The sequence below is a fragment of the Globicephala melas genome, chromosome X (genome assembly GCF_963455315.2).
Source record: "Globicephala melas chromosome X, mGloMel1.2, whole genome shotgun sequence".
Taxonomy (NCBI): Eukaryota; Metazoa; Chordata; class Mammalia; order Artiodactyla; family Delphinidae; genus Globicephala; species Globicephala melas.
In genome coordinates this window covers 90,962,414-91,064,581 of record NC_083335.1, presented here as the reverse complement: position 1 = coordinate 91,064,581, position 102,168 = coordinate 90,962,414, and the positions used below count along the sequence as shown (strand labels likewise).

The 102,168-nt window shown below is 43.2% G+C and overlaps 1 protein-coding gene and 1 pseudogene across 6 annotated transcripts; both read left to right on the top strand.

Moving 5' to 3' along the window:
- Nucleotides 1-18,187: 18,187 nt before the first annotated feature.
- On the top strand, nucleotides 18,188-77,740 carry LOC115841223 (GTP-binding nuclear protein Ran-like; annotated as a pseudogene).
- A 921-nt stretch (nucleotides 77,741-78,661) lies between these two features.
- Nucleotides 78,662-94,637, top strand: DDX3X (DEAD-box helicase 3 X-linked). Of its 6 annotated transcripts, none has more exons than XM_060291933.1 (17): nucleotides 78,662-78,824; nucleotides 81,767-81,824; nucleotides 83,971-84,015; nucleotides 85,786-85,918; nucleotides 86,938-87,096; nucleotides 87,165-87,279; nucleotides 87,737-87,872; nucleotides 88,982-89,067; nucleotides 89,276-89,374; nucleotides 89,484-89,644; nucleotides 90,063-90,207; nucleotides 90,285-90,429; nucleotides 90,620-90,801; nucleotides 90,894-91,011; nucleotides 91,304-91,457; nucleotides 91,718-91,857; nucleotides 92,061-94,637. In XM_060291933.1, the coding sequence occupies exons 1-17, from the start codon at nucleotides 78,780-78,782 to the stop codon at nucleotides 92,138-92,140; spliced, it is 2,001 nt and encodes a 666-aa protein (XP_060147916.1). In that variant the 5' UTR covers nucleotides 78,662-78,779; the 3' UTR covers nucleotides 92,141-94,637. The 6 variants fall into 6 exon arrangements, with proteins under 6 accessions (XP_060147916.1, XP_030690807.1, XP_060147917.1 ...); XM_030834947.3 differs by having other exon boundaries at nucleotides 83,968-84,015; nucleotides 91,721-91,857; XM_060291934.1 differs by having other exon boundaries at nucleotides 78,663-78,824; nucleotides 87,180-87,279.
- The last annotated feature ends 7,531 nt before the right edge of the window (nucleotides 94,638-102,168 follow it).

Below are 102,168 nucleotides of genomic sequence, written 5' to 3'. Positions count from 1 at the left end.
GAGGAAGAATGAGGAACTTCTCTAAGTGGGAAACACAAGAGAAGAAAAGGACCTACAAAAAGAAACCCAGAACAATTAAGAAAATGGTAATAGGAACATACATATCGATAATTACCTTAAACGTGAATGGATTAAATGCTCCAACCAAAAGACACAGGCTTGCTGAATGGATACAAAAAAAAAGACCCATATATATGCTGTCTACAAGAGACCCACTTCAGACCTAGGGACACATACAGACTGAAAGTGAGGAGATGGAAAAAGATATTCCATGAAAATGGAAATCAAAAGATAGCTGGAGTAGCAATTCTCTTATCAGACAAAATAGACTTTAAAATAAAGAATGTTACAAGAGACAAGGAAGGACACTACATAATGATCAACGGATCAATCAAAGAAAAAGATATGACAATTAGAAATATATATGCACCCAACATAGGAGCACCTCAATACATAAGGCAACTGCTAACAGCTATAAAAGAGGAAATTGACAGTAACACAATAATAGTGGGGGACTTTAACACCTCACTTACACCAATGGACAGATCATCCAAAATGAAAATAAATAAGGAAACAGAAGCTTTAAATGACACAATAGACCAGAGAGATTTAATTGATATTTATAGGACATTCCATCCAAAAACAGCAGATTACATTTTCTTCTCAAGTGCGCACGGAACGTTCTCCGTGATAGATCACATCTTGGGTCACAAATCAAGCCTCAGTAAATTTAAGAAAAGTGAAATCATATCAAGCATCTTTTTCTGACCACAACACTATGAGATTAGAAATGAATTACAGGGAAAAAAACGTAAAAAACACAAACACATGGAGGCTAAACAATACGTTACTAAATAACCAAGAGATCACTGAAGAAATCAAAGAGGAAATAAAAAAATACCTAGAGACAAATGACAATGAAAACACGATGATCCAAAACCTATGGGATGCAGCAAAAGCAGTTCTAAGAGGGAAGTTTATCGCAATACAATCCTACCTCAAGAAACAACAAACATCTCAAACAAACAATCTAACCTTACACCTAAAGGAACTAGAGAAAGAAGAACAAATAAAACCCAAAGTTAGCAGAAGGAAAGAAATCATAAATATCAGAGCAGAAACAAATGAAATAGAAACAAAGAAAACAACAGCAAAGATCAATAAAACTAAAAGCTGGTTCTTTGAGAAGATAAACAAAATAGATAAACCATTAGCCAGACTCATCAAGGAAAAGAGGGAGAGGACTCAAATCAATAAAATTAGAAATGAAAAAAGAGACGTTACAATGGACACCACAGAAATACAAAGCACCCTAAGAGACTACTACAAGCAACTCTATGCCAATAAAATGGACAACCTGGAAGAAGTGGACAAATTCTTAGAAAGGTACAACTTTCCAAGACTGAACGAGGAAGAATTAGAAAATATAAACAGACCTATGAGGACTTCCCTGGTGGCACAGTAGTTAAGAATCCGCCTGCCAATGCAGGGGACATGGGTTCGATCCCTGGTCTGGGAAGATCCCACATGATGTGGAGCAACTAAGTCCACACGCCACAACTACTGAAGCCGCGTGCCTAGAGCCCGTGCTCCACAACAGGAGAAGCCACCACAATGAGAAGCCCACACACTGCAACGAAGAGTAGCCCCCACTCGTAGCAACTAGAGAAAGCCCATGCGCAACAATGAAGACCCAACGCAGCCAAAAATAAAATAAATTAAATAAATTTAAAAAATAAAAAAATAAACAGACCTATCACAAGTAATGAAATTGAAACTGTAATAAAAATATCTTGCAACTAATAAAAGTCCAGGACCAGATGGCTTCACCAGCGAATTCTATCAAATATTTAGAGAAGAGCTAACACCTATCCTTCTCAAACTCTTCCAAAAAATTGCAGAGGGAGGAACACTCCCAAACTCATTCTACGAGGCCACCATCACCCTGATATCAAAACCAGACAAAGATATCACAAAAAAAGAAAATTACCAACCAATATCACTGACTAACATAGATGCGAAAATCCTCAACAAAATACTAGCAAACAGGGCTTCCCTGGTGGCGCAGTGGTTGAGAGTCCGCCTGCCGATGCAGGGGACACGGGTTCGTGCTCCAGTCCGGGAAGATCCCGCATGCCGCGGAGCGGCTGGGCCTGTGAGCCATGGCCGTTGAGCCTGCGCATCCGGAGCCTGTGCTCCGCAACGGGAGAGGCCACAGCAGTGAGAGGCCCACGTACCGCAAAAAAAAAAAAAAAAAAAAAAACACTAGCAAACAGAATCCAACAAGACATTAAAAGGATCACACTCCATGATTAAGTGGGATTTATCCCAGGGATGCAAGGATTCTTCAATATATGCAAATCAATCAATGGATACACCATATTAACAAATTGAAGAATAAAAACCATATGATGATCTCAATAGATGCAGAAAAAGCTTTTGACAAAATTCAACACCCATTTATGATAAAAACCCTCCAGAAAGTGGGCATAGAGGGAACCCACCTCAACATAATAAAGGTCATATATGACAAACCCACAGCAAACATCATTCTCAATGCTGAAAAACTGAAAGCATTTCCACTAAGATCAGGAACAAGACAAAGGATGTCCACTTTCGACACTCTTATTCAACATAGTTTTGGAAGTCCTAGCCACGGCAATCAGAGCAGAAAAAGAAAGAAAAGGAATACAAATTGGAAAAGAAGTAAAACTGTCACTGTTTGCAGATGACATGATACTATACATAGGAAATCCTAAAGATGCCACCAGAAAACTACTAGAGCTAATCAATGAATTTGGTAAAGTAGCAGGATACAAAATTAATGCACAGAAATCTCTTGCATTCCTATACACTAACAATGAAAAATCAGAAAGTGAAATTAAGGAAACAATCCCATTCACCATCACAAGAAAAAGTATAAAATACCTAGGAATAAACCTACCTAAGGAGGCAAAAGACTTGTACTCAGAAAACTATAAAACACTGATGAAAGAAATCAAAGATGACATAAGCAGATGGAGAAACATACCATGTTTTTGGATTGGAAGAATCAATATTGTGAAAATGACCATACTGTCCAAAGCAATATACAGATTCAATACAATCCCTATCAAATTACCAATGGCATTCCTCACAGAATTAGAAAAAATTTTTTTATAATTTGTATGGAAACACAGAAAACCCCAAATAGACAAAGCAATCTTGAGAAAGAAAAACGGAGCAGGAGGGATCAGGTTCCCTGACTTTATAGTATACTACAAAGCTACAACAATCAAGACAATATGGTACCGGCACAAAAACAGAAATATAGATCAAAGGTACAGGATAGAAAGCTCAGAGATAAACCCACGCACATATGGTCACCTAATTTATGACAAAGGAGGCAAGAACATACAATGAAACATACATACACCACCTAGTGGTGCTAGGAAAACTGAACAGCTATATTAACAGAATGAAACTAAAACATTCTCCAACACCATACACAAAAATAAACTCAAAATGGATTAAACACCTAAATGTAAGGCCAGAAACTATCAAACTCTTAGAGGAAAACATAGGCAGAACACTCTATGACATAAATCACAGCAAGATCCTTTTTGACCCATCTCCTAGAGAAATGGAAAGAAAAACAAAAATTAACAAATGGGACCTAATGAAACCTCAAAGCTTCTGCACAGCAAAGGAAACCATAAAAAGACAAAAAGACAGCCCTCAGAATGGGAGAAAATATTTGCAAATGAAGCAACCAACACAGGATTAATCTCCAAAATTTACAAGCAGCTCATGCAGCTCAATAACAAAAAAACAAACAACCCAATCCAAAAATGGGCAGAAGACCTAAATAGACATTTCTCCAAAGAAGATATACAGACTGCCAACAAACACATGAAAGAATGCTCAACATCATTAATCATTAGAGAAATGCAAATCAAAACTACAATGAGATATCATCTCAAACCAGTCAGAATGGCCATCATCAAAAAATCTAGAAACAATAAATGCTGGAGAGGGTGTGGAGAAAAGGGAACACTCTTGCACTGCTGGTGGGAATGTGAATTGGTTCAGCCACTATGGAGAACAGTATGGAGGTTCCTTAAAAAACTACAAATAGAACTACCATATGACCCAGCAATCCCACTACTGGGCGTATACCCTGAGAAAACCAAAATTCAAAAAGAGTCATGTACCAAAATGTTCATTGCAGCTCTATTTACAATAGCTCAGAGATGGAAACAACCTAAGTGCCCATCATTGGATGAATGGATAAAGAAGATGTGGCACATATATACAATGGAATATTACTCAGCCATAAAATGAAACGAAATTGAGCTATTTGTAATGAGGTGGATAGACCTAGAGTCTGTCATACAGAGTGAAGTAAGTCAGAAAGAGAAAGACAAATACTGTATGCTAACACATATATATGGAATTTAAGGAAAAAAAATGTCATGAAGAACCTAGGGGTAAGGCAGGAATAAAGACACAGACCTACTAGAGAACGGACTTGAGGTTATGGGGAGGGGGAAGGGTGAGCTATGACAGGGCGAGAGAGAGTCATGGACATATACACACTAACAAACGTAGTAAGGTAGATAGCTAGTGGGAAGCAGCTGCATGGCACAGGGATATTGGCTCGGTGCTTTGTGACAGCCTGGAGGGGTAGGATAGGGAGGGTGGGAGGGAGGGAGACGCAAGAGGGAAGAGATATGGGAACATATGTATATGTATAACTGATTCACTTTGTTATAAAGCAGAAACTAACACACCATTGTAAAGCAATTATACTCCAATAAAGATGTTAAAAAAAAAAAAAAAGACCTAAATGTAAGACCGGATACTATAAAACTCTTAGAGGAAAACATAGGAAAAACACTCTTTGACATAAACCACAGCAAGATCTTTTTTGACCCACATCCTAGAATAATGAAAATAAAAACAAAAATAAACAAATGGGACCTAATTAAACTTAAAAGCTTTTGCACAGCAAAGGAATCCATAAACAAGACGAAAATGCAACCCTCAGAATGGGAGAAAATATTTGCAAACGAAGCAACGGACAAAGGATTAATCTCCAAAATATGCAAACAGCTCATGGAGCTCAATATCAAAAAAACAAACAACCCAATTAAAAACTGGGAGGAAGACCTAAATAGACATCTCACCAAAGAAGACATACAGATGGCCAAGAGGCACATGAAAAGATGCTCAACATCACTATTAGAGAAATGCAAATCAAAACTACAATGAGGTATCACCTCACACCAGTCAGAATGGCCATCATCAAAAAATCTACAAACAATAAATGCTGGAGAGGGTGTGGAGAAAAGGGGACCCTCCTACACTGTTGGTGGGAATATAAATTGGTACAGCCACTCCGGAGAACAGTATGGAGGTTCCTTAAAAAGCTAAAAATAGAGCTCCCATATGACCCAGCAATCCCACTACTGGGAGTATACCCAAAGAAAACCATAATTCAAAAGGACACATGTACCCCAGTGTTCATTGCAGCACTATTTACAATAGCCAGAACATGGAAACAACCTAAATGTTCAACAACAGATGAATGGATAAAGAAGATGTGGTACATATATACAATGGAATATTACTCAGCCATTAAAAAGGAACAAAATTGGGTCATTTGTTGAGTCTGTCATACAGACTGAAGTAAGTCAGAAAGAGAAAAACAAATATCGTATATTAACGCATATATGTGGAACCTAGAATAATGGTACAGATGAACCTATTTGCAGGGCAGGAATAGAGACGTAGATGTAGAGAACGGACATGTGGACACAGTGGGGGAAGGGGAGTGTGGGACGAATAGGGAGATTAGGTTTGACATAAATATACTACCATGTGTAAAATAGATAGCTAGTGGGAACCTGCTGTATAGCACAGGGAGCTCAGCTCAGTGCTCTGTGTGACCTAGATGGGTGGGAGGGCTTTCCAAGAGGGAGGGGGTATAGGTATACATATAGCTGATTCACTTCATTGTACAGCAGAAACTAACACAACATTGTAAAGCAATTATACTCCAATTAAAAAAAAGATAAAAAACAGTTCATCATTTTAGTTAGATTAAAAAAAAAAAAAAGTCTACAGGGACTTCCCTGGTGGTGCAGTGGATAAGACTCTGCGCTCCCAATGCAGGGGGCCCGGGTTCGATCCCTGGTCAGGGAACTAGATCCCACATGCATGCTGCAACTAAGAGTTCGCATGCCACAACTAAGGAGCCTGCCTGCTGCAACTAAGGAGCCCACGTGCCATAACTAAGACCCAGGGCAACCAAATAAATACATAAATATTAAAAAAAAGGTCTACAAAAAATAAATGCTGGAGGGGGCATGGAGAAAAGGGAATCCTCCTACACTGTTGGTGGGAATGTAAATTGGTGCAGGCACTATGGAAAACAGTAGGGAGGTTCCTTAAAAAACTAAAAATAGATTTACCATATGATCCAGCAATCCCACTCCTGGGCAAATACCTGGAGAAAACTCTAATTCAAAAAATACACGCACCCATGTTCATACCAGCACTATTTACAATAGCCAAGACATGGAAATAACCTGAATGTCCATCAACAGATGAATGGGTAAAGAAGATGTGGTACATATATACAATGGACTATTCAGCCATAAGAAAGAACGAAATAATGCCATTTGCAGAAACATGGGTGGACCTAGAGATTATCATACTAAGTGAAGTAAGACAAATATATCACTTATATGTGGAATCTAAAAAATAATACAAGTGAACTTATTTACAAAACAGAAACAGACCCACAGTCAGAGAAAACAAACTTATGGTTACCAAAGGGGGAAGGGGGAGGAGGGAGGGATAAATTAGGAGTTTGGGATTAATATATACACACTACTATATATATTGATAAAATAGATAAACAACAAGGTCCTACTGTATAGCACAGGGAACTATATTCAATATCTTATAATAAACTATATGGAAAAGAATCTGAAAAAGAAATACATATATATGTATATATAACTGAATCACTTTGCTGTACACCAGAAACTAACACAACATCATAAATCAACTGTACTTCAATTTTTTTAAAAAAAAAAAGGATCTAAAGAAGAAAAAACAAAACAAACTTGGGAAACCAATGTTGGTCCCCTTTAAAATAAAATAAATAAATAAATAAATAAATAAAAGAAGTGCTTCCCTGGTGGCGCAGTGGTTGAGAGTCCGCCTGCCGATGCAGGGGACACGGGTTCGTGCCCCGGTCCGGGAAGATCCCACATGCCGCGGAGCGGCTGGGCCCGTGAGCCATGGCCGCTGAGCCTGCGCGTCCAGAGCCTGTGCTCCGCAACGGGAGAGGCCACAACAGTGAGAGGCCCGCGTACCGCAAAAAAAAAAAAAAAAAAAAAGAAGTGAGGGACTTCCCTGGTGGCGCAGTGGTTGAGAATCCGCCTGCCAATGCAGGGGACACGGGTTCGAGCCCTGGTCCGGGAAGATCCCACATGCCGCAGAGCAACTAAGCCCGTGAGCCACAACTACTGAAGCCCGCGCGCCTAGAGCCTGTGCTCTGCAACCTACAACAAAGAATAGCCCCCGCTCACCACAAGTAGAGAAAGCCCGCACGCAGCAAAGAAGACCCAATGCAGCCTAAATAAATAAATAAATTTATCAAAAAAAAATCTTTTCATCTCAGTAAATACTGAATCCCAAATGCGGTGAGTTGGGTGGGGCTGCTTGTGTTCACGGGAACAGCCGACTTAGACTCTAGCAAAGGGCAGGTGGATCAGAGAGGAGAGCAGAGGGTTTCCTTTCCGTAACTAGAGGACTCAATGGATCAAAGGATCCCAGGCCATTAAAATCCTACCTTGACGTAGTTTGTTCGTTGATCCACAGGCTTATGGAGGATTCCCTGCATGTGGATTTTTGTGGACTTGGGGAGAGATTTCCCCTGCCAAGGCCCACTGGCTACCTTTTCCAGAACTGGCGATCACAATTTGCCCATCTCCCTTGGTAAAGAAGAACCACCTGGGTCTGCTTGTCTAAGTGGGGTTGCCCCCCTGCTCCACATACACACACACTGCCTCTCCCCTTCCTGCTTCATATCAGGGCCTGGGCAGACTGGCCCTGATGAGGGGGAAGAGGGCCCCTCCCGATCTCCCCTCCGCATTTTCCTGGGCCGTGGCTTCCATGTCCCACCTTGTCCCACCCTCCAATCATGTGTACAAGTTGTCATCAAGAGAATAAGTAAAAATGAAAGTAGGTAGGCTCATGTTTTCGAACTGTCACCTTTGTTCCCTCATGTCCCCCATCTTCTAGTGTCTTCCGTTTTCCCTGGCTCGTCTTGCTCTCTGCCTTACGGATGTATTAGCAGAAAACAGAGAAAAAGGAGCAGATTCTGGTGTCTGAGTTGTAAAGGCCTAGCCCCTGAGAGGAAACAAAATAACTCCAGTGGACCCTCTCTGTTTGAGGTGGTGACTGATGAGTCCAAGCCCCCCGCCAGACCACACAAAGGTTCCCTGGGCTGCGGTGGGTTGGGAGGTGGGGTAGATGCCGGAAGACCTGCTCACAGCCCAACATTCGCAGAGAGCTGCCCTCAGAGGGGCCCACAGATGACAGCAAGATGCAGACGTCAAGGTACACGTGCTTCTGTTCACAATCACCAAAATGTGAAAACAGCCCAAGTGCTCATAGACAGCTGAATGGATACACAAAATGCGGACTATCAACACAATGGAATATTATTTGGCCATAAAAATGAATTAAGTACTAAATACCTGCTACAACATGGATGAACTTTAGAAACATTGTGCTGAGCGAAAGCCAGACACAAAGACCACACGTTGTATGATTGCATCTAAGTGAAATGTCCAGAATAGGCAAATTCACAGGGACAGAGAGTAGATTATTGGTTGCCAGGGGCTGGGGGGAATAGGAAGTGACTGGTAATGGGTGTGGGTTTCTTTTTGAGATGATGAAAATGTTCTGGAACTAGAGAATGTTGACGGTTGCACAATGCTGTGAATGTTTTAAATGCTACTGAATTGTATGCTTTCAAATTTTTTGGAGGACTTTCCTGGTGGAGCAGTGGTAAAGAATCCACCTACCAAGGCAGGGGACATGGGTTCGAGCCCATGCTGATCTGATAGGGTCCACAGAGCCCCCATTTGGAGGTCAGGTCATGCAGCAGGAGAGGAGCCCATCCTGCCCTGTGGCCCCCTTAGAGGGTGATTGGCATTGGTCAGGGACCAGTGGGCTCTGCGGACCCCATCAGATCCTGCCACCCAGCCCAGGGTAGTGTCACCAACACAGGCCCTTCCAGGACTGGAGCTGGAAGAGCAGCAGCCTGGGAGGCCCTGAGCCTTATTCTCTAGCTGGTGGTCCCGCCCGTCACAAGCACCCTAAGATCACTTAGTGAACACCCCCTCCCCGTCCCAGACACCTCAAATCAAGGAGTGTCCCATGCACTTCAGGAGCCTGAGGTATGGCAAAGTCCCCAGGGGAGGCCTGGTAGCAGGGAGGGCCCCTCCCAGGCCACGGCAGGGGTCACGGCCCTTTGCCCATCAGTAGGGAACCAGCTAGCTCTCTGAGGCTCCTGTCCCATCGCGAGCGGCCATTCAAAACCAAGCAGGTTCTGCACAAGGCCCTGCCTGGTTTACCATTTTTCTGTGGGTGTCGACGTTTCCCATGGAGCACGATTCGTGATTGTCGCACAAAGTATCTACAGTCCTGGGAAACTGGCCAGCAGCAGCTAGACTGCCGCTGCCGTCGCCTTGGCAACCCAGCCCCCAGTCCCGCGGCCGCCCCGGCTCCGGGACGGGGGTGTGATGCCCTCTAGAGGCCGCGTGCTGACACGGCGGGGGACCCGGACTGGGCGGGCGCTAGGGGGCCCTTCGTGCGTGGGAGGCTGGGAAGTGAGGGACCAAGGCGAACAGAGAGGGGCACGATCTGTTCAAGGTCACGGGGAAACGCAGATCCAAGCCTTCCAAAGGGAGTCGGCCCTTTGGTATTCCGCTGCCGCTTGTCAATTCAAAGAAACAAACAAAAACCCCTCACAGGCTCATACCTATACAGAGCTGATGAAACTTAAGCGGCAGGGCCCCTCATTTGCAGAAGACTCTTGCCAGGGGCCTCAGAAATGGATTCACCTGGTCATACGTGTTGGTACAATCTGCAGAAATGAACTGTAAATTAGTTTAAGATCTGCATTGAATTGTAATCGGTTAAGATGGCTCTCTCCCCACCCTGATTCTGTCACACTTCCCCTCGGGTCCTGAAGCATTAGAAGCTGCCTAAGAGGAAGTTGAGTTGGGGACACGTTTCACTGTGACCTTCATGGGATCTGTTTACATAGTTATTACTGACCATCCTGGGGCAGGAATGACTTCCAGGAATAATCCCACTGCCCACCTGGCATCATGACACTGAGCTCTAGAGCAGCTGGGATGTGGGAGGAGGCGGAGGAGAAACAAGGTTTGAAATGTACAGAGCCGGAAGCTGATCTGTGGGAAATTCTTCCAATCATCAAATGCCTAAACTTATGAGCAGCTCAAAACGGAAGTTTCTCTTGTTAAGTGTATCATCAATAATGCAGTGGAAAAAAAATGCAGTGAATATAATTGCAAACTCCCTATGAAATGAAATTATTTTTCAAGTATGCCCACCTGTAACCAACAGAAATGATTCTGGCATGGAGAAGTAAATTGTAACAAAATTTTTTTCAGATTATACCAAAAGAGAGAGATAAAATCCGAAAAGAGGCAATATATGGGTTTGGGGATTCATAATATACTTAATGAGAAGAAGTAAAGTATATGAACACACTGGGAAAAAAATTAAATGTCTTGCTGACTTGACCAAAATACTGATATTGACAAAAATAACACAAATCTCATAATAGATCTCTACAAGACACTGAGGTCAGGTTGCCTGAGTATTGTCAATTCAGAGTATTTAAGATGGGTCTCTGAACATGAAACCTTGATATGCCCAGAAAATTTACAGCTTTTATATGAAAGAAACTTGACAGAGGTTTCCCCCAATTTGACAGCAGTCCTAAAAATGTACACAGCATTACTAATAACAAACTGCAAAGCTGAAATTTTTCTGCAGTATCAATAATGAAAACCAAATTTCCATCAACCATGCTAAAAGAAAATCACAATGAATTATCTTTCTATCCTCTTGCTAGAAAATGATACTACAAGATTGTTGTCATATGAAAAGGCAAGCAAAGCATCTGCAGACAAAAATTGTCGGGAAAAAAGTGTTATAGAGGTTTGTCAGGCTGTTAACAAAACGTTATGTCAGTTTTCTGAATTATGTGAGATTTGAGGTATTTCTCAGCTTTTAAAATGTTATGTACTGTGTTTTCTTTCTGATTCTAAAGAACATTCCTTTCCTAATTCTGTCTTCCTAATTTTCTGGGTTTTTTAAGTCCCCCCAGATTATATAATCTTCAAAAACCCACAAAACCTGAAGCCACATCATACGAACACCCACGCACACCCACTCATCACATACATGAGAATCAAGAACTATAGTCTCATTAAGTAAAAAGGAGCACAAGACCCCTTTTCTAGAGACATGTGTGTGCTTTGGAGCAGCTCTTTTTATCAGTAAAAAGGTGCTGGTGAACATAAGTGCAACAGCTGACTTCCATTCCAGAAAATTCAGAGAATCACAAAATTACCACAGAGTTATTAAAAGCTTGATCCAATGAGAATGACTTTACTCAGTTAAGCTACTTTTGCTGTTGGTTCCCCCAGAGCCTTCCATTCCTTTAGTGTCACCCCCAAGGAAACTGCAGAGGACAGCTTGGGGCCATCCTGCCACCATTCCCTGAGACAGAAGGGATGGGTTTTCTTCCTCGTTAGTCTCTTGGGTATTTTAAGATTGTCATCATCTGTTATGCAAAAACCCCACCAAACTTTCATTTTTTACCTTAATGTTTCATGAGGTAAACTTCTTTCATCTTGTTCTACTGACATTTGTAGAAAGAGGATTTTTTGAAAGTCTGTTGCTCAGAGTTAAGCAGCTACAACCTGCAGAGAGGTGCCTTATCCATTTGAATGTACAATAATATCCTCTTTGGTCGAGAGCTTCTAGTCCCACGATGGTTTTTTCCTGTCAGGCTGTACTAGAAGAAACATAGAGGCATAAGGGTACGCCAGATGGTGAAAAATAGGTTTACGGCACCAAAATAGTGTTGTTTTTATTAAAAACTAGGCTAGCACTGAATGCCAGAAGGTGTGAAACCCAGCTCTGAGTAACAACCTCCACATTTACGGTTAATCTTAGCCTGTATGAACCTCCCACCAGGTGAAGCAGGGTGGGCCTGCAAGCCTTGGGTGGGGGAGGGGGGACGGGGGAGGGGCGGAGGAGGGCGGGTGGGGGGAGCGAGAGGGCCAGGGGGAGTGTTGCAGGGCTGCCTGCAAAGGATGCTGGAGGCACATGGGGGAGCCGGTGGGCCTGCTTCTTGGAGGGCCAGCCTGGCTCCCCATCCCTTCCTATTCCCATGCCCCACCATCACCGCACTGAAAGTCCTCAGCCAGGTGCTGACTCACCCACATCTCCTTCATATTGGATTCTGATGTCCAAGAACGGGTAAGGCTGGAAACTTGAACCTGGTAAGGCTGGAAACGTGACCTCCAAGCATTCCTAGTCTCCTTCAGCGTTATTGAAGGTAATGGCCACGTCCAAGTTTTCCCCAAACCATTAGTATTACTGAACCAAACTTGGGTCCGGCTCGCCTCACCGGCGCAGTAAAGCCAATCTACTGACACTGGGTCGTGGTGAAGGGAAGTGCAGCGTGTACTGCAGGGCCCCAAGCAAGGAGTCCAGGCACCTAATGCTCAAAAGGCCCGAACTCCTGATGGCTTTCAGGGGAAGGTTTTTAAAGACAGGGTGAGAGAGAGGGTTGCTGGGTACGTGATCAGCTGGTGGACATTCTTCTGATTGGTTGGGGGTGAGGTAATCAGGAGTCAACATCAACCTTCTGGTTCCAGCATGTCTGGGGTCTGCGTGCTTGTGGGCAGCAGACAGTTAACTTCTTCCACCTGGTGGGGGCTTCAGTGTCTGCAAAACAGCTCCGAAGATTTGGCTCCGAAGATTATCTATAGCCCTCGAGGAGGAACTAAAGGTCCTGACTTTGTTTAATGGCCAAACTATTATTTTGTCTTGTTTGACTGTTTTCCTTTGTTTCTGCATTTTCTCACTTCCCTGATTAAATATATTCTTTGGAACTCAGGGAAGGCCTAGGAGGCTAAAGTTTTCCTATAGACAAGAGGCAGGACTTGGGGGGTGGTCTGTCCTGGGAAGGCCCGATAGGGTCCTGCTTGGTTACGTTACCAAACGGTGTCCCTCAAACTCTCCAACTTAAGGGAAACCAGCATCTGAGACGGTTAGGCTCCTCATCAAAAAAAAATCCTTATTTATCTCCATTGCCATACTCTGAGTCAGTTAGCTGTTGCTACAAAACAACCAACCACAAAGCTTAGTGCCTTAAGGCAGCACCTCTTGAGTTAGCTCTGGATCCTGCAGACTGGTGATCTGGGCTGAGCCCCACTGCTGCACTTGGCTCACACACGCGTCTGTGATATCTGCTGCCAGGTTGGCTGGGGATAGGCTGGTCTGAGATGGCCTCTGCTGGTCAGCTTGTCTTTCTTCTGTGTGGTCTTGCATATCCCAGCAGGCTAGCCTGGGTTTGTTCACAGGGAGGTGCCTGAGTTGCAGGAGAGCATGCTGAAACAGCAAAAATGCTCACGGCCTCTTGAGATAGGTCTGGACCAGGAATAATGTTTTGTATTCAATTGGTCAGAGCAAGTCCCAAGACCAGCCCGGGTTCAAGGGCTTCAGCTCTTGATGGGAGCAGCTACTCTGCGTTCAAAATGGATGCAGGTACAGAGAGGATAATAACTGTGGCCACTTTTTCTTTTTTTTTTTAATTTTTTTTATTAAGGTAACATTCGTTTATGTAAGTTTCATGTGTACAACATTATATTTCTATTTCGGCTTGCGGGATCTTAGTTCCCCGACCAGGGATTGAACCTGGGCCCTCGGCAGTGAAAGCGTGGAGTCCTAACCACTGGACTGCCAGGGAGTTCCCATATTTCTACTTCTTTATACACTACAACATGCTCACCACCAAAAATTTAGTTTTCATCCATCAACATACAGTTGATCCCCTTTACCCATTTTGCCCTCCCCTTCCTTCCTTCCCCTCTGGTAATATTGCGGGACTGAGGGAACGAAAAGTGCCCATGAAACTGAGAAGGCATCTTGAGACCAAAAATAAGGCAAGAGCTCCATGTAATCAATGGATCAGTTTATTATAGGGTAACTTACTCACAGGATGGGATCTGGATCTGGTGGACAGCAAGTCCACCAGACTTTCAGCAGCATTGGTAGCTGCACTCCGTACCACTGAGGCACCATTGGGACAATTTTATAGTTAATCTAGGGTATGGGTGTAGTTGCTTGGAAATGGGCCATGCGTTCCTAAATTAAGATTTATGAATGGGTAACTAGTCACATGGGTGCTGGGAATACGTCACAAAAGGTTTTCATCATTGTTTGGGGCCTAACGGAGCATAGAGCCTAACAGGTCCTAATGATTATTAAACAATATCTATTAACTACAAAAACCCTTGATGACAGAGAAGTGCTTCACTGCATAGTACAGTCCTGGGTAGGGTCAGTGAAAGGATGGGAGAACTGTAAGGGCCCAAGATGGCATCAGTTATGCTACGAGCCATACAGGTAGCCACTACTCTGTCCTCTGTATCTACGTGTTTGTTTTTGTTTCCTTTGGTTTGTTCATTTGTTTTTGTTTTGTTTTTTATATTCCAGATATGAGTGAAATCATACAGTATCTGTCTTTCTTCGTCTGACTTATTTCATTTAGCATAATACCCTCAAGGTCCATCCATGTTGTCACATGGATGTGATATATATATATCACATCTTCTTTATCCATTCATGATCATATGCCTTATCTTGTCATTGATATAGTGAATTGCACTGATCAATTTTTGATTATTGAACCAGCCTGACATTCTTAGGATAAAACTCATTCAGATATGATGTGTTTTTCTTATTATGTATTATTGGATTTGATTTGCGCAAATTTTGTTAAGAACTTTTGCATTAATGTTCCTGAAATACATTGGTATATAGTTTTCTTTTCTTATAATATTTTTGTTTGATTTTGGTATAGGGTAATGCCGACCACCTCATGAATGATTTGGAAAATAGTCTCTCCTCTTGAATTTCCTGGAAGAGTTTGTGGAGAATTGACTCATTTTGTCCTTAAACATTTATTGGAATACTCCCATGAAGCCAGCTGGGCCTGGAGTTTTCTGTGTAGAAATGTTTTCAACAAATTCAATTTCTTTAATAGATATAAGGCTAAATAGGTTATCTCTTTCTTCTTAATTGAGCTTTGATAGTTTATGTCTTTCAAGGACTTTTTCCATTTCACCTAAGTTGTCAAATTTGTTGGCATAAATTTCATAATTTTTTCCAACAGATATTAAAAATACTGTAAAGCCTCTAGAATGAAAACAGTGTAGTACTCGTACGTGAATAGAAGAGAAACCAGTGGAATAGATCAGAGAAAGTCTAGAAAGAGACTTTATCCACGCATAAAATTGACCATTTTAACCAGGTGTACAGTTCAGTGGCATTAAATACATTCACATTGTGGGACTTCCCCGGGGGTCTAGTGGTTAAGACTCGGCGCTTCCACTGCAGGGGGCATGGGTTTGATCCCTGGTCAGGGAACTAAGACCTCACATGCCGCTCGGCACAGCCAAGAGAAAAAGAATACATTCACATTGTTGTACAACCCTCACCACCATCCATTTCTGGCACTGTTTTTTAATAGACTTTTTCAAAAATCCTACCTTTCATTCATTTAGTATTTCTTTTTTTTTTTTTTTTTTTGCGGTACGCGGGCCTCTCACTGTTGTGGCCTCTCCCGTTGCAGAGCACAGGCTCCGGATGTGCAGGCTCAGCGACCATGGCTCACGGGCCCAGCAGCTCCGCGGCATGTGGGATCTTCCTGGACCGGGGCACGAACCCGCGTCCCCTGCATCGGCAGGCGGACTCTCAACCACTGCGCCACCAGGGAAGCCCTCATTTAGTATTTCTACAGTTAGTACAAGACCATTTCTTTTCAGTGACTCAAAAATCCTCTGTGCTCCTCCTTTTCCTGCCTCCCTCTCCCCAGCCCCTGGCAACCCCTGATCTTTTTAGTGTCTCTGTAGTTTTGCCTTTTCCAGATGTCATATAGTTGGAATCATACAGTTTGCAGCCTTTTCTGATGGGCTTCTGTCACTTAGTAATATGCACTTAAGGTTCCGCCATGTCTTTTCATGGCTGGATAGCTCACTTCTTTTTAGCATTGAATCATATTCCATTGTCTGGATGGACCACAGTTTATCCACTCACCTACTGAAGGACATCTTCGTCGCTTCCAAGCTTTGGCAGTTATGAATAAAGTGGCTATAAACATCTATATGCATGTTTTTGTGTGGAAATAAGTTTTCAACTCCTTTGGGTGAATACCAAGAAGCACAAGTAGTGGATCGTATGGTAAGTGTATGTTTAGTTTTCTAAGAAAACACCAAATGATTTTCCAAAGTGGCTGAACCATTCTGCATTCCCACAGGCGATGAATGAGCGTTCCTGTTGTGCCGCCTTGCCAGCATGAGGTGCTGTCAACCCCAGAACTTTTTCATCATCCCAAACTGAAACTCTGGACCCACTGAACAATAATTGCCCTTTTCCCCCTTCCCCAGCCCCTGGTAGCCTCTATTCTCCTTTCTGTCTCTATGAATTTGACTATTCTCGATATCTCACATAAGTGGAATCGTGGCCATTTTTGCAAACAATCTGTCACCGCCTACTCTTAGGAACAGGTAGGTTTCTGGGACTCCAAAGTCTTCATCATCCACTGGTGTCCCACATTCTGGGCATAGCTATCCTTCCCAGAATCACATGTAATCTCCAAGACGCCTGGTCTCCTAGGGTGTGGTGGTGGAAGGTCTTCCTCTGCCTGAAGTTCAGGGTTCAGCTTGAACTTGGGAGTGGTGATCAGTGCCACAGGCAACTTAGCACAGACCTGCCCAGGCACCTCTCTCTGTCCCTTTGGTGTCAGTTCCCTCACACTCCAGGGAGCAGACATGACGCCTTGAACATGCCCCAGATGACCAGGTCGTGGGGGATCAAGAGCTCAACCAGCTGCCCAGACCCACTGCCCTCTCCACACCCACCTGCCATCTCCCAGGGCTCTCCTGGCAGACAGCAACATGGCTGGCCTCTGCCACACAGCACCCTGGACACAAAGCTGTGGAGAACTGGGGAGGGAACTACTGAGGTGTCACATCCCTTTCATTGACCTTCAAACTCCCTATGATAACAGCGTGACCTCCCAGCCTAGGACAGAGGAGAGGTGGAAGGGAAAAGATGTGGAGAAAGGAAGAGAGAGAAAAAGCAGAATGAGGGTGTGCAGTGAAGAATGAACCTTGCCCAAAGAAAGGCCTGGCCTTTGCCTTGGTTCCTGGAAGGTGATCTCTAAACCCTTAGAATGTCTTGCCTGATAAGAGTATCTTTGTTTACCTGGGGGCCTTAGGCCACGCCAGATAGGAGAACAACTTGATTTACAGTAGGGGCTTTGGGTCACACGGTATCAGCTCAGCCTTCAGAGCGTGGACCACCAACCATGTCTACACGACTAAGCTCCAGTAAAAAGTCTGTACGCCAAGGCTCAAGTGAGTTTCCTTGGTTGGCAATACTCCACGCATATTGTCACAGCATAGTTGCTGGGAGGAGTTAGCACTATTCATGACGCCACTGGGAGAGGACAAATGGAAGCTCCGTGTTTGGACCTCTCCGGACCCTGCCCCCCTGTGTCTCTTCCCTTGACTGATTTCAATCCGTATCCTTTCACAGTGATAAACTGTAACCATGAGTATAAAAGCATTCAGTGAGTTCTGTGAGTCTTTCTAGCAAATAATCAGACCTGAGGGTGATCTTGGGGACCCCTGAACTCTGCAGTTGGTGTCAGAAGTGAGAGTAGTCTTGAAGACTGTTGCCTAATTTTACAAAGGCGGTACACAGATGGGGCATGCTAACATGTTAATAGTAAATGCAAGAATAATGGTCATAGCACCCTCAGCATGGAGATGCTTCTGGAAGAAACATGATGGCTGCCCAAGGAGAATCACAAGCTCCGTTCAAACTTGTATTGGTTGGTGATGGAAAAACTACATTCATGAAACGTCACTGACTGGTGACTGGAGAAGAACGTAGCCATGTTTGAGGTTGAGGTCCATTCCTTTGTGTTCCACACCAGCAGAGGACCTATTAAGGTCAATGTATGGGATATATTGAGCTGGTCGGGAGAAATTTGGTGGATGGAGAGATGGCTATTACATCCAAACCCAACGTAGAATTTTAATGTTTGACGTAACATCGAGAGCTTACAGGAATGTGCCTAACTGGCATAGAGATCTGGTACAAGTATGTGAAAACAACCTCATTATGTTGTGTGGCAACAAGGTGGATATTAAGGACAAGAAAGTTAAGGCAAAATCCATCATCTTCCATAAAAGAAGAATCTTCAGTACTATGACAGTTCTGCTAAGAGTAACTACAACTCTGAAGAGCCTTTCCTTTGGCTTGTTCAAAAACTAATTGGATCACAGGGAACTATATTCAATATCCTGTAATAAACCATAATGGAAAAGAACTGAATTACTTTACAGCAGAAACTAACACAACATTGTAAATCAACCATACCTCAATTAAAAAAACAACAACAACATCTAATTGGAGCCCCTAACTTGGAGTTCATTGCCATGCCTGTTCTTGCCCCACCAGAGGTTGTCATGGACCGAGCCTTGGCAGTGTAATATGAGGCTGGCAGAGCAGGGTCCCCGCAGCGTGCCCTGAAACCCCATCTCCACATGTATCACACACCTTTATCCTTTTGTGGCTGATGTGTAATTTTATGGCGTCCATGCCAACTGCAGGTCTACTGCTCTCATAATACACATGCCTCCTTCAGATAAGACCTTCATCTTCATTTTCAACTGTCTATAGGGAGAGATGTCTGGAGTCAAACATTCATTTGCATTACCATGAGAAATATCAAATTTTCATCTGCCCCCTAAAGGAAGAGCTGCCAGATTCTTTAAATATAATTTCAATTGTTGTACAACTTTAAATGGATGATAAAAAAATGTCAATTGCTTACCTGTACTAACAAAGTTTCTCCTTGATGGTGACTATCAAGCATTTTGTTTATCATTAAAAAGTCTAGATCAGGAATTGTGTGTGGCCATTGCAAGCATAAAAGCTCGTGTAAAAAGTTATGTTGATAAAAGCTAACTGTGTACTACATTGGTTAAAGACCACCAATCCCTCACATGCTAGCATTCACTTTGCAATGCGTCACTGCACTTTGTTCCTCCCATCTGAGGGTGGGTCTATTTCTCTACCCTCCCATCCCAGACTCTGGACTGGCCTTGTGACCTGCTTTGGCCAATAGAAGTGGGTGGAAGTGACTTGAGACTCCCACAGTTAGCTCAGGAAGCTTGAGGCTTCTGCCTTGATTCTCCCAGAAGGTTCTGGTTGCCATATAAAGAAGTCCACTTAGCCTACTAGAACACGAGAAGCCATGGAGGAGAGGAGACCTGAGGAGTCCTAGTCCACAGCTAGATATGTGAGTCAGGCCATCTGGAACCTTCCAGCCCAGCTGATCCTCCCTCTTGAGTGAGTCCAGGCAAAACTGGCAAGAGGAAGTACCCAGCCAACCAAATCATGACAAATCAAAATATTGTTGTTTTCAGCCACTATTCCTCGGGGTGGCTTGTTACACAGCAAAGGCTAATTAAAACGCAAGCTTAACTTATCATTAAAAATTGAAAAGATATAATAGGAGGGGGAAGAAGTGGGTGGGTGTAGAGAGGAAACAAAATTGGCCCTACCTTGATAATTATTGAAGCTGGGGATTAGCTACTCATCTATTTTTGTATATGTTTGAAATTTTCCATAGTAAAAGTAAAAAATAAAAGGGAGGGTTGGAAAGATTTCATTAGAAAAATATATACATACTTGATATTCAACACACTTAATTTTTTTACATAATACACAGAAATGATTACATAATACACAGAAATACTTTTTTTTTTTCCAGCAGGCCACATTTTCACTCTCCAAATACTCTGCAGTTCTCCCCTGAATGTCTTAGAGATATTATATAAAATTTCTGGGTGTGTCATGAGGTGAACAAGGCCTAAGAGCCCGGCCTGACCCCACCTCCAAAACCGGCTCCCAAGGCAGCTGGCGCCCTCAGCCGGCCCGGCTCCAGCGGGGCAGGAGCCCCCAGCCCCCCAGCCCCGGGTGGGAGGGGGCGATAAGAAGTGCGGCCTCCCGGCCAGGCTGCTCAGCCCTCCTTCCCTCCTTCCTGCCGCGTCAGGTCAAGACTGCCCCGGACAGCCTGCCGCACCTGCCCGACGGCTGGGGCGCCGGCTAGGGGTGAGGGGGGTTGGGGATGGAGGGGAGGATGGAGCTGAGAGGGGCTGGAAAAGGCGGGCCAGCCTGAATTACAACCCTCCAAGCCCTCCGGGGGGGCGGGCCAGAAGCCCCCTTCACCAATCGGCCCCACCCCCACCCCCGCAGTCCATCTTTGCAAGGGGACAAACGCGCTGTCCTGGAGCTAAGGGTCGCCCTGGGGCTCGCAGGCTTCGAGAATTGGGGGACCTCTGCCCCTCTGAGTCACACTCTCCGGGAGCCCCCGCATCCCCCGGCTCCGATCCACCCCGAAGTGAAGGGGTGCATCACGGAAGGCCGGGTGGCGGCAGCCAGCACAGTCCGCAGCGGGGCTCCGGGCAGTCGCGGAGGTGGGGCGGCTTGGGCCCCGCGGGGGGCACCACCGGAGGCCGCCTAGAACCGGGTTTCAACTGCCTTGTTGATCCCATCCCCCCTTCCTTAAAGAATGACTGCGCTGGCCTCCAAGCCACCCTCTCAGGAAGCGCTTGCCTTGCAAGGACGCCCAGAACCCGCGGGGAGGCGAGGGAGGGTGGGGGGGAAGGGAGGAAGGTGGTGAGGGGGGAGGGAGGGAGGAAGGTGGTGATGGGGGAGGGAGGGAGGAAGGTGGGGGAGGGGTGGGGGAGAGAGGGAGGGAGGAAGGGGAGGGAAGAAGGTGTGGGGAAGGGTGGGGGAGAGAGGGAGGGAGGAAGGGGAGGAGGAGGGGTGGGGGAGAGAGGGAGGGAGGAAGAGGAACGAATTGCATTGGCCCATCGCCTCCGCAACGGAAGACGCTGACACCCTCGGTCCGGCCCACTCCCTGGGGGCCCAGCGTTCCCGATCCCCACGCCAGGCTGCAAACTAATGAGCACACAGACCCGCGGACTAGAACATAAACAAGGATATTTTATTACTTACTTTTTTTTTTTGCACACTAATTAATAACCGAACTGCAACGAAAAAAAAAAAGCAAGCGGAATCCAAATATCCTCTCAGTTGCCATTTAGTTATATAAGAAGGAGGAATTAAGGCTAGTTGGCGTTAAAGAGTTCCTCCAATGCCACGCTCCAAATCCAAGCCCCTGCACCGGCCTTAAATCAAAAGGGAAAGCAGGCACCAGCCGCCAAGCACAGAAAGTGGGGCAGATTTCTGCCAGCAGCTAACATGATAGCCTGCTTCAGGGGGACGACTGTCACAGGTCACAGAACTGGGCCCAGCTAAAAGTCACCAGCCCTGCACAGCTCCTGGTACACCCATTCGCTATTTTGCGGGGATGGGCTCCAGACAGCTTCCTTTGTAAGGTGCTCCCACCCCTGCCCCATGGCCAGAGTTGCTGGAGCAGGGAGCAGACATCGGCCCCAAGGTACTGGGCCACCAAGCGTCCCCTTCCCCAGGAATTTGGGATTGGGATGGAGAAAAAGAAAACAGTGTTTATGAAGAGCCAGAAAGCCATTCTGTGTAAGTAGGGGGGCTGTGGGATGCTGTAGGCCTGAGAAGCAAGCTCTGTGGGGGGACAAAAGGTTGAGGAGGAGAGAGGGAGAGAGAATAAAGAGATGCTGGAATAGAGAGGAGCACGCCACAGCAGTTCTCCCTCTACGTGGATTCCCTGCTGCCTTCCAGGCCTTTCTGAGGCCCACTGCAGCACCCTCTCATCTTCCAGAGCAAAAATCTCTGTCTTCCGATTCATCAGACACCTATGACCTATAGCCTTCTTCGGAGGTTCAGTAAGCTTGAAACTTCTGGTACTGGTACTCAACGGAGTTCTAAATAATATGCCCTCAAATCAAATGCTCTTTCTCACTTTACTTTTTAAACAAATAGATTTTCTTTTCTAGAACAGTTTTGGGTTCACAGCAAACTTGAGAAGAAGGTGCAGAGATTTCTCATATGGCCCCTGCCCCGACATATGCAGAGCCTCCTCCGTAATCAACATGCCCCATAGAGTGGTACGTTTGTTGCAACTGATGAACCTACACTGACATCATCATCACCCAAAGTCCATAGTTTACATTATGGCTCACTCTTGGTGTTGTATGGGTTTGGACAGATGTATAATGACACGTATCCTATTCATCCCTCCCCCACCTCCAGAAACCACTGATCCTTTTACTGTGTCCGTAGTTTTGTGCTTTCCAGAATATCATATAGTTGGAATCATGCAGTATGTAAGCCTTTTCAGACTGGTTTCTTTCACTTAGTAATGTATTTTACTTTTATGGTAAAAGTTTCTTGCTTACATTTTCCTAACCCTTCTCTCCTTTAGCGTACACAGTCCATAATACCTTCCAGTTGAGGAAAAAAGCTTATTCCAGGCCTACAGATCAATTGGAATCAAATGTTTTTTCCTTTGGGAAAAGGGAAACTCATACTTCCTGCATACTGGAAACCAGAAATTCCAGCATTTCCAGTTTCAGCCGCAGTCCAAGCTTTCTAAAGCGTTCTCTGACCATCTTCCAGAGCAGGGATGTTACAATCCAGGGACGCATGCTCAGAATCGTGGCTGCATCACCCAGGGATGGGCATGACCTGAGGCCCTGGCATCCACGGAACCATCCTGAAGGCTGCCTCTCCTCACCCAGGCAGCGTGGTCCCACCTGCAATACGCAGAGCCCGGTTATGCTCTACTTGGAGGCAAAACCACGGGGGCCTGTTTCAGGATTTGCAAATACTCATCCCCCCTTACTTCTCTGGAGGTCATGATCGTGGTGCTACTGGCAGGTGTTTGCCTCACTTCATCCCCACACTGTCTCTGCATCAGCCAGAATCGTACCAACCAAAATAGCAACTGACACTTACCGACTGCTAATTATATGCCAGGCACCTTGCTAAGCCCTTTTTATGTCTGTATTTAATCCTCACAACCTTATGAGGTAGGTAACAGTGGTATCCCCCATTTTATAACTGAGGAAGCTGAGGCACAGAAAGATTAAGTTACATGCTCAAGGTCACACAGCCTCAAAGTAGCCTAACCAGGATTTAAGTCCAGACAGTCTAGTTTCAGAGTTCAGTTGTTAACCACTACGCTGTGATGGGGAAGATATTGGTTACACACTGCTGCTTAACAAATTAGTCTGAAACTTTGCAGCTTAAAACAATGGACAGTTATTATCACACATAGTTTCTGAGGGTTGGGAATCTGGGTGCTCAGGGGAGGCTATAGTCAAGCTGTCGGCCAGGACTGTGGTCTCCCAAGACTTGACTGAGCCTAGAGGATCTGCTTCTCAGTTCATTCACATGGCTGTTGGCAGGAGGCCTCAGTGCCTTGCCACGTGGGGCCTCTCTACAGGGCTGCTCCAGACAAGCTTTCCCACAGCATAGGGAGGGAGAGAGAGATTGAGAGATGAGCCACCCTGCCTTTTATGACCTAGTCTCCTGGTCACCCGTCATCGCTCCTGCCTTATTCTACTCACTAAGTCCAACCCACACTCAACAGGAGAGGATTACACAAAGGCGTGAACACCAGGAAGCAGAGATCACCAGAGGCCATCTTGGAGGCTGGCTACCACAGGTGTGAAGGGGAGCTAAACAGAAAAAGACCATGCCCTCAGAAAAACCTAAAACCTGCTCTGCTTCAGAGCCCATGGCCCACAGAGCAGGAATCTGGCTGTGTTCCACCTACCAGAAGCAAGAGACAAGCTGGCTGAGAGGTCCCCATGTGGTAGTGTATTGGTTAGCTACAGATGTATAACAAAACTTAGCTTAAAACAACAATGAGCACTTATTATCTCATGGTGTCTGTGGGTCAGGAGTCTGGGAGTAGTTCTGACTCAGGTTCTCTCATGAGGTGCAGTCCAGCCTGGGCTGCAGTCTCCGGGGACTTGACTTCCAAGATGGCTGACTCACGGGGCTGGCTGTTGACAGGCGGTCCCTGTTCCTCACCTGTTCCTCACACCTCTCCACAGGGCTGCGAGAGTGTCCTCACAAACGGCATCTGGCTCTCCCCAGGGCTGAATCAAGAGACAGCAAGGCAAAAGCTACAGTGTCTCTTATGGCCCTCAGAAGTCACACACTGTTACTTCTGTGGTATCCTATTGGCTAGACAGGCCAGCCCTATTCTTTGCGGGAGGGATGTACACAAGAGAGTGAACACTCAGAGGTGAGGATCATTGGGGCCATCTTTGAGGCTCCTGCCACAGGTGGTCTCTGGGGTGGATAGCAAGGGCTCTGCGCTCATACTCTGGCCTCTGTGAACTATCCCTCTGGGCTATTCTCTTTCCTGAGCTCTGATTCTGTGCTTGCTTTACCAGTTAGGATTAGGTGTGGCTGGTAAACCAGAAAATAAATAAGTGGCTTAAACAAGATATAAGATGAATGGATAAAGAAGATGTGGTACATATATATAATGGAATACTACTCAGCCATAAAAAGAAATGAAATTGGGTCGTTTATAGAGATGTGGATGGACCTAGAGTCTGTCATACAGAGTGAAGTAAGTCAGAAAGAGAAAAACAAATATATATTAATGCATATATGTGGAATCTAGAAAAATGGTACAGATGAACCTATTTGCAGGGCAGGAATAGAGACGAAGATGTAGAGAATGGATGTGTGGACACGGAGGGAAGGGGAGGGTGGGATGAATTGGGAGATTAGGTTTGACATAAATACACTACCATGTGTAAAATAGATAGCTAGTGGGAACCTGCGGTATAGCACAGGGATCTCAGCTCTGTGCTCTGTGATGACCTAGATGGGTGGGATGGGGGTGGGGAGGGAGGTCCAAGAGGGAGGGGGTATAAGTATACATATAGCTGATTCACTTCATTGTACAGCAGAAACTAACACAACATTGTAAAGCAATTATACTCCAATAAAAAAAAACCCACAGGCATCTGGGACCCAGGTTCTTTCTATCTTTCTACTCCTTCATCCTTAGGGCATGGCTTACATCCTTCAGGTCACAAAATGTTTGCTGGAAGTCTATCATCACACCCACATTCCAGGCAGGAAGTAGGGGAAGGGCAAGGGACAAAAGACCTCTCCTAGAAATCTCACCACCAACTTCCACTTACATCTCAATGGTCATCCTTAGATGCAGTCATTTCCTATCCGGCACATCGCTACCCCCCAATAATATAGGAGTATTGTTGGTAACAGGGAAGGGAAGAAAGGGGACTGGGTACACATGTTTACCACTTTTGCTAAGTGAGCTTTCCACAAAATAATTTGGTTTCCCAGATTCCTTTATTCAGAACAGGGGGGCTCTTAATGGGGAATATGGGTATTTTTGATCCATGTAAACTTATGTTCAGAGTAAAGGAACATGTCCTTCTTTAAGTCGGTACAGTGGCACCCAGCTGACATATCAGTTTGGGGCCTTTGGATATTCCAAGACAGTGCTTGAATTGATTTTCGGGGGCTAGGAATCTTTTTCAGGTTGGCAGTCCTGGAGCCTGGAGTCCGGGCCCTCAGGAGTGCCAGCCAGCTGGTTCTCTTGGATCTGGGCACCTTCCCAGGGCACTGCCACGGAGCAGGGCATCCCCAGTGCTTGCAGGGTTGCCAACCTCTATCCCTACCTCTATCCTCGGGATTCTCTACCCCTTCCCGCCCACTCTGAGAGATGCCTCTCCGCTCCTGTTTCTCCCTTGTCACCCAGCAGGACCTCTTCGATCAACCCAGGCTTTCCCTAAAGACTGGAAAGAGGACTTGCCTTGAGCAGCTCAGTTTTTTTTGTTTGTTTGGTTTTGCTTTGTTTTGTTCTGATTGAAGTATAGTTGATTTACAATGTTGTGTTAGTTTCTGGGGTACAGCAAAGTGCTTCACTTATATTTATATATATATATATATATTCTTTTTCATATTCTTTTCCATTATGGTTTATTACTGGATATTGAATATAGTTCCCTGTACTATGCAGTAGGACCTTGTTGTTTATCTATTTTATATATAGTAGTTTGTATCTGCTAATCCCAAGCTCCTAATTTATCCCTCTCCCACTCCACTATCCCCTTTGGTAACCATAAGTTTGGTTTCTATGTGTGTGAGTTTGTTTCTGTTCTGTAAATAAGTTCATATGTGTCATATTTTAGATTCCACATATAAGTGATATCATATAGTATTTGTCTTTCTCCTTCTGACTTATTTCACTTAGTATAATCTCTAGGTCCATCCATGTTGCTGCAAATGGCATTATTTTATTCTTTTTTTATTGGAGTATAATTGCTTTACAATGTTCTGTTAGTTTCTGCTGTACAATGAAGTGAATCAGCTATATGTATATCAATATCCCCTCCCTCTTGGACCTCCCTCCCACCGCCCCCATCCCACCCATCTAGGTCATCACAGAGCACCGAGGGAGCCTGATACCTCCAGCTCCGTTTTTCTTTCTCAAGACTGCTTTGGCTATTCAGGGTCTCCTGTGTCTCCATACCAATTTTAGGATGTTTTGTTCTAGTTCCGTGAAAAATGCCATTGCTAATTTGACAGGGATTGCATTGAATCCATAGATTGCCTTGGGTAGTATAGCCATTTTGAAAATATTGATTCTTCCACACCACAAACACGGTATATCTTTCCATCTGTTTGGGTCTTCTTTGATTTCCTTCATCAGCATCTTATAGTTTTCAGAGTACAGGTATTTTGCCTCCTTAGGTAGGTTTATTCCTAGGTATTTTATTCTTTTTGTTGCAATGGTAAATGGGAATGTTTCCTTAATTTCTCTTTCAGATTTTTCATCATTAGTGTATAGGAATGCAAGAGATTTCTGTGCATTAATTTTGTATCCCGCTACTTTACCAAACTCATTGATTAGCTCTAGTAGTTTTCTGGTGGCATCTTTAGGATTCTCTACGTATGGTATCATGTCATCTGCAAACAGTGACAGTTTTACTTCTTTTCCAATTTGTATTCCTTTTATTTCTTTTTCTTCTCTGATTGCCATGGCTAGGACTTCCCAAACTATGTTGAATAATAGTGGTGGGGGTGGACATCCTTGTCTTGTTCCTGATCTTAGAGAAAATGCTTTCAGTTTTTCACCATTGAGAACGATGTTGGCTGTGGGTTTGTCGTATATGACCTTTATTATGTTGAGGTAAGTTCCCTCTATGCCCACTTTCTGGACGGTTTTTATCATAAATGGGTGTTGAATTTTGTCAAAAGCTTTCTTTGCATCTACTGAGATGATCATATGGTTTTTATTTTTCAATTTGTTAATATGGTGTGTCACATTGATTGATTTGCATATATTGAAGAATCCTTGCATCCCTGGGATAAATCCCACTTGATCATGGTGTGTGATCCTTTTAATGTCTTCTTGGATTCTGTTTGCTAGTATTTTGTTGAGGATTTTTGCATCTATGTTCATCAGTTATACTGGTCTGTAATTTTCTTTTTTTGTGACATCTTTGCCTGGTTTTGGTATCAGGGTGATGGTGGCCTCGTAGAACGAGATTGGGAGTGTTCCTTTCTCTGCAATTTTTTGGAAGAGTTTGAGAAGGATGGGTGTTAGCTCTTCTCTAAATGTTTGATAGAATTCACCTGTGAAACCATCTGTTCCTGGACTTTTGTTTGTTGGAAGATTTTTAATCACAGTTTCATACCCTCCCCCAGCCACCCCTCCCCTCCCCCAGCTACCTCACTGTGAGTGGGCCCCTCCGTGCGTGAGAACCCCTCCCCTCCCCCAGCCGCCACTCAGGGGCACTGGTCCTGTCCCACCTCCACTTCTCCTCCACTCCCTCTGCCACACGACCTACCCAGTCACGCAGGGGTTCGTCCCATCCCCTTAGGTGTCCAAGGTCCCCCACCAGCACCTAGTAGGTGCCCTAGTTGTGAAGAGACACGAACTCCACGTCCTCCTACTCTGCTATCTTCACTCTACCCCTATTTTATTCTTTTTCGGCTAAGTAATATTCCACTGTATATATATACCACATCTTCTTTATCCATTCATCAGTTGATGGACATTTAGGTTGCTTCCATGTCTTGGCTACTGTAAATAGTGCAAGCTGCTCAGTTTTGACCCTCCAGAGGCCCTGGGGCAAGGAACTACACATGCCTGACAGGGCCTGCCCAAAGAGCATATAAAAGACTAGTTCAATACTTCATCCTGCCATGAGTGATCAGTTGGGACCACCCTTGGAATGCTAAGGAGCTTAAACTTTATTCTGCAGGCATCAGAAGCTACTGGAGCTGTTTTCAGGAAGTAAAGTGGAGAAGAGATTGGTTCAAGATGGCAGAGTAGAAGGACACGCGCTCACTCCCTCTTGCGAGAGCACCGGAATCACAACTAACTGCTGAACAGTCATCGACAGGAAGACCCTGGAACTCACCAAAAAACATACCCCACATCCAAAGACAATTGAGAAGCCACAATGAGGTGGTAGGAGGGGTGCAATCACAATAAAATCAAATCCCATAACTGCTGGGTGGGTGATTCACAAACTGGAGAACACTTATACCACAGAAGTCCACTCACTGGAATGAAGGTTCTGAGATCTACGTCAGGGTTCTCAACCTGGGAGTCTGGCAACGGGAGGAGGAATTCCTAGAGAATCAGACTTTGAAGGCTAGCGGGATTTGATTGCAGGACTTCAACAGGACTGTGGGAAACAGAGACTCTACTCTTGGAGGGCACACACAAAGTAGTGTGTGCATCAGGACCCAGGGTAAGAAGCAGTGACCCCATAGGAGACTGAACCAGGCCTACCTGCTAGTGATGGAGGGTCTCCTGCAGAGGCAGGGGGTGGCTGTGGCTCACTGTGGGGACAAGGACACTGGCAGCAGAAGTTCTGGGAAGTACTCCTAGGCGTGAGCCCCCCCAGAGTCTGCCATTAGCCCTACCAAAGAGCTGGGTAGGCTACAGTGCTGGGTTGCCTCAGGACAAACAACCAACAGGGAGGGAACCCAGCCACACCCAACAGCAGACAAGTAGATTAAAGTTTAACTGAGCTCTGCCCACCAGAGCAACACCTAGCTCTACCTACCACCAGTCCCTCCCATCAGGAAGCTTGCACAAGCCTCTTAGATAGCCTCATCCACCAGAGGGCAGACAGCAGAAGCAAGAACTACAATTCCGCAGCCTGTGGAAGGAAAACCACATTCACAGAAAGATAGACAAAATGAAAAGGCAGAGGACTTTGTACCAGATGAAGGAACAAGACAAAACCCCAGAAAAACAACTAAATGAAGTGGATATAGACAACCTTCCAGAAAAAGAATTCAGAATAATGATAGTGAAGATGATCCAGGACCTCGGAAAAAGAATGGAGGCAAAGGTCAAGAAGATGCAAGAAATGTTTAACAAAGACCTAGAAGAATTAAAGAACAAACAAACAGAGATGAACAATACAATAACTGAAATGAAGAATACACTAGAAGGAATCAATAGCAGAATAACTGAGGTAGAAGAACGGATAAGTGACCTGGAAGACAGAATGGTGGAATTCACTGCTGCAGAACAGAATAAAGAAAAAAGAATGAAAAGAAATGAACACAGCCTAAGAGACCTCTGGGACAACATTAAACACAACAACATTCACATTATACGGGTCCCAGAAGGAGAAGAGAGAGGGAAAGGACCAGAGGGGGGAAAAAAAAATATATATATATATATATATATATTTTTTTTTTTTTTTGCGGTACGCGGGCCTCTCACTGTTGTGGCCTCTCCCGTTGCGGAGCACAGGCTCCGGTTGCGCAGGCTCAGCAGCCATGGCTCACGGGCCCAGCTGCTCCGCGGCATGTGGGATCTTCCCGGACCGGGGCACGAACCCGTGCCCCCTGCATTGGCAGGCAGACTCTCAACCACTGTGCCGCCAGGGAAGCCCCAGAGAAAATATTTGAAGAGATTATAGCCGAAAATTTCCCTAACATGGGAAAGGAAACAGCCACCCAAGTCCAGGAAACATAGAGAGTCCCAGGCAGGATAAACCCAAAGAGAAACACGCCAAGACACATAGTAATCAAACTGACAAAAATTAAAGATAAATTGTTGAAAGCAACAAGGGAAAAATGACAAATAACATATGAGGAAACTCCCATAAGGTTAACAGCTGATTTCTCAGCAGAAACTCTACAAGCCAGAAGGGAGTGGCATGATATATTTAAAGTGATGAAAGGGAAGTACCTACAACCAAGATTACTCTACCCAGCAAGAATCTCATTCAGATTCAATGGAGAAATCAAAAGCTTTACAGACAAGCAAAAGCTAAGAGAATTCAGCACCACCAAACCAGCTTTACAACAAATGCTAAAGGAACTTCTCTAAGTGGGAAACACAAGAGGACCTACAAAACAAAACAAAAGGACCTACAAAAACAAACCCATAGCAATTAAGAAAGTGGTAATAGGAACATACATATTGATAATTACCTTAAACGTGAATGGATTAAATGCTCCAACCAAAAGACACAGCTTTGCTGAATGGATACAAAAATGACCCATATATATGCCACCTACAAGACAGCCACTTCAGATCTAGGGACACATAGAGACTAAAGTGAGAGGATGGAAAGATATTCCATGCAAATGGAAATCAAAAGAAAGCTGGAGTAGCAACACTCATATCAGATAAAATACACTTTAAAATAAAGAATGTTACAAGAGACAAGGAAGGACAGTACATAATGATCAACGGATCAATCCAAGAAGAAGATATAACAATTATAAGTATATATACACCCAACATAAGAGCACCTCAATACTTAAGGCAACTGCTAACACAATAATAGTGGGGGACTTTAACACCTCACTTACACCAATGGACAGATCATCCAGACAGAAAATTAATAAGGAAACACAAGCTTTAAATGACACAATAGACCAGAGAGATTTAATTGACATTTATAAGACATTCCATCCAAAAACAGCATATTACACTTTCTTCTCAAATGCACACGGAACATTCATCAGGATAGATCACATCGTGGGTCACAAATCAAGCCCTGGTGAATTTAAGAATATTGAAATCATATCAAGCATGCTTTCTGACCACAACACTATGAGATTAGAAATCAATTACAGGGGAAAAAACATAAAAAACACAAACACATGTAGGCTAAACAATACGTTACTAAATAACCAAGAGATCACTGAAGAAATCAAAGAGGAAATCAAAAAATACCTAGAGAGAAATGACAACGAAAACACGACAATCCAAAACCTGTGGGACGCAGCAAAAGCAGTTCTAAGAGGGAAGTTTATAGCAATACAAGCCTACCTCAAGAAAGAAGAAAATCATGGGTCAGATCAATCCAAGCAACTTGAAAATCAAACTCCTCTCCCAAATCTTCAAAAAAAAAAAAAAAAAACAAGAAAAATCTCAAATAAACAATGTAACTTTACACCTAAAGGCACTAGAGAAAGAAGAACAAACAACACCCAAAGTTAGTAGCAAGAAAGAAGTCATAAAGATCAGAGCAGAAAAATGAAATAGAAACAAAGAAAACAATAGCAAAGATCAATAAAACTAAACGTTGGTTCTTTGAGAAGATAAACAAAATTGATAAACCTTTAGCCAGACTCATCAAGAAAAAGAGGGAGAGGACTCAAATCATTAAAATTAGAAATGAAAAAGGAGAAGTGACAACAGACACCACAGAAATACAAAGCATCCTAAGAGACTACTACAAGCAACCTCTATGCCAATAAAATGGACAACCTGGAAGAAACGGCCTTGGCATGTTTCTCCTTGGATTTATCCTGTATGGGACTCTCTGTGCTTCCTGGACTTGATTAACTATTTCCTTTCCCATATTAGGGAAGTTTTCAACTATAATCTCTTCAAATATTTTCTCAGTCCTTTTTTCTCTCCTTCTTCTGGAACCCCTATAATTCGAATGTTGGTGCGTTTAATGTTGTCCCAGAGGTCTCTGAGACTGTCCTCAGTTCTTTTCATTCTTTTTTCTTTATTCTGCTCTGCAGTAGTTATTTCCACTATTTTATCTTCCAGGTCATTTATCCGTTCTTCTGCCTCAGTTATTCTGCTATTGATTCCTTCTAGAGAATTTTTAATTTCATTTATTGTGTTGTTCATCATTGTTTGCTCTTTAGTTCTTCTAGGTCCTTGTTAAATGTTTCTTGTATTTTTCTCTATTCTATTTCTAAGATTTTGGATCATCTTTACTATCATTACTCTGAATTCTTTTTCAGGTAGACTGCCTATTTCCTCTTCATGTGTTTGGTCTGGTGGGTTTTTACCTTGCTCCTTCATCTGCTGTGTATTTCTCTGTCTTCTCATTTTGCTTAACTTACTGTGTTTGGGGTTGGTTCAGTGGGTTGTGTAGGCTTCCTGGTGGAGGGGACTGGTGCCTGTGTTCTGGTGGATGAGGCTGGATCTTGTCTTTCTGGTGGGCAGGACTGTGTCTGGTGGTGTGTTTTGGGGTGTCTGTGGGCTTATTATGATTTTAGGCAGCCTCTCTGCTAATGGGCAGGGTTGTGTCCCTGTCTTGCTAGTTGTTTGGCATAAGGTGTCCAGCACTGTAGCTTGCTGGACACTGAGTGGAGCTGGGTCTTAGCGTTGAGATGTAGATCTCTGAGAGAGCTTTTGCCGTTTGATATTATGTGGGGCTGGGAGGTCTTTGGTGGACCAGTGTCCTGAACTCGGCTCTTACCCCCTCAGAGGCTCAGGCCTGACGCCCGGCTGGAGCACCAAGACCCTGTCAGCCACACAGTTCAGAAGAAAAGGGAGGGGGGGAAATAAATAAATAAATAATATAAAATAAAGTTATTAAAATTAAAAATATTTAAGATATTATTAGAAATGAAAAATTATAAAAGTAATTTAAAAAAAAGAAAGAGAGAGCAACCAAACCAAAAAACAAATCCACCGATGATAACAAGCACTAAAAACTATACTTAAAAAATAAAACAGGGCTTCCCTGGTGGCGCAGTGGTTAAGAGTCCGCCTGCCGATGCAGGGGACGCGGGTTCGTGCCCCGGTCTGGGAGGATCCCACATGCCGCGGGGCGGCTGGGCCCGTGAGCCATGGCCGCTGAGCCTGCGTGTCCGGAGCCTGTGCTCCACAATGGGAGAGGCCACGGCAGTGAGAGCCCCGTGTACCGCAAAAAAAAATAAAATAAAAAATAAATAAATAAATAAAAATAAAACAGCAGGGGATGGGGGTGGTGGTGGGATGAATTGGGAGATTGGGATTGACATGTATACACTGATGTGTATAAAATGGATGACTAATAATAACCTGCTGTATAATAAATAAATAAAATTAAATTAAAATTTTTTTAATAAATAAAATTTAACAGAAAAAAAAAATTCTTGCCTTCCCATAAAAAAAAAAAAAAAGAAGTAATGTGACATGACCAGATGTACATTTTAGAAAAATAATTCTGGAGGCAGTGGGGAGATTGGACTGGACTAGGGAGACGTGAAAGCAAGGACACCAGTTGGGAGGTGCCTGCCAGGTTCTCAAAGAGAAACAATGAGGCAGTCTAGATGGTACCTTTAAGGGAATTTGGTTATAAAACTGATAGAATGTGATGTTGTAAGTGGGAGATATAAGGAGAGGGAAAAGTGAATCTGCATTTTCCACCTTTAGTGGCTGGATAATGATTTCAAGCATTAATTGAGTACTATACACCTGACATTGTTCTAAGTGCTTTACATGCACGAATTCATTTAATGCTCCTGCACTAGGTATGATGATTACCACCATTCTAATTTTACAGATAAGAAAACTAGGTCCCAAGAAGTTAACTTGCCTAAGGACACATAACTGGTAAGTGGAGGAGCTGGGATGCAAATTGAGGCAGTTTAGCTTCAGACACTGTACGCTTAATCATTATGCTCCGCCATGGCACGTGACAGTCCTAGAGATGTCATTCGTGACATCTGCCCATCCCCAGCACCTTCTGAGTGAGACTGTTCCACCCATGGCCCGTTGGAAGGTGTTTTCAATGGAACACCTGACTCCACCCACTTGCAAAAGCCGATGGGACCAGAGTGAGCACTTAACCTGAGACAAAAAAATTCCACAGGCCCGGAGAAGATTTCCTCTCACTTGGCGATTAAAACTAGGACATGCTGAGGAACTCATCAGTTAACCATGGGAGCAGAAGCTAAAAGGTCACAATGTGGGTAGGCCCTGAGTCAGCAGAGGTTATGAGGGAACAGAAAGGATGCATGAGTAAGCAGAGGATGTGATCATCAGGGAGAGAAGACAGCAGATTGCCCAAGAGTGGGGGAAATGTGATGAGAGGGCGGCCTGGAGGAGTCTCCGGCTCTTGCTGCCCTGGCTCCTTTCTGTCTTTTGTGGCCTGATGAGGCCCTGAGGCCTGTCTCCCTGATTTCCACACATGGAACCTACAGTTGACCTCCCTGAGGAGAAACTGTTTTCTAAAATTTAAAAAGTCCCGGACTTCCCTGGTGGCCCAGTGGTTAAGAATCTGCCTGCCAATGCAGGGGACACGCGTTCAAGCCCTGGTCCAGGAAGATCCCACATGCCATGGAGCAACTAAGCCTGTGTGCCACAACTACTGAGCCCACACTCTAGAGCCCGCAAGCCACAACTACTGAGCCCGTGTGCCACAACTGCTGAGGCCCACATGCCTAGAGCCCGTGCTCTGCAACAAGGGAAGCCACCGCAATGAGAAGTCCACGCACCACAACGAAGAGTAGCCCCTGCTCACCGCAACTAGAGAAAGCCCGCATGCAGCAACAAAGACCCAACACAGCCAAAAATAATAAATAAATAAATAAATTTATTTTAAAAAATCTAAAAAGTCCCAATTAAACTGGAGATACTGTCAACAGGGAGGGGGACAACAAGAGGAGGAGGAGCTCAGGAAGGAGATGTCCATAGAGGTCTTTGAAAAGCTCCAACATATTCCTGGGAATCTAGAAGGCAATCTGCATGCATAGGGCTGTGCACATGCCGGAGAGAGACCTGAAAAAGTCCTCATCTCTCAGCTCTGAATGACCTTGAGGCTCTGTGCAAGCAGGAAGTGAAGGCTATGGCAGAGTTGTCAACTGCCTGGCTGAGTGTTGAACAACATACACACAGAGCCCTCCAGCAATGACTGAGAGAATTATTAGTTCCAGTCACTTAAGGACTTCTCTATCCATTCATTAGCTGACCACTAAGCTAATGAGCAGAGACTTCGGTGGCCACTCATAAAAAAGAATACACTTTACAGATTTAGTTCAGAAACAAACAATAAGAATAAAGAGCAGCAACAACAACTAACCTTGGAACGGGGGAGACTCTGATTTCCAGAGTTGTCACATATTATTTGAAGTGCCCAATTTTCAACAAATTTATGAAAATTAAAAGAACTCAGAGGGTTCATTGTTGCACATATCTGTGACTATACTAAAAAGCATTGAATTGTACACTTTAAATGGGTGAGGGAATTCCCTGGTGATCCAGTGGTTAGGACTCCATGCTTCCACTGCCAGGGGCCCAGGTTCAGTCCCTGGTTGGGGAACTAAGATTTTGTAAGCCACGTGATGCAGCCAAAAAATAAAAAATAAAAGTGGGTGAATTGTATGGTGCATAAATTACATCTTAATGAAGCTGCTTAAAAAGAAGAAAATGTTTCACCACTTCATACTTTATGCACTGAACTTTCTGATTTTAAAAAATGTGTTCATTGGGAAAAATGTTAATGAAGATAAACAAATATTGATGTTGATAGTCACTAAAATTTACTGCAATTTATTGTCAATGATAGCCTTAATAAAATTATTTCTAAGGTCAAAGCTAAATCCTCTCCTCAAATATAATGTAGACATGATTGTGCAGTACATGGAATTCTCAATAGACTCTCTTCATAAAAAGAAATTAGATCTGAAGCAATTATGGAAAAATGTTAACATCTGACAAAGCTAGGCACTGGGTACATGGGTATTCATTATATTATTCTCTCTTAATATTTCAAATGCTGAAAATACGTCATGATAAAAATCTAAAAGAAAACAGAGTGCTACTACACACCAGTTAGAAAGGCTAAAATTAACAAGACTGACAATACCAAGTGCTGACAAGGATGTGGAGCAACTGGAACTCTCATACACTGTTGGTGGGAATGTCAAATGTTACAGCAACGCTGAAAAATGGTTTGGTACTTCATTATCAACATAAACATAGAATTAACATAAGACTCAACCATTTTACTCTTAGATATTTGCCCAAAAGGAATGAAAACGTATGTTCACACAATGACTCATATACAAAATGTTCATGGCATCTCTATTCATAATATCTTCCAAAAGATTGGAAATAGCACAAATATCCATCAACAGGTAAATGGATAAACAAATTATGGTACATCCACACAATGGAATACTACCCATCAATAAAAAGGAATTAACTACTGACACATGCAACAACGTGGATGAATCTCAAAAAACATGCTGAGCAAAAAAAGCAAGATGCAGAAGGATACATACTGTATGATTCCACTTATGTGGAAGTTTAGAAAGACAAATCATCTGGAGTGACAGAAAGAGGATCAGTGGTTGACTGAGAAGGGACACAGTGGAACTTTTTAGGGTAATAATATCTTTTATACCTTGACTGTGATAGTGGTTACACTATCATTTGTCAAAACTCATCAAAATGTACACTTAAAGTTGGTTCTTTGATTATATGTAAAGTATACTTTAATAAAACTATTTATTTTTATTATTATTATTTTTTTGGCTGTGTTGGGTCTTCGTTGTTGCATGCGGGCTTTCTCTAGTTGCAGCAAGTGGGGGCTACTCTTTGTTGTGGTGCACATGCCCCTCATTGTGGTGGCTTCTTTTGTTGCGGAGCACAGGCTCTTGGCACGCGGGCTTCAGTAGTTGTGGCAGGCGGGCTCAGTAGATGTAGCTCATGGGCTCTAGAGTGCAGGCTCAGTAGTTGTGGTGCATGGGTTTAGTTGCTCTGCAGCATGTGGGATCTTCCCGGACCAGGGATCAAACCTGTGTCCTGTGCATTGGCAGGCAGGTTCTTAACCACTGTGCCACCAGGGAAGTCCCCAAACTGGTTTTTAAAAAAGTATACAGAACACATGGTAGGTGCCTGGGACCTAGACATTGGCTTGCAGTGGTTCGGGGGCAGGAAGGAGAGACCAGAGATGCGGTATGGCCTGGGACAGAGGCTACAGTAAGGCCACGATTTGGGTTTTATTTTTTCAAGGACCGGGAAATATGGATCACATGTACAGCCTGTGAAGACGAAGTCTAGTTCAAGAGAAGGAGAATACATAAGAGTAGGGAAATTGTGAAAGGTCTCAGATATGGATGAGAAGGTCTCAGATATGGAAGAGTTCAAGGGCACGAGTGCTGTGTCAGCCGCATGAAGGGGCACAGCCACTCAGCCAGTCTCTGAATCAGGAGGGACTTAATAGGCAAATGGAGACAGGAGCTGAGGGTTCAGCAGGCCTCGGTGGAGAAAGAAGGACAAGTTATCTGCCTGGACTGGACTGTGCTGGGGGAGGCTAAGGTTGTGGGGAGAAGCACAAGGCTTGAAATTTGCTGTTAAGAGGAGCAGGAAGAGCTTCCCTGGTGGCACAGGGGTTGAGAATCTGCCTGCCAATGCAGGGGACACAGGTTCGAGTCCTGGTCTGGGAAGATCCCACATACCACGGAGCAACTAGGCCCATAGGCCACGACTACTGAGCCTGCGCGTCTGGAGCCTGTGCTCCACAACAAGAGAGGCCGCGACAGTGAGAGACCCGCACACCGCGATGAAGAGTGGCCCCCACTTGCCGCAACTAGAGAAAGCCCTCGCACAGAAACGAAGACCCCACACGCCGAAAAATAAAAAAAATTTTAAATTAAAAAAAAAAAGAGGAGCAGGGAGCCACCTGGTTCAAGTCCAAGGATTGTCAGACCTAAAGCTGGAGCTCATTAATCAGCAATGAAGCCAGTCAGTGTGTTTATGAACTTCACCCTAGCAACCTGGGAGCAAAGCAGAGGAACAAACATTTCAAGTGCCAGTTCCCTCCCAGCCCCCTGGACCGTGCCAGCGTCTCCCACAGGGCAGGCCAGCCATACAGAGTATTTGCATGAGCCTGTCTCTGGTGGGTGGGGAGGCTGCTGTGCAGCCCCTGAGGCCTGGCCCGAGCCTTCTAGCCAGATGCCCAGGTCTTGGGGCCTCTGCTTGTTGGTCTCTCAGCTGCTGTGCACTTGACAACCTCAGATCCCTGGCCAGGGCCCAGGTTGGGGGTGTGTATTTGCTCTGCTGACAGACTGCCAGCCTCCAAGTCCCCTCTGCTCAAGGAAGAAAATCATCACAAGTTCCTGGGGGGTCAGCTTCCTCCAGAGCCCTAACCTTTTGTCTGTTCAGCTCCTTCTCAGTCATTCCGAGGGATTTAAGCTAAAGTGGACCCCTCCCTCCTCTAAAGAAGGAAAACCTTCCCATGAGATGACTTTCAGCTGGAGTTACATGACATGGACTTTTCATGGCCATCCATCACATTATATCCTCCTCCACTGGAGTTTTTCATCTTTAATTATCTGGTGATTACAAAATTATATGCTCCTTGGAAGACATTCAAACAATGTGGAAGTATATAATAGAGAATATTCTCTGTGCTTCCACCTTCCAGAAACAAGCCCTGCTCACCCTGGTCTATATTCCTCAGGAGATATACATATATTCTTATATATAAGAATGTACGGAGGGGCTTCCCTGGTGGTGCAGTGGTTAGGAATCCACCTGCCAATGCAGGGGACACAGGTTTGAGCCCTGGTCCAGGAAGATCCCACATGCCGCGGAGCAACTAAGCCCGTGCACCACAAATACTGAGCCCACGTGCCACAACTACTGAAGCCCACATGCCTAGAGCCTGTGCTCTGCAACAGGAGAAGCCACCACAGTGAGAATCCCACGCACCACAACGAAGAATAGCCCCCACTCACTGCAACTAGAGGAAGCCTGCGCACAGCAACGAAGACCCAACGAAGCCAAAAATAAATTTTAAAAATAAATAAATTTTATGAAATTTAAAATAAAAATTTTAATTAACCATCTTAATCATTTTAAAGTGTATAGTTCAGAGGCATTAAGTACATTCACATTGTTGTGCAGCTATGGCCACCATCCATTTCCAGAACTTTTTCATCTTCCCAAACTGAAACTCTATACCACTTAAACACTAACTGCCCATTTCCTCCTCCCCCTAACCCCTAGCAACCACCATTCTACTTTCTGTCTTATAAGTTTGGCTACTCTAGTAACCTCATATAAGTGGAATCATACAATAGTTGTCCTTTTGTGCCTGGCTTTTTCACTTAGTAGGATGTCTTCATGTTTCATACATGTTGTAGCATGTGTCAGAATTCCCTTCCTTTATAAGGCTGAATGATATTCCACTGTATGGACATACCACATTTTGTTTATCCATTCATCCATTGATGGACATTTGGGTTGTTTCCACAAGAATGTATTCTTATATATAAAATATATTCTTATATAAAAGAATATCAGTGAATCCCGTTGATTCTCCCACCCCAATCTAGTTTTTACACAGAAGAGATCAGCAGGCATGCCTTCTCTCCTTCCATGTCCTTAATCTTTTAAGAGTTTCTATTGCCTAAAACTCTCTCTGTGCTCCCCCTGCCTAGCCAATCCCTACTTGGCTTTCCCAACTAGTCCAACTCTCCCCTCATCCAATGACACCTGCTGTTCGTTTCCATGTCAGCACTTCACAGATTACCACATAATTTACCTCTTGTTTGTGTTATTATGACTTCCCAACTAATTGTAGGCACCACTTGAAGATGTGGTTTTTGTCTCTATATTCTCCCTGGCCCTAAGTTCAATACTGGGCACAGTCATTTATGGAGGGCTGCCGCCATAGGATCCTGAGAGCCTGGCCAAACAAGTTAGACTCAGTGCAGGGGGGCATTCTTTTAAGTACAGCAGTGACAAAACCAAGCAGTATTTTATGCAGATTTGTGTTTCCCATGGGGGAAAAACTTAAACTAAGCTAAATGTACTTTATAAGCTCTAGGAACTGTGGCTTTCTCTCCGTATCTGGTTAATACCCCCCATCTCATCAAATATGGACAATATACATTTACTGCACATTTGGGTTTGGCATTCAGAATCATGACTACAAAGTCATTATGCAGGCCTTGTGGCACAGGACTGGACAGGAGTAAACAGGGTGGAGAGAAAAAGTATGCTGGAAGAGATTTGAAAATCATATGCAATCACTATGAACAACTTTGTGCCAATAAATTTGGAAAATTAGATGAAAGAGACAATCTTGTAGATGTAAAATAACAAAATCAATTCAATAAGAAATAGAATATCAGAATAAACCAATAACCTTTAAAACAAATGAAACAGAAAGTTAAAAATCTTTCCCAAAGTCCTCAGTCCACCCTCCACAAAAGAAAGAAAGATAGAAAGAGAAAGGAAGAAAGAGGAAAGAGGGAAGGAAGGAAGGAAAGAAGAGAACCCAGTTTAGACACTTTTATGGACGTGCTTTACCCAATCTTCAAAAAATAGGAAACCCTACCTTATATAAACTGTTACATAAAATAGCGAAGAAGAAAAGCTTCCCAACTTATTTTATGGGGCTGTTAGGATCCTGAAATCCAAACCAGACAAGTACAATAACAAGAAAAAAAAATTGACTAAACTTATGAACACAAATTCAAAACTCCTGAAAAAAATAGCAAGCTGAATCCAGTGGTGTATAAGATGCTAAAACACATGGCCAAGCAGAGTTATTGCAGGAATGCAAGGATGGTTCAACGTCAGCAAAGGTATTATGGAATTCAGTGTTGACAGAAGAAAGAAGAAAGAACTCTTGGGGTGGGCATCAGGAGACAGACTTAAGTTCTATCTCTGTTCTGCCATTAACCAGCTGTATAACCTTTTGCCTCCTTCCCTCCCACTTCCAAAGGGGTTCTCAGGAAGGGCTCTTCACTGAGAAGGGGAGCACAGCTTTGAGAAGCAGCCTACTCCTCTCCCTGCTCCATTTTCTTCACCTGTAAAATGAAGAAATGTTCTAATTCCATGCTTTTATAAGCTGTGTGATGGAGTCAAACAAAACAGGAAGGGAAAAACTGCTGTGTAGCTGGGTGCCGGCTAATTGTGTCCGTGGTGCTGGTGGGCTCCTCAGAAGAGATCAGATCCACAGTGCCACCCTGTGGCCTGTTGGGAAATGCGTAAAAGGCTTAGACACAGCTAGAGTAGACTGATTACAGACAAGACGAAATAAATTTGGACTAAATACAGTGGTGGAAGATGGAAGTACCTGAAGTAGTTTGTTTTTGTGTGTTTTTTTTTTTTCGGTACGTAGGCCTCTCACTGTTGTGGCCTCTCCCATTGCGGAGCACAGGCTCCGGACGCACAGGCTCAGCGGCTATGGCTCACGGGCCCAGCCACTCCGCGGCATGTGGGAACTTCCCGGCCCAGGGCACGAACCCGTGTCCCCTGCATCGGCAGGCGGACTCTCAACCACTGCGCCACCAGGGAAGCCCTGAAGTAGTTTTGATAATAAAATAAAACTGAATCTGATCAAGCCTCTAGATCTGCATTGTCCACTACCGTAGTCACTAGCCACATGTAGTTATTTATATTTAAATGAATTAAAATTACATAAAACTAAAGTTCCAGTTCCTCAGTCACACTGGCCACATCTCAGGTGCTCAATACCTACATGTGGCTAGTGGCTACCATACTGGACAGTGCAGATATAGAAGTTTTCTGTCACTGCAGAATGTTCTATTGGACAGTGCTGGCCTAGCTCTAACTACCAATTTACAGGGAATACAGAGGACAGAGGAACATGTTGAATCATACCATGAGGATGCACTAAGCAATATTCAGGCTATGGGAAACTCTTATGGACAAATTATCCAGTTTTTTTCAACAATGACAAAAAATTGCAAGAAAAAAAAATGAGTGGAGCGTAAGCCTGTATATTAACAGACTTGAGAAGCATGTCAGCCAAATGCAATGTATGGATTTATTTGCATCTCGATTCAAACTATTAAAATCATATTAAAATAATAATAATTTTTAAAAATCTTATTAAGACAATTGGGGATGGATTTCCCTTGGTGGTGCAGTGGTTAAGAATCCGCCTGCCAACGCAGAGGACACGGGTCCGATCTCTGGTCCAGGAAGATCCCACATGCCGCAGAGCAACTAAGCCCATGCACCACAACTACTGAGCCCACGTGCTACAACTACTGAAGCCTGTGCACCTAGAGCCCGTGCTCCGCAACAAGAGAAGCCACCACAATAAGAAGTCCACGCACAGCAACGAAGAGTAGCCCCTGCTCACCACAACTAGAGAAAGCCCACACACAGCAATGAAGACCCAATGCAGCCAAAAATAAATAAATAAATAAATAAATCAGCAGTCCCCAACCTTTTTAAAAAAAGACAATTGGGGAAATGTGAATATTGACAAGATAATTGATAATATGGTGTAATTATTGTTATGGGGAGTGTTAATTGTATTGTAGTTATGTTCTTTTATAAAAGTCCTTAACTCTTAGAGATATATATTGAGAAATCTGTAGATAAAATGATATGATGTCTGGGATTTGCTTCAAAGCGTTCTGGGGGTGGGGAAGTAGGCAAAACTATAGAAGATGTTAAGATAGGCTGTGAATTGATCATTTTTGAAACTGAGTGATTGAGTACAAAGGATTTTATTATAGGATTTTCTCTGCTTGGGTATATGTTGAAATTTTTCATGAACTTTCTTTTATAAAAAATTTTGCAGCATTTTAAAATAAAAATGTATGCATAGATATGTCCAGCTGCCTTCCTTGTTGCACCACATTTAACACAGGACTGAATCCAGGGAACCCACAGGGAAAACAAGAGGAGATGGATCAAAGATGGTCCCGGCACAGCAAGCTCACTGTAGGTAGGCTGTCAGCTACTTGGCAAAGGAGAGAAAGAAAAGAGAAGCTGGGATGATGAGAAGAGGTAAGAGAAGAGAGGAGAGGCTGTGGGAAGGGAATTCTACAGACTAAGTAGGGAGAGGCAAGCTGAGAGGAGGCTCAGGGGAGAGCGGGAGTTAGGCCGGCTCTTGGCTGCAGAAGAGGTACTGGCTTCTAGGAGGTACTGGCCTGTCTCCTCACCCCCAGCGTGGCCTCACCAACACTCAGTCCAATCCTTGGCAATGGAGTCAAGACACAGCATGCATTTCCGGGCCATCCCAGGCACGCTCCTCTCAACCCATTCTAGTTTGCCTCTGTCTCTCATAATGGAGTCCGCCTTCCTCAGCATGGCATTCAAGGCCCGTACAACCCGCCTCTCTCTCCTGCATGCACAGGCCTGGAACCCTCTCTCCCTAGTGTCTTTGCCCGGCAAATTCCATCTGCTTCTTCTATGAGCCCCACCCCGACCCGCCCCCCCACCCCCCCCCCCCATCTCTGAAACCGGTTCCTCAGACCTGTTCCCTAACAGCTCCAGGGGCTGCTGGTAATGGTCCACACCTGCTGGCCCTCAGGTGATTAGAGCCACTCAGGTCAGAAGTTCCTCAGAGTTAGGCATCTTAAGGACTGACTGCTATGGACACATAAAAGCTCCTTTCCGTTACCTCAGGGCAGAACAGATTCTGAGATACCACGTATGCTCCAGGACCGCCCTCAGGATTAGGCTGAAGCCAGACTTCTGAAAGCACGTCCTGGCTGGGCTTCTCCTCTCCTCGCCTGCTTCCCTCACGCATGCGCATACACTGTTTGTTCCTCTCCATTGTCAGCCTCAGAACACAGTGTAGTAATTGTGGGTTTATTTCTCCCGGAGGCAGAGACCACGTCTCATAAATATTTGTTTCCTCCACCCAAACTGGAATGGTTGAAACCAAAATGATCATGGCTTAAAGTGTACACTGGAGAGGATTTGCAAGTGCCAGAGATGCAAAGGAAGCCATTCGACACCTTTGTTCTGAGCTATGTAGGAGAAGCGGGGGGGGGGGGGGGGGGGGGACACATGGTTCCTGCGGATTATCACAAACAAGCTAGGCTGCTAGAATTCAGCTTGCGGACTTCTCTGGCTGACACCTGCCTGCATGTTAAATCACCAGCCTGTTTTGCAAGAGAGTGTTGCAACTCTCAAGAAGTGGGGGGGGAATCATCTTTTGGATGATTCTGAGACCACGTCTAACAGTGAGTTCATTAGACTTACAACTACAGGGTGTTGCCTGCAGTTCAGAGGACGGAGCCCAGAACTGAAAGCCAGGAAGCTACTAAACATGTGTCAAGACAGAGGAGGAAGGCAGAAGGGGACAGGGTAGCCAAGGGTCAGGGTCAGGTTCAGCAGGCCCCACAGGAGGTCCTGAGCTAGTTCTAAGGATGTAACTGAAATGTTGTCTATGCTTGACTTGCATATAAGGAAAACACGAACTTTTATTGAGTCTCCTTTAAAATCCATTCAGTGACATCACCTGAATGCGATGGTTTATTTTATGCACCAACTTGACTGGACCACGGAGGCCCAGATATTTGGTCAAACATTATTCTGGGTGTATGTGTGAGGGTGTTTTGGGGTTTTTTGTTTGTTTTGGTTTTTTAGCCATGCTGCATGGCTTGCAGGATCTTAGCTCCCCAACCAGGGATCAAACCCGTGAGTGAAAGCGCCAAGTCCTAACCAGTAGACCACCAGGGAATTCCCCTGTGAGGGCGTTTTTGGATGAGGTTAACATTTGAATCTGTAGACTAAGCAGATTGCCCTCCTGCATGTGGGTGGGCCTCTTCCAATCAGTTGAAGGCCTGAATAGAATAAAAAGGCTGAGTAAGTGGGAACACCTCCTGCCTGACTGCCTTTGAACTGGTACATTGTTTTTTTCCAGCTTTCAGACTGGAACTGAAACATCAGCTCTTCCTGGGTCTTGAGACCGCTGTCACTTGGACTGGGACTACCTTATCAGCTATGTGGGTCTCCAGCGTGCCGACTGCCGATCTTGGGACTTGTCAGCCTCCACGATAGCATGAGCTGATTCCTTATAATAAATCTCTTTCTCTCTCTCTATATATATATATATGTATACACGCATCCTATTTGTTCTGTTTCTCTGGCGATCCCTGACAAACATACTGAATAAATAAATGCCATTACTAGATAAATACTCCAATGGACCTCATGATTTTTCAGCTCAGTCTTAGGTAACATAGAGCCTTTGAGTCCCTCAAAGTAACCAATACAGCCCTTCCTCCATAATTAGAATATCCAGCCCAAGATAATCTTCATAATTTCTCCCCTCCCCCAGCTCAGGCCTGCGTCCAATTGAAACCCTCCAGCAGTAAGTCTGTGTGGCTGACTTCCTGTCTGTTTCTCCACCTTGCACTTCCGCTTCCCTCCCCCACCTCCAGCTCCTCAGCTGGGGGAGGGTGAAGTAGGGGGAGGAGTGTTGTCTCTTGACCTGGTTCTCTCTCTGGACCTGGCAGGTGTCTAGAGCTGATTCTCTCTTCCTCAGGAGTGTTCATGGTCTCTTTCAAAGATTCTCACTGTTGGGGTCCTCTCCCGAAGTCAAGGATACACAGGCAAAAAAAAAAAAGGATACACAGGCATGAGCGTCGCCTCCCTCTGTCCTGGGTATTGGGCAGTACCCTCCAGCTTCTTTAAGCAGAGGTCTCCTCACTCCCCACCCCAGAAGTCCTCTTGGGTAGTCTCTAAGACAACCCTAAGGAGGCTGTCTCCTTTCAGGGCCCAGGAAACACCCAGACAACCTCTCTCCCAACACAGGGTAGGCTGATCCAACATGGCCGCTCTCCCCTGTCTTGGCCACCAAGGCAGTGAGCCTGCCATTTGCCCTTTAGATGTCCAGGGTGGGAACAGACCCCAGTCTACAGCCCACTTTAGCTTTCTCAGGTATGGAGCTGACAGCGCCCCCTAGGGTCCCAGGGAGCAGCATGTCCCTCTGCTGTAGTAGCACCTCTCACTCAGGCCCTGGGCTTCTTTGTGGCTGGGTGGAGGTTGGGGGAACCCAATGTGGCATTCTACACCCGTGCAAACACCCTAAGTGCAACCCTTGACCTATTCAGGCTTGGAGCCAGACATAAATACTGTCTTCTTCAATCCCTCAGGCAGACAATCCTTTTACGTGGCTCCTCAGAAAGTCCCCAGCGATATGAGGCCCCTATAATCGCTACAATAATGATGAACTGGGACTGGCATTCCTTCCTTCCCTGTCCCTCATTCCTGTTCCTTGGGACCATTCCACAAAACAACTACGCACAGAAGCCCTTTTCTCAGGCTCTGCTTTCGGGGGTCGCTGAGGACACAGGCTCAGACAGACACCTCATTTAGCTACGGGTTAAAAGGCATCACCTCCCCACGTACATCCTTCCCCATATAACCTCTCATTTTTAGGGGGTAGGTGGGGTCTCAGACACGGCAACTGCTACCCCCCTCCATCTCAAATCTCTTCATCTATTTCCCCTTCTCACTCTCAGACCTTTCCTATCTTTGATCCCCAGAGTCGCTGAACAGGTCCAGGAACCATTTCCTTTGTAAATCTGTCTATGGTGATATATGCCAATTTGGAACCTCAGTCTGTAAGTTCACATTTACCGTCGCTTGGTGTCTGTAGAAGCTTCCATTTTCATATCCTGCTATACACTAATCACTCAACCCAGAGTTCCTTTTCCGGAAGACAATGACATCTAGTTTTCTGTAGTGTGTATACCACGGTTTCCACTTCTTCTACCATCCTGGTCGCCTCCAGCCCTCACCACACCCAGACCTGTTCTGAGCTGGGGTACCAACGTCAGTCTGAAACTCTGCCCTCCCCACTGCTAGTGACACAAATGAGGCGCACTCAACCTAAGATCTGACTGGCAAACAGCCTCGGCCGAAATACTGTGCAGCTATAAATGCAGCCTAATATTGTGTCTGTTTCAGCAGCCACATCTGGCTACTTAGCTAGCTCCCACTCCCTATTTGCTAATGCCCACTGGTCAATTTCCACTCGGATGCCTTCAGGCTCCTCAGATCAACAAGTCCGCAGCAGCTCATCATCACCATCATGCCCTCCCACTTAGCTCTGCCTCATGTATTGGTGGTCCCGGTGGATGGAGTCATCCCAGGCTAGCCACCTCGGAGACTTTCCTAAGGGCTCTGACTCCTCCCCTCCCCATCTGATCGCATCCATCCCAGATACTCTGTGTTCTGGGTCTCAAGCATCTCTCCATCCCCACTGCCTCGTCTGACCTCCCTTCTCTAGTTATCTTTCGGCAAGTCGACTCAGGTCTTCTCACTTTTGGGGATAGAAACTTTTGTGGCCTTTTCATTGGCCAGATGATCAGCACGCTTTTAATGAATTTATTTTTTTAATTTATATTGATTTTTGGCTGCGTTGGGTCTTTGTTGCTGCCTGCGGGCTTTCTCTAGTTGCGGCGAGTGGGGGCTACTCTTCGTTGTGGTGCGCGGGCTTCTCATTGCGGTGGCTTCTCTTGTTGCGGAGCACGGGCTCTAGGCGCACGGGCTTCAGTAGTTGTGGCACGCAGGCTCAGTAGTTGTGGTGCACGGGCTTAGTTGCTCTGCGGCATGTGGGATCTTCCCGGACCAGGACTCGAACCCGTGTCCCCTGCATTGGCAGGCGGATTCTTAACCACTGCGCCACCAGGGAAGCCCCAATCAGCAAGCTTTCGATTCAGGAGCAAGAGATCCAAGTCTTCACAAACCGGCCTTAACAGTCTTCCTCAGCCTCAGACTGCACCTGTGTGTGAGGCCCACATACGAGATCTTCCTCCAAAGTCCAGTGAGATTGTGGTTTGAAGCTCTATGTCCCTCTTCACTTTAGCCACCAAATCCCTGAATCCTGATCTCTGACAGTAACCTGATGGGTTTCCAGTCCTCAGTCATTACTTTTTGCTCTCATCATTTTATTCCTTTATGGAGACAGGTTTCTCAACGATGACTCCTTGCTCTTAATTTGCAGAGACTCAGGATCATGTTGGCTGCATCCAAATTACAGTCATCTGAGTACATAGTCCCCAATCCCCTGGGAACATCAAGTGGCCAAGGCTCATTAGGAAGCCACACAAGGCGCCTGCGTGCTCCACTCTTAGCACCCTGGCTTCACGGGCAGGATCCCGGAACACTGTGATCTTCTCCACCCACACCTCTCAGTTGTTAATGTCGCCCAGAGAGACTATCCTGGGGCACTTTCAAAGTACCTGCTTGGGTCCATGAACCCATGGAGGCTGACGGGCATGCCCAGCCTGCTCTTGGAGTGACTGAGGAGACCCTGGCACCACTGGAGTGACTAAATCCACAGGGTGGAAGCCACTCAGACTGTGGGTGGACAGTTCTTAACTTGGGACCTGTGAACCTGTAGGTGGCAAATCCCCAGAAATGTTTGGTAAAATCTGATGATGGGGCTTCCCTGGTGGCGCAGTGGTTAAGAATCTGCCTGCCAACGCAGGGGACACGGGTTCGAGCCCTGGTCCGGGAAGATCCCACATGCCGCGGAGCAACTAAGCCCGTATATCACAACGAAGAGTAGCTCCCACTTGCCCCAACTAGAGAACGCCCGCGTGCAGCAACGAAGACCCAATGCAGCTGAAAATTAATTAATTAATTAATTTAAAAAATACTATTGATAACCGAGCATACCTCAAAAAAAAAATCTGATGATGGGTACTTGCACTTTTGGGGAGAAAATTGACAATTTTCATTAGATTCTCAAAGGGATTTGTGACACAAATGAGGTTCAGAAAAGGAGCACAAAGAGGCCTTACAGAACCACTATTTTGTTAGAATATGTTTCTTCCTGATTATATAAGTAATCCATATTCATTGTAAAATTGGAAAAAAAGAAGGGCACAAAGAAGACTCTAAAATCACCCTTGATTCCAGCATCCAGAGATAACCATGTTGACATTTTGGTGCAAAATTAAACACATATTATCCCTCTAAATCTGGGCAAGATCTTCCTTTGTGACCTGCTTGCTTCTTTCTACTTAAGATATCCTGGGGACTTCCCTGGTGGTGCAGTGGTTAAAAATCTGCCTGCCAATGCAGGGGACGTGGGTTCGAGCCCTGGTCCGGGAAGATCCCACATGCTGCAGAGCAACTAAGCCCATGCACCACAACTACTGAGCCCATGTGCCACAACTACTGAAGCCCATGTGCCTAGAGCCTGTGCTCCACAACAAGAGAAGCCACCACAATGAGAAGCCTGCGTACCACAACGAAGACCCAACACAGCCAAAAATAAATAAGTAAATAAATTTATTTATTAAAAAAAATGAAAAAAACCAAACAACCCAATCCAAAAATGGGCAGAAGACCTAAATAGACATTTCTCCAAAGAAGATATACAGATTGCCAACAAACACATGAAAGAATGCTCAACATCACTAATCATTAGAGAAATGCAAATCAAAACTACAATGAGGTATCACCTCACACCAGTCAGAATGGCCATTATCAAAAAATCTACAAACAATAAATGCTGGAGAGGGTGTGGAGAAAAGAGAACCCCCTTGCACTGTTGATGGGAATGTAAGTTGATACAGCCACTATGGAGGACAGTATAGAGGTTCCTTAAAAAACTAAAGATAGAATTACCATATGACCCAGCAATCCCACTACTGGGCCTATACCCAGAGAAAGCCATAATTCAAAAAGACACATGCACCCCAATGTTCACTACAGCACTACTTACAATAGCCAGGTCATGGAAGCAACCTAAATGTCCAGTGACAGATGAATGGATAAAGAAGATGTGGCACATATATACAATGGAATATTACTCAGCCATAAAAAGAAATGAAATTGAGTTATTTGAGGTGAGGTGGATGGACCTAGAGTCTGTCATACAGAGTGAAGTAAGTCAGAAAGAGAAAAACAAATACCGTGTGCTAACACATATATATGAATCTAAAAAAAAAAAAATGGTCACGAAGAACCTAGGGGCAAGACGGGAATAAAGACACAGACCTACTAGAGAATAGACTTGAGGACACAGGGAGGGGGAAGGGTAAGCTGTGACAAAGTGAGAGAGTGGCATGGACATCTATACACTACCAAACGTAAAATAGATAGCTAGTGGGAAGCAGCTGCATAGCACAGGGAGATCAGCTCGGTGCTTTGTGACCACCTAGAGGGGTGGGATAGGGAGGGTGGGAGGGAGGGAGACGCAAGAGGGAAGAGATATGGGGACATATGGGTATATATAACTGATGCACTTTGTTATAAAGCAGAAACTAACACACCATTGTAAAGCAATTATACTCCAATAAAGATGCTTAAAAAAAAAAAAGGGCAGATGAGGGAATTCCCTGGCAGTCCAGTGGTTAGGTCTCCACACTTCCACTGCAGGGGACACAGGTTTGATCCCTTGTCGGGGAATTAAGATCCCTGCAAGCCACATGGCATGGTCAAAATAAAAATTAAAAAAAAGGAAAGAAAGAAAAGAACAATGGGCAGACGAGCTGAATGGTCATTTTTCCAAAGAAGAAATACAGATGGCCAAAAGGCACAAGAAAAGATGCCCAACATCACTAATCATTAGGGAAATGTAAATCAAAACCACAATGAGATATCGCCTCTTACCTGTCAGTAAGAACTATTGGCTATTGTCAAAAAGGCAAGAAATAAAAAGTGTTGGACAGGATGTGTAGAAAAAGGAACTGTAGTGCACTGTGGGAATGTAAACTGGTACAGCCACTATGGAAAACAGTATGGAGATTCCTCAAAAAATTAAAAATAGAACTTCCATATGATCCAGCATTCTTCTTTTGGGTATTTATCAGAAGAAAATGAAAAGACTAATTCAAAAGGATATATGCACCCCCAATGTTTATAGCAGCATTATTTACAATTGCCAAGGTATGGAAGCAAACTAAATGTCCATCAACAGATGAATGGATAAAGAAGATGTGGTATATTACTCAGCCACAAAAAAACAATGAAATTTTGCCATTTGTGACGACATGGATGGACCTGGAGGGTATTATGCTTAGTGAAGTAAGTCAGACAGAGAAAGACAAATACTGTATGTTTTCACTTATATGTGGAATCTAAAAAATAAAACAAATATAACAAAACAGAAACAGACATGCAGATACAGAGAACAAAGTAGTGGTTACTGGTGGGAGAGGGGTGGGGGGAGGGGCAAAATAGGTGAAGTGGATTAAACTACTAGGTATAAAATAAATACGTTACAAGGATGTTATGTACAGCACAGAGAATATAGCTGATATTTTATAAAAATTGGAGTATAATCCATAAAAATGTCAAATTACTATGTTGTATACCTAAAACTAATATAATATTGTAAGTCAACAGTACTTCAATAAAAAATAAGTAAATTTTAAAAAACTGTGGCTCAAAAAATAAATAAATGAAAAATTAAAAACTGTGGCTCATCCCAAAGTCCCCCTGGCATACACCAATTTTTGAGTAATTTGAGGAAAAATAAGTATGTCTAAATAAAAACCATCCATAATTAACAAACATCTGCATAAAGGCATTTCTTATTTTATGTAACAGACATGTTGGGATTCCAGAAAATTGTGTGTAGCTGAAATCCTATTTCTAATTTCTCTAGGATTACCCAGGGTGATTCTCTTTGTAAAGTAAATAATAACATTTGTTGCAAATCCACATTTTTGTCTAGCTGGAGGGCTGCAAGTCACTTAGTCAGTTCACTTACCAGGAGCCTAATGTGTGAACAACATTATGCTAGGACCTGTGGGAAGGATTCTGCTTTTAGTTTTGGGTCTCAGTCCTGTGCCTTGGGCTTTATTGAGGAGTGTAGCAGGGTCCCTGACAGGCTGGGTCTACTACTGTCCCTCCTTCCTGCTGGGGCCACTGCTACTGTCACAAGTGTTCCCACTGTCTTCTCAACCTTTGGGCACCAGCAGCTGGAAGGGCACAGCTGAGGGAAAGCAGATAAATGTGGAAAATGACCCCAGATGTCACCATCCTAGACAGTACTATCCTAAAACTGGCCAGCAATGTTAACCGGCCATTTTTTGTTTTGTTTTGTTATTTTGGTTTTTTTGGTCACGTTGCACGGCATGTGGGATGTGGGGTATTAGTCCCCTGACCCAGGCTCCCTGCAGACCGCGGAGTGTAGGATCTTCCCGGACCAGGGCTCGAACGCATGTCTACTGCATTGGCATGAGGATTCTTAACCACTGCGCCACCAGGGAAGCCCTGCTTTTCAGTATCTTAATGTAATACAACCAAATCCAAGTTCATGATATAACTCCATGGAAAGAAGCAAATGAGCAGGCAGAGGTCAGAAACAAATGGGGCGTGTCCAAAAAATGCCATTTTGAAGTTTGTGGTTTTGAGTTGGAATTCTTTTTCCCAGAGGAAAACAAAGCAATGTTTAAAATGGTCGTTAGATTTCTAGGCTAGACCTCAAACTTCTATATAAGTCATATTATGGCTGAAATACCCATATCTTATAATTAAAAATTAGTAGGAAACAAAATGTCATTTTACAATAATAATTTTTTAAAAATAAAACGAAGAAAAGGGCTTCCCTGGTGGCGCAGTGGTTGAGAGTCCGCCTGCCGATGCAGGGGACGCGGGTTCGTGCCCCGGTCTGGGAAGATCCCACATGCCGCGGAGCGGCTGGGCCCGTGAGCCATGGCCGCTGAGCCTGCGCGTCCGGAGCCTGTGCTCCGCAACAGGAGAGGCCACAGCAGTGAGAGGCCCGCGTACCGCAAAAAAAAAAAAAAACACAAAAAAAACGAAGAAAAAACAATTTCAGAACAGAAAATAGGACAGGTTTTATTCATCTGAATCACTAGTACTTTAAAAAAAAAACAAAACAAAAAACAGACTTAATAGAAAGTAGGAAAGAAGCCATTAACTTTTAGGAAGATTTTAATAGGTACTTCTGGGAACTTTCAAAGAGTTTAAGGACTTGAAGTCACTGGTTCTTTTTGTCTAATTTTAGTTCACAATTTATGGCCTTTTTTTTTTCAGTACAATCATAGCCCTAAAACTGCTATGGTTTAACATCAGCCATTGTTAGGTGGGGTTTGGGCTGGTACATGGAATTAAAAGAGGGAGAGATGTTACTGCACTATGTACTAGTAGGAAAGAAGCTCTAGGTAAAAGGTGAGGGAGGACATAAGTGAAAAAAGATAGTCTGAGGTGGAATTATTTTGTGTGGCATGGTAATGGACGGCGGTGAGAAAAAAGAATGCTGAGGGAAAGAAAGCTTGGGTCCGCCAGTGCCCTTGTCTACAGAATGGCTCCTCGGGGCCTGAGAGCTTGGGTGCTGTACCTGGTGCTGGGAAAGGCATGGAAGGCACCATGTATATCCCACCACTCACAAATAAGACCTGCTTTAATACTGGTGTTTGAAACCGAGAGCACGCCTGCTCCTTAGTGCTGCAATGGACTGGTATTCATGCTCTCAGATCCTGGCTGACCCTGGGACTTGCTTTTTGGCTAACAGAATGCTGTGGAATGACACTGTGTGACTTCCGATGCTAGGTCCTAGGAAGTCTTGCAGCTGCCACCTGGGTCTCTTGGAACATGTGCTCTGGGAAAAGCCGGGCTGCCATGCTGGCTTCAGGAAGCTCAAGTACTTGGAGACTGTCATGCTGTAAGGAAGCTCACAGCTGCTTTCCAGCGACTCCGGCCCAGGAGCCAGACGTGTGTGAATAAGATTCAGAAAAGTCCAGCCTTATCCATCATCTGACTGCAACCAAACTCAGAACCTCAAGGAAGCATCGAACAGCTGAGCCTGTTATCATCCCCCCAGAATTGCGTGGAATAATAAATAAATGGTTGTTTTAAGCCACTCAGTTTTGGGGTGTCTTTTACACAGCAATAAATAATCAGCACCCCGATTAAGCCCAAAACTTACTTTCCTACAAAGTGCACCAACATTTCAGTTCCAAACTACTGTCTCCTCCCATGAGGATGTGCTGACTCATCCTTCCACATGCTAAGCACAAGGGAACATCAAGAATCTCCCCAGCATTTATACCTCGGCTTTTAGACCTCAATTAGTTTCGCCTTAGAGCGTACCCGTGGGCCCTTTGCTAGGTTGGAATTCTTGTGATTACAGTTAAGGAAAACAAATTAGGTAATAACAACCATGAACCTCTTGAATGAATAAAGGTAACATTAGCTACTGGTAGCGTTCTGGTAGGGCAGCCTTGGTGGAACCCCGGAAGTAACTCTGGGCCAATGTTCCAGAGCTGACGGGAAAAACAGTTTCCTGTTGCTACAATTTCACCGCTATTAGTTAAAATCATGTTTCTCCAGGATCTCTTTCTAAGAACTGGGTCCTTCTGGAGACATAGAGCAGTACATGTGTTTTTCAGATACTGGCTTAAGGAACTGAGTAAAGAAAGACCATCTGGGCACACTGCCTGAGATTCCTTGAGCTACGGAAATGACTTTAGCAGAGCAGTCATTTTCTTGCTGAGTTTTCACTGGGTTGTTGTTTTTGATGACGAGGCTGGCACACTCATCGTTGAACAATTACACAAATGAAGGCAGTCAGGACAACACAGTCACCGAGCTGACTGAGAGATCCGTTTCACCGATTCCCTCCTCTCAGAAGAACAAACGAAACATGTGATTACGTTAGTGGAGCTGATAAGACACAAAGAATTTGTCCAGGGGTCAGCAGCCCCCACAGGGTAGGTAATCAACAGGAGTTGCTTTCCTCCTTTTACCTGGAATGCTGTCATGAAACACAGATGGTGCTCAAAAATGTCTGCCTAATGAATGAATCTATGACTTAGAAGTCCTGAAACTGAGTAGCTTGGAGTCAGGTAACCCACAGGGATACTATAAATAGCCGGACTGAAAACAGCTCCATTCACACTGTAATTGAGTCACACCCTAGCTAATTATACAGGGTATTCAACCAGGATGGAAACAAGCAAAAATATAGAATGTCATCAGGACATCATCAGGAAAAAAAAACAGCATCTTTGTTTCCAGACTTTATGGATGCCCGGTATATTAACACCAAACATTTCTGATCTTTTACTGGTTTGATCTCAGAGGATGTAACAAATCTTTTTTCTGTGTTGGAAGGCTTTGTTCAAAACCCAGTGCGGCATAAACCCTATTGTCAGCACCGCCAAGGGGCCTCGCACAGAGTAGAGACTCAGAAGTGACAAAGGTGCTTGCTTGTGAGCTGGACTGTGACAGATGGCTTCTCTTGGGCTCCCACGGGCATGACGAGGGTATAGGCAGGCAGCCAGAGAAGCCGGCAGACGGAAGCCCACTAGGAAGGGTTTACATGGCTCCAGTCCTTCCCCAGCAGTGTTGGGCTGGAGGCCCAATGGCCGATGGCAGAGAAACCAGAAGCAGAACAAGAAAAGGCCTGATCCCGCCCCCACAGCCACAGACTCCCAGATCTTTCTCGAGAAACATTTTTCCTAAGGGGACTTGCCTTTCTTTTCTCTCTGCTTCCCCATCCAACCACTGCTGGGTCCCCTCAACTGGAGGACCTAGGAGAAGTGTTCCTCCTAATGTTGAAATCCCAACTCCCAAGGTGATGAAATTAGGAGCTGGGGCCTTTGGGAGGTGATTAGGCCATGAGGGCAGAGCCCTTATGAATGGGATTAGTGCCCTTGTAAAAAGAGACCCCAGAGAGCTCCCTAGCCCCCTGCGTCAAGTGAGGACACAGCAAGAAGATGATCTTCTGGGAACTAAGAAATGGGTTCTCACCAGACACTGAATCTGCCAGCACCTTGATCTTGGACTTCCAGGCTCCAGAACTGTGAGAAATAAATGTCTGTTGTTTATGTTGCCCAGTCTGTGGCGTTTTGTTATAGCAGCCTGAAAGGACTAAGACAGTTCTCCAGCTGTCCTTGTGATGAGGTCAAGAAATAATACAAACTTGTGATGGTTAATTAACCACCAAGTAAGGAGCCCAGCCTGCTATTAAAGTTAGGTTAACTGAAGAGCATGATTGTCCAATAAACCTTTGGGGGAAATGACAAGAGGAAAGTTCAGCATGTATGTTACTGACTAGTTTACATTTCTGGACACTCTCTATTCATCTTCCAGGATCCTCAGAAAACACTTCACCCAACATTTGTCAGAAGAGTTTATCAAGGAGGAAGGCGATGATGATTTCACTAACCAGGAAGAAAGGAAAGGAGAGGGGATTGGTATTAGGCCTTTAAAAGAAATCGGCTCCCCTACAAAGCTACAGTAATCAGGACAGTATGCTACTGGCACAAAAACAGAAATATAGATCAATGGAACAGGATAGAAAGCCCAGAGATAAACCCACGCACATATGTGTGTATATCTCATACCTCAATAAAGATATTTAAAAAAACAAAAAAAAAGAAATCGGCTCCCACTTTTACCACCACAAAACAATAACAAAAGGATTACATCTTTTTTTTATTTAAAATATTGTATTAGTTTCTGCTGTACAGCAAAGTGAATCAGTTATACATATACATAAAACCACTCTTTTTTAGATTCTTCTCCCATATAAGTCATTACAGCGTATTGAGTAGAGTTCCCTGTGCTATACAGTAGGTTCTTATTAGTTATCTACTTTATTTTATTATTATTTTTTACATCTTTATTGGAGTATAATTGCTTTACAATGGTGTGTTCGTTTCTGCTTTATAACAAAGTGAATCAGTTATACATATGTTCCCATATCTCTTCCCTCTTACGTCTCCCTCCCTCCCACCCTCCCTATCCCACCCTTCCAGGTGGTCACAAAGCACTGAGCTGATCTCCCTGTGTTATGCGGCTGCTTCCCACTAGCTATCTATTTTACGTTTGGTAGTGTATATATGTCCATGCCTCTCTCTCACTTTCTCACAGCTTACCCTTCCCCCTCCCCATATCCTCAACTCCATTCACTAGTAGGTCTGTGTCTTTATTCCTGTCTTACTGCTAGGTTCTTCATGATATTATTTTTTCTTAAATTCCATATATATGTGTTAGCATATGGTATTTGTCTTTCTCTTTCTGACTTACTTCACTCTGTATGACAGACTCTAGGTCTATCCACCTCATTACAAATAGCTCAATTTCGTTTCTTTTTATGGCTGAGTAATATTCCATTGTATATATGTGCCACATCTTCTTTATCCATTCATCCGATGATGGACATTTAGGTTACCTCCATCTCCGGGCTATTGTAAATAGAGCTGCAATGAACATTTTGGTACATGACTCTTTTTGAACTTTGGTTTTCTCAGGGTATATGCCCAGTAGTGGGATTGCTGGGTCATATGGTAGTTCTATTTGTAGTTGTTTAAGGAACCTCCGTACTGTTCTCCACAGTGGCTGTATCAATTCACATTCCCACCAGCAGTGCAGGAGTGTTCCCTTTTCTCCACACCCTCTCCACCATTTATTGTTTCTAGATTTTTTGATGATGGCCATTCTGACTGGTTTGAGATGATATCTCATTGTAGTTTTGATTTGCATTCCTCTAATGATTAATGAAGTTGAGCATTCTTTCATGTGTTTGTTGGCAGTCTGTATATGTTCTTTGGAGAAATGTCTATTTAGGTCTTCTGCCCATTTTTGGATTGGGTTGTTTGTTTTTTTGTTATTGAGCTGCATGAGCTGCTTATAAATTTTGGAGATTAATCCTTTGTCAGTTGCTTCATTTGCAAATATTTTCTCCCATTCTGAGGGTTGCCTTTTCGTCTTGTTTATGGTTTCCTTTGCTGTGCAAAAGCTTTGAAGTTTCATTAGGTCCCATTTGTTTATTTTTGTTTTTATTTCCATTTCTCTGGGAGGTGGGTCAGAAAGGATCTTGCTGTGATTTATGTAATAGAGTGTTCTGCCTATGTTTTCCTCTAGGAGTTTGATAGTTTCTGGCCTTACATTTATGTCTTTAATCCATTTTGAGCTTATTTTTGTGTATGGTGTTAGGGAGTGTTCTAATCTCATACTTTTACATGTACCTGTCCAGTTTTCCCAGCACCACTTATTGAAGAGGCTGTCCTTCCTCCACTGTACATTCCTGCCTCCTTTATCAAAGATAAGGTGACCATATGTGCGTGGGTTTATCTCTGGGCTTTCTATCCTGTTCCATTGATCTATATTTCTGTTTTTGTGCCAGTACCATACTGTCTTGATTACTATAACTTTGTAGTATAGTCTGAAGTCAGGGAGCCTGATTCCTCCAGCTCCGTTTTTCGTTCTCAAGATTGCTTTGGCTATTCGGGGTCTTTTGCGTTTCCATACAAATTGTGAAATTTTTTGTTCTAGTTCTGTGAAAAATACCAGTGGTAGTTTGATAGGGATTGCATTGACTCTGTAGATTGCATTTTCACAATGTTGATTCTTCCAATCCAAGAACATGGTATATCTCTCCATCTATTTGTATCATCTTTAATTTCTTTCATCAGTGTCTTATAGTTTTCTGCATACAGGTCTTTTGTCTCCGTACATAGGTTTATTCCTAGATATTTTATTCTTTTTGTTGCAATGGTAAATGGGAGTGTTTCCTTAATTTCTCTTTCAGATTTTTCATCATTAGTGTATAGGAATGCAAGAGATTTCTTTGCATTAATTTTGTATCCCGCTACTTTACCAAACTCATTGATTAGCTCTAGTAGTTTTCTGGTGGCATCTTTAGGATTCTCTACGTATGGTATCATGTCATCTGCAAACAGTGACAGCTTTACTTCTTCTTTTCCGATTTGGATTCCTTTTATTTCCTTTTCTTCTCTGATTGCTGTGGCTAACACTTCCAAAACTATGTTGGGTAAGAGTGGTGAGAGTGGGCAACCTTGTCTTGTTCCTGATCTTAGTGGAAATGCTTTCAGTTTTTCAACATTGAGGATGATGTTGGCTGTGGGTTTGTCATATATGGCCTTTATTATGTTGAGGAAAGTTCCCTCTATGCCTACTTTCCGCAGGGTTTTTATCATAAATTGGTGTTGAATTTTGTCGAAAGCTTTCTCTGCATCTATTGAGATGATCATATGGTTTTTCTCCCTCAATTTGTTAATATGGTTTATCACATTGATTGCTTTGCGTATATTGAAGAATCCTTGCATTCCTGGAATAAACCCCACTTGATCATGGTGTATGATCCTTTTAATGTGCTGTTGGATTCTGTTTGCTAGGATTTAGTTGAGGATTTTAGCATCTATGTTCATCAGTGATATTTGCCTATAGTTTTCTTTCTTTGTGACATCCTTGTCTGATTTTGGTATCAGGGTGATGGTGGCCTCGTAGAATGAGTTTGGGAGTGTTCCTCCCTCTGCTACATTTTGGAAGAGTTTGAGAAGGATAGGTGTTAGCTCTTCTCTAAATGTTTGATAGAATTCGCCTGTGAAGCCATCTGGTCCTGGGCTTTTGTTTGTTGGAAGATTTTTAATCACAGTTTCAATTTCAGTGCTTGTGATTGGTCTGTTCATATTTTCTATTTCTTCCTAATTCAGTCTTCACAGGTTGTGCATTCCTAAGAATTTGTCCATTTCTTCCAGGTTGTCCGTTTGATTGGCCTAGAGTTGCTTGTAGTCGTCTCTCATGATCTTTTGTATTTCTGCAGTGTCAGTTGTTACTTCTCCTTTTTCATTTCTAATTCTATTGATTTGAGTCTTCTCCCTTTTTTTCTTGATGAGTCTGGCTAAGGGTTTATCAACTTTGTTTATCTTCTCAAAGAACCAGCTTTTAGTTTTATTGATCTTTGCTATCGTTTCCTTCATTTCTTTTTCATTTATTTCTGATCTAATTTTTATGATTTCTTTCCTTCTGCTAACTTTGGGGGTTTTTTGTTCTTCTTTCTCTAATTGCTTTAGGTGCAAGGTTAGGTTGTTTATTTGAGATGTTTCCTGTTTCTTAAGGTAGGATTGTATTGGTATAAACTTCCCTCTTAGAACTGCTTTTGCTGCATCCCATAGGTTTTGGGTCATCGTGTCTCTATTGTCATTTGTTTCTAGGTATTTTTTAATTTCCTCTTTAATTTCTTCAGTGATCACTTCGTTATTAAGGAGTGTATTGTTTAGCCTCCATGTGTTTGTATTGTTTACAGATCTTTTCCTGTAATTGATATCTAGTCTCATAGCGTTGTGGTCGGAAAACATACTTGAAACAATTTCAATTTTCTTAAGTTTACCAAGGTTTGACTTGTGACCCAAGATATGATCTATCCTGGAGAATGTTCCATGAGCATTTGAGAAAAATGTGTATTCTGTTGTTTTTGGATGGAATGTCCTATAAATATCAATTAAGTCCATCTTGTTTAATGTATCATTTAAAGCTTGTGTTTCCTTATTTATTTTCATTTTGGATGATCTGCCCATTGGTGAAAGTGGGGTGTTAAAGTCCCCTACTATGATTGTGTTACTGTCGATTTCCCCTTTTCCGGCTGTTAGTATTTGCCTTATGTACTGAGGTGATCCTATGTTGGGTGCATAAATATTTACAATTGTTATATCTTCTTCTTGGATCGATCCCTTGATCATTATGTAGTGTCCTTCTTTGTCTCTTCTAATAGTCTGTATTTTAAAGTCTATTTTGTCTGATATGAGGATTGCTACTCCAGCTTTCTTTTGGTTTCCATTTGCGTGAAATATCTTTTTCCATCCCTTACTTTCAGTCTGTATGTGTCTCTAGGTCTGAAGTGGGTCTCTTGTAGACAGCATATATATGGGTCTTGTTTTTGTATCCATTCAGCCAATCTGTGGCTTTTGTTGGGAGCATTTAGTCCATTTACCTTTAAGGTAATTATCGATATGTATGTTCCTATTCCCATTTTCTTAATTGTTTTGGGTTCGTTATTGTAGGTCTTTTCCTTCTCTTGTGTTTCTTGCCTAGAGGAGTTCCTTTAGCAGTTGTTGTAGAGCTGGTTTGGTGGTGCTGTACTCTCTCAGCTTTTGCTTGTCTGTAAAGGTTTTAATTTCTCCATCAAATCTGAATGAGATCCTTGCTGGGTAGAGTAATCTTGGTTGCAGGTTTTTCTCCTTCATCACTTTCAGTATGTCCTGCCGGTCCCTTCTGGCTTGCAGAGTTTCTGCTGAAAGATCAGTTGTTAACCTTATGGGGATTCCCTTGTGTGTTATTTGTTGTTTTTCCCTTGCTGCTTTTAATGTTTTATTTGTATTTAATTTTTGACAGTTTGATTAATATGTGTCTTGGCGTATTTCTCCTTGGATTTATCCTGTATGGGACTCTCTGTGCTTCCTGGACTTGATTAACGATTTCCTTTCCCATATTAGGGAAGTTTTCAACTATAATCTCTTCAAATATTTTCTCAGTCCCTTTCTTTTTCTCTTCTTCTTCTGGAACCCCTATAATTCGAATGTTGGTGCATTTAATGTTGTCCCAGAGGTCTCTGAGACTGTCCTCAGTTCTTTTCATTCTTTTTTCTTTATTCTCCTCTGCAGTAGTTATTTACACTATTTTATCTTCCAGGTCACTTATCCGTTCTTCTGCCTCAGTTATTCTGCTATTGATCCCATCTAGAGTCTTTTTCATTTCATTTATTGTGTTGTTCATCATTGTTTGTTTCATCTTTAGTTCTTCTAGGCCCTCGTTAAATGTTTCTTGCATTTTGTCCATTCTATTTCCAAGATTTTGGATCATCTTTACTATCATTATTCTGAATTCTTTTTCAGGTAGACTGCCTATTTCCTCTTCATTTGTTAGGTCTGGTGGGTTTTTATCTTGCTCCTTCATCTGCTGTGTGTTTTTCTGTCTTCTCATTTTGCTTAACTTACTGTGTTTGGGGTCTCCTTTTTGCAGGCTGCAGGTTCATAGTTCCCGTTGTTTTTGGTGTCTGTCCCCAGTGGCTAAGGTTCATTCAGTGGGTTGTGTAGGCTTCCTGGTGGAGGGGACTAGTGCCTGTGTTCTGGTGGATGAGGCTGGATCTTGTCTTTCTGGTGGGCAGGTCCACGTCTGGTGGTGTGTTTTGGGGTGTCTGTGGACTTGTTATGATTTTAGGCAGCCTCTCTGCTAATGGATGGGGTTGTGTTCCTGTCTTGCTAGTTGTTTGGCATAGGATGTCCAGCAGTGTAGCTTGCTGGTCATTGAGTGAAGCTGGGTGCTGGTGTTGAGATGGAGATCTCTGGGAGATTTTAGCCGTTTGATATTATGTGGAGCTGGGAGGTCTCTTGTGGACCAGTGTCCTGAAGTTGGCTCTCCCACCTCAGAGGTACAGCACTGACTCCTGGCTGAAGCACCAAGAGCCTTTCATCCACATGGCTCAGAATAAAAGGGAGAAAAAGTAGAAAGAAAGAATTAGTAGAAGTAGAAAGAAAGAAACGAAAGGAGGGAGGGAGGGAGGGAGGAAGGAAGGAAGGAGGGAAGGAAGAAAAAAAGAAGGAAAGAAAGAAGATAAAGTAAAATAAAGTAAGATAAAATATAATAAAGTTATTAAAATAAAAAAAATAATTATTAAGAAAAAAAATTTTTTTAAAACAAACAAAAAAAAGGAAGGATAGATTCCCTAGGACAAATGGTGGAAGCAAAGCTATACAGACATAATCTCATACAGAAGCATACACATACACACTCACAAAAAGAGGAAAAGGGGAAAAAATCATAAATCTTGCTCTCATAGTCCACCTCCTCAATTTGGGATGATTCGTTGTCTAGTCATGTATTCCACAGATGCAGGGTACATCAAGTTGATTGTGGAGATTTAATCCGCTGCTCCTGAGGCTGCTGGGAGAGATTTCTCTTTCTCTTCTTTGTTCTCACAGCTCCCAGGGGCTCAGCTTTGGATCTGGCCCCGCCTCTGCGTGTAGGTCGCCGGAGGGCGTCTGTTCTTCACTCAGACAGGACAGGGTAAAGGAGCCGCTGATTCGGGGGCTCTGGCTCACTCAGGACGGGGCGGGGGGGGGGGGCGGCGTAGGGAGGGTCACGGAGTGCAGGGCGGGCCTGCGGCGGCAGAGGCCTGCGTGATGTTGCAGCAGCCTGAGGCGTGCTGTGCGTTCTCCCGGGGGAGTTGTCCCTGGATCCCGGGACCCTGACAGTAGTGGGCTGCACAGGCTCCCTGGAAGCGGGGCGTGGATAGTGACCTGTGCTCGCACACAGGCCTCTTGGTGGCGGCAGCAGCAGCCCTAGCGTCTCATGCCCGTCTCTGGGGTCCGCGCTGTTAGCCGCGGCTCGCGCCCGTCCCTGGAGCTCCTTTAAGCAGCGCTCTTAATCCCCTCTCCTCGCGCACCAGGAAACAAAGAGGGAAGAAAAAGTCTCTTGCCTCTTCGGCAGCTCCAGACTTTTCCCGGGACTCCCTCCCGGCTAGCCGTGGCGCACTAACCCCTGGAAGGCTGTGTTCACGCCGCCAACCCCAGTCCTCTCCCGGCGCTCCGACCGAAGCCCGAGCCTCAACTCCCAGGCCCGCCCGCCCCGGCGGGTGAGCAGACAAGCCTCTCGGGCTGGTGAGTGCCGGTCGGCCCTGATCCTCTGTGCGGGAATCTCCCTGCTTTGCCCCCCGCACCCCTGTTGCTGTGCTCTCCTCCGTGGCTCTGAAGCTTCCCCTCTCCGCCACCCGCAGTCTCCGCCCGCGAAGGGGCTTCCTAGTGTGTGGAATCCTTTCCTCCTTCACAGCTCCCTCCCACTGGTGCAGGTCCCGTCCCTATCCTTTTGTCTCTATTTACTCTTTTTTCTTTTGCCCTACCCAGGTACGTGGGGGGGGGGGGGTTTCTTGCCTTTTGGGAGGTCTGAGGTCTTCTGCCAGCGTTCAGTAGGTGTTCTGTAGGAGTTGTTCCACGTATAGATGTGTATCTGTGGGGAGGAAGGTGATCTCCACGCCTTACACTTCCGCCATCTTCCCGGAAGCCCAAAACGATTACATCTTTAAAGGCACCTTTGAAGCCTCTAGGTATATTTTAATTGCCTCAAGGTTCTCACAAATCACACGTAAGAAGCAGTATTTAAAAGAGAGGGAGTACATAAAGAAAAAACAAAGTTGCAAGTCAGAAATGCTAACTGGTTTCTTTTTTAGAAAACAATCTTTTTTAAATTAGAAAAAAATTTTAATTGAAGTATAGTTTGATTTACAATTTTATATTAGTTTCAGGTGCATAAAAACTTTTAATTTTGAAATAATTATAGATTCACAGGAAATTGCATAACAGTACAAAATGAAAATCAGGAAATGTACAATCCACAGATTTTATTCAGATTTCACCAGTTTTACATGCACTCATTTGTGTGTGTGCATGTGTGTGTGTGTGTATGGCTCTGTGCAAAGCTATCACATGTGTAGCTTTGTGTAACCACCACTGCAATCAAGACACTGAGCTCTACCATCTCCACAAGTCTCCCTCAGGTTATTCCTTTATTGCCACACCCATCCCTCTTACCTCCCCCATCCCAACCCCCTGGCAATACTAAGCCATTCTCCATCTCTAGAATTATGTTATTCCATTAAGGTCATACAAATGGAACCATGCAGTATGTATCCTTTTGAGATTGGCTTTTTTTTTCATTCAGCATAATTCCCTGAATATATGTCCATCTAGTTGTGATATGTCCAATATGTCTTAGCTTAGGTGGCTGTAACAAAATACAACAGACTGGGTGGCTTAAACTATAGACATTTATTTCTCACAGTTCTGGAGGCTGGAAGTCCAAGATCAAGATATGGTAGATTCAGTTCTTGGTGAAGGCCCTTTTCCTGGCTTGCAGACAGCTGCCTTCTTGCTATATCCTCAAGAGGCCTTTCCTCTGTGTGTAGGACAGCAGGGAAGGGAGGGAGAGAGAGGGACAGTGAGTGCAAGCACACTCTGGTGTCTCTTGGTCTTTTTATAAGGGCACCAATCCCATAATGAGGGTCCCACCCTCAAAACCTCATCTAAACCAAATGACCTCCCAAAGGCCCCACCTCCAAACATCATCTCACTGTGGGGTGGGGGGGGACTAGGGCTTCAACATATCAACTTTGCGGGGGGACACAAACATTGAGTCCATAATTCAATAGTTTGTTCTTTTTATTGTTGAGTAGTAGTCCATGGTATGGATTACCATAGTTTAACCAGTCACCCATTGAAAGACATTTGGGTAGCTTTCGGTCTTTGACTATCACAAATAAAGCTGCTATGATGTTTGTGTAGAAGTTTCTGTGTGAAAACAAGTTTTCATTTCTCTGGGAAAAATGCCTGAATGCAAGGTCTGGGTAGTATGGTAAGCCCATTTTTATTTTTTTAATTTTTAAAATTATTTTTTTTTAATTTTTGGCCACACCGCACAGCATTTGGAACTTCCCTGACCAGGAGTAGAACCCATGCCCCCTGCAGTGGAAGCGCAGAGTCTTAACCACTGGACCACCACAGAAGTCCCAGTTTTAGTTTTAAAAGGACCTGCCCAACTGTTTTCCAGAGTGGCTGCATCATTTTACATTCCCACCAGCAACATAAGAGAGATTCCGTTTCCCTGCATCCTCTCGAGCACTTGGTGTCGTGATGATTTTTAAAATTTCAGCCATTCTGATACATAAGCTTTTTTATAAATTTATTTATTTATTTTTGGCTTCGTTGCTGCGCACGGACTTTCTCTAGTTGCGGTGAGCGGGGCCTACTCTCTGTTGCGGTGCGCGGGCTTCTCATTGCAGTGGCTTCTCTTATTGCGGAGCTCTACTCTAGGCTCAGTAGTTGTGGCTCGTGGGCTCCAGAGCACAGGCTCAGCAGCTGTGGTGCATAAGCTTAGTTGCTCCACGGCACATGGGATCTTCCCAGTCCAGGGCTCGAACCTGTGTCCCCTGCATTGTCAGGCGGATTCCCAACCACTGCACCACCAGGGAAGCCCCCAGCCATTCTGATAGGTGTGTGGTACTATCTCATTGTGGTTTTAATGTGTATTTCTGTAATGGCTAATGATGTTGAACAACTTTTCACGTGCTCATTTGCCATCTGTATACTCTCTCCAGTGAAATATCTGTTCATGTCTTTTGTCTAGTTTCTGATTGGATTATTTATTATCATTAAGTTTTGAGAGTTCTTTATATTGTAGACACAAGTACTTTGTCAGATGTGTGATTTGTAAATATTTTCTCCCAGTTGTTAACTTGTCTCATTTTCTTCTTACCAGGGTCTTTGGCAGAGCAAAGTTTGAAATTTTGATGTGGTTTCATTTTAAAGTTAAAAAATATATATAGTGATCTCCTGGCCTGCCCTGAATTCCATGCCAAATAAGGGCATGTACATATTTTATCCATCTGTCTGTCCAACCATCCATCCATCCAATGTTTTTATTGAGCACCTACTATGTTCCATGTTCAGTGCCAGCTACTAGTGATCTGAAAAGGTATAAAGTACAGTTGCTTTCAAGTGTTCACAGTCTAGTGGGGATGGTGACATGGAGCACATGCCTTCCATCGACATGTGGTAAGGGATGGAAAGCAGGCTGTGGGAGCCCAAGATAGAGCACGTGCTCTGGCGGGGGGAGGTGGGAAAGCTGATCCTTGCATGCCTCTTTCATATAGTTTCTGAGGGACTGTAGTTATGGACCAGTTGAAATCCTACTATTATTCTAGCTATATACAGGTCATAGTGTATTTTGTAAAAACATTTCCATGCATTCTTCTAGTGAAAATTACCACTGGTTCATTTTCTAGAATATTCTTTCTATATCCCCCAGTGACTAATACTCAAACTGAGATCCTATGAGATTAATGGAGAATTCACCCCTGGATGTGAACATTTTTCAAAAATAAAATGACACCTGTTAGTTCAACAGGTGGTCTTCACTGAGAAGCTCAGGCATCAAGGAAAGGTGTAGCTGGGTCTTGTTGCATAACAGTCCTTGGTCTTAATATAGCAACATTCATCTGAGAAGCTTAAAGGACTTGACTCACATGCCAAGCTGCCTCATTTTGCACTGACTCTTCGAAGAAATGCAGTGGCCTATATTCCAAGTAAAGTATGATGTTCCCTACCCAGGTACCTAGAAGAGTATGTCCAGTGACACATTTGGGAGGAACCTAGTGATTCTTAAGTGAGAAGAGAGGATTGAACCCGTGGTTTAGGCTACAGTTTTCCCCCAAGAATTTTTTAAGTAGAAGACCTGATCAAATTATCATTATGACAAATACTTGAGGCTCAAAACGTGAGAATGCTTTCTGTTCTTATGTCTAATCAATACTTCATTCTGTTAGTTCTCCCTCGGGGTTGTTGCTCCCTTATATTCTCCCTTCCTATTCCTACCGCAGTTTGGTATGGGGACACTTGACATCCAGCTGCCCACCTTCAGCTTCTCTGCCCCATCCCATCCTTTACACTCTAGACTGAAAGTTTGTGTCCTCCCAAATTCATATGTTGAAGCCTAATCCACAATGTGATGACATTAGGAGGTGGGGCCTTTGGGAGGTGATTAGGTCCTGGGGGTGGAGCCCTCATGAATGGGATCAGTGCCCTTATAAAAGAAACCCAAGAGCTCCCTTGTCTCTTCCACCATGTGAAAGCATGGTGAGAAGGTCTCTTCTGTGAACCAGAAAGTGGACCCTTACCAGACACCAAATCTGCTGGTGCCTTGACCTTGAACCTTCAGCTTCCAGCACCTATGAGAAGTAAATGTGTGTTGTTCATAAGCTACCCAGTCTGTGGCATTCTGTGAGAGCAGTGCCAGCTAAGATAGCAACAATAGATTTACATCTCAAATGCAGTACTTCCTCCTGTCACTCCCCTGCTTAGAAATCTTTAGTTGCTCTCCACCACTTAGAAAATAAAGTCCAAATGCTTCATTCTCCACAATCAGCCTCAATCTACCCTTCTTTTTTTCTTCTTGCCTTTTTTCTACTTACCTTTTAATCTCCTCCTATTTTTCTAAACACCCATTTAAACACCGTAGTCAACAGATGGCCAGCTCCATGACGTCAAGGACTGTAGTCTTGCTCATTCACCACTGTATTCCTGCTTTGTGGGTTTTGTTGAGTGAATGAACAAACCGTCCCCTCCAATTGTTTCTAAAACTCACTGTTTCCAAAAATTCCCTGGCCATTCCTACACCCCAGCCCACAAGTTTCCACATACTAGGTGTCTTCTCCCTCATCCCCACAGCTACCCCCACCAGAAACAGCCTTTCCCCTCCCCTCTGATAATCTGAATCCTATCCATGTCTCCAGGTTTGACTCAAGCTCCAACTTTGAAGGCTTCTGGAACTTCCTAGCCCACCATGGTATCTTCCTCCTTAGAAGAGCTATTGCACTTTCGGCACCACTCATTCATTCGTTCCACATTTAACAAGATGAACAGAATGCAGGCCCTGCAGTAGAGGAGCTCACAGTCTAGATGGTATTTACCACATACTGCCTCATGTTGGGTCAATGACTTTTTTAAAAATCTAATTAATTAATTAATTTTTGGCTGCATTCGATCTTTGTTGCTGCGTGCGGGCTTTCTCTAGTTGCTGTGAGTGGGGGCTACTCTTTGTTGCGGTGCACGGGCTTCTCATTGCAGTGGCTTCTCTTGCAGCGGAGCATGGGCTCTAGGCACATGGGCTTCAGTAGTTGTGGCACGGGGGCTCAGTAGTTGTAGCTCACGGGCTCTAGAGCACAGGCTCAGTAGTTGTGGCGCATGGGCTTAGTTGCTCCGCGGCATGTGGGATGTCCCCGGACCAGGGCTTGATCTCATGTCCCCTGCATTGGCAGGTGGATACTTAACTACTGCACCACCAGGGAAGTCCGGGTCAATGACTTTTTGTGCGTTTGTCTTGTCTCCCCAGTTCTGTGATGGCAGAGGCCATGTTTTAAACTTATTTGTCTCCCCCTCACCCCCCAGCTCTTATCATGGTGTTCAACAAACATCTTTTGAATTGTAACCAAGCAGGACCCTATGGGGCCTTCCTGGGGCAGGCCCCTCCCCCATATCCTTAGCTTTAGCTCCTCTCTGAAGGAGGTGGGGCCTTTGGGAGGTGATACCTAGATAATAATATCTGAGTTGTTTTACAGATGTGAACACTCCCCACCAAATGGAATATGTTAACTACGTGATGACCATGAGTACATAGCCCCCCAGGCCTACTGGAGCCTAAGAATTGATAATGTTAACCCCTGTGACACCTCCCTGTTACCTCACCATCAACCAGTCAGAGAATCGTGCACAAGCAGATCACATACCTGCGACCTCCCTCCCTCACCTGTCTTTTAATAATACTTTCCTGAAACCCATCAGGGAGTTCGGGTTTTTTCAGCACTAGCTGGCCCAGACGACTTATACGGCTCCTTACAATAAACACTGCACTTTCCTTCACCATAACCTGGTGCAGGGGAGCAGACCCAAGTTTGGTTTGGTAACAGAATGATTAAAATAATGATCTGATTTAATATTTTCCCCTCTCCGTGGTTTTCTTCCTCCACCCAGATAAAATAATTTCCAACCACCTATGCGTGATACTTAGGAGATGGCGCTCATCATCCTTATTTTATCAATGAGGTAACTGAGACACAGAATGGTGAAGTAACTTGTTCCAGGCTGTAAGTGGGTCATGGTTGCTTCATTCAAAATAGAGGTTGAACAGTTTTGGAACCAAAGACAGCGCGATCTCCATGGTGCCAGTATTTAGATATCTCTCTTAGATGCTGAGTACAAATTGTGCCCCATTACACACACATACAGACTTCATCAAAATTGCAAAGAGGAACATGTATATGTTCGGAGTCAGAGTTTGGTTTGTGCAGTATAATTAATATCCTTCTATTCAAGATCAAGTTGTATGAAAGGTAACATATGATAGATTCAAAAACATTCCAGAGAGGAAAGAGTGGGTGGCAGTTGGTGAGCTGCAACATTTTTCCTTTCACAGAACAATTCTTATGGAAGACACAGCATTGCTGCCTTTTTCTATTTTCAGCACAAAGTAACACTTAACTAATCCAATCATTATTCAAGAGAAGGTGTATAAACCACAAGCCTTCATTTAATCTGTGAGTTTTGCAAAACAACAAACTAACATACAGCAGAGGATGCAGATGGGGGGTCTGCTGGCACAAGTGAACTCACATAAAGGGTTTACAGATTTCTCAGTTCAATTTGGAATGCACAGAAAGGGATATTTATAACATCTATGAGGCAAGAAGAATCAAGAAAAACAAACCCTCATGTACCCATCAACCCAGCTTAACAAATAGAACAATACCAATAGCCCTGAAACCTTCTAGGCAGACACAGTACATGAAATAATCCGAATGAACTGCCAAGAGTTAAAAATCGGGGCATTTCACACAGAAATCTGGATGGCCAGCCTCTCTGGAAAAACCTGGCACCACTGGGCCTGCATTCCCCTAGGGAAAAAATTGGTTGGTCCTGCGTGGGGTTGCCCCTCCAGTTCACCACGTCCTACCCCGTGTCTGCTATCTGGCTGCCTTCCTTCATCCACAGGACCTGTCTGGCCCTGAGGCATCTGAGTTCATAACCCCTAGCACATGTGTTTCCTTTCTGGGTTGGTTTTCTCCCCTTCTGCACTGTTCAAGCCCTCCATTTCCCCAGTTCTCCTGTCTCTGCTTTGGGGCATCTCTTTTCTGGGTGAAGCAGAACCTTTAAGAGGCACTGGGCTCTATGGAGATGTACAGATAAGAAAGTGTCTCTGTCTTGTCTTTTTGACAGGCAAATTAGAGTGGAATTCTGTGTGCTCCAGAGAGATCTCTGTAGAGGTAAGCCTCTATAGAGGCCCCCATTGCCTGCAGAAGTGACTTCTGTAACACACAGTCATATGTCCTCCATCCCTCTCCCAACTTACTCATTTCTGCTTCCAAATAAAATAAACTACTTCCCCCCCGCCAAAAAAAAAGAAAGACACTGCCTCTGCCCTCAGTGGACGTGTAACCATGGAGGTACTGACCTGTGTACGATTGAGGTGGGGTGGGGAATGGTGGGGAAAGGGAGAAAATGTAATTGGAGAGCTTGATGGGAGCTAGGTCGGGAATGACCTTGGATGCAAAGGGAGGTGTCAAAAGTTTCTGAGCAGGGAAGTGGCACATTAGGACTCTTTTAAGAAGAAAACTCTGGCAGACATGTAAAGGGTGGGGTAGAGGGGGAAAGAGGGAGGCAGGAAAGGCAGTGAGGAAGTTCCTGGGATAATCAAGAGCAGGCTTGAGCAATGCTCGAATTATTGGGGAGAATATACAGTTTTTATCTATGTAGGAAAAGACAGCTTATAAACATGTATATTCTTAAATTGACACTCATGCAAAAAAAAAAAAAAAGGGTGCTCACTACTGATGTAGAGGTAAAAAAAGGCCTGAACTTGGCAGTGAGACAAGGAGACCAATTTGAGAGGCATAAGGTGGGAAGGAGGAAGGTACTGTTTATGGATATAGCGGGGAGGAGAGAAGAGATGAGACGCAGTCAAAAAATCAGAGGTGCTAAGTTTGGGTGTGAGAAATGATGACGCTATTATCTGAGATAAAGACCAGAGGAGGAAGTCATTTTGGGAGATGAGGAATCCTGTTTAGGACTGGCTGAGTTTGAGGGGTCTGAGACGCCTTGGTTAACAGCACGGCCCTGGCTTCGCTCGGTCCCACCACTCACTAGCCTCACCAGCCTTATGTGTGAACCACAGCAAGTCCTGGGGCCTCCCAACTGTATACTGGGGGGGAACGGTACCTTCCTTCTAGGGCTGCTGTAAGGATTAGACAAGCTAATACATCTGAAGTAATTAGAATAGTGCTTCTAAATAGACACAGGAAACAGTTGAAGGTGCAGCTCTTCATCTTCCCAGAGAATGTCAAGGAGAGCTCCAAAGCACCTTCCTTCTGGTCTCCACATCCCAGGAGGGGTCACCTGCCCTGTGTGCCTGGTGACACTCACAGACCGTCTGTAATTAAACTGTATTTCCAGGATGAATCTTCCCTGTCTTTTGCTTCATAACATTAGAATGGCCAATTTGAAGGAAGAATTCATAGAAGGTCTGGGGTTCTACTTAAGAACTCAATTCCATACTTCTTAATAGAGAACACTGGGTTGGACAGTAGGATTCTGGCTCTAATTACAATGTTATGTTTTTTCCCATACCACCGAGAAATTCTCTGACACCAGCTGGGTGTCCTACAACTCAACTCAATTCTGACACTATCTACCTGGAGAATCAGGTCCCACAGGCTAAGGGGCTCAGCCCCACAAGACTGCTCCTCCTCCACTTCAGAAGCCAATCGCAAATCCAGGTGTCACCTCTGCTTCTGACCAACCAGCTATAGAATGGAGGTTTCAAGCTCTCCACCCGCCAACGCTGGGTTCAATTAATTTGCTAGAGCAGCTCACAGAACTCAGAGAAACATTTTACTTAGCAGATTACCAATTTATTATAAAAGGATATAACTCAGGAACAGCCAGATGGGAGAGATGCATAGGGTAAGTTATGGGAAAAAGGGCACGAGCTTCCACGCCAACCTGCAAGCTCTTTGAACCCCATCTTTTTGGGTGTTTATGGAGGCTTCATTATGTAGGCACGACGGATTAAATCCTTGGCCGTTGGTGACTGAACTCAGTCCCAGCCTCTCTCCCCTCCCTAGAGGTGAGGGTGTGGGATTGAAAGTTCCCACCCTCTAATCACGTGGTTGGCTCCTCTGGCAACCAGCCCCCATCCTTAGCTGCCGTCCAAAAGCCACCTGGTTAACATAACAAAAGACCCTTAATCACTCTCGTCACAGGAAATTCCTAGGGTTTTAGGAGCTCTGTGCCGGGAACAGGGTCAAAGACCAAATACTGTATATATTTATGATAAATCACAAGATTACAGTAAAAACTAGAAGTCTTTGGAGAAATAAAAATTAAAACATTGAAAAGATTTTAAAAACTTTAAAAATGATTAAACCCAGCAGCTCTCAACGTCTATAGGATAATGACAGTAATAATCACTAAGTAGGAAGGTGCAGGGGAAAGAGTGAATTAATTCTTAGGAAGGTGTAGGGGAAAGAGTGAATTAATTTTAGGAAGCTGATAGTACGTACAGTTGGCCCTCCGTATCTGAGTTCTATATCCCAGGATGGAAAACATTTGGGAAAAAAAAATCCATAAAGTTTCCCGAGGCAAAACTTGAATTTGCCCTGTGCCAGCAACTATTTACATAGCATTTACATTGTATTTACAACTGTTTACAGAGCCTTTATATTGTATGAGGTTTTATAAGTAATCTAGAGATGGTTTAAAGTACAGGCATACCTCTTTTTATTGTGCTTCCAAGATATTTCGTTTTTTACAAATTGAAGGTTTGTGGCAACCCCGCCTCGAGCTAGTCTATGGGCGTCTTTTTTCCAACAGCATTTGCTCGCTTTGTGTCTCTGTGTCATATTTTGGTAATTCTCACAATATTTCTAACTGTTTCGTTATTTGTTACGGTGATCTGTGATCTCTGATGTTACTATTGCAAAAAGATTATGACTCTCTGAAGGCTCAGACGATGGTTAACATTTTTAGTAATAAAGTATTTTCAAATTAAGGTATGTCCATTGTTTTTTTAGTCATAATGCTATTGCACACTTAATACACTACAGTGTAAGTATAGTGGAAACATAACTTATTTTTTTTTGGCCGCACTGCGCGGCTTGTGGAATCTTAGTCCCCTGACCACTGACCAGGGATTGAACCCAGGCCCTCAGCAGTGAGAGCGCAGAATCCTAACCGCTGGATTGCCAGGGAATTCCCAACATAACTTCTATATGCACTGAGAAAGTAAAAAGTTTGTGACCCGTGTTATTGCAATATTCGCTTTATCGCGGTGCCCTGGAACCAAACCCGAAATACCTCCGAAGTCGGCCTGTACACGGGAGGATGTGTGTAGGTTATATGCAAGTACTATGCCATTTTATATAAGGGACTTGAGCATCCGAGGATTTTGGTATTTGAGCATGGTCCTGGAACCAATCCCCCATGAATACAGAGGGACAACTGTAATTCCAACACAAGGACTGCTACTCGGCCGTATCTGTGAGGTCATGGCCAAGTTCTACATCACCTGAGAGAGAAACTGCTAAAAATGCCCCTATTACCTAAGACACAGCATGGAATCTTGAAAATATGTGACCCCCTTTGCTGTATTTCCAAGATTCCTTGTCTTCTCTCCCAAAGCAAGGCAGCCTCCATGCCCCATTCCCTCCAGTTCAGAGCCTCTACCCAAGGCTTCCCTGTTATTTATTCCTTGTACTGCCCGGTCACTTTGCATGAACGAAGGCAGAAGGACACTGGATTTTTGTTTGAAAATATTTTTAGCAATGTTAGTGGTAGAGAAGATGCCCTCCAATATAATTTTGTTTTTCACCTTGCCATCTTTGTGAGAGGAAAGCAGATTCCAGGCCAGATCTGCTATTTGGGAGTATAATAATTGTCTAAAACAAACCTGGTTTTGTATGTACCAGCTCTTGTCCTTGGAGAATAAAAGTGTACAGCAATATCCTAGTGCCTAAGACTCCTCTTTTCTCTTTAGAACTTTTATCAACCTTCATAGTAACATCTTCCTAATTACTGTAAATTACCTGGCATTGGAAGCTTAACCTGCTGCATCTTAAGCCACAAACAAACAAACAAACACTCAAAAAGGCAATTACACTTTAAAACATAAAAGGAGACTCAGTAGGCAACTGCTTTTACCTCCACACCTATAATTATCGTTCTGATTACAGGGGAGTTCCGCCCTCCTTGAACTTTATCCCCTATCCACACTAAAGGGAAGTGTGGGTCAGTTGAACCCAGAAGGCTCCCTGGACCTTGCAGAAAAACGACTGGCAATCATGAAGTTGATTAAAGGCTCTGAGGAATTCTGAGGAATTCCTCTTATTACTGCTCTTCTTCAAGTTGCAGACTAGTATAATTATCTTTCTACAAGTTTTTACGCTACTTGGACACATTATTTGCATCACGATAATGTGATTTCAGCCTATTTTAGTCTCAGAGAGTGGTGATGAAATTTACTTAAAGCCACGTGTGGAAGCAAAATAATGGATCTAGACCTGTTAACATGCCCCACATTACAACTTGCAGAGGCCGGGCATCTGCATTATTCACTGATCTTCAACACCTACTGGGCTTCTGTGTGCCACACCTTGTACAGTCCTGGGGTGGGACAAATTCCCTTCCCTCCATGGGCTCACACAGAACTGCAGTATAACACAGTGAGTGTTACAGTGGAGACTTGAACAGCGAGTGCTCTGGGAGCCCAGTGCCAGAGCAACCCACTCTGCTGGGAAGTTGAAACGATGGGGAGATACACGTGTAAGTATATCCACCATGTACTAAAGTCTCACTCCTTTCATGCATGAACCCTTGAATCCCAACCATGTTTTGAGGCAGAAAATATTTTTACTTTAACTTTATAGACAAGGAACCTGAGACCCTAAGATGTCAAATAAGTTGCCCCCAGTCACACGGCTTGTAAGCAGTAGAGCAGCGATTTGAACTGCTAGTTCAAGGATCTACAGTTCCTAGGCTCTGGTGAGCTCTTGATGGAGGGGTGGGGTGAAGATGGGAATGGGGGTGGTGCAAATAGTATATTTGCTTCAACATGGGTGCTCAGCTTAACAATGCCTGGGAATGTAAGAAAAGAAGCATGTGAAAAGAGTTTCCGTGGTTTCAGCTTTTCCTCTTTTTAGGTCCCTTCAAATAAAATTTGCAAAGGCGGGCTTGTGGAAAAGATATACAAATGACTGCTTAGTGGCATGTAAAGTCATTCGGAGCTCTGTGAAAGTTGGCTCATTTAGCTACTTCAAGTGCGCCCAACCTTTTTCAGAATGAATGTGTTTGAAGACAAAGCTTTATGTTACCCTGCTTCCTTTCCAAATTGATATTCCAATTATAACAAAACAACAAAACACCCCGGTGGTTTGAACTTAGTAAGCCTATGAGCAGGGGGTAACTGAAAATAGGAAACGGCTATGTATTTTAATTTTTTTAGGTACTCCCATGGCAGTACCCTGTAAACCGGCTCTACTCAAAAGCAAAATAAAGCCCAGAACCTGGGTACTCGGTACATCCCATCGTTGCTATATGCAGTTTGAACTGCCAGAACTCACAGCTTTAGACTGTTTACCCTGGTCTATATGAAAGGGAAGCAAAACCAAAACACGCCTCACCCGTACTCTGTAAGAATCCATGAATCTTAGGGCTGAAACGGATCTTAATGATCATTAAGCTTAATAGTTCTCAAGGGGGCACTGTGGAAATGTTTTTTTGGTTGTTGCCATGACTAGCAAGGGCTACGGGAAGTTAGTGAGCAGAGACCAGGCATACTAGATATTCTACAATCCTGGACAGTACCATACAGCGAAGAATTGACCCGCCAGATACTCACATTAAGTGAAAAACTAGTTCATCATTATATAAGCCTAGAACTAACACCATTTTACATATAAACAAAGTATTTTTACCCAGTTTCGATATAAGTACACTGAATTCTCTAGGAATGTAACTACTGTATCAACTGAGGGAAGACTATTGTGTTTTGTTTCAAACATTACCAAGAATTCGGCATTTTGGAAAATAAGGTCACCAATGGCAACGTTGCTTACGGTACTTGAGTTGTGAAAACACACTTTTTCAGTTTGCATTTGTGACTGCACTAGGGAGATATCATCATTTAGTGCCCTTGTGTGGGAGCATCCACATAAAATACATCGCTTTATTATAATTGCTTTTATTCTCCAGTTAGGTCCTGTTTTTTGAAAGTGTGTGTTGTTAAGTTTAGGTTATATTATCTATGATTTGTTATTTCAGTATGGTTAAAGGGTGCATTACAAAATACTCGTTATAAAAAGGAGTTGGGTCTTTCACAGGGTCATGTAGTCCAGCTCCTTTTATAGATGAGGAAATTGAGACCCAAAGCATTTAAGCAACTTGCCCAGGACACAAGTGTTATATTATCTCCCTATCTCGTTAGAATTTCAGTTTCAATTTTAAAAATTGGAAAGGGAGAGAAGGTAAGTGGTAGATCACGTAATGAGAACTAGCTATCTGAATTCTGGCAACAGAAGATCCTTTAAGGGATGGTGAAAACTCTGTATATTATTTCTGTCAGGCTGAGGGTCAGAGGAGAGGGGGGAAAACGATTTTAAGAACCACGTTTGTGAGGCCGCTCGCTTAAAGCCACGGATCCACTAGTCAACACTTCTTCTATTTAAGGTTCTGTAGAACCGAGGCTGGGACTAGGGGTCACTTCCTTAGGAGGGGATCAGAAGAAGGGGTTCCTCCGATGGCAAAAACCCATTTCCTCCCATTCCCCATCCACTGCGGTGGCCTGAGGGTCACCCCGAACCTAGGCCGATAATGCTGTAGACCTCCTTAGTCACGCCCAGATTGCGCCCAGCCACAAACACCCCCGACTCCCTAGGAGAGCCGTTCTCCATCCCCAGGGTCCTCTGGCTTTGAGGGAGGCAGCACCACGCCGGTGGCCATCGGCCCTGAGCCGCTGGACGGCCCCGCAGGAGGAAACTACGGGCCTAATTCAGCGGTCGTACCGGCGAAGGGCTGGGGTCTCAGGAGGGTGCGCTACCACCCACTCTAGCTCAGCGCGTGACTGTTTCATTGTTTCCTCACCGCGGGGGGCGGGGACGCGCGCGCCAGAGCGCTCTCGCTTGGGGGGGGGCGCGGGGTCAACGAGGTGTAGAGAACCTGAGGGGCTCTGGCTTTCCTAGGCGGTGCCCCCGCTGCCTAGGCAACCGCGCGGTAAAGCGTCTCACCACCTGCGCGCGCCGCCAGCTCCCCTCCACTCCTCTCCCCGCTCCCCTGGTCACCATCCCGCCCTCTTCCCTCCTCCTTCCTCTTTTTTCCCCTCCTCTTCTTCCCCCTCTTCCCGCCTCCTCCCTCCCTCTTTCCCCTCTCCTCCCCCGATTCCGAGCACTCTATTTAAAACCAGTTTCCTGCTCCACAAAATGGCCTCCGCGTTCAACACCTGCAGTCACGTGACCCGCCGCCCCCTGGGCTTTGGGTCTGTCGGCCTAACTCCGACTTCGGGGAGTCTGCCCGCGAAAACGCTAGGGCCAATTAGTTTGGAGAAATCTCACAACATCTCCAAGTCCGGGGGGCTGAGAGAGCGCTCCCAAGAAACAATGGAACAGCGAACACTGGGGACGTTACGGAAAGAAAAAGGGAAAAGGCATGGATTAGATTTTAAGGTATCCCAGCTGGCGGAAAGCGGGAGGCGAGGAATTCTCGCGAGATCTCGAGACCTCCTAGACCTCGGCTAGGGTAATAGCGGAGGACAGGGGAAGTGGAACTCAAGCGAACTAGGACAGTATTTGGCGCTCTCAGTGCCAAGGTAGGACGACGAGCCGGGGACGCGACCGACTAGGAAATCCCGCGAGGTTAGGACTAAACGAGAGCGCAGTAGCTAGGCAGAAGTCGTAGCGGCGGCAGGAGTGTGGGTGTGAGAGGGAGGGCACACGTCTTACGTGCTGACGTAGCAGCCGTTCCAGCGGGTATATTAGATCCGTGGCCGCGCCGTGCGCCTTAGAGCCGCAGTTCTCCCGTGAGAGGGCCTTTGCGGTGAGCCAAACACATTAGCTCAGCAGCGGAAGACTCCGAGTTCTCGGTACTCTTCAGGGATGAGTCATGTGGCGGTGGAAAATGCGCTCGGGCTGGACCAGCAGGTGAGCCGCAGGGAGCCTACCAGGGTTGTTGCTGCATGAATTCCCTCCCCTGACCTAACATGGTTTGTGGCGCAGTGCTAGCTGGTATCCTCAGTTCGCATTTGCTGGGTCCCTCGGGCTGGCGAGTGTGAATGCCCCAGGGCTGTGGGGGAACGGGAAGGTGACAGGAATGCTAGTTGTGGTTGTCGCTGGGGCCCCTACTTGGCTCGCGGTATTGTCCCCGGCCCGAGCACAATGGCGGCTTTTGTGTGTGCGTGCGCAGGCGGGCGGAGGGGGAGGGGGCGCGCGCTCTCGCGGAGGCGCGCACGCGCGAACCTCGACTGACTAGTGACCCATGGGTGGGTGGGGGGAGGGTGGCGCGGCGCGGTGGTTCACGAATGGGGACCTTTCTGGTCCTGAGGGCTCCGGCTCTCGCAGCGTGCGCGGCTCGGATTCCGGTCAGAGAGCCGAGCGGCGTTGGCGCGTGTGTGTGTGTGTGTGTGTACGCGCGTGTGAGCGGGAGGAGGAACGCGGCCCTGGAATGTGGGAGGGGGCGGCGCGGGGGGTGGCCTTCGCGCGGGGTAATGGCGGCGGCCTCCTTTGTGTGGTGTCGGGTGGCTGGGCGGCGCTGCGGCCCACGAGCGGGAGAGGCCGGGCCGCCGAGGGCCCGGAAACGGGGATGGATGGGCATCATGTTCCTCCCGGGCTTCCTTCCGCAGGTCTTTTTCGCTCCAGCCCGGCTTCCGCAGGCCGGGAGCCACGGCCCGTGAGGCCGCGTTTCCGGAGTGGAAAGTTTTGTGACGCAGATTAGGGGGGGGAGGGGGGAGAGGGGGGAAGGGAGGGAGGGAGGGAAGAATGGGCCGCTGCGTCGCGGTGGCGCCGGGCTCTGGAGTTCGTGGTTGAAGGCGGTGGGGAGACGTCAGGGAGATTTGCGGCCGCCCCGCTTCACATGCTCATCATAGTCACTGTGTGGTGATTTAGCCCAGGGCCGCGCGTCGTTTTGGGGGGTGGGGGGTGCCACGGAGTGTACGAGTGTCCTCAGGGTTAGGACACTTTGATGCGGGCATTTGATTAGGGACTCGGCCAGGGGAAAAACACCCGGAATGTGGCTTGGGGAGAAATAAACAATTTTGTTGTTGACTTGTTGCTGCTTGTGGACTGAAATTTTGAAATAGGTCAGAGGCTCCGGGTCTGTCGTCTTAACCGGAACGCCCTTTTCTAAGGGTTTAGAGGTAGAGGAGGGGTTCTGGGCTGAGGTGGCAGGAAGTCTGCATCCCTCAGCAACAGTGGCAGCACGCTTCAGAGAAGCTCTTCAGTGCGATGTTTGTAGCCTTTAAGTAAACTTATGCCTACCACGAGCTCCGAAATTCTGAAACGAAGTCGAGTGACGCAAATGAATTGTCAATAGACTTTAATGTAGTCGTGTGTAATAAGTTTTTAAGGACTTAACGACCTGTTCTGGGGGGAGCATTTTTTCCATTAATGAATCAGTTTGAATCCTCCAAATTGCTGACGCGTCATGTTAAATGGAGCAGAGACATAACAAATCTGTTATCAAGAGCATAGGCTGTTCCCAGTTTTAACATTTACCATGTAGGTAGTGCTGTATTTAAGATTCTAGGTAGGAATGAAATTTGTAATCGAAGTAATTGGTAAAAGTATGCAGAGTCGTTAGAATTAAGCAGCAAGCTAATTCACAACTGAGAAAATTGCAATAACGTAATCCTAACAGTTTACAGTAGCATTTAGCGTTTGCCAAGTGTAAAATTAATAACAAAACGTACGGCAACAAGTGCAAAAAGAAAGTTTGTTACTATTGTGCGTTAAAGTATCAGTCAATTGCTGAGATAACTAGTGCAGAGAAAACATGACAGCGTTTTTGCTGATAGAAATTAGGAAATGAGCTGCCTTACCATAACTCATTTTTTTTTTCAAGGTTTAGCATCTGCTTCCAATTTTCAGTGCCTCCACTGATGATGCTTGCAATTTGACAGTATAACCTTGAGCTTTTAACAGAGGACTTAAACGTTATGGTATAGCGTATCACCTTTGCAAACAGGTGGCAATAGTGCTGTGACTGGGTACATTAAAAAAATGAAACTGCTTTTGGCACATACAGTTTTCCCCCTATTGCTTGTAAATAGTTTGCTATTGCAGAATGCGATGAAGATAGATCTCTTTTTTAGAATGTTGAGACTTTGAGCTACCCGTGTAAAGGGACGGGTAGACGTGGAGATAAAGGCAGTAAAATGTGTCCTACTCATTAGGGACACTAAATGCCAGTTGTGCCATTTATGTCCGAAGTGTTCTGAACTTAACTGTGAAAGTGGGAGAACAAGTAGGTACCTACTTCATAGGTTTGTGCTTAGTAGTGCTCAGTAAGTGGTGGGTATATTAATTTTTGTTCTGAAGCGTGCTACCCTAATTTAAAATATTTGTGCAGTATTTAGGGATAAAGGAACTATGACATGGTCGATAAAATTTTTGTTCTGACATTTTTCAGGTGTGCTTTGTAGGTTTAAAATAATTCCAAGTAGAAAGTTGGTGACATTGAAAACATTTGTCTCCAAATGTTTGGAGCTAAAATGAATCCAGTGACTATTTGACATTTTAAAATAATTTAAATTTCTTGAACTTTTACTATGGAAAACGTTACAGGGAAGATTCATTTTGAATGAATGAGTTAAATTTGGACCCAGTTTCTCCTGGATAGCACCACCATCTTGGTGTGGTACTTTCTGCAGTATATACAGTAGTACTGTAGTAAAGTATTTTGCATTTGCTTACAACTTAGTTGTCTTCGAAGCACATTCTTAGTCACATTCTCCTTAAGAGTTTCACATCCCCGGTGAGGCAGACAGGACAACTAGTGCTAGTAAATGCTAGAGAGCAAGACTAGTTTTCTCTTAGTCTAATATTTCTGCACATGGGCTGCTAACCAAAGTTTAATAACTCTTTTCTAGTTTGCTGGCCTAGACCTGAACTCTTCTGATAATCAGAGTGGAGGAAGTACCGCCAGCAGTAAGTAAAACATTTTATGGATTTACTGTGAATAATCAGGGCTTTTTAAAAAAAACTTATTTCATTGAAATACGGTTGATTTACAATGCTGTTACTTGAGTATTAGAGCTTTAATACCTTAATATTTCGTTGGATTTGTTTAAAATTTAAGAATTTCCCTGCCAATCTTTACTGTGTAAAGGATTAGGTGGGTAGCATTGTGGGAGGGTTTGGGGAGGGTGGTTTTGTTTTGGCCGCGCTGCACAGCATGCAGGATCTTAGTTTCCTGACCAGGGGTGGAACCCATGCCTCTTGCAGTGGAAGTCCTGTGTTGTGGTCTTTTGATAACAAAACAGAGTAGTTTTCTTGAATGAAAACAATCATTAAGGACCTTATACAAAACACAAATTATCTCTAGAAGGGTTTGATTATGTCCATTATGAATCCTGAGCCCAGCTTAAAGGTGATGGGAATGTGTATATCACTATTAGAGTGAATCTACCAGAATTAAACTGAATAAAGGGAACATTCACATTCATCAGCTACAGCTATCCCTTTCCCATGAAGAACATGAGACTTAATAATAGAACAAGGCTAGGACTTCCCTGGTGGCCCAGTGGTTGACTCCCTGCTCCCAGTGCAGGGGGCCTGGGTTCGATCCCTGGTCAGGGAACTAGATCCTGCATGCCACAACTAAAGATCCCGCATGCTGCAACTAAGACCTGGTGAGGCCAAATAAATATTTTTTAAAAAAATAATAGAACGAGGCCATAATGAATCTTGGGGTGGTGGTTAGGATTTTAAATGCTGAATTGTTGTATTCTGTTGAAAAGAAGTTAGATATAGAAGTTTTATTTAATTTTTTTTTCCTTAAAAGGGTTTCTTGGATACTTGGTAGAGATTAGTATTAAGGTGTATGGGATCTTGGTGGTTTATTATTGGCAATAGACCTGCTTCAGCTCAGGTCTCTTCCCACCCTATTAACCAAAAAGAAAAAATGTGTATCGGCTGTATGTAAGGTCTGAAAGCACCATTTCTTCAAGCTCTCTTTGTTGCATAGTAAAGGGCATGTCTTCATTTTTAGGCAAGAAGGGCCTCACTGGGCACAGTTACTTGGTATTTGTTTTAAATTTCACTTTATTTGGCATGCTAAGAATCATTTAGGACTTAACCGTTCTAATAGAGATCTTTAATAATTCAACCCAGAAGTGAAAAAGTTAAATTGCAGATTAAAGCAAGTTGTCTTTACTTGGTGGGTATATACATTATTTGCTTTTGATTCTCATCCATTGTCTAGGCTGTATTCTTGTGCATACAGAAAAACAGTTGACTTCCCTTAAACTCTGCAGGTCTCGAATTAAAATTCAGTTCCTTGAAATCATTCTCCCTCTTGCAACTTTCCCATGTTACATACGTATTCTATGTCTTGGAACTTAACCAGGGTAGAAACAAAAAAGCCTTTTAGTGGCTAGTTACACGTTTATTACTTTCAGGTTGTTACAGTAACACTTTTGCTACATGTTAGATAATTTATTAATGTTTGTTATGTTGTTGTAGTAATACTTAACGTTGTAACTCTTTTGTTAGTTTGTAACAATTCTCTGAAATCATAGCAGGCCTTTTAAAATATTGTATTAAATTAACCACTAGTGACAAGTTAAATTTATGTATTTGTAGATTTCAACTATTAGGTTCCAAGTCAAACCTGTTCTCCTTTCCCTTTTAAAATTCTACTTATTAAAGCAATAACCCATTTAAAATAAAAGTAAATTTATTTTTATTTATTTATTTTTTGCGGTACGCGGACCTCCCACTGCCGCGGCCTCTCCCGTTGCAGAGCACAGGCTCCGGACGCGCAGGTCGAGCGGCCATGGCTCACGGGCCTAGCCGCTCCGCGGCATGTGGGATCCCCTGGACTGGGGCACGAACCCGTGTCCCCTGCACCGGCAGACAGACTCTCAACCACTGCGCCACCAGGGAAGCCTTAAAAGTAGATTGTTTTTTTCCCCACTTCTCAATTTCCAACTACATAGTCAGACTGGAGGACTATAGATTTAAAAAATTTCTTTCCAGGACTGTTTTTTAATAGCACAAATTTTGGCCAGAAAGCTTTAACTTAAAGTTTTATGGAATATGAAGTTTTAACTTTGTTAATTTCTTTTAGAAGGGCGCTATATTCCTCCTCACTTAAGGAACAGAGAAGCTACTAAAGGTAAGTTCTTTGAACAACTTGGTATACTTAATTCATGCTGCATTTAGAAGTTTGAGCCTAGGGAAAATGAGACACCTGGAGAAGTCTGTAAACATTGTGCTCCACCTGCTACTGGCAGAACTGTTTCAGGTATTAGGGTTTACTCATTTTGGAAAAACTCATCTAATGTCAGACAGTGGAAAACTGCATTTCCTATGTCAAACTCTTCTGAGGCCAAGGGCATGGTTTTGTACGATTTCACTAGTCTTGTGCTTAAACCTGTGTTTGTAATCATTCACAGCATGATTTCAATTTGAAAAAGGTGATTGGGCACCCATTACTTTGTAAACCAAACTGCTGCATAGTGATGACAACCCAGTTATTTCTGTCTTACAGAGGTGCCAAAATGAAGATGGGGTTATTGGGGAATAGTTAACAAGCATTGGGCACGCTCCCAATAGATGGGAGTGATTCTCTGGCTTCATCTCCTTGCCTTAACTGCTTCATTTGAAAGGTCTTATCTAAAAGGTATCACAATGGCTGGTCTTTTCCCGTTAACTTTGTAAATAAGTGACAGAGAACTAGTAGATGGCTCATATTATGGGACAATTGTTTGGGTGCTGTGTATTCCATAAAATAGGTGATCTGAGATTTGGAGGAAAAGGGGAAGGTCAGGAAAACAAGGTCAAGAAGAGGGAAGGTACTGGATAAAGAAGGCAGGATTGGAAGGGTGGAGAGTCCACAGAAGCACATGGTTTGCTGTCGTTTCTCCATATCCATATGCAGTCCGTGTTAGCTTCACTGTCCCTGGCAATACATGGAATATAAAATCTGTATTATAATTTCTTAGCTATCATATCATTGTTTTTATTTACTGTAGAGTCTTAATCGTCATGGGTTCTCATTCCTTAGAATGCACTAGCTGAAATTGACTCCCATGTATATTTAGTGCTTTTCTCCCTTTGTTGCAATGACAGGAATCAAAGCAGGGAGAGAGGCGGTATCATATAGGAGTTAGAGCTGAAAGAGATCTTAGAAATCTAATTCAGCTCTTTATTGGTAGCCAAGACTGTTGATCACCTGGCTGGTAGAGGCAGGAGGTGGAAGGAAAGTAGCTTAACTTACAAACTATATCTCTGACTGTTTAATAAAGTGTCACTGAAGCTAGTTAAACCCTCTACTTGTCTTTAAACCGTCTACCTGTTGGGATAATTTACACCTTTGTCATCCCCTCTTACTGAATGTTTATAGCTGTACCCTAGGAACCTGTCTACACTGAGTTGTGTAGGGATGAGGATTTTCCTTTTTTCTATTATATTCCTAATTCTCATCTGGTAGTATGTACTTCATGAGAACAGAGCACTGTTCTTAAAACTTTTTACTATTGAAACTAAGAAATACTGTATTAAACCAAGTAAACTGACATTCTTAATGTTTTAAATGAATGTCACTTGTAAGAGACATTGAAATAATGGTAACTCCTAGTAAACTCACCTATAAAATGAATGGAAGTTAAATTGTGATGGTTATGTAACAATACCGTAAAAATTGTGTTACAGGCAAAGCTATTGACCTTTTAGAAGTGGTATTCATTCAGAACATTTTCAGACTGTCAATTGCTTTGGTTAGTGCACAGTATATTCTAGTGCCGTGGTAGGAATATTTCCATTGTCCCTCTGGTCCAGAGATGGGATAGTCAGTGGAGGGTTTCAGATTCGGAAACATGTTTTAAAGTGTTGTCACTTTCTAAATAATATAATAAAATGGGTTTGCGTTTTTTTTCTTTTGAAGGATTCTATGATAAAGACAGTTCAGGGTGGAGTTCTAGTAAAGATAAGGATGCATACAGCAGTTTTGGTTGCCGTAGTGATTCAAGAGGGAAGTCTAGTTTCTTCAGTGATCGTGGAAGTGGATCAAGGGGAAGGTGAGTGATCTCTTATTTTCTTGCCTTTTTTACGTGTACAATACAGCAATTTAGAAATTGGTCTTTAATTTGTACTCTGACCATTAAGCATGATATTTTTCCCCTTAGTAGACCACCTACTTGGATGTTAAGTATTGTCTGTTTAATCGTATTTATGTATTTTTTTAACTGTAAGAGGTCTACTAAATTGAACTTGTTATTCAAGAATTAGATTAGAAGAACTTTCCTTTTGGCATAATGAAATCAGTTGTTTTTATATTTCTCTAGTTTTACATATTCTACTTAAAAGAGTTTTAGTGAATGGCCTAATTTGGTTGACATTTTCATGGATATTCTATATGACAATTTTTAAACACCTTATATTTTTGATTACACAAGTGTGGTGAACTGACCTCATGCGCCTAATAGCTGTGGTTAGTCCTCTGTGTCCTGATTTTTCGAAAACAGGCCTAAAACTAAAAACATCTTAATTCAGGTAAGGATTATTTTCTACCTTTTTATCCAAAGTTTGTCACACAGGTGAATTGTCCTTTAAGTAGCATCCTGATATAACTGGGACAATTGATATTTGGTGTGATACTTTCCTCTTTTCCCTACCACTAGAAATATTTGGATGAGAATATTTAAAGGTGTAAGTTATATGCTGGTTTCATGTGTATAAGACTGATTCTCCCCCCCCACCCCTCCCAAGCGTAGTTTGTTTTTATTGAACTATAGTTGATCTATAATACTGTTAGTTTCAGGTATAAAGACGTGATTCAATTTCAACATGTATGAGGCCTGTGTAGGCTGTGTAATAAGAATAAGGAAGAATGCTGAATTTAGAAAATAAAGTTATGTAAATGATACAATCTGGTTAGAGGACCTTATTTGTCAAGTAAGAGTAAGCCTGAACTGGATTGTTGACATCCTTGAAATCAGCCATAATGAACTTCTCTTTAGGCACAGTTCTAGAGTAGTGGTAGGAATCTGATAATGGTTAAATGATAAGATTCTGATTAATTGGTTGTGCTGTTCAGGTTTGATGATCGTGGACGAGGTGACTATGACAGCATTGGCAGCCGTGGTGAGAGAGGTGGCTTTGGAAAATATGAACGTGGTGGAAACAGTCGCTGGTGTGACAAATCAGATGAAGATGATTGGTCAAAACCACTCCCGCCAAGTGAACGCTTGGAACAGTAAGTTTTTGAAATGTATGTTAATTGTGATGAAGCCTTATTGGCTACTATAACAAATAAACTTATAGATCTTCTGATTGCAGAGAACTTTTTTCTGGAGGCAACACCGGGATTAACTTTGAAAAATACGATGACATTCCAGTTGAGGCAACAGGCAACAACTGTCCTCCACACATTGAAAGTGTAAGTATTTTTGCTTGACAGCAAAATACTTTAAGACAGAGGGAAGTGTAAGTATTTTCACAGCACATCAAGATGAGATGGGCTTCCTAAAGGCCTATATAGACCATGCCTGCGTTGTGTTAACAATCTTTTAAAGTTACTCTAAAAGCCTGCCTCGTTGGTTTGTGGAAAGGGGGAGATTGAGTTCAATGTTACCATTACTAATATTTGAAATAGAAAATGGGTCAGACATGGGAGGAACTGAAAACTTTTCCAGTGTAGGTTAAGCTTAGGGGGTGTTGTTGTTTTTTTCCCCCCTCCCCCTCAAAATGTAACACGATAACTTTTATTTAAAGCAGCTGTAAACTAAAGTACAAGTAGTTGGTTGATAGGGTTTTTTCCCCCATTGCATTTGTATAAAGCAAAATGGCTCCAGGTCGTATTTCTACCTATTTAACCCTGATGTATTTCTTGACAGTTCAGTGATCTTGAGATGGGAGAAATTATTATGGGAAACATTGAGCTTACTCGCTACACTCGTCCAACTCCAGTGCAAAAGCATGCTATTCCTATTATCAAAGAGAAGAGAGACTTGATGGCTTGTGCCCAAACAGGTAAGCAGACTTGATAAAGTAAAAAGTTGTCCAGAATACCTTAACTCTGCTTGCTCTCATAAAACCAATACCAAAAAAATACGCATGGAGTATCTAAGTTTCACGAGGAAGCTTGAGTCCTGTTTGTAGCCTGACTGGTATACTTTGATATAGATAAGGAGTAGCTGGATGGTATCTCTTTTGTCTTAGCCCTTTGGATCCTGTGTTACCTCTAGTGTTTCCATTAGGGTGTCTTGGGGATAGCCTATAGAAAGTCATGACCCTGATATTGGTGCAACAGGGATAGGTTATTGTGATTGCGGTGGTGGGAAAGTTAGCACTATATAACATTATTGTATCTGGGATAAGAAGGATAAGATTAGAGAATAGCTTGTGATCCATGGGAATGTGGCCAAGGGAAGGGTCCTTAACCTCCCATCTTTCGGGAATGGGGATAGTTACAGCTTCTCAGTTGAGAACAGGCTTTATTATATCTGTGTGAGTTTGGCCAGTTTGAAAGAGAGATAAGATTCTCCCAATAAAAATATATGGCACTTGAATAATTTGGTATCTTTCTTTCCCTATGGAAGAGTGAGAATGTCATCCTTTATACGTTATCAGTATTACAGTACCTACAAGGAAGTGTTAGAAATTGAAATTGACACCAGTTTTGAGACAGAATTCCTGCTCTCTTTGCACAAATGGGAAGAAGTGAATACTAACCAGTACATTGTGAGTGACCAGAGTTTGGTATACATTTTCTGTAAATGAACAAAATATTTTTTTGGATTATGGACCATGTGGTCTCTGCAACTATTCAGCTCTGCTGTTGTATGAAGGCAGCCATAGATGATATGTCAAATTATTGGTCACAGGTATATTCCAGTAAAGCTTTATTTACAAGGATATAGGTTGAGCCTTAGTTTGTTACCTCCTATTACAGATTGATCAAAGTCGTCACTTGGTATTTTTTAAATTAGCTATTAATTTTTAGAAAATTAATTTGGGAATAAAGTAAAATTGCTAATTAATTAAGTTGTTGGGCAGTTAAAAAGTCATCTACCAATATATATTCAAAAATAATAAGCAGGTTTTTCTGTGGTTAAATGAATATGTTTTCTTTTAAACAGGGTCTGGAAAAACTGCAGCATTTCTCTTGCCCATCTTGAGTCAGATTTATTCTGATGGTCCAGGCGAGGCTTTGAGGGCCATGAAGGTAAATATTTCTATATAAAATGGGAAATGATTGTAGAACCTTGTAGGTAGCTGTTGAGAAACCTTTCTAAATGACAGTAAGACTTGTATTCTAACCTATATAATTAGAAACAGTTTTTACGTATAATCAGTGAATTACAGAAGGGAATTATGTGTAATGGACCTTTAAAAAAGGATGTTAAGAGTTTAACTTATAAATTATTTCTTAGGAAAATGGAAGGTATGGGCGCCGCAAACAATACCCAATCTCCTTGGTGTTAGCACCAACTAGAGAATTGGCTGTACAGATCTATGAGGAAGCCAGGAAAGTAAGTATGCATTTCAGAGATTATCGGCTTTCTCATTGATTCTGATGCAGTGTTTTATGACCACGTAAAAATCTTGGCCTTAAAGTTGATAAAATTTCTTTGCTTACAGTTTTCATACCGATCTAGAGTTCGTCCTTGCGTGGTTTATGGTGGTGCTGATATTGGTCAGCAAATTCGAGACTTAGAACGTGGATGTCACTTGTTAGTAGCCACTCCAGGACGTCTAGTGGATATGATGGAAAGAGGGAAGATTGGATTAGACTTCTGCAAGTATGTTAATTTTTAAATGTGTGGAATGCATTAATTTAAAAAATTACTGGCCATTAGTTTTCTGGAACTTGTCCATAAATTTTAAGATGGAGAAGAGATTTATTTTAGTCTTCCAGCTTTTCCAAAAAGTTTGCTCTTTGTAATTTTAATGTTGAAAAATCAGTGACATTTTAGTAGTCTGAGAATGACCAGACTTTGGGACCAGAGTCAAGTATAAGAGCTAATTTGGGTGTGTACTATCTTGGACCATTTATTTGGTGGCAAAGATCCTATGCTCTGTCTCACGTACATGGGTCAAATTGTGTGGTGTGAGGAATTTAACTACCTGAATGAGTAATTAATTGTGCTTATAGAAACAGCTATATTAAAACTATCTTTTCTCCTCTAATTCTAAACTGGATTTTTTTTTTCATGGCAGATACTTGGTGTTAGATGAAGCTGATCGGATGTTGGATATGGGGTTTGAGCCTCAAATACGTAGAATCGTTGAACAAGATACTATGCCACCAAAGGGAGTTCGCCACACTATGATGTTTAGTGCTACCTTCCCGAAGGAAATACAGGTATTGTTTGATGCTGCAAATCTTATGTACTTAGGAATTTATCTCAATAGATAATAAAATATTTTTTTTTCTTTCAGATGCTTGCTCGTGATTTCTTGGATGAGTATATCTTTCTGGCCGTAGGAAGAGTTGGCTCTACCTCTGAGAACATCACACAGAAAGTAGTCTGGGTGGAAGAGTCAGACAAACGGTCATTTCTGCTTGACCTTCTAAATGCAACAGGTATAATTTTAGCATCACTCTGGTGGCTTAGGTAATAAATCCATTTGGATCACCTTTATTGCTTTTCCTCCTCATCCAAAACATTCTCTTGAAAACGGTCTATTTTAATTGCCTCTATTTGCAAGTTTACTAAGTGCAAAGAGAACCAAGCCACTCTTAGTGACAGAAACCTTGTAATATTTTACTTTAGGCAAAGATTCACTGACCTTAGTGTTTGTGGAGACCAAAAAGGGTGCAGATTCTCTAGAGGATTTCTTGTACCATGAAGGATATGCCTGTACGAGTATCCATGGAGACCGATCTCAGAGAGATAGAGAAGAGGCTCTTCACCAGTTCCGCTCAGGAAAAAGCCCAATTCTAGTGGCTACAGCAGTATGTATAATATAATCTTATTTTCAAGGTCGCTATGTTCAACTATTTGCTTTCTTTTAAATGGACCATATGTAACAGAAGTTATTTTCTAGGTAGCAGCAAGAGGACTGGACATTTCAAATGTGAAACATGTTATCAATTTTGATTTGCCCAGTGATATTGAAGAATATGTACATCGCATTGGCCGTACAGGACGTGTAGGAAACCTTGGTAAGTGTGTGATTACTTGATGGTGTGGTGGTTTCTGGTTTTCAGTGTGATTCTTGCAGCAAAGAACTTTCAGGATCTTATTAGAAGAACTCCTATTTTCAAGGAATGCGATTAAGATATATCTTAGCAGAAGTGGCAGGAAACGTCAGGGTTTGTTCAAAGAACTTTGAGTTGGTTAAATAGCAAATAGTTACCTCTTTTTTTAGTATTCTACTTAACACTCTAGTATGAAAGTAATACTGTGCTACTTTATGGAAGACCTTAATTTATGTACTTTTTGGAACTGTTTTAGGCCTTGCCACCTCATTCTTTAATGAGAGGAACGTAAATATTACCAAGGATTTGTTGGATCTTCTTGTTGAAGCTAAACAAGAAGTGCCATCTTGGTTAGAAAACATGGCTTATGAACATCACTACAAGGGTAGCAGTCGTGGACGATCCAAAAGGTGAGTTACAGATGGTGTATAATGATGGGGATGGGTGCTATGTCCAAGGTTAACTTTTCAAGGTTATTTAAATGACATTAAGTTGATGTGAGCCTTTTCATAGCTAAGGCCTTTTAAAAATCACTATTAGGGAAGATAGGGCTGGATGGAATTGTTTGAATTAGAAAATCAGAAATTGGTCATTGGGAAGTTTTAACAAGATTTGGGTTATGTGGTCGAAAGTTCATCTTTATGTGAACTAACACATTTTGTCCTTGTAGTAGTAGATTCAGTGGAGGATTTGGTGCCAGAGACTATCGACAGAGTAGTGGTGCCAGCAGTTCCAGCTTCAGCAGCAGCCGCGCCAGCAGCAGCCGCAGTGGTGGAGGCGGCCATGGCAGCAGCAGAGGGTTTGGTGGAGGTAATGTTTATTTTTAACCTCATATCTTTGGGAAGGGTTTTTTTTCTTTTCCATCCTTTTCAAAGCATAATTAAAAATATTGGGAAGTTCGGCCCTGTAGTTTGCTTTCTATAATTTTACATCAAAATACTTAAAGAAGGGAAAGATTGTATTAAACAGTGGATGACTTAATTAATTTTTCTCTTTTTTAAATCTTTCATTAGGTGGCTATGGAGGCTTTTACAACAGTGATGGATATGGAGGAAATTATAACTCCCAGGGGGTTGACTGGTGGGGTAACTGAACCTGCTTTGCAGTAGGTCACCCTGCCAAACAAGCTAATATGGAAACCACATGTAACTTAGCCAGACTATACCTTGTGTAGCTTCAAGAACTCGCAGTACATTACCAGCTGTGATTCTCCACTGAAATTTTTTTTTTAAGGGAGCTCAAGGTCACATGAAGAGTTGAAAGGAACAATCAGCAGCCCTGTTCAGAAGGTGGTTTGAAGACTTCATTGCTGTAGTTTGGATTAACTCCCCTCCCAACCCCCATCCCAAACTGCATTTATAATTTTGTGACTGAGGATCATTTGTTTGTTAATGTACTGTGCCTTTAACTTTAGACAACTTTTTATTTTGATGTCCTGTTGGCTCAGTAATGCTCAAGATACCAATTGTTTTGACAAAATAAATTTACTGAACTTGGGCTAAAATCAAACCTTGGCACACAGGTGTGATACAACTTAACAGGAATCATCGATTCATCCATAAATATTATAAGGAAAAAACTTATGCGGTAGCCTGCATTAGGGCTTTTTGATACTTGCAGATTGGGGGAAAACAAACAACAAACGTCTTGAAGCATATTAATGGAATTAGTTTCTAATGTGGCAAACTGTATTAAGTTAAAGTTCTGATTTGCTCACTCTATCCTGGATAGGTATTTAGAACCTGATAGTCTTTAAACAAGCCATTCCAGTCATGATGAGGTGATGTATGAATACATGCATACATTCAAAGCACTGTTTTCAAAGTTAATGCAAGTAAATACAGCAATTCCTCTTTCAATGTTTAGGCAGATCATTAATTATGAGCTAGCCAGATGTGGGCATACTATTACAGGGAAAGTATAAAGGTCTGATAACTTGAGATAGGTTTTTAGGAGAATTCATCTACTTAGACTTTATAAATGCCTGCCATAAGTGAAATTGAAATGGTAGAATGGCTGACCACAGCAATGACCAGCCCTCATTTAGGGCCCTGGATGATTTTTGGTCTAATAACGCATGCTAGTGTTGATGTTTTTTGGTCAAGAGGGTATGAACAGGAAGAATTAATGCAGCAGGCTTTATTTTAAATGCCGATTTACATTACTCTGTTCAAGCTGCGTTGAGATGTTAAACTGGCTTACTATAGACTTTGTAAAAATGGCTCCAGAAGAGTAACAAACTGAAATCTTTTGAGATCACACAGGTTGGAAATATGTACATAACTGCACAAGGTGTCAATTCTGCTATACAGTGCAGTTTTAGTCAGTTTTAGTTGCATAGGTTTCCATTGTATTTATAGTCTGTTTATGCTAAATCTGGCCAAAGATGAGCATTGTCCACCACTAAAATGCCTCTGCCACTTTGAATTCTGTGCTAATTTTGTGGCCAGAATGCGGTGATCAAAACGCTCAATCTTTTTACAGTGGCATAGGAAGATGGCAAAAATTTCCTAAAGTGCAATAGATTTTCAAGTGTATTGTGCCTTGTTCTAAAACTTTTATTAAGTAGGTGCACTTGACAGTATTGAGGTCATTTGTTATGGTGCTATTTCAATTAGTCTAGGTTTAGGCCCTTGTACATTTTGCCCATAACTTTTTACAAAGTACTTCTTTTATTGCACATTCAGAGAATTTTATATATATGTCTTGTGTGCGTGTCCTTAAACTTCCAATCTTATTTTGTCTCTTGGAGATTGTTGAACGCAGCTTGTCTAGGAAGGGGATGGGACTAGATTCTAAAATTTATTTGGGACCATGGGAATGATAGTTGGGAAGAAAACTATTTGCACACGACAGATTTCTAGATACTTTTTGCTGCTAGTTTTATGTAATATTTATTGAACATTTTGACAAATATTTATTTTTGTAAGCCTAAAAGTGATTCTTTGAAAGTTTAAAGAAACTTGACCAAAAGACAGTACAAAAACACTGGCACTTGAATGTTGAATGTCACCGTATGCGTGAAATTATATATTTCGGGGTAGTGTGAGCTTTTAATGTTAAGTCATAATAAACTCTTAAGTCAAATTAAGCAGACCCGGCATTGGCAGTGTAGCCATAACTTTCTGATGTTAGTAAAAATAAAATTGGCGACTTTAAATTAAATCATGCCAAGGTTTTGATACACTTGTCTTAAGATATTAATGAAACACTTCAAAACACTGATACGAAGTGTCCAGATTCTCAGATATTGTGTGAGTTTTGTTTCGTTGTGTGTATTTTTTTTTTTTCAGTGAATGTCTGGCTCATTGCAATCCTCAAACATGTGGTTATCTTTGTTGTATTGGCATAATCAGTGACTTGTACATTCAGCGTTAGCATTTGAGCAAGTTTTATCAGCAAGCAATATTTTCAGTTAATAAATAAGGTTTCAAAAATCACATGAGTGGATTTAAACTTGCTGAATGTGAAGATTGAACCTCAAGTCACTGTAGCTTTAGTAATTGCTTATTGTATTAGTTTAGATGCTAGCACTGCATGTGCTGTGCATATTCTGATTTTATTAAAATAAAAAGTTGAACTGCACAGTCTCCTTTGTTGTTGTCAATTGTGGTTTATTATTAGAGGTGAAAATAAAGTTGTGCTCTTGCCTGAATAGTTGTAAGATGTAATTTTTTTGGGTTGCCATCCAGTGCTGATTTTGAAGTGCCTCTTGGATACAGAATTACTCTGGTGCAATTTTAATGATGAAGATGGTGTGTGTTTGGAGTACAGTGAAAAAAGGATTTTTGTAATAGAAATCCAAAAGGTCCTCACTGATTATAGGTTGAAATTTATGGGGGGGGGGAAATCTCTGTTCTTGGAAGCACTTGATCCAAAGGATGGTTGAACAGTGGAAAAATGAATTGGGTAAAAATCAAATGTATTAGTAATCTGACAAGTGTGGTAAGTACTTAGTGATAATGTATTTGGGGTCAGGTTGATAGAGATGGCCTGGGTGTGCCCTCTACCTTTAGTTTTATTTGCTGACATCCTGTTTTAACACACATTGCTGCAGGCAGCTGCTGCCAGCTAACAGGAGATGATACAAGCGCCATAACTGGATGACTTCTAACAAGTTGTGATGAACCAAATGAAACGGTTATTCTGGTTTGGGGGGTCAAAAATGGTCAAATGTTGGCAATTTGGTATGTCTTCACCTAGTGAAAGTACATGTATTCACCTTTCATTGCAGTTTTGAGTTCTAATTTTACAGTATGATTAAGAACTTTTTTGCATTGTAAAGATATACTTGGTTCTGGATAGTTAGATTTTCAGAGCTTATCAGTTGTAATTTCAGAGCAGCAAGCCTAAATTTGTAGGGCAGAATTTTGGAGCATAATATGCTATACTGATTTTGGAGATAGGAAGGTAGTTGAGTCAACTTAATCGAGAGCATGGAAAGAGGTTGACTTAGAATGGCTAGACGGAAAAAAGTCAAATGGCTGAAGGTGGTTCAAATAGAGTGAAATTGGATTCTAAGTGTGGTTCACTGGCCCTTTTATGTAAATTATGAGGAGTGAACACTTAAGAAAACTGCTCTGGAAGAACTGCCTAAATTCTTGAGATTATTTCTACTCTAGCAGATGAACCCAAGTTTATTAACATTTCTGTAGATATTTAAATACATAAATTCATAATTTCCCCACTTTTAAAGCGTTTCTGGGTTCGTTCCTCCCATCTCTTAGATGAATTTCAACATCAGATAATATTTTTCCAAAAACGATTTGCAGGGCTTATGTTTGAAAATATCCAATGTCTTGATGCTTAGACATAAACTTGTTCCGATGGCTTTTTTTCTTGCCCTTTTTAAGTGACCTGGTTGAAGTGGTCACAGATGCATTCTGAAGTTCAGTAATTTAAGATATCTGGGTGTTGACTGTTCTTAATCCCCCTCTCCACCAGATTGCAGAGATTTCATTCACTGTGGTTACGGGGTTCAGTTTGGGATTTTTTTTTTCCAACATTTCTGTTCTCATTGAACACGATTCTGGGTATGTTTTAAACTGCTTTGCTGCTTGTTCTCATGTCAGTTTATAGTCTACTTTTTAGCATGTTTAGTCTGATTCTAATGCGGCTCTCCTCTAGTGACTTCCATTTCTTTTTTTTTTTGCGGTACGCGGGCCTCTCACTGTTGTGGCCTCTCCCGTTGGGGAGCGCAGGCTCAGCGCCCATGGCTCACGGGCCCAGCCGCTCCGCTGCATGTGGGATCTTCCCGGACCGGGGCACGAACCCGTGTCGCCTGCATCGGCAGGTGGACTCTCAACGACTGCGCTACCAGGGAGGCCCTCCATTTCTTTTTGATTCTTTTCTATCTCCATTTTCCCTACCTAGATCTGACTGGGTTGTGTTTAGAGTAATTCCAGAAGTAAGATTATTTTGACACAGCACTATGTTTAGTTGTATTGTGGAAGAAAATTTCATGACATGGAAACGTTTATTTCGGGAGGAAACAACAGGTCACATTTAAGAGGCGGTGTCTCAAAACAAGTTAAACATGGAGGTTGGTTTTTTTTTTTTTAAACAGAATTATATATGATTCAGCAGTTCTGCTCCTAGGAGAATTCTACCCAGGAGACAGAATCCACAATTTAGGCTTGCATGTGAATGTTCATAGCATTATTCACAACCCAAAAGTGGAAACAACCCAAATGCTAATGAACTGGTGGATGGATGAAGAATAGAGTACTGATGTTATCTCTATCTGGGCACCCAACCACATCCCTAATTTCCTTACTCTTCAAAGGATCACTAGGTGGGTCTGATAGCACTGTGACACTTAGGTTTTCTGTGGATGAATGCCCTGTTTCAGTTCTGATTTTATTGTATTTTGCAGATACAGTCATGGTTTATAATTGGGGTTGCCACTCTTGTAACACTGAAGATGACATTTTTAAAAGAGAAAAGTAGAATAAAAAATACCTCTTCCATCTTGGGCTGGAAATTTTCATTCTTCATTTTCCACTCATCCTAGTGTGGGTGCACTCCACACCTAGGGTTTCAACAGTCCATCTCATTTACCTAATACCAGTTGATTAATGGTATGCCAAAAGGTCTCGGAGCCTCAACTTCTGACCCAGTCACCTGATAGACTCTAGTGGGTTATTTAGTAGACATTTGCAAGGCAAAGGTTGATTTAAGTTTCATTCAAAAACTGATTTGGGGTCTGCTGAGTATTGGGCATTGGGGAATGTAACAGTGAACTCAGGTGTAGTCCTTGTCTTCTTGGAACCTAGTTTTTCTTTTGTGGTTTCCCCGCTGGGTTGCAACAGAAGTACCTGGGAAGTGATTCTGGGGCAACTGTCCTAATAAAATTTCTGGGGTTCCCTCAGGGATCTTGTGTTTTGCTTTTGCTTTTGTTTTTGTTCCTAAAGCTCCCTAGTTAATGCTGATGCAGCAAAATTAGAATGGAGTCCAGTATTCTCTACCCTTTATCATTTGTTCCAAATACCATTATCATGCTTCAGGTAGTTCATGGCAGAAGCATCACTATATTCCAAATTATAATACAACCAAATTAATGGCAGTCTATTAAGTGGCCCCTATGGTGTGGTACTAGTCTACCTTTGCAGCTTTTATTTCTCAGGCCTTAAACAGTAGCCGAGTATGCTGTTGTCCAGATGCGTCCCACACTCTGCCTCTGACTTAGTTTTTGTTCACCCTGTTCCTTCTAGCTGGAATTGGCGCTATATTAATGTTTAAAATAATTTTATGTATTGTACTCAGAATATTAAGCTGCCATTTGCAATTATAACGGATGTGGAGAAAATAATTTCTCTAATGGGTGGAAGAAAGTGTAGGTTACAGTTAGTGTAGAATGATCTCAACTATTTTGAAAATACATAGAAGGGAATCTGCTAAAATAATGACAATACTTGCTTCTGACTAAAAGCTTTTCTGTTGCTTCTTATTGAACAAATTTTATATAATTAGAATATATTCTTTTTTAAAAATTATTTTTAAAATTTATTTTTGGCTGCGTTGGGTCTTCGTTGCTGTGCGTGGGCTTTCTCTAGTTGTGGCGAGCGGGGGATACTCTGTTGCGGTGCGCGGGCTTCTCATTGCAGTGGCTTCTCTTGTTGCGGAGCACGGGCTGTAGAGCGCAGTCTCAGTAGTTGTGGCGCATGGACTTAGTTGCTCCTTGGCATGTGGGATCTTCCTGGACCGGGGCTCGAACCCGTGTCCCCTGCATTGGCAGGCGGATTCTTAACCGCTGCGCCACCAGGGAAGCCCTAGAATATATATTCTAATAAAACTTAGGTTTTTGTTTTTTCTTTTTTTTTTTTTCACCACACTGCATGGCCTGCAGGATCTTAATTTCCTGACCAGGAATTGAACCGGGGGCCATGGCAGTGAAAGTGCTGAGTCCAAACCACTGGACTGCCAGGGAACTCCCAAAACTTAGGTTTTTAAAATTTTTTTAGTTTGAAATGATTACAGATTCACAGGAAGTTTCAAAAATAGTACAGAGAAGTCCTGAGTACCCTTCCCCAAGTTTCCCCAGTGGTTACATCTGGCATAACTGTAATACAACATCAAAACTAGGAAATTGATGGTGGTACAAGCCACAGACCTTATTCAGATGTCACCAGTTTTACATGGATTTATATAATTCTATGCAGTTTTATCATGTGTTGATTTGTGTTCCATCATCACCAAGATCTCCCTCATGCTACCTCTTTGTAGTCACACCTGTCCCCTTCCTGCCTCCCCACCCTGTCACCAACCCCTGACAACTACTCACCTGTTTTCCATCTCTAAAACGTCATTTCAAAATTGTTGCGTAAATGGAATTGCTCAGTATGTGACCTTTTGAGACTGGGGTTTTTTGTCACTCGGCATAAGGCCCTTGAGAGCCATCCAGGTTTTTGCAAATAATTTGTTCCTTTTTATTGCTGAGCAGTATGGATGTTCCGTGGTTTGTTTATCCACTCAGCCATTGAAAGACATTTGGCTTGTTTCCCATTTTTGACTGTTACAACTTAAAGCTGCTGTGAGCATTTGTGTACTGGTTTTTGTGTGGACATAAGTTTTCACTTTTCTGGCATAAATGCCCAGGAATGCAATTGCTAGATTGTATGGTAAGTTATGTTTAGTTTAACAACCCATCAAACCATTTTCCAGAGTGGCTGTACCATTTTACATTCCCACCAGCAATGCATATGAGAGATCCAGTTTCTCTGTGTCCTCACCAACATTTGGTATTTTCACATTTTGGCTGTTCTAATTGGTGTGAAGTGATACCTCATTGTGGTCTTAATCTGCGTTTCCCTAATGGCTAGTGATGTTGAACATCTTTTCATGTGCTTATTTACCATCCTTATATTCTCTTTGGTAAAATACATGTTCGTGTCTTTTGCCCATTTTTTAATTATTGTTTTTCACTGTTGAGTTTTTATATATCATAGATACAAGTCCTTTGTCAGATATTGGATTTGCAAAGATTTTCTCCCAGTCTATAGCGCGTCTTTTCGTTGTCTTTTTTTTCCCTTCGGCTGCGTTGGGTCTTCGTTGCTGCACCTAGCTTTCTCTAGTTGCCGCGAGCAGGGGCTACTCTTCCTTGTGATGCGCGGGCTTCTCATTAAGGTGGCTTCTCTTGTTGCGGAGCACGGGCTCTAGGTGCACGGGCTTCAGTAGTTGTGGCACGCGGGCTCAGTAGTTGTGCCTTGCGGGCTCTAGAGCGCAGGCTCAGCAGTTGTGGCGCACGGGCTTAGTGGCTCCGTGGCACGTGGGATCTTCCCGGACCAGGGCTCGAACCCGTGTCCCCTACATTGGCAGGCGGATTCTTAACCACTGTGCCACCAGGGAAGTCCCTTTATCTTTTTTTTTTTTTTTTTTTGCAGTACGCGGGCCTCTCACTGTTGTGGCCTCTCCCGTTGCGGAGCACAGGCTCCGGACGCGCAGGCTCAGCGGCCATGGCTCACGGGCCCAGCCGCTCCGCGGCATGTGGGATCCTCCCAGACCGGGGCACGAACCCGTGTCCCCTGCATCGGCAGGCGGACTCTCAACCACTGCGCCACCAGGGAAGCCCCCCTTTATCTTCTTAACAGGGTCTTTTGTAGAACACTTTTAATTTTTTTTTAAAACGTTTAAAATTTTGATGCAGCCCAATTTATCAATATTTCCTTTTGTGGGTCTTGTTTTTGGTGTCATGTCTAAGAACTCTTCACTTAGTCCTAGGTCCTAAAGATTTTCTCCTATTTTTTCTGATAATTTTATTGTTTTACATTTAAATTGATGATCTATTTTGACTCAGTTTTTACTGTGTGAGGTTTAGATTGAGATTTACTTTTTTATCTATGGATGTCCAATTGTTCTTTCTCTATTTGTTGAAAAGACTATCCTTCCTCCATTGAATTGCTTTTGCAACTTTGTCAAAAATCAGTTGTTTATCCCTGTGTGGGTCTATTTCTGGGCTCTCTGTTCTGTTTCATTGATCTATGTGTCTATCCTTCCACAAATACCAGAGTTTCAATTATGTTTCTAGCTATATAGTAAGTCTTAAAATTGGCTAGAGTGACTTCTCCCATTTTGCTCTTTTTCAGAACTGTTTTAGCTATTCTAGTTTTTGCCTTTCCATATTAATTTTAGAATAAGCTTTTCTACATCTACAAAAAATTTTTGCTGGGATTTTGATGGTTATTGTCCTGAACTTATAGATCAATTTGGGAGAGAACTGACATCTTTACTATGTTGAAAACATATATATATATATATATATATATATATATGTATTTTGAATTGAGGTATAATTGATGTACAGTATTATATGTTTTAGGTGTACAACAGTGATTCACACTTTTTAAAGGTTCTATTCCATTTATAGTTATTATAAAATATTGGCTGTGTTGTACAATATATCCTTGTAGCTTATTTATTTTATACAGGGTAGTTTGTTCCTCTTAATCCCCTACCCCTATCTTGCCCCCTCCTCCCTCTCCCCACTGGTAACCACTAGTTTGTTTTCTATATCTGTGAGTCTGTTTCTTTTTTGTTATATTCACTAGTTTGTTTTATTTTTTAGATTCTACCTATTAGTGATATCATACACTATTTGTCTTTCTCTCTCTGACTAATTTCACTTAGCATAGTGCCCTCCAAGTCCATCCATGTTGTTGCAAATGGCAAAATTTCATTCTTTTTTATGGCTGAGTAGTATTCCATTGTATATATGTACCACATCTTCTTTGTCCATTCATCTTAATGGACACTTAGGTTGCTTCCTTATCTTGGCAGTTGTAAATAATGCTGCTATGAACATCCGGGTGCATGTATCTTTTTGAATTAGTGCTAAAACTTATATCCAGCCAACAGGGAGATTATCTGGTACTTTTCACATGGAACACTCCCATTAATTCATCCTAGGATCATGCTTCTCTTTTGGAGCATGTCCATGGTGCAAGTGTCTCCATGAAATGCCACATTTTGTGGAGAAAGTTCATGCAGGAATATTAAGGAGTCCAGCTGCTAGTCATGGCAGCCTGGGTATTTCAGACCAACCCTCCTGTTGAAGATTACCATAAAAATGCAAGTGTAAATTTCATGCAGTCATTCCTTTTCTGAGCCAGTAAGCACCTCCTGGAAGGGTCGGCAGAGAGACAGAGGTCTCCCAATAGCCAATTAAGTAAGTTAGTAACTGCCTGTGCAGAAATTGCAACATTCAGCTAATCCCAAACTTGGAAGAAACCTTACACCTTTTCAGTTTCATCTTCTTAAAACTCATTATTTTGAGAGTACTTTGGAGTCTTCCTTGAATATTAATTCTCAGCATGCTTCGAACTTAATTACCATAGTGTTCCAGAATTTTAATAACACAAAATTTTAATGGCAGTTTTCATCAAGGAACTGTGTCCTTGCAATGTACTGTGGAGACTTCCCGTAGGAGTTCTTTTGCTGGCATACACTCAGGCAGAGCCTTCTCTTTCACAAGGGGCACAGAAGCTGCCATGTGCAATTCACACTCTTGTTCATTCTGTAGATTTCAAAGAGATCTACAGTGTTAACAGTTTATCTTGTAAGAGGACCTGTGGGATAAATTTATCTTGGTATTAGTGTAAAACAAATAGGCTTTGCTTCTAAGAA

Bases quoted from the DNA above. Each gene is read 5' to 3' on its own strand.
- DDX3X (XM_030834946.3), top strand. From the start codon at position 78,780: ATGAGTCATGTGGCGGTGGAAAATGCGCTCGGGCTGGACCAGCAG. The intron at 87,097-87,164 runs GTAAGTTTTTGA...ATAAACTTATAG, and splicing joins CCAAGTGAACGCTTGGAACA to ATCTTCTGATTGCAGAGAAC. The intron at 87,280-87,736 runs GTAAGTATTTTT...ATTTCTTGACAG, and splicing joins GTCCTCCACACATTGAAAGT to TTCAGTGATCTTGAGATGGG.